Source organism: Heterodontus francisci, chromosome 3 (assembly GCF_036365525.1).
Source record: "Heterodontus francisci isolate sHetFra1 chromosome 3, sHetFra1.hap1, whole genome shotgun sequence".
In the NCBI taxonomy this organism is placed as follows: domain Eukaryota; kingdom Metazoa; phylum Chordata; class Chondrichthyes; order Heterodontiformes; family Heterodontidae; genus Heterodontus; species Heterodontus francisci.
This window is the reverse complement of record NC_090373.1, coordinates 128095608-128239786: the sequence shown is the minus strand read 5'-3', so window position 1 is coordinate 128239786 and position 144179 is coordinate 128095608. Positions and strand designations below refer to the sequence as shown.

General features: G+C 46.6%; 1 protein-coding gene across 1 annotated transcript; it reads left to right on the top strand.

Moving 5' to 3' along the window:
* Positions 1-22620: 22620 nt before the first annotated feature.
* faxcb (failed axon connections homolog, metaxin like GST domain containing b) lies at positions 22621-136516 on the top strand. Its single transcript, XM_068018703.1, has 6 exons — positions 22621-23061; positions 25773-25908; positions 83278-83474; positions 95050-95267; positions 121640-121756; positions 136022-136516. Exons 1-6 carry the CDS (start codon positions 22802-22804, stop codon positions 136318-136320), a joined length of 1227 nt encoding a protein of 408 aa, XP_067874804.1. The 5' UTR covers positions 22621-22801; the 3' UTR covers positions 136321-136516.
* Positions 136517-144179: the final 7663 nt, after the last annotated feature.

The following is a 144179-nucleotide window of genomic DNA, read 5'->3' as shown; positions in this document are numbered from 1 at the left end:
GGTTTTCATAGCTGGGCTGCACTTTCAGAGCCCTCAGCCACTGGTCAAAAGCCAGCTGCTCACTTCTCTCAAACTCCAAGTAAGTTTGATCAGCTTGTTTCTGGAGACTTTGGAACTTCTGGTGGTAGGCTTCTGGTACTCGCTCATATGCCCCAAGGATAGTATTTTTTGTCAGTTCATAATTTGATGAGCTCTCATCTGGCAACAGGGAATAAACCTCATGGGCTTTTCCCGTTAGCTTACTTTGCAGCAGAAGAGTCCAAATCTCATCCAGCCATTTTAACTGCTTTGCAAGTTTCTCAAAAGATACAAAAAATGCTTCCACGTCTCCCTCATTGAATTTTGGAATTAATTGGGAAAATTTAAAAAACTCAGCGCACAGCACCGAATTATTATTCTGCATATTGGCCATGCTTTCACTGGGGTTACTCTGTCGCCCCCTAGTTAACTCAAGCTGCCTCAGCTCTTTTTCCTCCTGTTCCTTGCGGAAATTTCTTTCTCTCTCTCACTTCTCTCTCTCTTTCCCTGTCTTCTAATTCAAGTTTCCTCTGTTCCAATTGTATCTTTACCAATATTACCGTGTCTGACTCGAATTCTGACCCTGCCTCTGATTCTTCAGATTCAAGGGAAAAATGGTTGGCCATTATTCTTAGGAGTTCAGACTTCCTGGCTTTGGCATGGAAAGTGATCCCACACTACTCAGTCATATTTCTCAACTCTTCCATAGAAAGTGCCTTTAACTTATCCCAAGTTACTTCATCCTGGTTTGGGTAGTTACTGGCTTCGGTCGTGGACATGTTAGTATTCTAGCACACACAACCACAATAAATCTGTCTTTTCCCTTTATGATTGGGTTCAATTTGATTTCCCACTTCCAATTTCACGTTTGTCTGTGGATCCCATCTGGACGTTAGCCCCCAAATTTCTGTTACAACCTGGTGAGGAAGGGTTTCAGTCTACCCTCTTGCCCCTTTCCTGGTTTGGCAGTAACAGGGTTCAACTTTTAAAACACAGTCACAGAGTCAGAGAGTCATAGAGTTGTACAGCATAGAAACAGGCCCTTCGGCCCACCGCGTCCATGCCGACCATAATGCCTGTCTATACTAATCCCACCTGCCTGCATTAATTCCATATCCCACTATGCCTTGCTCATTCAAGTACCTGTCCAGATGCCTCTTAAGTGTTGCTACTGTTCCTGCCTCCATCACCTCCTCAGGCAGCTCATTCCAGATACCCACTATTCTTTGTGTGAAAAATGTACCCCTTTGATCCCCTTTAAACCTCCTCCCTCTCAGCTTAAATCTATGCCCTCTAGTTTTAGTCACCCCTACCGTGGGAAACAGACTCTGGCTAGCTACCCTATCATAATTTTAATATACCTCTATCATGTCCCCTCTTAGCCCCCTTTGCTCCAGAGAAAACAGACCCAGCCTATCCATTGCAGCAGCTTTTTCGGGAACAGAGAGTGCGAGCGAGTGAGCAGCTGGGAAGGTCAGTTTAATGTAAACTTAATTTCTTTTTGTTTTCGGCGGAGACCAGGGGGCTGCTGGGTAAGTAAAACCCTATATATTTGGGCCGTTTCTGAACCCGAGACACTACACTTGTAGTGTTTCCCACCCGCCCTCCTCCTCTAACTAAAAAAAAAAGGACTCGGTGTGTGTAGATAAGGTAAGGCTTTTTCTATTTCTCTTTTTTTTTATCGTGTGATTGGTTAAAAACTTTTCCTTCCTTTTTCATTTAACTAAGTTTAAGCTTAAGATTAAAAATAGCAGGAGATCTCAGACCCGTGACATGCTCCTCTTGCTCAATGTGGGAGCTCAGGGACATGGCTGATGTCCCTGACTCCTTCATGTGCAGGAATTGTGTCCAGCTGCAGCTCTTGTTAGACCGCATGACGGCTCTGGAGCTGCGGATGGACTCACTTTGGAGCATCTGCGATGCTGAGGAGGTAGTGGATAGCACGTTTAGCGAATTGGTCACACCGCAGATTAGGATTGCTGAGGGAGAAAGGGAATGGGTGACCAAAAGGCAGAGAAAGAGCAGGAAGGCAGCTCAGGTGACCCCTGCAGTCATCTCCCTCCAAAACAGGTATACCGTTTTGGATACTGTTGAGGGAGATGGCTCACCAGGGGAAGGCAGCAGTAGCCAGGTTCATGGCACCGTGGCTGGCTCTGCTGTTCAGAAGGACGGGAAAAAGAGTGGAAGGGCTATAGTCATAGGGGATTCGATTGTAAGGGGAGTAGATAGGCGGTTCTGTGGTCGAAAACGAGACTCCCGAATGGTATGTTGCCTCCCAGGTGCACGGGTCAGGGATGTCTCAGATCGGCTGCAGAACATTCTGAAGGGGGAGGGTGAACAGCCAGTTGTCGTTGTGCACATAGGCACCAATGATATAGATAAAAAACGGGATGAGGTCCTACACGCAGAATTTAGGGAGTTAGGAGGCAAGTTAAAAAGTAGGACCTCAGAGGTAGTAATCTCAGGATTGCTACCAGTGCCACGTGATAGTCAGAGTAGAAATGAAAGAATAGTCAAGATGAATGCGTGGCTTGAGAGATGGCGCAGGAGGGAGGGGTTCAGATTTTTGGGACATTGGGACCGGTTCTGGGGGAGGTGGGACTATTACAAATTGGACGGTCTACACCTGGGCCGGACTGGAACCAATGTCCTTGGGGGTGCTTTTGCTAACGCTGTTGGGGAGGGTTTAATCTAATGTGGCAGGGGGATGGGAACCAAATGAGGTCAGTGGAGAGTAAGGATGTAGTAACTAAAGCCTGTAAGGAACTAGATAATGAAGTCAGCGTGACTAAGGGAAAGAGTAGGCTGGGAGCAGATGATGAAAGCAAAGGGACTGGTGGTCTGAGCTGTATTTGTTTTAATGCAAGAAGTGTAGTAGGTAAGGCAGATGAACTTAGGGCTTGGATTAGTACCTGGGAGTATAATGTTATTGCTATTACTGAGACTTGGTTAAGGGAAGGGCATGATTGGCAACTAAATATCCCAGGATATCGATGCTTCAGGCGGGATAGAGAGGGAGGTCAAAGGGGTGGAGGAGTTGCATTACTGGTCAAAGAGGATATCACAGCTGTGCTAAAGGAAGGCACTATAGAGGACTCGAGCTGTGAGGCAATATGGGCAGAACTCAGAAATAGGAAGGGTGCGGTAACAATGTTGGGGCTGTACTACAGGCCTCCCAACAGCGAGCGTGAGATAGAGGTACAAATATGTAAACAGATTATGGAAAGATGTAGGAGCAACAGGGTGGTGGTGATAGGAGATTTTAATTTTCCCAACATTGACTGGGATTCACTTAGTGTTAGAGGTCTAGATGGAGCAGAATTTGTAAGGAGCATCCAGGAGGGTTTTCTAGAGCAGTATGTAAATAGTCCAACTCGGGAAGGGGTCATACTGGACCTGGTGTTGGGGAATGAGCCGGGCCAGGTGGTTGACGTTTCAGTAGGGGACGACTTTGGGAATAGTGATCACAATTCCGTAAGTTTTAGAATACTCATGGACAAAGACGAGAGTGGTCCTAAAGGAAGAGTGCTAAAGTGGGGGAAGGCCAACTATACCAAAATTCGGCAGGAGCTGGGGAATGTAGATTGGGAGCAGCTGTTTGGAGGGAAATCCACATTTGATATGTGGGAGGCTTTTAAAGAGAGGTTGATTAGCGTGCAGGAGAGACATGTTCCTGTGAAAATGAGGGGTCGAAATGGCAAGATTATGGAACCATGGATGACAGGTGAAATTGTGAGACTAGCTAAGAGGAAAAAGGAAGCATACATAAGGTCTAGGCGGCTGAAGAAAGACGTAGCTTTGAAGAATATCGGGATTGTAGGCGCAATCTGAAACGAGGAATTAAGAGGGCTAAAAGGGGTCATGAAATATCTTTAGCAAACAGGGTTAAGGAAAATTCCAAAGCCTTTAATTCATATATAAGGAGCATGAGGGTAACTAGAGAAAGGATTGGCCCACTCAAGGACAAAGGAGGAATGTTTTGCGTGGAGTCAGAGAAAATGGGTGAGATTCTAAACGAGTACTTTGCATCGGTATTCACTGAGGAGAGGGACATGACGGATGTTGAGGTTAGGGACAGATGTTTGATTACTCTAGGTCAAGTCGGCATAAGGAGGGAGGAAGTGTTGGGTATTCTAAAAGGCATTAAGGTGGACAAGTCCCCAGGTCCGGATGTGATCTATCCCAGGTTACTGTGGGAAGCGAGAGAGGAAATAGCTGGGGCCTTAACAGATATCTTTGCAACATCCTTAAACACGGGTGAAGTCCCAGAGGACTGGAGAATTGCTAATGTTGTCCCCTTGTTTAAGAAGGGTAGCAGGGATAATCCAGGTAATTATAGAACGGTGAGCCTGACGTCAGTGGTAGGGAAGCTGCTGGAGAAATTACTGAGGGATAGGATCTATTCCCATTTGGAAGAAAATGGGCTTATCAGTGATAGGCAACATGGTTTTGTGCAGGGAAGGTCATATCTTACCAACTTAATAGAATTCTTTGAGGAAGTGACAAAATTGATTGATGAGGGAAGGGATGTAGATGTCATATACATGGACTTCAGTAAGGCGTTTGATAAGGTTCCCCATGTTAGGCTGATGGAGAAAGTGAAGTCGCATGGGGTCCAGGGTGTACTAGCTAGATGGATAAAGAACTGGCTGGGCAACAGGAGACAGAGAGTAGCAGTGGAAGGGCGTTTCTCAAAATGGAGACGTGTGACCAGTGGTGTTCCACAGGGATCCGTGCTGGGACCACTGTTGTTTGTGATATACATAAATGATTTGGAGGAAAGTATAGGTGGTCTGATTAGCAAGTTTGCAGACGACACTAAGATTGGTGGAGTAGCAGATAGTGAAGGGGACTGTCAGAGAATACAGCAGAATATAGATAGACTGGAGAGTTGGGCAGAGAAATGGCAGATGGAGTTCAATCAGGGCAAATGCAAGGTGATGCATTTTGGAAGATCCAATTCAAGAGTGAACTATAGTAAATGGAAAAGTCCTGGGGAAAATTGATGTGCAGAGAGATTTGGGTGTTCAGGTCCATTGTTCCCTGAAGGTGGCAACGCAGGTCAATAGAGTGGTCAAGAAGGCATACGGCATGCTTTCCTTCATCGGACGGGGTATTGAGTTCAAGAGTTGGCAGGTCATGTTACAGTTGTATAGGACTTTGGTTCGGCCACATTTGGAATACTGCGTGCAGTTCTGGTCGCCACATTACCAAAAGGATGTGGATGCTTTGGAGACGGTGCAGAGGAGGTTCACCAGGATGTTGCCTGGTATGGAGGGCACTAGCTATGAAGAGAGGTTGAGCAGATTAGGATTATTTTCATTCGAAAGACGGAGGTTGAGGGGGGACCTGATTGAGGTGTACAAAATCATGAGAGGTATAGACAGGGTGGATAGCAAGAAGCTTTTTCCCAGAGTGGGGGATTCAATTACAAGGGGGCACGAGTTCAAAGTGAAAGGGGAAAAGTTTAGGGGGATATGCGTGGAAAGTTCTTTACGCAGAGGGTGGTGGGTGCCTGGAACGCATTGCCAGTGGAGGTGGTAGACGCGGGCACGATAGCGTCTTTTAAGATGTATCTCGACAGATACATGAATGGGCAGGAAGTAAAGAGATACAGACTCTTAGAAAATAGGCGACAGGTTTAGATAGAGGATTTGGATCGGCGTAGGCTTGGAGGTCCGAAGGGCCTGTTCCTGTGCTGTAATTTTCTTTGTTCTTTGTTCAATCTCTCTTTATAACTCAAGCCCTCCAAACCAGGCAACATCCTTGTGAATCTTTTCTGCACCCTCTCCAGCTTAATCACATCTTTCCTGTAGTGCGGCGACCAGAACTGCACACAGTACTCCAAATGTGGCCTAGCCAACGTTATGTACAACTGTAACATGACGTCCCAACTCTTGTACTCAATGCCTCGGCCGTTGAAGGCAAGCATGCCGTATACCTTCTTCATCACCCTGTCTACCTGTGTTGCCACTTTCAGGGAACTATGTACTTGCGCCCCAAGGTCTCTCTGCTCAACAACACTCCCCAGGGCCCTGCCATTCACTGTATATGTCCTGCCCTGGTTAAACCTCCCAAAATACATCACTTCACACTTGCCTGCGTTAAATTCCATTTGCCAATCCCTTGCCCACTTTCCCAGTTTATCTATATCCTGTTGTAACCCTAGACAACCTTCTTCACTGTCCACTATATCACCAATTTTGGTGTCATCTGCAAACTTACTAATCATGCCCCCTACATTCACATCCAAGTCATTAATATATATGACAAACAACAGAGGGCCCAGCACCGATCCCTGCGGCACACCACTGGTCACCGGCCTCCAATCTGAAAAACAACCTTCCACTACCATCCTCTGCCTCCTATCACCAAGCCAATTTTGTATCCAATTTGCTAGCTCACCCTGGATCCCATGTGTTTGAACCTTCTGGGGCAGCCTCCCATGTGGGACCTTATCAAAGGCCTTGCTAAAGTCCATGTAGACAATGTCCATCGCCCTGCCCTCATCAATCCTCTTGGTCACCTCCTCGAAAAACTCAATCAAATTCGTGAGACATGATTTCCCACGCACAAAGCCATGCTGACTATCTCTAATCAGACCTTGCCTTTTCAAATGCATATATATTCTCTCTCATAGAATCCCTTCCAATAACCTTCCCACCACTGATGTAAGGCTCACTGGCCTGTAGTTCCCTGGCTTATCCCTGTTGCCCTTCTTAAATAAAGACACAACATTAGCTATCCTCCAGTCTTCCGTACCTCACCTGTGGCTAACGATGATACAAAAATCTCTGCCAGCCCCAGCAATCTCCTCCCTTGCTTCCCATAGCATCCTAGGATACACCTGGTCAGGCCCTGGGGATTTATCCATCTTAATGCACTTCAAAGCCTCCGACACCTCCTCCTTTGTAATGTTGATATGCTCCAGGATATCGCTGTTCCCTCCCTTGAACTCACTAGCTTCCATGACCTTCTCCACGGTAAATACAGATGAGAAGTATTCATTTAAGACCTCACCCATTTCCCGTGGCTCCACATATAGATTACCACACTGATCCTTAAGGGGACCTACTCTCTCCCTAGCTACCCTTTTACTCTTAAATATACTTATAGAATCTTTTAGGATTCTCCTTTATCTTATCTTCCAGGGAAATCTCATGGCCCCTTTTCGTCCTCCTAATTTACTTCTTAAGTGTACTCCTACATCCGTTATACTCCTCGAGGGACTTGCTTGATCCCAGCTGCCTATACCTGACATATACCTCCTTCTTTGTCCTGACCAGACCCTCAATATCCCTCTTCAACCAAGGTTCCCTAAACTTGCCAGCCTTGCCCTTCCATCTAACAGGAACATGCCGGCCCTGAACTTTTCCTATCTCACTTTTAAAAGCCTCCCACTTGCCAGACATCCCTTTACCTGTAAACAGCCTCTCCCATTCAACTTTTGAGAGTTCTTGTCTGATGCCATCGAAATTAACCTTCCCCCAATTTAGGACTTCAACTTGAGGACCAGTCCTATCCTTTTCCATAGCTATCTTGAAGCTAATAGAGTTATGGTCACTGGTCCCAAAGTGCTCCCCCACTGACACATCAACCACCTGCCCAGCCTCATTTCCTAAGAGGAGGTCGAGTGTAGCCCCTTCTCTAGTAGGGCCATCCCCACACTGCTTCAGAAAACTATCCTGGACACACTTAAATTCTTCCCCATCTGATCCCTTAGCACTAAGGCAGTCCCAGTCAATATTAGGGAAGTTAAAATCACCTACTATTACAACCTTATAATTCCTACACCTATCTGTGATTTCCCTACATATTTGCTCTTCCACTTCCCTCTGACTGTTGGGGGGCCTATAGTATAATCCAATCAAAGTGATCACCCCTTTCTTATTTCTAAGTTCTACCCATATAGCCTCGCTGGACATTCCCCCTGGGATATCCTCTCTACGTACTGCCGTGATGTCCTCCCTAATCAATAGTGCAACTCCCCCTCCTCTCTTACCTCCACCTCTGTCACGCAGGAAGCATCGGTACCCCGGAACATTGAGCTGCCAGTCCTGCCCATCCCTCAACCATGTTTCCGTAATAGCTAAAATATCACAATCCCATGTACTGATCCATGCTCTGAGTTCATCTGCCTGACCTGTAAGACTTCTTGCATTAAATTAAATGCAGTTTAGCCTACCAGACCTTCCACGCTCCCTGTCCTGCCCCTGCCCGGCCTGCCTACTGGACTTGCTTGCTTTAACCTGTACATTTGCCTCAACTATCTCATCGGAGAGACCACTACTTTGGGTTCCACCCCCCGTCAGACTAGTTGAAACCCTCCAGAGTAGTACTAGCAAACCTCCCCGCAAGGATATTGGTCCCCTTCCAGTGTTTTAGCTTCACCTCAGTGAGTCCTTATTCACTGCTCTCTAATTGTAATTGTAAATGAACCAATTGGACAGGCTTTCTTGGGTTTAAACAAGAAAGGTGTAAGTTTATGAACCTTATTGCTCTAACTCAGTTAAAATTACCAAAAATACCGGACGCAACCATGCTAGCATGCATATGAGATAAACACACACACACAAATAGATACAGAGGAGGAGAAAGAATGAAAGTGGAGTGTTTGGAATAGTAGATGAAATTCAAGTTTTGCTGTAAAGTCTTTGGTTGAAATTGCGGTCTTATAGTTCTCGCTGGGGCCCAATGAACACTTTCAAACTTGCTTCTCTGGTACCAAAAGGCTGAAGAGGTCCTCTATCTTGAGGCTTAAGTTGCTTCTGTGGGTCAAAGAACAAACAAAGAACAAAGAACAGTACAGCACAGGAACAGGCCATTCGGCCCTCCAAGCCTGTGCCGATCTTGATACCTGTCTAAACTAAAACCTTCTGCTTTTCCGGGGACCGTATTCCTCTATTCCCATCCTATTCATGTATTTGTCAAGATGCCTCTTAAACGTCGCTAGTTAATGGCTCTCAATGTCCTTTTATCATCACTATTGACCAAACCCATCTCGCTAATTGAATCAGGAGCACTCCCATTGTCTCTCTATGCAACTGTCTCTCAGAATGCAAATGTGCAGCCATGTTTTAGCTGTTCAGCTCTGTAGTTCATTTAAACAAGTTATGTTCAATGTCCAGTAAAAAGTTCAATTAGTGTTCCATATGATGAAATTAATATATTTCCATTTTGCAGGTGTGGTTTCACAAAAACACAAGAAATGGAGCAGAAGTAGACCATATGGCCCATCACAATATATATAAATGACTTACGACCAGGTGAGAAAAGTGTCTAGGGGTCTTTTATTAGCTTCACCTGGTCTTATTGTAACAGGATTTGATTTTTAAACACCCTGTGTTTTGAGCTCCCCCTTGGTGAATTCTTGTTCACCACTTTCCAATTATAAGGCAAAGAAATGAGTACACCAAGCTTTCTTAGGTTTAAAGCAGAAAAGTGAAATTTATTAAAACTTAAACTCTAATTCGGTTAATGCCTACGGAAATATAATACGCCCACACTAGCATGCATGCACGATACACATATGCAAATAGGGACAGAAAGAGCAGAAGAAAAATAGAGAGGTTTGAGGCAGTCTCTGAAGAGGGTTTCTTGTTACTGTTTCTGTATTTCCAGCTTGCCGTAGAGTCTTTGACTGTAGACAGCTCTTACTTTTCGTTGGGGCCCAGTATTCTTCTTAAACCTTGTTCATGTTGGAGACTTTTCTCTCTTTGAGTTTACATGTCTTCAATGGGTCTTCCATTCTGTGAGAAAGAGATGACAGTAGACAGGAGAGAGGTGTTCAGTCCAGGAGCAAACAGCTTTCTGAGTTCTTTCTCTCAGCAAGTTCAAATTCAAACAGTCAGTCATGTGACTAAACTGGCATCTGTGTTGGAAAAGGTCATTTGTTTCAACACTGTCAGCCAGCATGCAAATGTCTTTCCAGTCAGCGGCTTGGCAATTACTTGCAATAGGCCCTCTTTTCTTCTCAGCCACAATTTTAATTTTTAATGTTCATGTGGCGAAATACTGTGTGCCTCAGTCTTGGCAGGTGGGGGCCTGCATGACACCTCCACACCCAGGGGAATGAATGTGATTTGAAATAAAAGGCACATTTCATTTCAAGGTTTGAGAGAAATATAAGATACAGAAAGAAAAACCATGCATTTCTCTCATTCATTTTCATTCATTCACCAATCTTAAAGCTTATTAAAATGGTCATTTCTGGGTGCCAGTGCTGCTTTACTTTCTCCTTTTATTTCTCAGGAGAATTAGTAGTGGATGGGTCTATCCTGAACTCTCTGAGTCATGCAAAGACTTTTGACTTCCGGTGACTGTGGGGGAGGATTCTTTTTTAATCTCCCCTTTGTTCTCTGGGACACTCCTGCCTGTAGGTATTTGTGCAGACTTGGCTGCACTATCCTGTGGTACTTCAACTAGGTGGGCATCACCCTCACAGTTTCTGTACCCCCTAGAGGTCTCTCGTTGTCTCTGCAGATTCCTGTAAATGCTGTTAGCAACTCTGATGGGGTGCTTCTAGAGTCTGCATTTACGTAGGAGGATGTGCAGTCTAACTTTTCAAATTTTTTGGGGTTGGCTGACTGGACAGTAGGGGTTTTCATCTGGGACTCCTCCCGGACTTCTTTTAAACTGCCCTCTTGGTCACTTTTTTCCGTTCTGTTTCTAAACTTTTGCTAGCCTTGTGCCTGCCTCTCCCATTTTGTTCTCGGTCGGGGTCCCTTACAGTTCACCAGTCCTCTGCTAGAGTGTCCTCCTAACATTGGTGCAGGACCTAGGGATGCAGGGTGTAGGTTGGGTTTACCCTCAACCTGTTACATGTGGCAACTTCTGCAGTACTCCATCACATCTTTGTGGAGCTTTATCCAGTCAAACTGCTGTCTTATGCAGGCTTTGGTCTTTCATATACTGGCATGCACAGCCACTGTAGTCTCATGGGCCCTTCTTAATATTTCTCCCCAGCACCTCTGTGGCACCACTAACTGGTGAACTACTGTCCACTCCTTGCCCTCAGGTCTATGAGGAGAACTCCATTTCCTCATCAGTACCTCATTCTTTAAATAGTAGCAATCAGGGACTCCCTCTACTTTACTTTCAAATTGGGCAGCCTGTGCTAACTCTGGGTCAGCTCGCTGAGCCTCACCTAGGGAGAATCCATTTAATTCATCCGCTGGGTCTCCTAACTTTCCAAACAAAGTCTTGAGCAGGAAGACCTCATGGTCATTTGCCTGCAGTGCCAATACCGTCTCCTCTGGGGGAGCTTGCTTGATCATGGCTTGATCCACTACACATTCAGGGACACTGCACGGGACAGTCTCCTGCCACTGCCCTGTCTCTCTTACCTCCTGCGGTCTTTCTTTCACTCCTGGGGGGATGGGGGGGGGGGTGCTACCAGCTTCACCCCCACCAGATCATTACCTAGGAGCAGGTCAACCCCATCCACAGGCAAACTATGGACAATCCCTATGGCCACCGGTCCAGAAACTAGCTCGCACTCCTATCTCTCTCTCTCTTTCTCTGTCTTCTAATTCAAGTTTTCTTTGTTCCAGTTGTATTTTTGCTCATGGTACCCTGTCTGGGTCTGCTTATAACCCTGCTTCTGCTTCTTCAGATTCAAGGGAAAAATGGTTGGCCACTAGCCTTAGGAGTTCAGACTGCCTAGCCTTGCCATGTATAGTGATCTCACACTGCTCTGCCATGTTTCTCAACTCCTCCATAGACAGTCTTATCCTATGCTTATCCTAGGCATCAGGTGGCAGGACTGTATCTCCAACGCAGAAGTCCTTGAGGCAGCCAACATCCCCAGCATATACACCCTACTGAGCCAGCGGCGCTTGAGATGGCTTGGCCATGTGAGCTGCATGGAAGATGGTAGGATCCCCAAGGACACATTGTACAGTGAGCTCGTCACTGGTATCAGACCCATCGGCTGTCCATGTCTCCGCTTTAATGATGTCTGCAAACGCGACATGATGTCCTGTGACATTGACCACAAGTCGTGGGAGTCAGTTGCCAGTGATCGCCAGAGCTGGCGGACAGCCATAAAGGTGGGGCTAAAGAGTGGCGAGTCGAAGAGACTTAGCTGTTGGCAGGAAAAAAGACAGAAGCGCAAGGGATAACCTATCCCAAGTTACTTCACCCTGGCTTGCAGAGCTACTCGCTTCAGTTAGTATTCAATCACACAAGAAAACCTGTATTAATCTTGCTCTTTTTTGATTGGGAACAATTTGGCTTCCCCATTCCAATTTCTCTTGTTTATCTGTGGGTGAAATTCCGGACGCTAGCACCCAAATTTCTGTTATGACCGGGTGAGAAAGGTGTCTAGGGGTCTTTTACTGTCTTCACCTGGTCTTATTGTAGCAGGGTTTGATTTTTAAACACACTGTGTTTTGAGCTCCCCCTTTGGTGAATCCTTGTTCACCACTTTGCAATTCGAAGGCTAAGAAATGAGCACACCAGGTTTTCTTAGGTTTTGCCAGGTGGGGGACTGCATGACACTTTTTTTTTCGGTCAAGGGATGTGGACATCGCTGGCGAGGCCAGCATTTATTGCCCATCCCTAATTGCCCTTGAACTGAGTGGCCATTTCAGAGGGCATTTTTTAAGAGTCAACCACATTGCTGTGGATCTGGAGTCACATGTAGGCCAGACCAGGTAAGGACAGCAGATTTCCTTCCCGAAAGGACATTAGTGAACCAGATGGGTTTTTACAACAATTGACAATGGCTTCATAGTCACAGTAGACTATCTTTTTTTAATTCCAGATTTATTAACTGAATTCAAATTTCACCATCTGCCGTGGTGGGATTTGAACCCACGTCCCCAGAGAATTAGCCTGGGCCTCTGGGCTACCAGTCCAGTGACATTACCACTGCACCACCGCCTCCCATATTGGAATGCTGGGTAAAATTTCAAAATTTCCCAATGATACCAAATTTGAAGGAAGGCAAACAGTGAGGATGATACAAATCGACTGCAACAAGACATGGATAGGCTAGCAGAATGGGCAGAGAAGTGACAAATGGAATTTAATACAGATAAATGTGAGATGATGCATTTTGGCAGAACGGATCGGGAGAGACAATATAAACTTAGTGACACGGTTCTACAGAGTGCGCAGGGACAGAGGGACCCGAAGGTTCATGTGTATAGATCTTCGAATGTGGCAGGACATATTGAGACAGTGGTTAGCAAAGCATATGGGATCTTGGTCTTCATAAATAGAGTTATTGAGCACAAAAGCAGGGAAGTTATGCTGAACCTTTATAAAACCCTGGTTAGGCCACAACTACAGTATTGCATACAGTTTTGGTCACAACACTTTAGGAAGGATGTGAGGGTCCTTGAGATGGTGCAGAAGAGATTTACCAGAATAGTTCCAGGGTTAGGTTGTAGAAGCTGGGGTTGTTCTCCTTGGAGTAAAGGGAATTGAGGGGAGATTTGATAAAGGTGTACAAGATTATGACAGGTTTAGATAACATAGATGAGAAAAAGCTGTTCCCATTAGCTGCTGGTACATGGACTTGGGGATACAAATATAAGGTTTTGGGCCAGAGATGCAGGAGATGTGAGGAAGAACTGTTTTACGTAGTAAGTGGTAATGACCTGGAACTTGCTGCCTATGAGGGTAATGGAAATGGAGACGATCAATAATGTTAAAAGGAAACTGGATGAAGACTTGAAGGAAATAAACTTGCAGGGCTACAGGAATAGAATGGGGGAATAGGATTGATTGAATTTCTATACAGAGAGCCAGCATAGACTCAATGAGATGAATGGTCTCCTTCTGTGCCATAATGACTCAATGACTCTCTGACTCTAATGTACAGTTCTGTTTTTATTGCCTATTTTGCAATGGCTGACCAATCACATTTAAATGACCTAGCTGATAAGAGGCCAGCAATGCTTACACCACATTTTTTATTTAATGTCACAAGTATGTCGAGATGTAGGAACCTTAAATGGGGATGGTCAGTCACCTGGGATGGTGGCCTGCAATCTTAAAAATTCGGCACTAAGAGACCAGAGCCCCTGACTGACTACATGCAGACCCATAGCTACACTTCCTGATGCCATCATTGAAACCTGTTGTTTCACCATTTACTCATCACTCCATGCTTCTATCTCATCACCACCTCCTCCAATGAAGAAAAAAACCTGCATGGCACTGGATTTAAGTCGATGTGGTTTGCACAAAGCTTCTTACACTGTCATAGAGAGATACAGCACTGAAACAGGCCCTTCGGCCCACTAAGTCCATGCCGAGCTTCAACCACCTATTTATACTAATCCTACATTAATCCCATATTCCCTACCACATCCCCACCTTCCCTCAATTCTCCTACCACCTACCTACACTAGAGACAATTTACAATGGCTAATTTACCTATCAACCTGCAAGTCTTTGGCTGTGGGAGGAAACCGGAGCACCCGGCAAAAACCCACGCGGTCACAGAGAGAACTTGCAAACTCCGCACAGGCAGTACCCAGAACCAAACCAGGGTCGCTGGAGCTGTGAGGCTGCAGTACTAACCACTGCACCACTGTGCCACCCCACTCAGTTTAGGTCTAGCAGTAAGCCAAATCAATGAGATGGATAAACTTTGGAATGTGGTTCTTGAGCATCAATAAAGAATCACTGAGCATTGTTCACCTTACAGCACTGGACATTTTTGTAGCTTGAGCTTGTAGATTTTCCATACCCATTGCTTTAATTTAGAGGCCACTGTTCAGTATGGTGAGAATGTGTTTGGTTAGTGACCAGCTTTTTCCAAACATAACTGCTGTTGTCTCACCTCTGCCTATTAACCTTTCCAGAATTGGTGCTGGTATCAAGGCTACTATTGTCATAGCTCTTCATGCCCTGGAGATACACAAGATGACTGTTACCTAGATAACAATCAGGAAGGAGACCTTTTATAGGCTATTTAACTCACAATTATATGACAAAGACTGTTGAGGGGGCAATTATCAATGTAAAATATAAATGGCTCATCATTTAAAAAAATTGCAAGACTGTGGGGAGAGTGGGACTAAGAACAAAGATCAAAGAACAAAGAACAAAGAACAGTACACCTAGGCCCAACCATCTTCAGCTGCTTCATCAATGATCTTCCTTCTATCATAAGGTCAGAAGTGGGGATGTTCGCAGATGATTGCACAATGTTCAGCACCATTTGCGACTCCTCAAATACTGAAGCAGTCCGTGTAGAAATGCAGCAAGACCTGGACAATATCCAGGCTTGGGCTGATAAGTGGCAAGTAACATTTGCGACACACAAGTGCCAGGCAATGACCATCTCCAACAAGAGAGAATCTAACCATCTCCCCTTGACATTCAATGGCAATATCCATCGCTGAATCCCCCACTATCAACATCTTAGGGGCTACCATTGACCAGAAACTGAACTGGAGTAGCCATATAAATACCATGGCTACAAGAGTAGGTCAGAGGCTAGGAATCCTGCGGTGAGTAACTCACCTCCTGACTCCCCAAAGCCTGTCCACCATCTACAAGGCACAAGTCAGGAGTGTGATGGAATACTCTCCACTTGCCTGGATGGGTGCAGCTCCAACAACACTCAAGAAGATCGACACCATCCAGGACAAAGCAGCACGCTTGATTGGCACACCATCTACAAACATTCACTCCCTCCACCACCGACGCACAGTGGCAGCAGTGTGTACCATCTACAAGATGCACTGCAGCAACGCACCAAGGCTCCTTAGACAGCACCTTCCAAACCCGTGACCTCTACCACCTCGAAGGACAAGAGCAGCGGAAGCATGGGAACATTACCACCTGCAAGTTCCCGTCCAAGTCACACACCATTCTGACTTATCGTCATTCCTTCACTGTCGCTGGGTCAAAATCTTGAAACTCCCTTCCCAACAGCACTGTGGGAGTACCTAGCTCACATGGACTGCAGCGGTTCAAGAAGGCAGCTCACCACCACCTTCTCAAGGGCAATTAGGGATGGGCAATAAATGCTGGCATAGCCAGTGACGCCCACATCCCATGAATGAATAAAAAAAAGCACAGGAACAGGCCATTCGGCCCTCCAAGCCTGCGCTGATCATGATGCCTGTCTAAACTAAAACCTTCTCAACTTCCGGGGACCGTATTCCTCTATTCCCATCCTATTCATGTATTTGTCAAGATGCCTCTTAAACGTCGCTATTGTACCTGCTTCCACCACCTCCCCCAACAGCAAGTTCCAGGCACTCACCACCCTCTGTGTAAAGAACTTACCTCGCACAACCCCTCTAAACTTTGCCCCTCGCACCTTAAACCTATGTTCCCCAGTAACTGACTCTTCCACCCTGGGAAAAAGCTTCTGACTATCCACTCTGTCCATGCCACTCATAACTTTGTAAACCTCCATCATGTCGCCCCTCCACCTCTATTGTACCAGTGAAAACTATCCAAGTTTATCCAACCTCTCCTCATAGCTAATACCCTCCAGACCAGGCAACATCCTGGTAAACCTCTTCTGTACCCTCTCCAAAGCCTCCTTATCCTTCTGGTAGTGTGGCGACTAGAATTGCACGCAAAATTCCAAGTGTGGCCTAACTAAAGTTCTGTACAGCTGCAGCATGACTTGCCAATTTTTATACTCAATGCCCCGACCGATGAAGGCAAGCATGCCGTATACCTCCTTGAATACCTTATCCACGTGCGTTGCCACTTTCAGTGATCTGCGGACCTGTACGCCCAGATCTCTCTGCCTGTCAATACTCCTAAGGGTTCTGCCATTTACTGTATACTTCCCACCTGTGTTAGACCTTCCAAAATGCATTACCTCACATTTGTTCGGATTAAACTCCATCTGCCATTTCTCCGCCCAAGTCTCCAACCGATCTATATCCTGCTGTATCCTCTGACAATCCTCATCACTGTCCGCAACTCCACCAACCTTTGTGTCATCCGCAAACTTACTAATCAGACCAGCTACATTTTCCTCCAAATCATTTATATATACTACAAACAGCAAAGGTCCCAGCACTGATCCCTGCGGAACACCACTAGTCACAGCCCTCCATTCAGAAAAGCACCCTTCCACTGCTACCCTCTGTCTTCTATGACCGAGCCAGTTCTGTATCCATTTTGCCAGCTCACCTCTGATCCTGTGTGATGTCACCTTTTGTACCAGTCTGCCATGAGGGACCTTGTCAAAGGCTTTACTGAAGTCCATATAGACAACATCCACTGCCCTTCCTTCATCAATCATCTTCATCACTTTCTCAAAAAACGCGATCAAGTTAGTGAGACATGACCTCCCCTTCACAAAACCATGCTGCCTCTCGCTAATAAGTCCATTTGTTTTCAAATGGGAGTAAATCCTGTCCTCTCCAATAATTTCCCTACCACTGACGTAAGGCTCACCGGCCTGTAATTTCCTGGATTATCCTTGGATAATCTTTATTCTTAAACAAAGGGACAACACTGGCTATTCTCCAGTTCCCTGGGACCTCACCTGTAGCCAATGAGGATACAAAGATTTCTGTCAAGGCCCCAGCAATTTCTTGCCTCCCTCAGTATTCTGGGGTAGATCCCATCAGGCCCTGGGGACTTATCTACCCTAATGTTTTTCAAGATGCCCAACACCTCCTCCTTTTTGATATTGGCATGACCCAGACTATCTACACACACCCTTCCCTAGACTCATCATCCACCAAGTCCTTCTCTTTGGTGAATACTGATGCAAAGTACTCATTTAGTACCTCGCCCATATCCTCTGGCTCCACGCATAGATTCCCTCCTCGGTCCTTGAGTGGGCCAACCCTTTCCCTGGCTACCCTCTTGCTCTTAATATACGTATAAAAAGCCTTGGGATTCTCCTTAATCCTGTTTGCCAATGACATTTCATGACCTCTTTTAGCCCACCTGACTCCTTGCTTAAGTTCCTTCCTACTTTCTTTATATTACTCAAGGGCTTCGTCTGTTCCCAGCCTTCTAGCCCTTACGAATGCTTCCTTTTTCTTTTTGATTTGGCTCACAATATCCCTCGTTATCCAAAGTTCCCGAAACTTGCCAAACTTATCCTTCTTCCTCACAGGAACATGCTGGTCCTGGATTCTAATCAACTGACATTTGAAAGACTCCCACATGTCAGATGTTGATTTACCCTCAAACAGCCGCCCCCAATCTAAATTCTTCAATTCCTGCTGAATATTGTTATAATTAGCCTTCCCCCAATTTAGCACCTTCACCCGAGGACTACTCTTATCCTTATCCACAAGTACCTTAAAACTTACGGAATTATGGTCACTGTTCCCGAAATGCTCCCCTACTGAAACTTTGACCACCTGGCCCGGCTCATTCCCCAATACCAGGTCCAGTACGGCCCCTTCCCTAGTTGGACTATCTACATATTGTTTCAAGAAGCCCTTCTGGATGCTCCTTACAAATTCTGCCCCATCCAAGCCCCTAGCACTAAGTGAGTCCCAGTCAATATAGGGGAAGTTAAAATCACCCACCACTACAACCCTGTTGCCTTTACATCTTTCCAAAATCTGACTACATATCTGCTCCTCTATCTCCCGCTGGCTGTTGGGAGGCCTGTAGTAAACCCCCAACATCGTGACTGCACCCTTCCTATTCCTGAGCTCTACCCATATTGCCCCGCTGCACGACCCCTCCGAGGTGTCCTCCCGCAGTACAGCTGTGATATTCTCCTTAACCAGTAATGCAACTCCCCCACCCCTTTTACATCCCCGTCTATCCCGCCTGAAGCATCTAAATCCTGGAACGTTTAGCTGCCAATCCTGTCCTTCCCTCAACCAAGTCTCTGTAATAACAACAACATCATAGTTCCAAGTACTAATCCAAACTCTAAGTTCATCTGCCTTACCTGTTATACTTCTCACATTGAAACAAATGCACTTCAGACCACCAGTCCCGCTGTGCTCAGCAACATCTCCCTGCCTGCTCTTCCTCTCAGTCTTACTGGCCTTATTCACTAGATCCCCCTCAGTTATTTCACCTGCTGACCTACTGCTCTGGTTCCCACCCCTCTGCCACACTAGTTTAAACCCTCCTGAGTGATGCTAGCAAACCTCGCAGCCAGGATATTTGTGCCCCTCCAGTTTAGATGCAACCCGTCCTTCTTGTACAGGTCCCACTTGTCCCAGAAGAGATCCCAATGATCCAGATATCTGAAACCCTCCCTCCTACACCAGCTGTTTAGCCACGTGTTTGGCTGCACTATCTTCCCATTTCTAGCCTCACTGGCACATGACACAGGGAGTAATCCTGAGATTACAACCCTAGAGGTCCTGTCTTTTAACTTACTACCTAACTCCCTGAACTCCCTCTGCAGGACTTGGTCACTCTTCCTGCCTATGTCGTTAGTATCAATGTGTCCCACAACCTCTGGCTGTTCACCCTCCCCCTTCAGAATGCCCTCTGCCCGTTCAGAGACATCCTCGACCCTGGCACCAGGAAGGCAACATACCATCCTGGAGTCTCTTTCACATCCACAGAAGTGCCTATCTGTACCCCTGACTATAGAGTCCTCTATAACTATTGCTCTTCTGTGCTTTGTCCCTCCCTGCTGAACAACAGAGCCAGCCGTGGTGCCACTGCTCTGGCTGCTTCTTTTGTTTTCCCCTGATAGGCCATCCCCCCAACAGTATCCAAAACGGTATACTTGTTAGAGAGGCGGACAGCCACAGGGGATTCCTGCACTGACTGCCTGCCCCTTCTAGCGGTCACCCATCTATCTGCCTGCACCTTGGGTGTAACCACATCTCTAAAACTCCTGTCTACGATGCTTTCCGCCACCTGCAAGCTCCTAAGTGCATCCAATTGCTGCTCCAACTGATCCATGTGGTCTGTGAGGAGCTGCAACTGGGTACACTTCCTGCAGATGTAGTGGTCCGGAACACTGGAAGCGTCACGGACCTCCCACATCTCAAAGGTGAAGCACTTTACCCCTCTAACTGATATTTCTAGCACTAATTAATAAATTAATTTAAAATAAGTACTTATTAAATCCTTACTAAATTAAGTTACAATTAACTACATGGTCTCTAGCTCTAGATTTCTACTATAAATATTAAATGCTAAATACAGTAATCTCCTCCCTCCGGTTTAGTTACTCCTCTACTTATTAATTAATTAGTTAATTAGGGTAATTGGTAATTAGTTAATTGGATAGCTCCTTCAAAGAGCTGGCACAGGCACAATGGGCCGAATATTTGCCCACTCTGCTGTAAGATTCTCTGGTCATCTGAATCAGCATCAGACAATATACTTATGTGAAGTAACCATTGGCCCTGTCACCCCTCAACTGTAATTAATATTTGCATTATAAAAGCTGGCATACATATAGATAGTGAGAAACCTCTGATGCACAAATAAGCCATGTTTTGCCAGGGCTACTTGGCTCCGAACTGCAATTCAGCCTTAGTCCAAACATGGACAAAAGAGCTGACTTCCAGAAATGAGGTGGGAGTGACTGCCCTTGATATCAAGGCAGCATTTGACTGAGTGTGGCATCAGGGAACCTCAGTAACATTGAAGTCTTTGGGAATCAGGGGGAAAGCTTGCCACTGGTTGGAGTCATACTGAGCACAAAGGAAGATAGTTGTCGTTGTTGAAGGCCAATCATCTCAGGCCCAGGACATTGCTACAGGAGTTCCTCATAGCATTGTCCTAGGCTCAAGCATCTTCATAGAGTCATAGAATCATAAAGTTGTACTGCATAGAAACAGGCCCTTAGGCCCACCGCGTCCATGCAGACCATAATGCCTATCTATACATCCTTGTGAATCTTTTCTGCACCCTCTCCAGCTTAATCACATCTTTCCTGTAGTGCGGCGACCAGAACTGCACAAGGTACTCCAAATGCGGCCTAACCAACGTTATGTACAACTGTAACATGACATCCCAACTCTTGTACTCAAGGCCTCGGCCGATGAAGGCAAGCATGCCATATGCCTTCTTCACCACCCTGTCTATCTGTGTTGCCACTTTCAGGGAACTATGTACTTGCACCCCAAGGTCTCTCTGCTCAGCAACACTCCCCAGGGCCCTGCCATTCACTGTATATGTCCTGCCCTGGTTTAACTTCCCAAAATGCATCACTTCACACTTGTCTGTGTTAAATTCCATTTGTCACTCCCTTGCCCACTTTCCCAGTTTATCTATATCCTGTTGTAACCCTAGACAACCTTCTTCACTGTCCACTATATCACCAATTTTGGTGTCATCTGCAAATTGACTAATCATGCCCCCTACATTCACATCCAAGTCATTAATATATATGACAAACAACAGAGGGCCCAGCACCGATCCCTGCGGCACACCACTGGTCACCAGCCTCCAATCTGAAAAACAACCCTCCACTACCACCCTCTGCCTCCTATCACCAGCCAATTTTGTATCCAATTTGCTAGCTCACCCTGGATCCCATGTGTTTGAACCTTCTGGGCCAGCCTACCATGCGGGACCTTGTCAAAGGTTCAGTTGTCCTTCCCTCCATCATAAGGCCAGAAAAGGGGTTGCTACCTCATGATCGCACAGTGCTCAGTTCCATTCACAACTCCTCAGATACTGATGCAGTTTGTGACTGTATGCAGCGAGACCTGGACAACATTCAGGCTTGGGCTGATAAACGGTAAGTAACATTCATATCGCAGAAGTACCAGGCAATGACCATCTCCAACAAGAGAGAGTGTAACCACCTCCCATTGACATTCAACAACATTGCTGAATCCACCACCATCAACATCCTGGGGGTTACCATTTATCAGAAACTTAACTGGAAGAGCCACATAAATACTGTGGCTACAAGAGCAGGTCAGAGGCTGGGAATTCTACGGTGAGTAACCCACCTCTTGACTCCCTGTCCGCCATCTACAAGGCACAAGTCAGGAGTGTGATAGAATACTCTCCACTTGTCTGGATGAGTGTGACTTCCGCAACACTCAAGAAACTCGACATCATTCAGGTCAAAACAGCCCGCTTGATCGGCCACCTCGAATATTCACTCCCTTCACCACCGACGCACAGTGGCAGCAGGGTGTACCATCTACAAGATGCACTGCAGCAATTCAACAAATCTTCTTCAACATCACCTTCCAATCCTGCAACCTCTACTGCCTAGAACACAAAGGGCAGCAGATGCATGAGGACACCCTCCAACTTACACAGCAGCCTCACTTATAAATATATCGCTGCTCCTTCATTGTCACTGGGTCAAAATCCTGGAACTCGCTCCCTAATAGTACTGTAGGTGTACCTGCACCATATGGACTGCAGCGGTTCAAGAAGGCGGCTCACCACAATCTTCTCAAGGGTAATTCAAGATGGGCAATAAATGCTGGCTTAGCCAGCAATGCCCACATCCATGAAAGAATAAAGAACAGCTCATGTACTCAACATCAGGTAAAGATCTACAAACGACTGTAAATATGACATTCTGAAACTATTCTATTATAAATGAACGGGCTGCACTGTTGTGAGGATTGGAATTTTCAGGTTAATATATGATTTAGGTGCTAATGCAATTTATGTCTCTGGAGAATTAATAGGACATGCAATGACATCACTGAGTAGCTGGAAGAAGGGAAAAAAATACAGGAAGACAAAGACAGGCAGCAGGAGCAGTACCAAAATGCTGTGTGCTTTGCACAGATACATAAGCTGCGTTCATATGTTTGCTTCTTCTGCAACATATATCGGCATGACATCTTTACAATTCCCCGATCATCTGCAATAATTTCATAGTTAAACAGCGCAGTCACTCAGGGACGATCCAGCGGAATATCGAAGAATGTACTGGGGTGTTGGTTTTGCATCGTCCAGATCATGCGTGGTTGATCTGAGCAGGAATCAAAGCTTTTCCCTGGGACTGTGCGGTTCTGACGATCACTATTCCTTTTATGGATACATAATCACTTTTCCTTTGCAGGATTACTGTAACATCATGTCAGGGCTGGGAGCAGAGTCATGGTGGAAGAAAACGCTGTGTTTGACCGGGGGAGCCCTGCTGGCAGCTGCTGCATATCTTTTACATGAATTACTAGCGATCAGGTAACAGCTCACCCGTCCATTCTTTGGTACTTAAACCACAGGCTGGGCACAAGGGCAGCTAACTGGAATGGACAAGTGGTATTGCCCTAGAGTCAGGAGGCTGGGATCGTGCAGAACGAATTGCAAATCCTTCAAAATGAAAATAAATTGAAATGAAGAAAAAGAAAAACAACCATTGGAAACGTAAATTTTGTTAATTAAGGATGGTTTCACATTGAAACTAGGCCAGCTAGTGTCTGCTTATCATCGGTTGATATAAATCAGGTCAGGCACGGGCGCCGAGTTTTTATTAATGTAGGCATTCCTTAAATGCAAATATCAATGTTTTAATACGATTTAGTTTGCTCTGTAATCATTAATACAGACGCTTTAAAAATCCGTAATGGAAATTAAACATTTGCTAACATATTTCACTGCGTGTTAACAGACTCTCTTGATTTGATCTAGCTTTAAGTCTCTGGAACCGATTTACTTCATTAGCAGAATCAATCTTTTTCAAGATTTCATAACCGAATAATTTAACTACACGTAAAAGTCTAATGCGTGCACGTGTGTTGCTGTGTGTATAGATAATATATAAAACACATGTATACGCAGACTCAGTCATCTATTCTTGCGCCTAGTTTCTTTATAGGTCACAAGAATTAGTTAAATGTCAAATACATATCTCATAAACGCACAGCTTAACATAGTTTGCTGCGAGATGAAGGGTCGGTTCCTGTCTGATCCCTAACCTCCACAGAAGGAGCTGCCAGTGCTTTTACATGTGCCTGTGCATTGGGAGATTGGGTCTTTTTGTTACCAGAGACTCCATATACACACTATCGTCAAACCAACTGTAGACCTGTCATCACCAAGGGTAACCAGTCGGGGTTCTATACTACCTAAAAAAAGTGGCACAAGTATTTAACAAAACAATTGCCGTTACAAAAAAAGTTCTCATGCTTTTTCTTTCTTGATGTTCTGTTTTACTTTCCTAGTGCTGGAAGTAGAAAAATACATTTATAAACAGCCGTGAAAGTAATCTACACTTTTGGTGTCCCAAATTCAGTTTAAAAACATTTTTAAAAGTAAAAAAAAAGCAATTTTAATTGAAATCATTGGCAAACTATAAATAGAGTTTTCTCAAAAGCAAATTGAACAATGAAAGAAAGTCATTTGATTCAAGTCTTATGAATCATTATTGAGCTGTGGAGGTCAGATATTTTGAATAGACTGCTCTATAGCAATTACATAACTTCTATCAGGAAGCATATACATGTCATTTCATTCACATTACGCATGTTTCAAATTTGTTGAAGTAAAACCAACAATATTTAATCTTGCTAACATTTATGGTTTTAAAAGTAATTTTGCAAGACTGTTAAAATTAAAAATTGTAAACAAATGTATTTTGTATGGGAGCTGCATTGCTTGCTGTGTGGATAATAATTGATACTTTTATTGTCATCATTGTCAAAGAAAGAGCTCGCATTTATATAGCACCTTTCACAAGCTCAGGGTATCAAAAGCACTTCACAGCCAATGAAGTACTTTTTGAAGTGTAGTCACTGGTATAATGTCGGGAAGTACAAAGATAGAAAACAGTTGAACAATTCTAGGAGCAGTCATGCTGATGTGAATGGAATGGATGAGCATAACGGCAGAATTTAGCTTTCTACAAAACTTATATAAGGTAATATCAAAACACAGGAATATGTCCTGCAATTTTTGGCTGAGTTACTAAGACAATACCAAATTAGAAGCCCCTTTCCAAATTTCATACAGTTTACAAAGGAGATTGTTGTTCCTTAACATCAAATATCTGACAGAATATGGAACTCAGACATATCAGTCCAACACAATTAGAGCATTCCTCGTTTGCAAATATTTGCATAATCAAAGCTGATTTTTGTAATGAAATTGTTCAAATAATCTAAATGCTGATTAACATATAAATTCTAGATTTGCCATTCTTTAAACCTCTTTAATATTGGGTTGTTATAGTTGAGCCAGTTGGCTCTTCCAGAAAAAAATAAATTCTCCTTAACTGAGTTTTTTGAAAGATCTAAGGGCCTTCATTCAAACCTTTCAAGTACTTTCTGTGCCACAGGAAGCCAAGTCATGGAATAGAGCAAGTATGGTGGGTACAACAGTAGTACCTTCCATTCTAGCTTAGTTCAGGCCTCTGGACTACTAGTCCAGGATCTAACCACTGCATTAACGAATTGATGCAGAATTATTGCTCTCCACCCACCCTTTACCAGTGTGCATACGCAAATGACATAAGGTGTCAGGATGCCTGTGATTTATGCCCCCATTACTGTCAGTGTAGTGCCCAAGCAGATGAAAAAAAGTCTAACCTTCTTTGTCAGAAGCAGATTAGTCCGGTGGATGTGACCCATATAAAAAGTGTTTATTGCCTGGACAACTTCTGTTAATTTCTCACATTACCATTGCTTCCCACATTAATCTGGATTATTCTTCCTCTGCCTCTGCAAATAATGCTGCCAGCGCCCCTTCACTGCCCCACCATATGCGAGTGGTAGTGAGGAGATAGGGTTCAGTAGCCAAGCTGATCTCCAGGCCTTCTTCACCTCTGATCTTAGTTCTCCATTAAACAGAGGGCTGCCTTCATCAGACACTTTGATAATTAATAATTTATCAGTAGATGTATTGTAATGTTAACACCAGTGTTCTTTCGGAAAGTAACTTGTGTTTTTTTCTTTCAGAAAGGAGCAAAAACTTGATTCAAAGGATGCAATAATTCTGCATCAATTCTCACGACCTGAGTGTGAGGTACCTAGTCTGTCTCCTTTTTGCTTGAAGATGGAAACGTATCTTCGAATGGCAGACTTGCCATACCAGGTTGCTAAAATTTCTGCTACTGTATTATTACTGGTCACTATATGTATAATGTTGCCTGCTTGAGCTTTTCCAAACCAGCACAGTTAAAGACATTTCATGGCATATTTCAGGAGTTGATCTTTCTCTTGCTGGCCTCCTACACTATCTTAAGATAGTGGATGGAAGAGGCACCCGATGTCTATTTGAATTGTCAGTTTCAGTATTTCAAATGTAACCCTTGGACCTAAAATCCCAGAGCTACTTTTGTTGCCTAGCACCTGGCATTAGTCTGCTGTTGGCAGTTACAACTATAGCTTTTATATTAGCACAACATTTGGCCATGCAAAGTAGCAGCAGAAGTGAGAAATATTGGAGAAGAATTATTTTAAAAATTGCCATGTATTCTCGTACATTTAAAAACAAAGTCTTCATTTTGTAGTTGAATTTATTCTGCATTACATTTTAATTTAAAGGAGCGGAAGTTCCTAACTAAAGTAGTATGAATGCATAGATAGATGTTTACAATATCTAAATAATGCACACCAGCCAGTGGATGTGTACCAGGTATTTTGTGATTCATAGCTGAATGCCCCAGTTATACTGCACTACGTAGGACACCATTTTTAGGACCAGTGTGTCAAGGCAAATTTCTACACATTTATAGTTAAGTGGATGCGTAGAGCTCTACTTAAACATGGATCAAAATACCCTTCATTATCTGAAAAAAATAAGGCACCATATATATTTGTTACCTGCCCGAAAATGCCACCTTTGCAGCAGCCTCATAGAAACCAGCAATCTAGATATCCATCCCTCTTCAGTGGCGCTAATGACCTTTTCATTGAGAAAGTAAGGTGAAGGGCCAAGATCATGACACTGCCAAGGTTGAAAAGAGTGTAATAGAAGATTATGTAATTTAGGGAGTAGGTTTTAAAAACATGGAATGGAAAGGCAAGAAGATAAGGCATTCCATGTTTGTTGAGTCCTGCTGAAAGCCATAGCCATGCTTTTGTTACCCCAGACTCTATTTCTCCAGCACCCTCCTCATCGACCTCTAGAATTCCAACCTGTAAAAACTCCCAAGTTGCTCAAAGCACATGCTGCCCTAAACTCTGTCGCCCACTATTCCTGTCTTTCGAAACTCCATTGTCTAGCTGTACCTGAAATGCAAAGAATTCAAAATCTTAGTCCTTGATCACAAATCCCTTATGTTCTTGCCCCACCCTGGCTCTACAGAAGTGACCTATGTGAATCCCCTGCTCCATCACTGGTGGCGAAGCTTTCGGCTATCTCAGCTAGCTTGCTCTTGATGCCTCAAACCCCTCCTTAAATTCTGTCTTGCTATTTCTTTCCATCTTTTAAAAATCTCCTCAAAATCATTTTTTAGATTATGCTAATTCATTTCTTCTAACAGCTACTACTATTTTACATCTGTTTTCCCTTTATGAAGAGTCTAGGGATGTTTATTGCATTACAGATATTCTTTACATGCAATTTGTTATTTTCTCCCATCTCATTCAGTCCTTTCCAATGCTACCAACATACCCAAGGTTTCTGATGATGTGAGTTGGTGCTTGCCTCTCTCTCCTTGATAATATTCCTCATATTTGTTCAGCAACCCTTCTTCTTGGGCAAGTTGAAACTGAGAATTCATTATATGGGGTCTAGATGCTTCAATTCTTGCCCCAGGATGATCAGGATGGGATTTCTACCTGCCACCACGGCCCTATAACCTTGTTATATTTTCTTGAATCAGGCGTCATGATGCATACAGAGTGGCTTCACAGCTGGATTCCACCAGCAAACGGGAGCCTACTGCTGCAAAGGTGACAAATTCTGATGCTGCTGCAGCACTAGAGTAGTCAGGAGGCTTCTTCGAGGAGCAAAAGAGTCCCAAAGATCACAGCAAATTTTATACTTTAAGCCTTTGCCAAGATCAAGGCCTTCAACAGGTGAGACATTGGAGCACACTGGAGGGAGAGGAGATTACAATTAGGCCATCACACTTTATCCAGGGTCAAAATCCTGGAACTCCCTCCTTAAAAAATTGTAAGCTGCCAACATTAGTCCTAAAGGAGTAGGGGAAGGGAGATTAAACTCAGGCAGGGAGGTATTGGTTGACCTCGCTGCTTGATTTTCTAATCCAATTTAGAGCAGGATAACAGAGGAAAATTGATGCTACATGCTTTACCACTCTATGCCACAGTGTTTACAATGTTATCTGCGGTCGTAAATGGTTCCCTCTTCTCAGCGACTGACCTCTTCTTCCTCAAAACTGCCATCACCATGCTACCTTGCTAATAAAAGAAACATCCTCAACCTCCTGTCCTTGCAAACTACTGTACCACCTCCCTTGGTATTAGGGAGGCCTAACAACCTTGGCAATTTTAATGGCAGTCTCACATGGCAGATTGCTATTTCTTACATGAGGATTAGGTCTCTTGCTTGAATTCATTGTTCCCTCTACTCAGGTCTGGTTCTTTTCTCTAGGTGATGAATAGAGGAAAATGTAGCTAATAATTCTCCCCAGAGAATCTTATGTAGCTCCTGTTCGTTTCTGTTAAATAAATTTATCCTTGTTGCGGCCACGTGGTAAGACGTGTGGGTGGTTCCCACGGTTCACTTCCCAACTACCCGCAATTGTATTTTGTTTAAAATGATGAGTTCGGCCCTGAGTATTTTACTTGCCAAATAAACAGACAGTGGTGACAGGTTTTCTTGTAGGTTTAAAACAGAAGATTAACTATTTATTGAATAATATTCATTCCCGAAATGGTCACAACTGCACCTACACATGCATTCACTCTCTCTCACACACACGCACACACACGTGAATAGGTAGATACATAGAGAGAAAAGTGGTAAGTGGTTTGAAGTGAGTTAGGTGTTTGGGGTTCATGGTAAACCTGCTGAATCTTTGCAGAGGACAGTTTCTTTAAAAGTTGTAGGCCTAGGTGTTTGTAGATTTCTGGAGGTTAAGACTTCAGACTGGAGGTGGTCATCACTTCCAGTTCTCAGCTGTACCAGTCGAAGTATAGAATTCGCAGCAGGGCTCCTTCCTTGGTTTTTGCTGGGCTTCTTTTCATAGCTGTTGGCTGGACTACTTTTCTGTGATGTTCTTGTGATCACTCCCCTAAAGGCCGGCTTGGGTCTGCAAATGAAACCCGACCCGAGCCTGACAGAATCACATCTGACCTGAGCCCGACCTGGCCTGAGTCCTTTCATTTTCTCCCCACACCCAACCCGACCCGACCATCTGTTAACCTAGCTTCCGTTTTTCACTTTGTTGCTTATCTGCACAAGCTTAAAAAAACTGTAACTAAACAACCTTTCAAGTCCAAAAGTACATTGACATTGGAGCCACGTACCGGAGGTGGTGATAGAGTATGTCCGACCCAGCCTGACCCGACCCAAGCCCGAATGCCGGACCCGGAAGAGCGACCTGGCCCGACCCGAATTTGACACATCTGTTTATTTGGCAATTGTGATACCCAGTAGACAATTCACATGTCCCAATCCCTTTAGAGGTACAGAATGGTACAGACAGGGGTTTGTTAGCGAGATCTATCAGGTAATGGTTCTCCCAAACCCCATGGTCTTTAAATAGAAGTCCATGCTAGCTTCAGCTGACACAGCCACTGAACATTTGGAGCCAATAATGAGATGGTGGGTTTTGGTGCCTGTACTCTATATTTGGCTGGGAAGCCTGAGGTTTCTCAAGAGCCCAACATTTCCTACATGTGAAATTGTGACTTGCTATCATAATGGATACTGGGAACCTGCGTAGAAGCTGGTATAATGTTCATAAAGGCCCTGAGAAAAAGTTAAATGAGAGGGTCTCCTGATAGTGCAACCGGAGCTCCAAAGCAGTGCTCCAGCTGCATAATGTACATTTGGTATGGTCACTGAATAGGAGGCCCGAATAAATATATATAAAAACTTTCTGGGTGCTTGGTCATTCCCTATGCCCCGTCATGCTCATCCCTGTGCCAGCTTCACCTTGTGCTTCCCCAGGCCCCCCATTCCAGAAAGTGCTGCCAGCATTTGATAGACAGCAAACAAGCCTTGACTGGCTGCTGATGCTTGAAATGCCAGTGTGTCAGAAGTTACAAGCTTGAAGTGCCATAAAGTGATTTTACTGTGCTCACCTTGCATTTTGGGTTGAGCTCAGCTGTTTCTCACATGGGAATTTGGAAAACCTGAACAGCGCCGACCTCAACTCCAGTCCCAGCTGTGTTGTGTAGGGTCCACATTATTGGAACCATGGTGTTGAGAAGCCACTGACATTTTAAGAGTGCTTCCCAGTTCTCATTTGGCAGCCACATTATTCAGATGAGTTCAAAGTATTTTTGTAAAAGGTTTAGAGCTGCAATTCGAAAGAATAATAAGGATAGGTACAGTCATGGGGGCAGTGGGTGTGGGGGTTGCCGTCTTTGTACTTTTTCAGTATAAGAGAGCTTAAAGTTTCAAGTATTATCAGAATTCGCATTTTCGGGAGTAGAGGAACCAGTTCAAAGGTCATCAATTTTCAGAGAAACCCTTTAGACAAAGAGCTTGATACCAAATTTCAACATAAAGACAAATAACATTACAAACAAAAAAAGTAGCATTTCTCTTGAGATAAAATGTTTCAATTCTATCCACATTATAAACAAATCAGAATTACACGTTAATTCAAAATGCATAGGTGGATCCTGTATAATTAGTTTAGTAATCCAAGATGTGCAAAATATGGTAGAAAGCCAGCAGGAATTAGATTGTGCTTGAGTCTTTCAAACCGAGGTCAGTATATTAATTACTGATTGTTTTATGGTGTTCTTCTGTCTTATTCACTTTACGTTACTGGTGCAGAGCTTTGCCTGCCAGCAGGGCAATTTTGTTAAATTGGCCCTTTGATTTGGAGTACAGTGACAGCAATGCCAAGTGAAAGGAATTATATAGATAATCAGTCAGGGACAGCCCTGTTGTCAAGGTTACCCTTATGTACTGCACTATAATAACTAGATATGTGGAAAGGAAAAAGAAATACATTAGCAGCAGCTGATTGCTTGAAATGTTTTTTTCATCTGCTGCCTTGTAGAATCTGTTGCCATTGGAAAATACAGAAATTCCAGATTGTTTTGAGTTCAAGAACATTTCCTCATCCAACAACCTCTGCTTCTTTAGATGATCATCAAAGTAGTCCTTTGTTCCACTGAGATTTATTCTGTTATCTGCAGCATGAGGGATGAATGGTAAGGAGGTGGTGCTGTGTGATAAGACAGCATGTTGCTACAATGACTTGTTATACTGTAGAGTAGTAAGACGTGGGTTTGAACTTGGATCTCTTCACATATTGAGATGCTAATCTTGTCCGTACTGTTGATGCTGCTGCCTTTAGTAAAAGGGAAGCTCTTCTCCAGAAGGAGGGAGAGAAAACCAGAAGCTGGGCTGTTTTCCCGTGAGCCTATTGGTTCAACTGGGATTGGGAGAGGCCTGGCAGAAGGCATTGCCAATGAAGCTAAAAGGATTTCAGGGAAGGTTTGTGTTCCTTTATTAAATTCCTTCTGAATATATACTTCCCTCAGAGTCACTATCTCCATTCTCCAGGGTGCTAAGGTCTGTGCAAGTGGAGTGTTTGATGGAATATGCTTCTTTGGGCTAGGGTCCATGGTGACACTTGCTCAGATCCCTAATCATCTTGGGAAGAACCTATTTTTCACATACACTGAAACCCCACGAACAGCAAATTAAGGAGTTGACAGATAATCCCTGTTTGTTGGTGAGGATGAATGCTGGCTATGGCATGATGAGAAATTCCCACTCTTCAAGTAATGCCATGGGATCTTTTGTATCCACCTGATCAGGTCAGTTAAGTTGGAGAGCAATCATAACCATCCATTACTACAGTGTACTAAACATGTGTTGTATTTACAATGACCTCCCCTGCACGTTGTTTTATTGCACTTAAAACCTTAGCATGAATGCCCATGAGTCCAAAGGGTGGCCCCAGCTTCACTCACATCCTTGAATACATTCAGCCCACCTAATACCATCACACTTACCATGGCCTGCATCGTGATATTTGTGTATTCGTGCAAGTCATTATCAGAACATTCTCACTTATCTTACTCTTCTTGCTGGAGAAGACAGCAGTACAAGACCACAGACAGGAGGTTCAGACTTCAGACCACTAATGCTGCATGAAGATAAAGCCCTGAGAAATTCTGATGGAGGCCACAGAATATGTTAGACATGGGTAAGTAAAGAGGTCACTGCCAGCTCAGGGTTTATTATCAATCTCTGCTGCTTCCCTCCCATGCTGATGCCCTTCAATGTATTATTTCCTCTCTCTGTGAAATGAAAGACTTGCATTTACATAGCACCTTTCACAATCTCAAGATGCCTAAAGCACTTTACAGCCAAAGAAGTACTTTTGAAGTGTAGTTACTGTTGTAATGTAGGAAATGCGGCAGCCACTTTGCGCACAGCCAGTTCTTACAAGCAGCAATGAGATAATGACCAGATAATCTGGTTTTGATGTTGGTTGAGGGATAGACATTAAACAGAACCCCAAGGAGAACTCACCAGCTCTTCTTCAAATGGTGACATGGGACCTTTTTCATCCACCTGAGAGGGAAGATGGGGCATTTGAAAGGTGGCATTTCTGACAGTGCAGCACTCCCTCAGTGTTAGGTTTTGATAAACTGTAATATCTAATGAGTCAACGTCGACCCATATTGGTGGCAGCAGCTTTATTCAGCACAAGCAAGACTTGATACATTACAGTACCTGAGCTGTGCTTTACAAGGTATAATTGAGAGTTATGTTATCTCATTATCCCTTGCATATAAGTCACTGCATCAAGTGTCTGCATCCTCTGGCTCATCCTCTGAATCTCTCTCAAATTCTGTGAATTCTCTCTGAGGTCTTCTATACCTTCTGTCTATTTGGACCCCCTTTTGTGCCCCTTTCTATAAGGCAAAATCATTGAATTTTGCTAGACTAATTATTGGCTTATACCCATCATGTTATTGTCCAGTTAAAGAAATGCCATGCACACAATGTCCATTTTTGTTCAGGTTTTGATATCAGACCCCCTGACATCATTTATTTTGACTGTTGCGGCTGTTACTAGCTACAGCTGTGACAACACAGAGGGGCACATTTTAACACTGGAGATATATGGCATTCTTGATAGCTAATAGTCCCTGTGAAGCACTCGTTATCCCAGCCTTCAGCCAAGATACTGGTCCTCCATTTTTACAGCATTTCAATGAGGTTATGGCTCACCTTGCTCCCCAGCTAGCCCTGCTCTATCACATGTTCTTGTTAGTGGCTATTGTTCAACTTTTGTGAAACTACCCACAGCGGCTTGTGATCTTACTATGCTCGTTCTGTCCCTCTTTCACTCTCTCTCTCTGTGCGCCCCCCACCTCCAGTTTGCCTGTACTGTGTTCTGAAAGCCATTTAAAAAGACAAAAAGGTGGTGAAGTCACAAACAGTGCTATTAAATAAATTTAGCTGATGCATTAACATTGTAGCTTGTAGATATATTTTACAGCCAACCACAGCCTCAGGGGTTGTACATTAGCATTACAATGGAATATCTCCCATATTTTGTGCTTGAGTCTCTAGAATGGGACTTGGAACTTGGCTATAAACTGAGAGAGGGGAATATGCAGCAAGACCTGGGTGTTCTCGTATACCAGTCGCTGAAGGTAATTAGAATTAGAATTAGAATATTACAGCGCAGTACAGGCCCTTCGGCCTTCGATGTTGCGCCGATCATCTGACCTACACTATTCCATTTACATCCATATGTCTATCCAATGACCACTTAAATGCCCTTAAAGTTGGCGAGTCTACTACTGTTGCAGGCAGGGCGTTCCACGCCCCTACTACTCTCTGCGTAAAGAAACTACCTCTGACATCTGTCCTATATCTTTCACCCCTCAACTTAAAGCTATGTCCCCTCGTGTTTGCCATCCTCATCCGAGGAAAAAGACTCTCACTATCCACCCTATCTAACCCTCTGATTATCTTATATGTCTCTATTAAGTCACCTCTCCTCCTCCTTCTCTCTAACGAAAACAACCCCAAGTCCCTCAGCCTTTCCTCGTAAGACCTTCCTTCCATACCAGGCAACATCCTAGTAAATCTCCTCTGCACCCTTTCCAAAGCTTCCACATCCTTCCTATAATGCGGTGACCAGAACTGCACGCAATACTCCAGGTGCGGCCTCACCAGAGTTTTGTACAGCTGCATCATGACCCCGTGGCTCTGAAACTCGATCCCCCTACTAATAAAGGCTAACACACCATATGCCTTCTTAACAGCCCTATTAACCTGGGTAGCAACTTTCAGGGATTTATGTACCTGGATACCAAGATCTCTCTGCTCATCTACACTACCAAGAATCTTCCCATTAGCCCAGTACTCTGCATTCCTGTTACTCCTTCCAAAGTGAATCACCTCACACTTTTCCGCATTAAACTCCATTTGCCATCTCTCAGCCCAGCTCTGCAGCCTATCTATGTCCCTCTGTACCCTACAACACCCTTCGACACTATCCACAACTCCACCGACCTTCGTGTCATCCGCAAATTTACTAACCCACCCTTCTACACCCTCATCCAGGTCGTTTATAAAAATGACAAACAGCAGTGGCCCCAAAACAGAACCTTGCGGTACACCACTAGTAACTAAACTCCAGGATGAACATTTGCCATCAACCACCACCCTCTGTCTTCTTTCAGCTAGCCAATTTCTGATCCAAAGCTCTAAATCACCTTCAACCCCATACTTGCGTATTTTCTGCAATAGCCTACCGTGGGGAACCTTATCAAACGCCTTACTGAAATCCATATACACCACATCCACTGCTTTACCCTCATCCACCTGTTTGGTCACCTTCTCGAAAAACTCAATAAGGTTTGTGAGGCACGACCTACCTTTCACAAAACCGTGCTGACTATCGCAAATGAACTTGTTCTTTTCAAGATGATTATAAATCCTGTCTCTTATAACCTTTTCCAACATTTTACCCACAACCGAAGTAAGGCTCACAGGTCTATAATTACCAGGGCTGTCTCTACTCCCCTTCTTGAACAAGGGGACAACATTTGCTATCCTCCAGTCCTCCGGCACTACTCCTGTCGACAATGACGACTTAAAGATCAACAACAACGGCTCTGCAATCTCCTCCCTGGCTTCCCAGAGAATCCTAGGATAAATCCCATCTGGCCCAGGGGACTTATCTATTTTCACTCTTTCCAAAATTGCTAACACCTCCTCCTTGTGAATCTCAATCCCATCTAGCCTAGTAGTCTGTATCTCAGTAATCTCCTCGGCAACATTTTCTTTCTCTACTGTAAATACTGACGAAAAATATTCATTTAACGCTTCCCCTATCTCCTCTGATTCCGCACACAACTTCCCACTACTATCCTTGATTGGCCCTGTTCTAACTCTTATCATTCGTTTATTCCTGATATACCTATAGAAAGCCTTAGGGTTTTCTTTGATCCTATCCGCCAATGACTTCTCGTGTCCTCTCCTTGCTCTTCTTAGCCCTCCCTTTAGATCCTTCCTGGCTAGCTTGTAACTCTCAAGCGCCCTAACTGAGCCTTCACGTCTCATCCTAACATAAGCCGCCCTCTTCCTCTTGACAAGCGCTTCAACTTCTTGAGTAAACCACGGCTCCCTTGCTCGACAACTTCCTCCCTGCCTGACAGGTACATACTTATCAAGGACACGCATTAGCTGCTCCTTGAATAAGCTCCACATTTCGTTTGTGCCCATCCCCTGCAGTTTCCTTCCCCATCCTACACATCCTAAATCTTGCCTAATCGCGTCATAATTTCCTTTCCCCCAGCTATAATTCTTGCCCTGCGGTATATACCTGTCCCTGCCCATCGCTAAGGTAAACCTAACCGAATTGTGATCACTATCGCCAAAGTGCTCACCTACATCTAAATCGAACACCTGGCCGGGTTCATTACCCAGTACCAAATCCAATGTGGCATCGCCCCTGGTTGGCCTGTCCACATACTGTGTCAGAAAACCCTCCTGCACACACTGGACAAAAACAGACCCATCTAAAGTACTCGAACTATAGTATTTCCAGTCAATATTTGGAAAGTTAAAGTCCCCCATAACCACTACCCTGTTACTCTCGCTCCTGTCGAGAATCATCTTCGCTATCCTTTCCTCTACATCTCTGGAACTATTCGGAGGTCTATAGAAAACTCCCAACAGGGTGACCTCTCCTCTCCTGTTTCTAACCTCGGCCCATACTACCTCAGTAGACGAGTCCTCAAACGTCCTTTCTGCCGCTGTAATACTTTCCTTGATTAACAATGCCACACCCCCCCCTCTTTTACCCTCTTCTCTGTTCTTTCTGAAACATCTAAATCCCGGAACCTGCAACATCCATTCCTGCCCCTGCTCTACCCATGTCTCCGAAATGGCCACAACATCAGGATCCCAGGTACCAACCCATGCTGCAAGCTCACCCACCTTATTCCGGATGCTCCTGGCGTTGAAGTAGACACACTTTAAACCAAGTTCTTGCTTGCCAGTGCCCTCTTGCGTCCCTGTAACCTTATCCCCTACCTCACTACTCTCAACAACCTGTACACTGGCACTGCAATTTAGGTTCCCATTCCCCTGCTGATTTAGTTTAAACCCCCCCGAAGAGCACTAACAAATCTCCCCCCCAGGATATTGGTACCCCTCTGGTTCAGGTGAAGACCATCCTGTTTGTAGAGGTCCCACCTACCCCAGAAAGAGCCCCAATTATCCAGGAAACCAAAACCCTCCCTCCTACACCATCCCTGCAGCCACGTGTTCAACTCCTCTCTCTCCCTATTCCTCTCTTCGCTAGCACGTGGCACAGGCAACAACCCAGAGATAACAACTCTGGTTGTTCTCGCTCTAAGCTTCCACCCTAGCTCCCTGAATTTCTGCCTTAAATCCCCATCTCTCTTCCTACCTATGTCGTTTGTGCCTATGTGGACCACGACTTGGGGGTGCTCCCCCTCCCCCTTAAGGATCCCAAAAACACGATCGGAGACATCACGTACCCTGGCACCTGGGAGGCAACACACCAACCGTGAGTCTCTCTCGTTCCCACAGAACCTCCTATCTGTTCCCCTAACTATGGAGTCCCCAATGACTAATGCTCTGCTCCTCTTCCCTTTTCCCTTCTGAGCAACAGGGACAGACTCTGTGCCAGAGACCTGTACCCCATTGCTTACCCCTGGTAAGTCGTCCCCCCCAACAGTATCCAAAACGGTATACCTGTTGTTGAGGGAAACGGCCACAGGGGATCCCTGCACTGCCTGCTGGTTCCCTTTCCTTCCCCTGACGGTAACCCATCTACCTACTTCTTTTACCTGAGGTGTGACTGCCTCCCTATAACTCCTGTCAATAATCCCCTCCGCCTCCCGAATGATCCGAAGTTCATCCAGCTCCAGCTCCAGTTCCCTAACGCGGTCTGCGAGGAGCTGGAGTTGGGTGCACTTCCCGCAGATGCAGTCAGCAGGGACACTCTTGGCGACCCCTACCTCCCACATTCTGCAGGAGGAACATACAACTGCCTTTACCTCCATTCCCACTATTCTAGATTCCCAATAAATCTACTGAAAAACCAAACGAAAAAAAAAGTCAAAACTTGTTCGCTTAGCAATCCGACGGACTGAAGTTTTAAATAAAAAGCTTACCTTATCAACACCCTAGAGTCCTTTTTTTTTTGGTTAGAGGAGGAGGGTGGGTGGGAGACACTACACGTGTAGTGTCTCGGGTACTGCCACTGCCCAAATAAATAGTTTTCCCCTACCCAGCAGTCCCCGGTCCTCCGAAACAAAAAAGGGATTAACTTGTAACTTACTGAAATTGACCGCTCAGCTGAAAGTCCGCTCCGCACCCCGTTCTATCAAGGCTGCTCCTCGCAAAAGACAAAGATTTTAAAACTGCCCAAATAAATAGTTTTCCCCTACCCAGCAGTCCCCGGTCCTCCGAAACAAAAAAGGGATTAACTTGTAACTTACTGAAATTGACCGCTCAGCTGAAAGTCCGCTCCGCACCCCGTTCTATCAAGGCTGCTCCTCGCAAAAGACAAAGATTTTAAAACTGCCCAAATAAATAGTTTTCCCCTACCCAGCAGTCCCCGGTCCTCCGAAACAAAAAAGGGATTAACTTGTAACTTACTGAAATTGACCGCTCAGCTGAAAGTCCGCTCCGCACCCCGTTCTATCAAGGCTGCTCCTCGCAAAAGACAAAGATTTTAAAACTGCCCAAATAAATAAATAGTTTTCCCCTACCCAGCAGTCCCCGGTCCTCCGAAACAAAAAAGGGATTAACTTGTAACTTACTGAAATTGACCGCTCAGCTGAAAGTCCGCTCCGCACCCCGTTCTATCAAGGCTGCTCCTCGCAAAAAGCATGCAGGTGCAACAGACGGTAAAAAAGGCAAATAGTATGTTGGCCTTCATAGCGAGAGGATTCGAGTACAGAAGCAGGGATGTCTTGCTGCAATTATGCAGGGCCTTGGTGACGCCACACCTGGAATATTGTGTGCAGTTTTGGTCTCCTTATCTGAGGAAGGATGTTCTTGCTATAGAGGGAGCTCAGTGAAGGTTTACCAGACTGATTCGTGGGATGGCGGGACTGACATATGAGGAGAAATTGAGTCTGTTAGGATTATATTCACTGGAGTTCAGAAGAGTGAGGGGGGATCTCATAGAAACCAAAAAATTCTAACAGGACTTGACCGAGTAGATGCAGGAAGGATGTTCCCGATGGCGGGGGAGTCCAGAACCAGGGGTCATAGTCTAAGGATACAGGGTAAACCTTTCAGGACTGAGATGAGGAGAAATTACTTCACCCAGAGAGTGGTGAACCTGTGGAATTCGCTACCACAGAAAGCAGTTGAGGCCAAAACATTGAATGTTTTCAAAAAGGAGTTAGATATAGCTCTTGGGTCTAAAGGGATCAAAGGGTATGGGGCGAAAGCCAGAACAGGCTACTTAGTTGGATGATCAGCCATGATCGTAATAAATGGCGGAGCAGGCTTGAAGGGCCAAATGGCCTACTCCTGCTCCTATTTTCTATGTTTCAATGTTTCTATGAACCCACAACCTTCTAAGACAGAGGTGGAAGTACTAATGATGAGTCACCCCCCCCCCCCCCCCGCATTGTGTTGCATTATTTTGTAACCCACCTTCCTCTTCCCTTCTTTGAGCTGTGCTACAATAAAGCGTGACAGATTATGAGAGCACATATCAGCACTCACCATTACTCACTCTCTAAAACCCAAACATAAGCTTAGATATGTTCATGCCATGGGTTTTAGAGAATGAACTTGAGGGAAGTACTGAGTGAGACAAACACTTCAAATAAGCAGGAGTAGGTAATGATGGCACACGAAGAAGAGGAATGAGCTGTCCAGAGGTGGCTTGGCTGTTGAGCCTGGGAATCTGGACTTTGCGAGACCCTTTTAAAAAAAAAATGCTGCTTTCTGAACATCAACACTTGGGCAGGCATTTGAATCATTGCTAAAGAGTTCTGGGCTCCGCATCTCAGGAAGGGTAAACTGGCCTTGGAGGCGGTGCAGTGCAAATTCACCAGAATTATATTGGGCTAAAGGAGGTTGCATAGACTAGGCTTGTATTTGCTTGAGTATAGAAGATTAAGGGGTCATGCTAAGTACGGTGTTCAAGATGATTAAATCATTTGACAGGGCAGATAGAGATAAACTATTTCCTTTGGTGCTGGAGTCCAGAGCAAGGGGGCTTAACCTTAAAATTAGAGCTAGGCCTTTCAAGGCTGGTGTCAGGAAGCACTTCTTCACACAATGGGTAGTGGAAATCTGGAACTCTCCTGCAAAAAGCTGTTGAGGCTAGGCCATTGAAAAATGTAAAACTGACATGGATTTTTGTTAGGTAAGAGTACTAAGCGATGTAGAGCAAAAGTGGGTAAATGGAATTGAGGTGCAGATGAACCATGATCTTATAGCCTACATCTGTCCCTATGAGTCTACTACAGATGGCAGCCTGGTTGGAGGATTCTACCTGTTTGATGTGAAGATGGTTTTTCATCACTGCAGTCTACCATAGTGTGTGTGGCTCACCAGGGATATCTATTGAAGACTCCCATACCAGAGGCACTAAGAGCAGTCACTGCTCTGAGCATCACCTATCAATATTCAGAATGCTGCCGTCGAGGCCTACAAGTCCATAGTGGAATGACCTCTCTATTTCAGCTTCACCAGATCTGGAGATGAACTGGAGAGAACCATAAGATAGTCATACCTAGCACAAAGGAAGATGGTTGTGGTTGTTGGAGGCCAATCATCTCAGCTTCAGGACATCACTGCAGAAGTTTCTCAGGATAGCGTCCTAGGCCCAACCATCTTCACCTTCCCTCCATCATAAGGTCAGAAGTGGGAGTGTGTGCTGATGATTGCACAGCGTTCAGTACCATTCAAGATTGCTCAGATAATCAAGCAGTCCGTGCCTGCATGAAGCAAGACTTGGTCAACATTCAGGCTTGGGCTAATAAGTGGCAAGTAACATTCTCACCACACAAGTGCCAGGCAATGACGATCTCCAACAAGAGAGAATCTAACCATTTCTCCTTGGGTTCAATGACATTACCATTGCTGAATCCTCCACCATCAATATCCTGGGGGTTACCATTGACCAGAACTTACCCGGACCAGCCACATAAATACTATGACTACAAGAGCAATTCTGTGCTGAGTAACTCACCTCCTAACTCCCCAAAGCCTGTCTACCATCTACAAGGCACAAGTCAGGAGTGTGATGGAATACTCTCCACTTGCCTGGATGGGTGCAGCTCCAACAACTCTCAAGAAGCTTGACACCATCCAGGATCATGCAGCCCGCTTGATTGGTACCCCATCCACCACCTTCTACATTCACTTCCTCCATCACCAACGCACAGTGGCAGCAGTGTGTACCATCTACAAGATGCACTGCAGCAATTCATAAAGCCTCCTTCGACAGCACCTTCCAAACCCCTGATTTCTAACACCTAGAAGAAGGGCAGTAGATGTATGGGAACACCACCACCTGCAAGTTCCCCTCCAAGCCACACACCATCCTGACTTGGAATTATATTGCTGTTCTTTCACTGTTGCTGGGTCAAAAACTTGGAACTCCCTTCCTAACAGCACTGTTAGTGTACCTACACCATAGGGACACAGTGGTTCAGGAAAGTGGCTCACCACCACCTTCTCAAGGGCAATTAGCGATGGGCAACAAATGGTGGCCTGGCCAACGATGCTCACATGCCATGAAAGAATAAAAAAAAAATCACTGATCAGGTCCCTTATCACAGTGATTAATAACAATTCCCAGTAAGATGGGCATGGCTGGAATGAGCATGGCTGATGATGGTGCCAACACATCTAGACGCACTTTCCAATGGAACTGGTGCAACTCACAGCAGGTCTGTCATAGGACTCAACTGTAAAGAGGTGAGAGTCATCCCTATTCTGAAAGACTCATTTGTACACAGATGCGCCTGTCATTGAGCTAACAACTATCTGAAGCAAAAGCTAGGGTCAAGAGCACAAATGTGAAATACAGTCACTGAAGTGAGGCACGGTAGAAGCAAACATCAGGCAACATAATAAAAAAAAATGTATTTTCACTCAAACTGTATGTAGAGAATTATCTTGCAAAGGTTTGCGGAAATGTTTCAGCAGGCAGTAGGAATGGAAGATTTATGAATGACTAAATTTGAAAAATTAGGACATTGTAGGTGAAGGGATATTTGTGGAGTACAAGGGAAAAAAAAGGTTGTTAAGGCAATGGCCACGTTTTCAAGTTAAATGAAGGTGTTCTCTGTGTGAGCTTACCAAATGGCTCTCACAGTGTCATCAAGATTTGGCTCGACAACAAATTGTTCTTGCAGAGAACTGGCATGGGCTCAATGGGATGAATGGCCTTGCATTCTGTACCCATTCTCTGATTCTAACAACAACAACTTACATTTATATAGCGCCTTTAACTAGTAAAAGATCCCAAGGTGCTTTATAGAAGTGTTATCAGATGAAATTTTACACTGAGCCATATAAAGAGATATTAGAATAGGTGATCAAAAGCTTGGCCAAAGAGGACGGTCTTCAGGACTGTCTTAAAGGAGGAATGAGAGGCTTTTGGAGGGAATTCCAGAGTTAGGACCTCAGTAACTGAAGGCATGGCTGCCAGTGGTTGCGGGATGGAAATTGAGGATGCACAAGAAGCCAGAATTGGAGAACTGCAGAGATCTTGGAGGGTTGTAGGACTGAAAGAGGTTACAGAGATAGGGAGGCGCGAGGGAATAGAGGGATTTGAACACTAGGATGAACATTTTAAATTCAAGGCACAGGGGTGATGGGGTGAACGGAGCTTGGTGCGAGCTAGGATATTAGCAGTAGAGTTTTGGATGATATGACATTTATTGAGGGTGGAAGGTGGGTGATCAGCCAGGAGAGCATTTAAATAGTTGAGTCTGGAGGGAACAAGCGCATGAACATGGGTTTCAGCAGCAGAGACTCTGAGACAGTGGTGAAGACAGGCAATATTACAGAGGTGGAAGTAGGAGGTCCTGATGATGGAGGGGATTATGAGGTTGCAACCTTCCAGCGCAGGGTCCAATAGAATGCCGAGGTTGCAAACAGTCTGGTGCAACCTCAGACAGCGAGCGAAAAGGTGGGCTTGGAAGTTTATGGTGGGGACCAAAGATAATGACTTCAGTCTTCCCAATAGTTAATTGTGAAGGAAGTTTCTGCTTGTCCACCACTGAATGTTGAACAAGCAGCGTGGCAAATTAGAGACAGTAGAGAGGTTGAGGGAAGTGGTGATGAGGTAGAGCTGACTATCATTAGCATGCATGTGGAATCTGGCACTGTGTTTTCGGATGATGTTGCTCAGGGCCAGCATGCAGATTAGAATATGATATGTCCTTGGGCGACACTGGGGTAATGGTGCAGTAGCATGAAGAGAAGCTGTTGCTGGTGATTCTCCGGCTATGCCTTAATAGATAAGAATGGAACCGGGTTGGAGATGAGTTTGCAAGGTCAGTGGGGTCAAGAGTGGGATCATTGATGACAGGGTGATGAAGGCAGTTTTGAAAGGAAGGGAACAGTATCAGAGGAGAGGGAACCATTAATAATATCAGCTAACATGGGATGAGAATTTGGGTTGTCTGCAATTTAGCAGTGATAGGGTCAAGAGAGCAGGGAGTGGATCTCTTGGACCAAGTGAACTGTGAGAGGGCATGAGGAGAGACAGGAGAGAAACTAGAGAAAAGTGGGCGATGAGGGCTTATTCAAGGGGGACGCTTGGCTTGTTGGGCTAGGTGAAGAGAGGGAAACAGCAGAGGCAAATTAAATTGATGGTGTTAATCTTAGTGACCAAGAGGTCTCTGAGCTCCTCTCACTTGTTGGTTGAGGTGAGGGTGGAGGGTGCTAGGGAGAGAGGTTTTAGAAGGAAGTTGATAGTGAAGAAGTGGAGCCAGAGATTTGCATTTCAGGATGATCCCAGAGTAATGAGCAGTTTTGGCAGAGGAGAGCAGGACCCAATAGTGCTTTATGTGGTCCAGCCAGATCGGGCAATGAATGGCTAAACCGGGTTATCACCATAAATGTACAAGTCTGTGTCTCCAGGACTTAAAGCAGTAGAGATGGGGGCTGTACCATGGTGGGAGAGAGTACAACTTTTAGTGAGAACTAGGTGATCATAGGTGGAGGTGACGGTGTGATTGAGCAGGTCGGTAACTCTGGAAATATTGTGACAAATGGAGGGCCAAAGGCTAGACAGTTGGGAATTTGAAAGTGCTGTTGTAAGTGAATTGGAAGACAATTGTTTGAAGGAACAAACACAGAAGGAACTGGTGTTGGAAGGAGGAAGGGGTTGTGAGTGGACAGGGGTACAAGGAAGTGACCAGAGATGGTCTTATCTAAGATTGACGTGATGGGAGTAAAGTGGCTAGGTGAAATGGCATGGTCAAGGAAGAAGCTAAAGGAAGGCAGTGAACTCGGAGAAGAGAGAACCCGGGGCGGCACAGAGGTCTAGTGGTTTGCACTGCAGCCTGACAGCTCCAGCAACCTGGGTTCAGTTCTGGGTACTGCCTGCACAGAGTTTGCAAGTTCTCCTTGTGATTGTGTGGGTTTCTGCTGGGTGTTCTGGTTTCCTCCCACAGCCAAAGACTTGCAGGTTGATAGGTAAATTGGCCATTGTAAATTACCCCTAGTGTAGGTAGGTGGTAGGAGAATGGTGGGGATGTGGTCGGTAATATGAGGCTAATGTAGGATTAGTATAAATTGGGTTGTTGATCAGCACAGACTTGATGGGCCGAAGGGCCTGTTTCAATGCTGTATCTCTAAATAAAAATATAAAATAAATAAAAGAACAAAGTGAATTGAGATATGGGTTCAAAACATTGAGGATAAGAAGCCATGTAGTGCAGAGTCTGTGTGAGGAGGCTAGCAGTAAAGATACCTCAATGAAAAGCTTCTTGTGCTACTTTGGTGGCGATTAGAGAACATGGATTTTAAAGGACAGGTGAGGGAGGTGGAAGAAAGTGGGATGCTCAATGGAGAAGAAGGTGCTGGAGGAATGGAGAGACAAACCAAGACAGGATTTGATGATCAGGGCTCTAGTAGTTTGGGCAGGGCAGCTGGTAGAAGGTATAGCTAAGTGGGTAGCCATCAGGAAAGGGGAAGGCATCATCATCCATTTTTTGATTGGTTATGGACAGATTATGCTTGAAAAATAGTCACTACCAGTCAGGCAATCTAGGTTGCTGTAGATTTCCAACATTTCCTGTCATTATTTCAGTGCAGTCTTTTAAAAAAATATATTCAGTCCTGTCTAATTTTTAATAAAAAGGTAGGGGTTGAATTATTGGATTGGATTATTTTCTACTCACTAAGCAGTAAATGGTGGTGCTTTGAGCAGTCAGGATGCTTTTAACAACACATTTAATGAATACATTTGCAGATTTTAGATCTGCCCTACATTTGCAGCTTCCTCTGTCCCTGTATACTATTTCACACATCTATCTGTTTCACAATCAATAGCAAAGCTTTCAGATTTCTAAGATATACACTGGGACTCTTCCTCAAAGCTTTGGCTCTCTCTCTTTAGCTTCAAAAGCCTCACTCCTTTAATCATCTTCCCTAATTTGTCTATTACTTGGCATCTATTCCGCCTCTGTGAAGCACCTTGGGACATTAGCCGGGATGTTCTTCAGAGCTGCTCTTGCTCTGCTGCTGTAAATTAGTCAGAGGTTCCGCCAAAACCCATTTACAGACATAAATGGGGTTTCTGCTGCATTTCCGATGGAAGTTGTGAATTGGGAGCAGCTTGAGAAAATGCCTATGTTAAAGGTATTAGATAAATGCCATTGTTGCCACTGAACATTTTCTGGTAAGTTTCAAATGCAACACAAATAATTACTGTTCCTTAAATTAAACATAATTGTACACCAAATATTAGCATCCAAAATATGAAGCATTAAGGTGCCATTCCAAAGGAGTGCAGAGAGACCTGGGGGGTATAAGTGCACAAATTGCTGAAGGTGGCAGGGCAGGTTAAGAAAGTGGTTAAAAAGGTATACAGGATCCTGGGCTTTATAAATAGAGGCATAGAAAAAAGGAGGAGAAGGATAGATCCAATTTCCCCCAGCAGCGACTATACCTTTACTTGCACCCGCTGTGGGAGAATCTGCCGGTCACGGATAGGCCTGACTAGCCACCAGCGGGCCTGCAACCGATGAGTACAACCTTCCCAAAATCTTCGTCCGTGAAGAAGTGCCAAGAAGAGAGCACAAAAGCAAGGAAGTTATGATAAACCTTTATAATATAAACACATGTTCAGCCTCAACTGGAGTGTTGTGTCCAATTCTGGGCACTGTAGTTTAGGAAGGATGTGAAGGCTTTAGAGAGGGTGTGGAAAAGATTTGTGAGAATAGTTCAAGGGATGAGGTTTGCATGGTTAGATTGGAGAAGGTGGGGCTGCTCTTGAAGAAGATTGATAAGAGATTTGTTAGAGGTGTTCAAAATCATGAGGGTTGTGGACAGGGAAGAAGGAAAGAAAATGTTCTCATTGGCGGAAGGGTTGAGAAACAGAGAACACAGATTTAAGGTGATTGGCAAAAGAAAAAACAGCGACATGAGGAAAAACTTTATTATGCAGCAACTGACTATCCAACAGTCGCACCCGACGATCCAAACCCCCCACCCGACGATCCAAACGCCCCACCCGACTATCCAAACTCCCACCCGACTATCCAAACCCCCACCCGACTAACCAAAACCCCCACCCGACTATGCAAACCCCCCACCCGACTATCCAAACCCCCACCTGACTATCGAAACCCCCACACGACTATCCAAATCCCCACCCGACTATCCAAACCCCCCACCTGACTATCTAAACCCCCCACCCGACGATCCAAACCCCCCACCCGACTATCCAAATTCCCACCCGACTATCCAAACCCCCACCCGACTATCCAACCCCCACCCGACTATCCAAAACCCCCACCCGACTATGCAAACCCCCCACCCGACTATGCAAACCCCCCACCCGACTATCCAAACCCCCACCCGACTATCCAAATCCCCCACCCGACTATCCAAACCCCCACCCGACTATCCAAATCCCCCACCCGACTATCCAAATCCCCAGCTGACTATCCAAACCTCCACTCGACTATCCAAACCTCCACTCGACTATCCAAACCCCCACCCGACTATCCAAACCCCCACCCGACTATCCAAATCCCCCACCCGACTATCCAAACCCCCCACCCGACTATCCAAATCCCCCACCCGACTATCCAAACCCCCACCCGACTATCCAAATCTCCCACCCGACTATCCAAAACCCCCACCCGACTATCCAAATCCCCCACCCGACTATCCAAATCCCCAGCTGACTATCCAAACCCCCACCCGACTATCCAAATCCCCCACCCGACTATCCAAACCCCCCACCCGACTATCCAAATCCCCCACCCGACTATCCAAACCCCCACCCGACTATCCAAATCCCCCACCCGACTATCCAAACCCCCCACCCGACTATCCAAATCCCCCACCCGACAATCCAAATCCCCAGCTGACTATCCAAACCTCCACTCGACTATCCAAACCCCCACCCGACTATCCAAACCCCCACCCGACTATCCAAATCCCCCACCCGACTATCCAAACCCCCCACCCGACTATCCAAATCCCCCACCCGACTATCCAAACCCCCACCCGACTATCCAAATCCCCCACCCGACTATCCAAACCCCCCACCCGACTATCCAAAACCCCCACCCGACTATGCAAATCCCCAGCTGACTATCCAAACCTCCACCCGACTATCCAAACCCCCACCTGACTATCCAAATCCCCAGCTGACTATCCAAACCCCCCACCTGACTATCCAAACCCCCCACCTGACTATCCAAACCCCCCACCCGACTTTCCAAACCCCCACCCGACTATCCAAATCCCCAGCTGACTATCCAAACCCCCACCCGACTATCCAAATCCCCAGCTGACTATCCAAACCCCCACCCGACTATCCAAATCCCCACCCGACTATCCAAACCCCCACCCGACTATCCAAACCCCCCACCCGACTATCCAAATCCCCAGCTGACTATCCAAATCCCCAGCTGACTATCCAAACCTCCACTCGACTATCCAAACCCCCACCCGACTATCCAAACCCCCACTCGACTATCCAAACTCCCACCCGACTATCCAAACCCCCACCCGACTATCCAAACCCCCACCCGACTATCCAAATCCCCCACCCGACTATCCAAACCCCCCACCCGACTATCCAAACCCCCACCCGACTATCCAAATCCCCCACCCGACTATCCAAACTCCCCACCCGACTATCCAAAACCCCCACCCGACTATCCAAATCCCCAGCTGACTATCCAAACCTCCACCCGACTATCCAAACCCCCACCTGACTATCCAAATCCCCAGCTGACTATCCAAAACCCCCACCTGACTATCCAAACCCCCCACCCGACTATCCAAACCCCCACCCGACTATCCAAATCCCCAGCTGACTATCCAAACCCCCACCCGACTATCCAAATCCCCAGCTGACTATCCAAACCCCCACCCGACTATCCAAACCCCCACCCGACTATCCAAACCCCCCACCCGACTATCCAAATCCCCAGCTGACTATCCAAATCCCCAGTCGACTATCCAAACCTCCACTCGACTATCCAAACCCCCACTCGACTATCCAAACTCCCACCCGACTATCCAAACTCCCACCCGACTATCCAAACCCCCCACCCGACTATCCAAACCTCCCACCCGACTATCCAAACCCCCCACCCGACTATCCAAACCCTCACCCGATTATCCAAACCCCCACCCGACTATCCAAACCCCCACCCGACTATTCAAACCCTCACCCGACTATCCAAACCCCCAGCCGACTATCCAAACCCCCACCCGACTATCCAAACCCCCACTCGACTATCCAAACCCCCACCTGACTATCCAAACCCCCCACCTGACTATCCAAACCCCCACCCGACTATCCAAACCCCCACCTGACTATCCAAATCCCCAGCTGACTATCCAAAACCCCCACCTGACTATCCAAACCCCCCACCCGACTATCCAAACCCCCACCCGACTATCCAAATCCCCAGCTGACTATCCAAACCCCCACCCGACTATCCAAATCCCCAGCTGACTATCCAAACCCCCACCCGACTATCCAAACCCCCACCCGACTATCCAAACCCCCCACCCGACTATCCAAATCCCCAGCTGACTATCCAAACCTCCACTCGACTATCCAAACCCCCACTCGACTATCCAAACTCCCACCCGACTATCCAAACCCCCCACCCGACTATCCAAATCCCCAGCTGACTATCCAAATCCCCAGTCGACTATCCAAACCCCCCACCCGACTATCCAAATCCCCAGCTGACTATCCAAATCCCCAGTCGACTATCCAAACCCCCACTCGACTATCCAAACTCCCACCCGACTATCCAAACCCCCCACCCGACTATCCAAATCCCCAGCCGACTATCCAAACCTCCACTCGACTATCCAAACCCCCACCCGCCTATCCAAACCCCCCACCCGACTATCCAAATCCCCAGCTGACTATCCAAATCCCCAGTCGACTATCCAAACCTCCACTCGACTATCCAAACCCCCACTCGACTATCCAAACCCCCACCTGACTATCCAAACCCCCCACCTGACTATCCAAACCCCCACCCGACTATCCAAACCCCCACCTGACTATCCAAACCCCCACCCGACTATCCAAACCTCCACTCGACTATCCAAACCCCCACTCGACTATCCAAACCCCCACCTGACTATCCAAACCCCCCACCTGACTATCCAAACCCCCACCCGACTATCCAAACCCCCACGCGACTATCCAAACCCCCACCTGACTATCCAAACCCCCACCCGACTATCCAAACCCCCACTCGACTATCCAAACCCCCACCTGACTATCCAAACCCCCCACCTGACTATCCAAACCCACACCCGACTATCCAAACCCCCACGCGACTATCCAAACCCCCCACCCGACTATCCAAACCCTCACCCGACTATCCAAACCCCCCACCCGACTATCCAAACCCCCCACCCGACTATCCAAACCCCCCACCCGACTATCCAAACCCTCACCCGACTATCCAGACCCTCACCCGACTATCCAAACCCCCACCCGACTATCCAAACCCCCACTCGACTATCCAAACCCCCCACCCGACTATCCAAACACCCAGTCGACTATCCAAACCCTCACCCGATTATCCAAACCCCCACCCGACTATCCAAACCCCCACCCGACTATTCAAACCCCCACCCGACTATCCAAAACCCCACCCGACTATCCAAACCCCCCACCCGACTATCCAAACCCCCAGTCGACTATCCAAACCCCCATCCGACTATTCAAACCCCCCACCCGACTATCCAAACCCCCAGTCGACTATCCAAACCCCCATCCGACTATTCAAACCTCCCACCCGACTATCCAAACCCTCACCCGACTATCCAAACCTCCCACCCGACTATCCAAACCTCCACCCGACTATCCAAACCTCCACCCGACTATCCAAACCCTCACCCGACTATCCAAACCTCCCACCCGACTATCCAAACCCTCCACCCGACTATCCAAACCCTCACCCGACTATCCAAACCTCCCACCCGACTATCCAAACCCTCACCCGACTATCCAAACCTCCCACCCGACTATCCAAACCCCCTACCCGACTATCCAAACCTCCACCCGACTATCCAAACCTCCACCCGACTATCCAAACCCTCACCCGACTATCCAAACCTCCCACCCGACTATCCAAACCTCCCACCCGACTATCCAAACCCCCCACCCGACTATCCAAACCTCCCACCCGACTATCCAAACCCCCCACCCGACTATCCAAACCCGCAGCTGACTATCCAAACCCCCCACCCGACTATCCAAACCCCCACGCGACTATCCAAACCTCCACCCGACTATCCAAACCCTCACCCGACTATCCAAACCTCCCACCCGACTATCCAAACCCCCCACCCGACAATCCAAACCCCCCACCCGACTATCCAAACCTCCACCCGACTATCCAAACCCACACCCGACTATCCAAACCTCCCACCCGACTATCCAAACCCCCCACCCGACTATCCAAACCTCCCACCCGACTATCCAAACCCCCCACCCGACTATCCAAACCCCTCACCCGACTATTCAAACCCCCCATCCGACTATCCAAACCCCCCACCCGACTATCCAAACCCCCCACCCGACTATCCAAACCCTCACCCGATTATCCAAACCCCCACCCGACTATCCAAACCCCCACCCGACTATTCAAACCCTCACCCGACTATCCAAAGTCCCACCCGACTAATCAAACCCCCAGCCGACTATCCAAACCCCCCACCCGACTATCCAAACCCCCAGCCGACTATCCAAACCCCCCACCCGACTATCCAAACCCCCACCCGACTATCCAAACCCCCAGCCGACTATCCAAACTCCCACCCGACGAATCAAACCCCCAGCCGACTATCCAAACCCCCCACCCGACTATCCAAACCCCCACTCGACTATCCAAACCTCCCCACCCGACTATCCAAACCCCCCACCCGACTATCCAAACCCCCCACCCGACTATCCAAACCTCCCACCCGACTATCCAAACCCACACCCGACTATCCAAACCCCCACCCGACTATCCAAACCCCCCACCTGACTATCCAAACCCACACCCGACTATCCAAACCCCCACCCGACTATCCAAACCCCCCACCTGACTATCCAAACCCACACCCGACTATCCAAACCCCCACGCGACTATCCAAACCCCCACCCGACTATCCAAACCCCCCACCTGACTATCCAAACCCCCACGCGACTATCCAAACCCACACCCGACTATCCAAACCCCCACCCGACTATCCAAACCCCCCACCCGACTATCCAGACCCTCACCCGACTACCCAAACCCCCACTCGACTATCCAAACCCTCACCCGACTATCCAAACTCCCACCCGACTATCCAAACCCCCACCCGACTATCCAAACCCCCCACCCGACTATCCAGACCCTCACCCGACTATCCAAACTCCCACTCGACTATCCAAACCCCCCACCCGACTACCCAAACCCCCACTCGACTATCCAAACCTCCACCCGACTATCCAAACTCCCACCCGACCATCCAAACCCCCCACCTGACTATCCAAACCCCCCACCCGACTATCCAAACTCCCACCCGACCATCCAAACCCCCCACCCGACTATCCAAACCCCCACTCGACTATCCAAACCTCCACCCGACTATCCAAACCCCCACCCGACTATCCAAACCCCCACCCGACTATCCAAACCCCCACTCGACTATCCAGACCCTCACCCGACTATCCAAACCCCCAACCGACTATCCAAACCTCCACCCGACTATCCAAACTCCCACCCGACCATCCAAACCCCCCACCCGACTACCCAAACCCCCACTCGACTATCCAAACCCTCACCCGATTATCCAAACCCCCACCCGACTATCCAAACCCCCACCCGACTATCCAAACCCCCACCCGACTATCCAAAACCCCACCCGACTATCCAAACCCCCCACCCGACTAACCAAACCCCCCACCCGACTATTCAAACCCCCACCCGACTATCCAAAACCCCACCCGACTATCCAAACCCCACACCTGACTATCCAAACCCCCCACCCGACTATCCAAACCCCCACCCGACTATCCAAATCCCCAGCTGACTATCCAAACCCCCCACCCGACTATCCAAAACCCCACCCGACTATCCAAACCCCCAGCCGACTATCCAAACCCCCAACCCGACTATCCAAACCCCCACCCGACTATCCAAATCCCCAGCTGACTATCCAAACCCCCCACCCGACTATCCAAACCTCCACTCGACTATCCAAACCCCCCACCCGACCATCAAAACCCCCCACCCGACTATCCAAACCCCCCACCTGACTATCCAAACCCACACCCGACTATCCAAACCCCCACCCGACTATCCAAACCCCCCACCTGACCATCAGAACCCCCCACCTGACTATCCAAACCCACACCCGACTATCCAAACCCCCACCCGACCATCAAAACCCCCCACCCGACTATCCAAACACCCACGCGACTATCCAAACTCCCACCCGACTATCCAAACCACCCACCCGACTATCCAAACCCCCACGCGACTATCCAAACCCCCACCCGACTATCCAAACCCCCCACCTGACGATCCAAACCCTCACCCGACCAGTCAAACCCCCACCCGACTATCCAAACCCCCCACCCGACTATCCAAACCCTCACCCGACTATCCAAACCCGCAGCTGACTATCCAAACTCCCACCCGACGATCCAAACCCCCCACCCGACTATCCAAATGCCCACCCGACTATCCAAACTCCCACCCGACTATCCAAACCCCCCACCCGACTATCCAAACCCCCACCCGACTATTCAAACCCCCACACGACTATCCAAAACCCCACCCGACTATCCAAACCCCCAGCCGGCTATCCAAACCCCCCACCCGACTATCCAAACCCCCACCCGACTATCCAAACCCCCACCCGACTATCCAAACCCCCAGCCGACTATCCAAACCCCCAGCCGGCTATCCAAACCCCCCACCCGACTATCCAAACCCCCACCCGACTATCCAAACTCCCACCCGACTAATCAAACCCCCAGCCGACTATCCAAACCCCCCACCCGACGATCCAAACCCCCACCCGACTATCCAAACCCTCCCCCGACTATCCAAACCCCCACTCGACTATCCAAACCCCCCACCCGACTATCCAAGCCCCCACCCGACTATCCAAACCCCCACCCGACTATCCAAACCCCCACTCGACTATCCAAACCCCCCACCCGACTATCCAAACCCCCACCCGACTATCCAAACCCCCACCCGACTATCGAAACCCCCCACCCGACTATCCAAACCTCCACTCTATCCAAACCCCCCACCCGACCATCAAAACCCCCCACCCGACTATCCAAACCCCCCACCTGACTATCCAAACCCACACCCGACTATCCAAACCCCCACCCGACTATCCAAACCCCCCACCTGACCATCAAAACCCCCCACCTGACTATCCAAACCCACACCCGACTATCCAAACCCCCACCCGACCATCAAAACCCCCCACCCGACTATCCAAACACCCACGCGACTATCCAAACCCCCACCCGACTATCCAAACCCCCCACCCGACTATCCAAACACCCACGCGACTATCCAAACTCCCACCCGACTATCCAAACCACCCACCCGACTATCCAAACCCCCACGCGACTATCCAAACCCCCACCCGACTATCCAAACCCCCCACCTGACGATCCAAACCCTCACCCGACCAGTCAAACCCCCACCCGACTATCCAAACCCCCCACCCGACTATCCAAACCCTCACCCGACTATCCAAACCCGCAGCTGACTATCCAAACTCCCACCCGACGATCCAAACCCCCCACCCGACTATCCAAATGCCCACCCGACTATCCAAACTCCCACCCGACTATCCAAACCCCCCACCCGACTATCCAAACCCCCACCCGACTATCCAAACCCCCACCCGACTATTCAAACCCTCACCCGACTATCCAAAGTCCCACCCGACTAATCAAACCCCCAGCCGACTATCCAAACCCCCCACCCGACTATCCAAACCCCCAGCCGACTATCCAAACCCCCCACCCGACTATCCAAACCCCCACCCGACTATCCAAACCCCCAGCCGACTATCCAAACTCCCACCCGACGAATCAAACCCCCAGCCGACTATCCAAACCCCCCACCCGACTATCCAAACCCCCACTCGACTATCCAAACCTCCCCACCCGACTATCCAAACCCCCCACCCGACTATCCAAACCCCCCACCCGACTATCCAAACCTCCCACCCGACTATCCAAACCCACACCCGACTATCCAAACCCCCACCCGACTATCCAAACCCCCCACCTGACTATCCAAACCCACACCCGACTATCCAAACCCCCACCCGACTATCCAAACCCCCCACCTGACTATCCAAACCCACACCCGACTATCCAAACCCCCACGCGACTATCCAAACCCCCACCCGACTATCCAAACCCCCCACCTGACTATCCAAACCCCCACGCGACTATCCAAACCCACACCCGACTATCCAAACCCCCACCCGACTATCCAAACCCCCCACCCGACTATCCAGACCCTCACCCGACTACCCAAACCCCCACTCGACTATCCAAACCCTCACCCGACTATCCAAACTCCCACCCGACTATCCAAACCCCCACCCGACTATCCAAACCCCCCACCCGACTATCCAGACCCTCACCCGACTATCCAAACTCCCACTCGACTATCCAAACCCCCCACCCGACTACCCAAACCCCCACTCGACTATCCAAACCTCCACCCGACTATCCAAACTCCCACCCGACCATCCAAACCCCCCACCTGACTATCCAAACCCCCCACCCGACTATCCAAACTCCCACCCGACCATCCAAACCCCCCACCCGACTATCCAAACCCCCACTCGACTATCCAAACCTCCACCCGACTATCCAAACCCCCACCCGACTATCCAAACCCCCACCCGACTATCCAAACCCCCACTCGACTATCCAGACCCTCACCCGACTATCCAAACCCCCAACCGACTATCCAAACCTCCACCCGACTATCCAAACTCCCACCCGACCATCCAAACCCCCCACCCGACTACCCAAACCCCCACTCGACTATCCAAACCCTCACCCGATTATCCAAACCCCCACCCGACTATCCAAACCCCCACCCGACTATCCAAACCCCCACCCGACTATCCAAAACCCCACCCGACTATCCAAACCCCCCACCCGACTAACCAAACCCCCCACCCGACTATTCAAACCCCCACCCGACTATCCAAAACCCCACCCGACTATCCAAACCCCACACCTGACTATCCAAACCCCCCACCCGACTATCCAAACCCCCACCCGACTATCCAAATCCCCAGCTGACTATCCAAACCCCCCACCCGACTATCCAAAACCCCACCCGACTATCCAAACCCCCAGCCGACTATCCAAACCCCCCACCCGACTATCCAAACCCCCACCCGACTATCCAAATCCCCAGCTGACTATCCAAACCCCCCACCCGACTATCCAAACCTCCACTCGACTATCCAAACCCCCCACCCGACCATCAAAACCCCCCACCCGACTATCCAAACCCCCCACCTGACTATCCAAACCCACACCCGACTATCCAAACCCCCACCCGACTATCCAAACCCCCCAACTGACCATCAAAACCCCCCACCTGACTATCCAAACCCACACCCGACTATCCAAACCCCCACCCGACCATCAAAACCCCCCACCCGACTATCCAAACACCCACGCGACTATCCAAACTCCCACCCGACTATCCAAACCACCCACACGACTATCCAAACCCCCACGCGACTATCCAAACCCCCACCCGACTATCCAAACCCCCCACCTGACGATCCAAACCCTCACCCGACCAGTCAAACCCCCACCCGACTATCCAAACCCCCCACCCGACTATCCAAACCCTCACCCGACTATCCAAACCCGCAGCTGACTATCCAAACTCCCACCCGACGATCCAAACCCCCCACCCGACTATCCAAATGCCCACCCGACTATCCAAACTCCCACCCGACTATCCAAACCCCCCACCCGACTATCCAAACCCCCACCCGACTATTCAAACCCCCACACGACTATCCAAAACCCCACCCGACTATCCAAACCCCCAGCCGGCTATCCAAACCCCCCACCCGACTATCCAAACCCCCACCCGACTATCCAAACCCCCACCCGACTATCCAAACCCCCAGCCGACTATCCAAACCCCCAGCCGGCTATCCAAACCCCCCACCCGACTATCCAAACCCCCACCCGACTATCCAAACTCCCACCCGACTAATCAAACCCCCAGCCGACTATCCAAACCCCCCACCCGACGATCCAAACCCCCACCCGACTATCCAAACCCTCCCCCGACTATCCAAACCCCCACTCGACTATCCAAACCCCCCACCCGACTATCCAAGCCCCCACCCGACTATCCAAACCCCCACCCGACTATCCAAACCCCCACTCGACTATCCAAACCCCCCACCCGACTATCCAGACCCCCACCCGACTATCCAAACCCCCACCCGACTATCCAAACCCCCCACCCGACTATCCAAACCTCCACTCTATCCAAACCCCCCACCCGACCATCAAAACCCCCCACCCGACTATCCAAACCCCCCACCTGACTATCCAAACCCACACCCGACTATCCAAACCCCCACCCGACTATCCAAACCCCCCACCTGACCATCAAAACCCCCCACCTGACTATCCAAACCCACACCCGACTATCCAAACCCCCACCCGACCATCAAAACCCCCCACCCGACTATCCAAACACCCACGCGACTATCCAAACCCCCACCCGACTATCCAAACCCCCCACCCGACTATCCAAACACCCACGCGACTATCCAAACTCCCACCCGACTATCCAAACCACCCACCCGACTATCCAAACCCCCACGCGACTATCCAAACCCCCACCCGACTATCCAAACCCCCCACCTGACGATCCAAACCCTCACCCGACCAGTCAAACCCCCACCCGACTATCCAAACCCCCCACCCGACTATCCAAACCCTCACCCGACTATCCAAACCCGCAGCTGACTATCCAAACTCCCACCCGACGATCCAAACCCCCCACCCGACTATCCAAATGCCCACCCGACTATCCAAACTCCCACCCGACTATCCAAACCCCCCACCCGACTATCCAAATGCCCACCCGACTATCCAAACTCCCACCCGACTATCCAAACCCCCACCCGACTATTCAAACCCCCACACGACTATCCAAAACCCCACCCGACTATCCAAACCCCCAGCCGGCTATCCAAACCCCCCACCCGACTATCCAAACCCCCACCCGACTATCCAAACCCCCACCCGACTATCCAAACCCCCAGCCGACTATCCAAACCCCCAGCCGGCTATCCAAACCCCCCACCCGACTATCCAAACCCCCACCCGACTGTCCAAACTCCCACCCGACTAATCAAACCCCCAGCCGACTATCCAAACCCCCCACCCGACGATCCAAACCCCCACCCGACTATCCAAACCCTCCCCCGACTATCCAAACCCCCACTCGACTATCCAAACCCCCCACCCGACTATCCAAGCCCCCACCCGACTATCCAAACCCCCACCCGACTATCCAAACCCCCACTCGACTATCCAAACCCCCCACCCGACTATCCAAACCCCCACCCGACTATCCAAACCCCCACCCGACTATCCAAACCTCCCACCCGACTATCCAAACCCCCACTCGACTCTCCAAACCTCCCACCCAACGAACCAAACCCCCACCCGACTATCCAAAGCCCCCACCCGACTATCCAAACCTCCCACGCGACTATCCAAACCCCCACCCGACTATCCAAACCCACACCCGACTATCCAAACTCCCACCCGACCGTCCAAACCCCCCACCTGACTATCCAAACCCCCCACGCGACTATCCAAATTCCCACCCGACTATCCAAACCCTCACCCGACTATCCAAACCCCCACGCGACTATCCAAACCCCCACCCGACTATCCAAACTCCCACCCGACTATCCAAACCCCCACCCGACTATCCAAACCCCCACGCGACTATCCAAACCCCCACCCGTCTATCCAAACCCCCACCCGACTATCCAAACCCCCACGCGACTATCCAAAACCTCACCCGACTATCCAAACCCCCACCCGACTATCCAAACCCCCAACCGACTATCCAAACCCCCACTCGACTATCCAAACCCCCCACCCGACTATTCAAACCCCCACTCGACTATCCAAACCCTCACCCGATTATCCAAACCCCCACCCGACTATCCAAACCTCCCCACCCTACTAACCAAACCCCCACCCGACTATCCAAACACCATCCGACTATCCAAATCCTCACCCGACTATCCAAACCCCCCACCCGACTATCCAAACCCCCACTCGACTATCCAAACCCTCACCCGATTATCCAAACCCCCACCCGACTATCCAACCCTCCCCACCCTACTAACCAAACCCCCACCCGACTATCCAAACACCATCCGACTATCCAAATCCTCACCTGACTATCCAAACCCCCATCCGACTATCCAAACCTCCCCACCCAATGAACCAAACCCCCCACCCGACTATCCAAACCTCCCCACCCAACTAACCAGACCTCCACCCGACTATCCAAACCCTCACCCGACTATACAAACCCCCACCCAACTAACCAAACCCCCACTCGACTATACAAACACCCAGCCGACTATCCAAACCCCCACCCGACTATCCAAACCCTCACCCGACTATCCAAACCCCACTCGACTATCCAAACCCCCCACCCGACTATCCAAACCCCCACTCGACTATCCAAACCCTCACCCGACTATCCAAACTCCCACCCGACTATCCAAACCCCCCACCCGACTATCCAACCCCCACTCGACTATCCAAACCCCCCACCCGACTATCCAAACCCCCACTCGACTATCCAAACCCTCACCCGACTATCCAACCCCCACTCGACTATCCAAACCCCCACCCGACTATCCAAACCCCCACCCGACTATCCAAACCCCCACCCGACTATCCAAACCCCCACCCGACTATCCAAACCCTCACTCGACTATCCAAACCCCCACCCGACTATCCAAACCCTCACCCGACTATCCAACCCCCACTCGACTATCCAAACCCCCCACCCGACTATCCAAACCTCCCTACCCAACTAACCAAACCCCCACCCGACTATCCAAACACCACCCGACTATCCAAATCCTCACCCGACTATCCAAACCCCCATCCCGACTATCCAAACCCCCCACCCGACAATCCAAACCCCCACCCGACTATCCAAACCCCCACTCGACTATCCAAACCCCCCACCCGACAATCCAAACCCCCACCCAACTATCCAAACCCCCATCCGACTATCCAAACTCCACCCGACTATCCAAACCCCCACTCGACTATCCAAACCCCCCACCCGACAATCCAAACCCCCACCCGACTATCCAAACCCCCACCCGACTATCCAAACCCCCACTCGACTATCCAAACCCCCACCCGACTATCCAAACCCCCCACCCGACTATCCAAACCTCCCCACCCGACTATCCAAACCCTCACCCGTCTATCCAAACCTCCCCACCCGACTATCCAAACCCTCACCCGTCTATCCAAACCTCCCCACCCGACTATCCAAACCCTCACCCGACGATACAAACCCCCCACCCGACTATCCAAACCCTCACCCGACTATCCAAACCCCCACCCGACTATCCAAACCTCCCCACGCAACTAACCAAACCCTCACCCGACTATCCAAACACCACCCGACTATCCAAACCCCCACCCGACTTTCCAAACCCCCACCCGACTATCCAAGCCCCCACCCGACTTTCCAAACCCCCACCCGACTATCCAAGCCCCCACCCGACTTTCCAAACCCCCACCCGACTATACAAACCCCCACCCGACTATCCAAACCCCCACCCGACTTTCCAAACCCCCACCCGACTATCCAAACCCCCACCCGACTTTCCAAACCCCCACCCGACTATCCAAGCCCCCACCCAACTATCCAAGCCCCCATCCGACTATCCAAACCCCCACCCGACTTTCCAAACCCCCACCCGACTATCCAAGCCCCCACCCAACTATCCAAGCCCCCATCCGACTATCCAAACTCCACCCGACTATCCAAACCCTCACCCGACTATCCAAACCCCCACCCGACTATCCAAACCCCCACCCGACTATCCAAACCCTCACCCGACTATCCGAACCCTCACCCGACTTTCCAAACCCCCACCCGACTATCTAAACCCTCACCCGACTATCCAAAACCCCCACCTGACTCTCCAAACCCCCCACCCGACTGTCCAAACCCCCACTCGACTATCCAAACCCCCACCCGACTATCCAAACCCTCACCCGATTATCCAAAACCCCCACCTGACTCTCCAAACCCCCCACCCGACTGTCCAAACCCCCACTCGACTATCCAAACCCCCACCTGACTATCCAAACTCCCACCCGACTATCCAAACACCCCCACCCGACTGTCCAAACCCCCACTCGACTATCCAAACCCTCACCCGACGATCCAAACCCTCACCCGACTATCCAAACCCTCACCCGACTATCCAAACCCCCACTCGACTAAACAAACCCCCAGCCGACTATCCAAACCCCCCACCCGACTATCCAAACCCCCACCCGACTATCCAAACCCCCACTCGACTAAACAAACCCCCAGCCGACTATCCAAACCCCCCACCCGACTATCCAAACCCCCACCCGACTATCCAAACCCCCACCCGACTATCCAAACCCCACTCGACTATCCAAACCCCCACCCGACTATCCAAACTCCCACCCGACTATCCAAACCCCCACCCGACTATCCAAACCCTCACCCGACTATCCAAACCCCCACTCAACTATCCAAACCCCCGACCCGACTATCCAAACCCCCCACCCGACTATCCAAACCCTCACCCGACTATCCAAACCACCACTCAACTATCCAAACCCCCACCCGACTATGCAAACCCCCACCCGACTATCCAAACCCCCACTCAACTATCCAAACCCCCCACCCGACTATCCAAACCCTCACCCGACTATCCAAACCCTCACCCGACTATCCAAACCCCCACCCGACTTTCCAAACCCCCACCCGACTTTCCAAACCCCCACCCGACTATCTAAACCCTCACCCGACTATCCAAACCCCCACCCGACTATCCAAACCCTCACCCGACTATCCAAACCCTCACCCGACTATCCAAACCCCCACCCGACTATCCAAACCCTCACCCGACTATCCAAACCCTCACCCGACTATCCAAACCCTCACCCGACTATCCAAACCCCCACCCGACTATCCAAACCCCCACCCGACTATCCAAACCCTCACCCGACTATCCAAACCCCCACCCGACTATCCAAACCCTCACCCGACTTTCCAAACCCCCACCCGACTATCTAAACCCTCACCCGACAATCCAAACTCCACTCGACTATCCAAACCCTCACCCGATTATCCAAACCCTCACCCGACTATCCAAACCCTCACCCGACTATCCAAACCCTCACCCGACTATCCAAACCCCCACCCGACTATCCAAACCCCCACCCGACTATCCAAACCCTCACCCGACTATCCAAACCCCCACCCGACTATCCAAACCCTCACCCGACTTTCCAAACCCCCACCCGACTATCTAAACCCTCACCCGACAATCCAAACTCCACTCGACTATCCAAACCCTCACCCGATTATCCAAACCCCCCACCCGACTGTCCAAACCCCCACTCGACTATCCAAACCCCCACCTGACTATCCAAACTCCCACCCGACTATCCAAACACCCCCACCCGACTGTCCAAACCCCCACTCGACTATCCAAACCCTCACCCGACGATCCAAACCCTCACCCGACTATCCAAACCCCCACTCGACTAAACAAACCCCCAGCCGACTATCCAAACCCCCCACCCGACTATCCAAACCCCCACCCGACTATCCAAACCCCCCACCCGACTATCCAAACCCCCACCCGACTATCCAAACACCACCCGACTATCCAAACCCCACTCGACTATCCAAACCCCCCACCCGACTATCCAAACTCCCACCCGACTATCCAAACCCTCACCCGACTATCCAAACCCCCCACCCGACTATCCAAACCCCCACCCGACTATGCAAACCCCCACCCGACTATCCAAACCCCCCACTCGACTATCCAAACCCCCACCTGACTATCCAAACTCCCACCCGACTATCCAAACACCCCCACCCGACTGTCCAAACCCCCACTCGACTATCCAAACCCTCACCCGACGATCCAAACCCTCACCCGACTATCCAAACCCCCACTCGACTAAACAAACCCCCAGCCGACTATCCAAACCCCCCACCCGACTATCCAAACCCCCACCCGACTATCCAAACCCCCCACCCGACTATCCAAACCCCCACCCGACTATCCAAACACCACCCGACTATCCAAACCCCACTCGACTATCCAAACCCCCCACCCGACTATCCAAACTCCCACCCGACTATCCAAACCCTCACCCGACTATCCAAACCCCCCACCCGACTATCCAAACCCCCACCCGACTATGCAAACCCCCACCCGACTATCCAAACCCCCCACCCGACTATCCAAACTCCCACCCGACTATCCAAACCCTCACCCGACTATCCAAACCCCCCACCCGACTATCCAAACCCCCACTCGACTATCCAAACCCCCACCCGACTATCCAAACCCTCACCCGACGACACAAACCCCCCACCCGACTATCCAAACCCCCCACTCGACTATCCAAACCCCCACCCGACTACCCAAACCCTCACCCGACTATCCAAACCCCCACCCGACTATCCAAACCTCCCCACCCAACTAACCAAACCCCCACCCGACTATCCAAACCCCCACCCGACTATCCAAACCCCCACCCGACTATCCAAACCTCCCCACCCAACTAACCAAACCCCCACCCGACTATCCAAACACCACCCGACTATCCAAACCCTCACCCGACTATCCAAACCCTCACCCGACGATCCAATTCCTCACCCGACTATCCAAACGCTCACCCGACTATCCAAACCCCCACCCGACTATCCAAACCCTCACCCGACTATCCAAACCCCCCCACCCGACTATCCAAACCCCCCCACTTGACTATCCAAACCCCCCCACCTGACTATCCAAACCCCCACCCGACTATCCAAACCTCCCCACCCAACTAACCAAACCCCCACCCGACTATCCAAACCCTCACCCGACTATCCAAACCCCCCCACCTGACTATCCAAACCCCCACCCGACTATCCAAACCTCCCCACCCCGACTATCCATCTCCACCCGACTATCCAAACCCTCACCCGACTATCCAAACCCCCACCCGACTATCCAAACCCCCACCCGACTATCCATCTCCACCCGACTATCCAAACCCTCACCCGACTATCCAAACCCCCACCCCGACTATCCATCTCCACCCGACTATCCAAACCCTCACCCGACTTTCCAAACCCCCACCCAACTATCCAAACCCCCATCTGACTATCCAAACTCCATCCGACTATCCAAACCCTCACCCGACTATCCAAACCCCCACCCGACTTTCCAAACCCCCACCCGACTATACAAACCCCCACCCGACTATCCAAACCCCCACCCGACTTTCCAAACCCCCACCCGACTATCCAAACCCCCACCCGACTATCCAAACCCCCACCCGACTTTCCAAACCCCCACCCGACTTTCCAAACCCCCACCCGACTATCCAAACCCCCACCCGACTTTCCAAACCCCCACCCGACTATCCAAACCCCCACCCGACTATCCAAACCCCCACCCGACTTTCCAAACCCCCACCTGACTATCCAAACCCCCACCCGACTATCCAAACCCCCACCCGACTTTCCAAACCCCCACCCAACTATCCAAACCCCCATCTGACTATCCAAACTCCACCCGACTATCCAAACCCTCACCCGACTATCCAAACCCCCACCCGACTTTCCAAACCCCCACCCGACTATACAAACCCCCACCCGACTATCCAAACCCCCACCCGACTTTCCAGACCCTCACCCGACTATCCAAACCCTCACCCGACTATCCAAACCCCCACCCGACTTTCCAAACCCCCACCCGACTATCTAAACCCTCACCCGACTATCCAAACCCTCACCCGACTATCCAAACCCTCACCCGACTATCCAAACCCCCACCCGACAATCCAAACTCCACTCGACTATCCAAACCCTCACCTGACTTTCCAAACTCTCTCCTGACTATCCCAACTCCCACCCGACTATCCAAACCCCCACCCCACTATCCAAACCCTCACCCGACTATCCAAACCCCCACCCGACTTTCCAAACCCCCACCCGACTATCCAAACCCCCACCCCACTATCCAAACCTCCCCACCCGACAATCCAAACTCCACTCGACTATCCCAACACCCACCCGACTATCCAAACCCCCACCCGACTATCCAAACCCTCACCCGACTATCCAAACCCCCACCCGACTTTCCAAACCCCCACCCGACTATCCAAACCCTCACCCGACTTTCCAAACCCCCACCCGACTATCCAAACCCTCACCCGACTTTCCAAACCCCCACCCGACTATCCAAACCCTCACCCGACTATCCAAACCCCCACCCGACTTTCCAAACCCCCACCCGACTATCCAAACCCCCACCCCACTATCCAAACCTCCCCACCCGACAATCCAAACCCCCACCCGACTATCCAAACCCCCACCCGACTATCCAAACCCCCACTCGACTATCCAAACCCCCACCCGACTATCCAAACCCCCCACCCGACTATCCAAACCTCCCCACCCGACTATCCAAACCCTCACCCGTCTATCCAAACCTCCCCACCCGACTATCCAAACCCTCACCCGTCTATCCAAACCTCCCCACCCGACTATCCAAACCCTCACCCGACGATACAAACCCCCCACCCGACTATCCAAACCCTCACCCGACTATCCAAACCCCCACCCGACTATCCAAACCTCCCCACGCAACTAACCAAACCCTCACCCGACTATCCAAACACCACCCGACTATCCAAACCCCCACCCGACTTTCCAAACCCCCACCCGACTATCCAAGCCCCCACCCGACTTTCCAAACCCCCACCCGACTATCCAAGCCCCCACCCGACTTTCCAAACCCCCACCCGACTATACAAACCCCCACCCGACTATCCAAACCCCCACCCGACTTTCCAAACCCCCACCCGACTATCCAAACCCCCACCCGACTTTCCAAACCCCCACCCGACTATCCAAGCCCCCACCCAACTATCCAAGCCCCCATCCGACTATCCAAACCCCCACCCGACTTTCCAAACCCCCACCCGACTATCCAAGCCCCCACCCAACTATCCAAGCCCCCATCCGACTATCCAAACTCCACCCGACTATCCAAACCCTCACCCGACTATCCAAACCCCCACCCGACTATCCAAACCCCCACCCGACTATCCAAACCCTCACCCGACTATCCGAACCCTCACCCGACTTTCCAAACCCCCACCCGACTATCTAAACCCTCACCCGACTATCCAAAACCCCCACCTGACTCTCCAAACCCCCCACCCGACTGTCCAAACCCCCACTCGACTATCCAAACCCCCACCCGACTATCCAAACCCTCACCCGATTATCCAAAACCCCCACCTGACTCTCCAAACCCCCCACCCGACTGTCCAAACCCCCACTCGACTATCCAAACCCCCACCTGACTATCCAAACTCCCACCCGACTATCCAAACACCCCCACCCGACTGTCCAAACCCCCACTCGACTATCCAAACCCTCACCCGACGATCCAAACCCTCACCCGACTATCCAAACCCTCACCCGACTATCCAAACCCCCACTCGACTAAACAAACCCCCAGCCGACTATCCAAACCCCCCACCCGACTATCCAAACCCCCACCCGACTATCCAAACCCCCACTCGACTAAACAAACCCCCAGCCGACTATCCAAACCCCCCACCCGACTATCCAAACCCCCACCCGACTATCCAAACCCCCACCCGACTATCCAAACCCCACTCGACTATCCAAACCCCCACCCGACTATCCAAACTCCCACCCGACTATCCAAACCCCCACCCGACTATCCAAACCCTCACCCGACTATCCAAACCCCCACTCAACTATCCAAACCCCCGACCCGACTATCCAAACCCCCCACCCGACTATCCAAACCCTCACCCGACTATCCAAACCACCACTCAACTATCCAAACCCCCACCCGACTATGCAAACCCCCACCCGACTATCCAAACCCCCACTCAACTATCCAAACCCCCCACCCGACTATCCAAACCCTCACCCGACTATCCAAACCCTCACCCGACTATCCAAACCCCCACCCGACTTTCCAAACCCCCACCCGACTTTCCAAACCCCCACCCGACTATCTAAACCCTCACCCGACTATCCAAACCCCCACCCGACTATCCAAACCCTCACCCGACTATCCAAACCCTCACCCGACTATCCAAACCCCCACCCGACTATCCAAACCCTCACCCGACTATCCAAACCCTCACCCGACTATCCAAACCCTCACCCGACTATCCAAACCCCCACCCGACTATCCAAACCCCCACCCGACTATCCAAACCCTCACCCGACTATCCAAACCCCCACCCGACTATCCAAACCCTCACCCGACTTTCCAAACCCCCACCCGACTATCTAAACCCTCACCCGACAATCCAAACTCCACTCGACTATCCAAACCCTCACCCGATTATCCAAACCCTCACCCGACTATCCAAACCCTCACCCGACTATCCAAACCCTCACCCGACTATCCAAACCCCCACCCGACTATCCAAACCCCCACCCGACTATCCAAACCCTCACCCGACTATCCAAACCCCCACCCGACTATCCAAACCCTCACCCGACTTTCCAAACCCCCACCCGACTATCTAAACCCTCACCCGACAATCCAAACTCCACTCGACTATCCAAACCCTCACCCGATTATCCAAACCCCCCACCCGACTGTCCAAACCCCCACTCGACTATCCAAACCCCCACCTGACTATCCAAACTCCCACCCGACTATCCAAACACCCCCACCCGACTGTCCAAACCCCCACTCGACTATCCAAACCCTCACCCGACGATCCAAACCCTCACCCGACTATCCAAACCCCCACTCGACTAAACAAACCCCCAGCCGACTATCCAAACCCCCCACCCGACTATCCAAACCCCCACCCGACTATCCAAACCCCCCACCCGACTATCCAAACCCCCACCCGACTATCCAAACACCACCCGACTATCCAAACCCCACTCGACTATCCAAACCCCCCACCCGACTATCCAAACTCCCACCCGACTATCCAAACCCTCACCCGACTATCCAAACCCCCCACCCGACTATCCAAACCCCCACCCGACTATGCAAACCCCCACCCGACTATCCAAACCCCCCACTCGACTATCCAAACCCCCACCTGACTATCCAAACTCCCACCCGACTATCCAAACACCCCCACCCGACTGTCCAAACCCCCACTCGACTATCCAAACCCTCACCCGACGATCCAAACCCTCACCCGACTATCCAAACCCCCACTCGACTAAACAAACCCCCAGCCGACTATCCAAACCCCCCACCCGACTATCCAAACCCCCACCCGACTATCCAAACCCCCCACCCGACTATCCAAACCCCCACCCGACTATCCAAACACCACCCGACTATCCAAACCCCACTCGACTATCCAAACCCCCCACCCGACTATCCAAACTCCCACCCGACTATCCAAACCCTCACCCGACTATCCAAACCCCCCACCCGACTATCCAAACCCCCACCCGACTATGCAAACCCCCACCCGACTATCCAAACCCCCCACCCGACTATCCAAACTCCCACCCGACTATCCAAACCCTCACCCGACTATCCAAACCCCCCACCCGACTATCCAAACCCCCACTCGACTATCCAAACCCCCACCCGACTATCCAAACCCTCACCCGACGACACAAACCCCCCACCCGACTATCCAAACCCCCCACTCGACTATCCAAACCCCCACCCGACTACCCAAACCCTCACCCGACTATCCAAACCCCCACCCGACTATCCAAACCTCCCCACCCAACTAACCAAACCCCCACCCGACTATCCAAACCCCCACCCGACTATCCAAACCCCCACCCGACTATCCAAACCTCCCCACCCAACTAACCAAACCCCCACCCGACTATCCAAACACCACCCGACTATCCAAACCCTCACCCGACTATCCAAACCCTCACCCGACGATCCAATTCCTCACCCGACTATCCAAACGCTCACCCGACTATCCAAACCCCCACCCGACTATCCAAACCCTCACCCGACTATCCAAACCCCCCCACCCGACTATCCAAACCCCCCCACTTGACTATCCAAACCCCCCCACCTGACTATCCAAACCCCCACCCGACTATCCAAACCTCCCCACCCAACTAACCAAACCCCCACCCGACTATCCAAACCCTCACCCGACTATCCAAACCCCCCCACCTGACTATCCAAACCCCCACCCGACTATCCAAACCTCCCCACCCCGACTATCCATCTCCACCCGACTATCCAAACCCTCACCCGACTATCCAAACCCCCACCCGACTATCCAAACCCCCACCCGACTATCCATCTCCACCCGACTATCCAAACCCTCACCCGACTATCCAAACCCCCACCCCGACTATCCATCTCCACCCGACTATCCAAACCCTCACCCGACTTTCCAAACCCCCACCCAACTATCCAAACCCCCATCTGACTATCCAAACTCCATCCGACTATCCAAACCCTCACCCGACTATCCAAACCCCCACCCGACTTTCCAAACCCCCACCCGACTATACAAACCCCCACCCGACTATCCAAACCCCCACCCGACTTTCCAAACCCCCACCCGACTATCCAAACCCCCACCCGACTATCCAAACCCCCACCCGACTTTCCAAACCCCCACCCGACTTTCCAAACCCCCACCCGACTATCCAAACCCCCACCCGACTTTCCAAACCCCCACCCGACTATCCAAACCCCCACCCGACTATCCAAACCCCCACCCGACTTTCCAAACCCCCACCTGACTATCCAAACCCCCACCCGACTATCCAAACCCCCACCCGACTTTCCAAACCCCCACCCAACTATCCAAACCCCCATCTGACTATCCAAACTCCACCCGACTATCCAAACCCTCACCCGACTATCCAAACCCCCACCCGACTTTCCAAACCCCCACCCGACTATACAAACCCCCACCCGACTATCCAAACCCCCACCCGACTTTCCAGACCCTCACCCGACTATCCAAACCCTCACCCGACTATCCAAACCCCCACCCGACTTTCCAAACCCCCACCCGACTATCTAAACCCTCACCCGACTATCCAAACCCTCACCCGACTATCCAAACCCTCACCCGACTATCCAAACCCCCACCCGACAATCCAAACTCCACTCGACTATCCAAACCCTCACCTGACTTTCCAAACTCTCTCCTGACTATCCCAACTCCCACCCGACTATCCAAACCCCCACCCCACTATCCAAACCCTCACCCGACTATCCAAACCCCCACCCGACTTTCCAAACCCCCACCCGACTATCCAAACCCCCACCCCACTATCCAAACCTCCCCACCCGACAATCCAAACTCCACTCGACTATCCCAACACCCACCCGACTATCCAAACCCCCACCCGACTATCCAAACCCTCACCCGACTATCCAAACCCCCACCCGACTTTCCAAACCCCCACCCGACTATCCAAACCCTCACCCGACTATCCAAACCCTCACCCGACTATCCAAACCCCCACCCGACTTTCCAAACCCCCACCCGACTATCCAAACCCTCACCCGACTTTCCAAACCCCCACCCGACTATCCAAACCCTCACCCGACTTTCCAAACCCCCACCCGACTATCCAAACCCTCACCCGACTATCCAAACCCCCACCCGACTTTCCAAACCCCCACCCGACTATCCAAACCCCCACCCCACTATCCAAACCTCCCCACCCGACAATCCAAACTCCACTCGACTATCCCAACACCCACCCGACTATCCAAACCCCCACCCGACTATCCAAACCCTCACCCGACTATCCAAACCCCCACCCGACTTTCCAAACCCCCACCCGACTATCCAAACCCTCACCCGACTATCCAAACCCTCACCCGACTATCCAAACCCCCACCCGACTTTCCAAACCCCCACCCGACTATCCAAACCCTCACCCGACTTTCCAAACCCCCACCCGACTATCCAAACCCTCACCCGACTTTCCAAACTCTCTCCTGACTATCCAAACCCCCACCCGACAATCCAAATTCCACCCGACTATCCAAACCCCCACCTGACTATCCAAACCCCCCACCCGACTGTCCAAATCCCCACTCGACTATCCAAACCCCCACCAGACTATCCAAACTCCCACCCGACTATCCAAACCCTCTCCTGACTATCCAAACCCCCACCTGACTATCCAAACCCCCCCACCCGACAATCCAAACTTCACTCGACTATCCCAACCCCCACCTGACCAACCAAACCCCCACCCGACTATCTAAACCCCCATCCGACTATGCAAACTCCACCCGACTATCCAAACCCTCACCCGACTATCCAAACCCCCACCCGACTTTCCAAACCCCCACCTGACTATCCAAACCCCCACCCGACTATCCAAACCCCACCCGACTTTCCAAACCCCCACCCGACTTTCCAAACGCCCACCCAACTATCCAAACCCCCATCCGACTATCCAAACCCCCATCCGACTATCCAAACCCCCACCCGACTATCTAAACCCCCATCCGACTATCCAAACCCCCACCCGACTATCTAAACCCCCATCCGACTATCCAAACCCCCACCCGACTATCTAAACCCCCACCCGACTATCTAAACCCCCATCCGACTATCCAAACCCCCACCCGACTATCCAAACCCCCACCCGACTATCTAAACCCCCATCCGACTATCCAAACCCCCACCCGACTATCTAAACCCCCACCCGACTATCTAAACCCCCATCCGACTATCCAAACCCCCACCCGACTATCTAAACCCCCATCCGACTATCCAAACCCCCACCCGACTATCCAAACCCCCATCCGACTATCCAAACCCCCACCCGACTATCTAAACCCCCATCCGACTATCCAAACCCCCACCCGACTATCCAAACCCCCATCCAACTATCCAAACCCCCACCCGACTATCCAAACCCTCACACGACTATACAAACCCCCACCCGACTATCCAAACCCTCACCCGACTATCCAAACCCTCACACGACTATCCAAACCCCCACCCGACTATCCAAAACCCCACCGGACTATCCAAACCCCCACCCGACTATCCAAACCCCCACCGGACTATCCAAACCCTCACCCTACTATCCAAACCCCCACCCGACTATCCAAACCCCCACCCGACTATCCAAACCCTCACCCTACTATCCAAACCCCCACCCGACTATCCAAACCCCCACCCGACTATCCAAACCCCCACCCGACTTTCCAAACCCCCACCCGACTATCCAAACCCCCACCCGACTATCCAAATCCCCACCGGACTATCCATACCCCCACCCGACTATCCAAGCCCCCCAACCTGACTATCTCAGCCTATCCACCTGTCTATTCGGCTCCCCCCGACTATCCAGCACCCCTCCCGGCTCTTGTGCCAGCTCCCACCCTGCTATCGAGCCATTTGACCAACTCTCGAGCTCCCTCCCATCTCTTGAGCTCCCACCCAACTCTGGAGCCTCCTCAACTCTCAAACCCCCCTCCCATCTCTCGCGCTCCTTCCCAACTCTCGAGCCAGCCTCCCAACTCTCGAGCTCCCTCCCAACTCTCGAGCCCCCCTTCCAACTCTCGAGCTTCCTCCCAACTCTCGAGCTACTTCCCAACTCTTGAGCCCCCCTCCCAACTCTCGAGCCCCCCCTCCCAACTCTCGACCTCCCTCCCAACTCTTGAGCCCCCCTCCCAACTCTCGAGCCCCCCCTCCCAACTCTCGAGCTCCCTCCCAACTCTTGAGCCCCCCTCCCAACTCTCGAGCCCCCCCCCAACTCTCGAGCTCCCTCCCAACTCTCGAGCTCCCTCCCAATTCTCAATCCCACCTCCCATCTCTCGAGCTCCCCCCCAACTCTCGAGCTCCCTCCCAACTCTCGAGCTCCCTCCCAATTCTCGATCCCACCTCCCATCTCTCGAGCTCCCCCCCAACTCTCGAGCTCCCTCCCATCTCTCGAGCCTCCCTCCCAATTCACCTGCCTCCCTTCCAACTCTTGAGCCTCCCTTCCAACTCGAGCTCTCTCCCCAACTCTCCTGCCTCCCTTCCAACTCTCGAGCTCCCTCCCATCTCTCGAGCCTCCCTCCCAATTCACCTGCCTCCCTTCCAACTCTTGAGCCTCCCTTCCAACTCGAGCTCTCTCCCCAACTCTCCTGCCTCCCTTCCAACTCCCGAGCTCCCTCCCATCTCTTGAGCTCCCTCCAAACTCCTGAGCTCCTTCCCAACTCTCGAGCCTCCCACCCAACTGTCGAGCTCCTTCCCCAACTCTCGAGCTCTCTCCCCAACTCTTAAGCCTCCCTCCCATCTCTCGAGCTCTCTCCCAACTCTCGTGCCCTCCTCGCACCACTCATGCCTTCCTCCCAACTCTTGAGCTCCCTCCCAACTCTCGTGCCATCCTCACAACTCTTGAGCTCCCTCCCAACTCTCGAGCTCCCTCCCAACTCTCGATTCCCTGTCCCAACTCTTGAGCCTCCCTCCCAACCCTCGAGCCTCCCAATCTTCTCTGAAGTCAGCCATTCTTGCTATTTTCATTGTATTTTGAGTCGGGTTGCAACACAAACTGCTCTACAGTAAATTGCACAGTTTGCAAGGGCTCCATGCCAGGTTCAGAAAAATGTTGCAGTATTTTGTTTTGGGAATGACATTTAGATTTGCAGTTCCCAGCACCATGCCACCCACTTCTTGGTACTGTTCAAGTTAGCATAAATATACCATATGTGCTGTCTTTAAAATTATTCAGTGTTATTTTCCGAAGCTGCGGTGAAGCCCATTAAAATGCACTGAAGCACAAACTGTGAGCACTGCTGTAAATGACGACCATTATATCTAACAGTACAATCTAATTCACTGAACCATTTATACCAGAGATTCTCAAATTGTGATTCGCAGCCCCTTTGGGGTCCAGGGAGAAGGTTTCAAGAAGTCCACCAAAATCACTAGCAGCTGAGTAAGCACAAGTCCACAGAGCAGCTTCTTGGCCAGATGGGTTCTCTCTGCTGTTATCCAGGGATGCTACATGTCCAGTTCACGGTTTCCGAATTGGAGGACACAATGGGTATCCTGAGCCTGCGCGTTCTAGGTTGGGAAAATAGAGCACAGGACTTGATACATGGTTAAGAACACGAGTAACAGCAGCATTCGGAACAGATTTCCTTAACAATAAATGAAATGCAGGTATTGAAACCTGGTAGTGACCAAAGCAGAACCAAACCGGATGGTGTGGACTGCGAGAGGGATTGTAGTTACATCAGAAATCAGTTGCCTTTAGCATTATTTGCGGAGCGCCGTTCCTTTCCTTTGTGCATGTTTCTGCCTTGTGTGTATGCATATATCTCAGACCATCGTCCCCACTGCGCCCACACAAGTCAAGGAATCATGGCAGCACTAGGTAAAAAGCCAAGCAGAAATGATGAGCCAGTCTGACTGCTGGTAACCTCATTTGGACAATCAAATGAACAAGATGTCCAAGCCCGTGAAGGGATTTCAGCACTGATTGATTGATGGACTCATTTAGCATGTGTCGAATTGAATCAGCGGGGAGCAAGAATGAGGAAGAGATGAAACAGCAATAAAGAGCAGTAAGAGTAACATGAGGTAGCTGTTTACCCAAATAACACATTAAAAACAATGTCTACAAATGTTTCCTTCTCTCTTTTGCATGAATGAAAATAGTCTTTAGGACTATAAACTATTCAGTCCATAAGTCGTCTTAAACCTTCTCTCTCCTGTCTCTTCCGCCCTTACCTCCAGCAAAAAGTGCGAGGAGCTCATGGATTTCTTTGTCACTAAGATTGAGATCATCCATTCAGTTTCCTCTGCTGTTTCTCTCTCTTCCCGTAGCAGCTATAAAATGATTTATATGCCTCTTCCTTGGATCTAATTCTATCTCTAATTTCCCTTCTCAGCCATGGTTTGGCTACCTTTCCTGTTTTACTTTTGTGCCAGACAGGGATAAACAATTGTTTATCCATGCCCACTTTAAATGTTTGCCATTGCCTATCCACTGTCATCCCTTTAAGTAACATTTCCCAATCCGTCATAGCCAACTCGCGCCTTATATCTTCATAGTTTACTAAGATTCAGGACCCTAGTCTCAGAATCAACTAAGTCACTCTCCATCTTGATGAAGAATTCTATCATATTATGGTTGCTCATCCCCAAGGGGTCTCGCACCACTAGATTGTCAATTATTCCTCTCTCATCACACAATACCTAGCCTAGGATGGTCTGTTCTCTAGTTGGTTCCTCAACGTATTGGTCCAGAAAACCATCACGTATACACTCCAAGAATTCCTCCTCTACGGTATTGTGACTAATTTGATTTGTCCAATCTGTATGCAGATTAAAGTCACCCATAATTACAGATGTTCCTTTATCACATGCGTAAGGTGTGGGATTGTTGGTGAATGGGGAATTGGGGTTGTGTTTACTGGTAGTGCAATCGAATGAGATGTTCACAGACAACCCGGGCAAAAAGAGGGGGGCACCGAGAGGGAAAGAGCGGGGGACACAGAGAGCTAAGATGATATAGAGAGGTGCCTCTCTCTCTCTATCCCCCTCTCTCCCTCTGCCCCCCCTCTCTGTATCCCCTCCATCTCTCTCTCTCTGACAGTTGCAAAGTGTGGGAGCACTCAACCCAGCAGCTTTGTGGTTGGTCACTTTAAAAAAAAATTGCACTTAGTTTCACAGCTGACATGTGCTGACATCGGGACCAGCAGACAGATTCGGGGTTTTCTGGCAGCCTTTTAAATAAAAGTCAGAACCCGCCAGAAAACCCTGAATCTGTCTGAAGTTGGGAAACTGCTGTTCCTGATGTCAGCGCCTGTCAGCTGTGAAACTGAACGTGATTTCTTTGAAAAGCTGGTCTGAAAGAAGGCAATCGAAAATTTCTCATCTCTGAAATACATCCGTGGGCCTGATGGAAACCTTTGGTGGGCCAGATCCTGGCTCTGGACAACCCTGCTCTAGAGCCTTGGCCACCTCACCAGGAGAGGTGGGCGCTGCTGAGGTAGGTCTGAGAAATGGATGGTGCATCAAAATCGAGGTGCCACTGGAGAAGTAAATGTAATTTAAAATTCACGGGGGCCAAGCAGGCAGGCCATCGGAGGGGAGGGGAAACCTCTTTGTGGCAGTGTTTGGGCCTGTGGTGTAGCCTTTGCTGTCATTGGGCCCCTCTTTGGGGGACAGACCTTCCGGCTCCAATGGTCCCCCTAGCCTGCTGCAGGCAGGCCATCTGCATGGAGAGCTGGCGGCCTCCGCATGTGGCGGTGAGGTGGGGGGAACACTCCTCCATTGGCTAAATGCCGTCAAGCCCTTTAAATTGCCCAATCAGAGCCTTAATTAATTAAATTGACTGCCAGCTTCTGTGGTGCCGGCAGATGATCTGCATTCCTGTCCACTCCTGGGAAACTTCCCCAGTAGTGGGAATGCATTGGGAAACTGTCCCGATGCAGCTACCTGCTATTTTCCCGGCACCGTCCCTTGCCACTGACACCATGGGACCGGGAAAATTCTACCCATTGGTTTCATTATATGCAAGCTGCCCACGGGTTGTGCAGCAGAGTCATAAGCCATGTCATAAATGGATAATTCTTTTCTCCTAGTAGCCTCCGTTTGGTTTGTCCTGGTGGCTCAAATGCATAGCGAACATCTGCAGAATGAAGGCATCATGACCATTGCCAGGATACCAGCATTGACCTGCATGATTTGCTGAGTGTGGTCACTGGACTGGAATCCCTTTTGATTACTGTACATCTCAGAATTTACATGTGGTGCCAACAAAGTGATATGTTAATAGCATCCTGCAACACGGGGAAGCCTCCAATCCTCGCAAAGCCATGTACTCACTGTGCCTGCTGCTCTCTGGCGAGTATGTATTTGGCTCTCTTGGAATAGAGAGCCTCAGCGACCTCCCTTATGCAACAGTGGATGGCAGACTGGAAGATGTTGCACATATCTCCAGCCCCAGTCTAGAAGGAGCCCAACGCATAAAAGTTCATTGCCACTATCACCTTTACAGCTACTGACAATGTGGTCCTTGCCTTGCTCTGAAGTTGCAGTTGTGGCTGCAGCAGGAAGCAGATTTAATTAAGGGCATCCTTGACCTTGCTCGCGATGGTGGTCCCATGGGCCATCGATCTGGTCGGGGGGTAATGATTGCCGTTCCTCCGGCCTGGGTATTCTGCTGCGGGGAGGTAACTTCACCATCTCCGAAGTGAAGGAGGTGGTGGGCGGTCGCCTCCTCGTAGCAGACGTAATGTACAACAACGCTCTGCTCCGGTTGATCAACATGTACGCCCCGGTACAACGCAGCGAGCGGCTGACCGTCTTCCAGTAGCTCCCACTGCTGCTAGTGACGTCCAGGCCGGTCATTCTAGACGGTGACTTCAACTGCATCATCGATGTGGCTGGACGATCTGGCAGTGACGCCAGCAAACTGGACGCTACGTCTAGATTCCTAACAGAAACAGTTAAAGATGCCAAACTGCACGACGTCTTCAGCAAACCTGCAGACGGAGCGCAGCGCAGATACACATGGTCAAGATCGGACGGGTCTGCCCGTTCCAGGATTGACTTCCTGTTTGTGTCCCGTCCCGTCACGGTCGGATCCACCGACGTCAAGCCGGTGTTCTTCTCCGACCACTGCCTCTTACTGGCCAACTGTCACTTACAGGACGACCAGTGGGTTGGCAGAGGGGCGTGGAAGCTCAATGCTACACTGCTGACCCCAGAGAACGTTGAGGAACTCAAAAGGGATTACAAAGGTTGGAGGACCGTGAAACCCCTCTTTGAGTCTCCAGTTCACTGGTGGGAAGCGATTAAGGAGAACATCAAGAGGGCGAGAGAGAGACAGAGGGAAATGTTCCGACTCCAGAAAAGTATGCAAAATCTGCTCCGGTTGCAGTCAATGGGGGTCGAGGTCAAGGAGGACCTCCAAGATGAAGAGCCAGCAGGCCTCGCTCTTTGCCAAGGAGGCCTCCAAGATCATTTTCCGGTCCAGAGTCCGCTCCATCGAGCAGGATGAGACGTGCTCGCGTTACTTCTTCCAAAAGGTACAGAGAGAGAGCTCTGTTATCAGCAGCCTGAAGGAAGAAGATGGCTTGGTAACGTCTTCGCAGTCCGATATACTAAGGATCAGCAAATCCTTTTATGCTGGGCTGTATGACGCGAAGCCCACAGACAGCAGAGCCTCCCAGTCCTTCCTGTCATCAATCACAGAGGTCTTAGATGACAGCAGGAGGGAGAGACTGGACAAGCCGCTAACTCTGGACGAGCTGACTAAGGCCGTCGAGTCCTTCAAGACGAGTAAAACTCCCGGAAGTGACAGCTTACGGGTCGAGTTGTACTCGGCCCTGTGGGACTGGGTCGGCCCGGACCTGCTGGAAGTATACGAGAGTATGCTCCTGGCCGGCAGCATGTCAGAATCCATGAGGAAAGGCATCATCACCCTCATTTACAAGCAGAAGGGGGAGAGGGCAGAAATCAGAAATTGGCAACCCATCTCACTGCTTAATGTTGACTACAAGATTCTGTCCAAAGTCATAGCCAGTCGAGTCAAGTTTGCTCTGGAGTTGGTGATCCACCCCGATCAGACCTGTACTGTACCCGGCAGGAAGATCTCTGATATTCTTGTGCTACTCAGGAATACGATTGTCTCTGTACGGGACAGGAGGGTGGACACCTGCCTCATCAGCCTGGACCAGGAGAAGGCTTTTGACAGGATATCGCACACCTACATGATGGACGTGCTTTCCAAAATGGGGTTTGGGGAGGGAATCTGCAATTGGATCCAACTGCTCTACACAAACATCAGTAGCGCAGTCTCAATCAATGGGTGGAAATCGGAAAGTTTCCCGATCCAATCTGGAGTCAGACAGGGCTGTCCTCTCTCCCCTGTCATGTTTGTTTGCTGTATTGAACCCTTTGCTGAGTCTATTAGGAAGGATGTGAGCATAAGAGGGGTGACAATCCCAGGCAGCGGAGGCACTCAGGTTAAAACCTCCCTGTACATGGATGACGTCGCCGTCTTCTGCTCGGACTCGCTGTCTGTGCGCAGACTGATGAGCATCTGCGACCCGTTCGAACTGGCCTCGGGAGCCAAAGTTAACCACGGCAAGAGCGAGGCCATGTTCTTTGGGAACTGGGCTGACCGATCCTTTGTCCCCTTCACCGTCATGTCAGATTACCTGAAGGTGCTGGGGATATGGTTAGGAAGGGCCGGGGCATGCACCAAAACCTGGGAGGAGCAAGTAGCCAAGGTACAACAAAAGTTGAGCATGTGGGGGCAGCGATCTCTCTCCATTGTGGGTAAGAACCTGGTCATCAGGTGCGAGGCGCTCACGTTGTTGCTGTACGTGGCGCAGGTCTGGCCTATACCCCACTCCTGCGCTGTGTCGGTGACCCGAGCCATTTTCCGCTTCATCTGGGGATCTAATATGGACGGGGTCCGGAGGGACACGATGTTCAAATCTCTGGATAAGGGCGGGAAAAATGTACCCAATGTGGCCCTCATCCTGATGACCACTTTCGTGTGCGGCTGCATCAAGCTGTGTGTAGACCTCCAGTACGCAAACTCCAAGTGTCACTACATGCTGAGGTTCCATCTGTCCCTGGTGTTGCGAAGGATGGGCCTGGCCACATTGCCGCGGAACGCTCCATGCAGTTGGGCTGTGCCGTACCACCTATCCTTCGTGGAGCAGTTTCTGCGGGAAAACACCTTTGACCACCGGTCCATCAGGCAGTGGTCTGCACGGAATGTCCTCAAGGCCCTACAGGAAAAGGAAACGGTGGATCCTGTCGGATGGTTCCCCGAGCAGACCGTCAAAGTCATTTGGCAGAATGCCTCATCACCAGAACTTTCAAACAAGCACCAAGACGTAACTTGGCTGGTGGTGAGAAGGGCCCTCCCCGTCAGATCCTTCATGCACACCCGAAGTCTCACCCCCTCCGCACAATGCCCCCGTGGTGGCTGTGGTGGGGAAGAGACGGTTGCCCACCTCCTCCTGGAATGTGTCTTCGCAAAGCAGGTGTGGAAAGTGATGCAGTGGTTTTTGTCGAGGTTCATCCCAAGCAGCTCTGTCACACAGGAGTCTGTGCTCTACGGGCTGTTCACAGGGACGCACACCGAGACAAACATCAACTGCTGCTGGAGGACCATCAATTCAGTGAAAGACACCCTTTGGTCTGCCCGAAACTTGCTGGTCTTCCAGCGCAAAGAGTTGTCCACCACCGAATGTTGCAGGCTGGCACATTCCAAGGTCCAGGACTACGTGCTGAGGGACGCACTAAAGTTTGGGGCAGCCGCAGCAAAGGCTCAATGGGGAAAGACCACAGTGTAAGGTCCCCCCACCAAGCTGAACTGAGAGGCTGGATCCATGGGAAACTCCTCGAACTGTATCGGGAAAATTTTGTGTGCTGTAAATGTAAAAATGTATATGGCATGACAATGAAATGGAAGGGTTGTGAGGCAACTCATGATTGTATTGAAGGAAACTGATCTGCCTTGCAATGTTTGTATTTTTTGACTTGATGCTGTTTTAAACTGTTTGGGAATGTATTTTTTACAGATTTTTATGAATAAAGTATATTTTGGAAATAAAAAAAAAATCCTTAGTGAAATGCAGACATCTCACACACTGGGGGAGAATTTTGTTTGCTTAGTGCTGCTTTAAGCAGCACTGCACAGACTTACGTTGATTCCCCGGGACAGACTGCACCACTGGCTGCTACCTCCGTGGCCTGTGCAGATTTCCGCATTGATATCATTGAAGAAAACTGTGCAGGTAATGGCTGCAATGTTGCCTGCCTCCGAGGAACAGACTTAGTATGCATTGCGTCGCTTGAAATGGTACTGCGCTATCAAATTTTTCCTCCAATGTTCCTCACTGAGCTTCAGGTAGGGGAATTGCTCCCTGAACACCTTGGACAGATATGGCCTCCTGCTAAGAACCCTTCTCCCCTGCTCCTCCTCCCTTTTCCTGCAGTTTGACCTGCTGTGTGCTACCTCTGCTTATTTTCCCTGTCATCCTGTAGTCTAAGGGAAATGACTACTATGTGTGGGAGGAAATGGTTTCAGCAGAATCCCTGCAGTGAGGAGAAAGTCGTTCAGCATGTGCCACACCACTTCCTGTAGAACTTAGCAACTTTAAACAACTCTAGGAACCACCAAACACTTATACAATTGCAGCAACAGCCAGTAGAAATCAGTCAGCAACTAACCTGAAAGTAATTGATGATCCTTTTAAATAGCACTGGTGGTGGTGGCGGGGGGAACCTTCCTGCATGTTCAGCTGTGTGAGGTTAAGGGAGAGCATTAGCTGGAGCATTGAGCTCCAAAATGGCAATGCTGGCATCAATTAGCGTTACATGCTGATTGATGTCACGATCTGTCTACTCTGCATACTTCTGGCAGAGCTTCACTGTGTGCACATTAATGTCCTCACCAATATGGCGTTTGGTGTGACTCGCATCTGAAATATATGTGCATTCTGCAGTCGTCAGTTTGGACCTCTAAGACCACCCATGGCACCCAAAAATTGGGCGCTGTGCATCTGAATTTTGTGGCTTCAATTCTTTTAACACTCTCAATTCTGGGTCATTAAAAATTGAATAACAAAATTATAAGCATTAAGTAATAAATGGTATAAATTATTAACACTATTATTGGTGACAGCACATAATTGACAATTGGAATGAGCTAACTACAGCTGACCTGTAGACAGATCGGAGTGTGTTAGAAGTATGTTCAACCAAGTGTAGGTTTTTGTTTTAAGCAAGTGAAGGGGTGGGGTGGGTGGGGGGGTGGGTGGCGGGGTTTGGTGGGAAGAGAACAAAAGCAAAGGTGTGTGATAGGGCAGAGGGTAGGAGAGATTAAATAACAAAAGCTGTCCTGGGACAAAGGCAAAGAGTGTGCTAATGCTTGTGGTGAAAGACAAAGCATTAGTTCATAGAGAGTGTTAATGGCAGAATAATGAGCCTCTCTGCCCACATGAGAAAATAGGCATAAAAACAGAAAGTGCTGGAAATACTCAGCAGGTCAGGCAGCACCTGCTGAGACAGAAGCAGAGTTAATGTTTCAGGTCTGTGACCTTTCATCAGATACTCCCTGGACCACGCCTCCATCACCCCCGACACCTCGTCCCCTTCCCACGGCACCTTCCCATGCAATTACTTCATCTCTCCTCACCATCCAAGACACCAAACACTTCTTCCAGGTGAAGCAATGATTTACTTGTACTTCTTTCAATTTAGTACACTGTATTTGCTGCTACTATGCGGTTGCATCTACAATGGGGAGACCAAACGCAAATTGGGTGACCGCTTTGTAGAACACCTCCGCTCAGTTCAAAAGCATGACCCCAAGCTTCTGGTTTCTGGCCATTTTAACACACCCCCCTGCTTTCATGTCCACATATCTGTCCTTGGCCTGCTGCAGTGTTCCCATGAACATCAATGCAAGCTCGAGGAACAGCACCAGATCTTTCGATTGGGCTCTCTCCAGCTTTGTGGACTCAACATTGAGTTCAACAATTTCAGAGCATGACTGGCCCATTTCTTTACATTTTTCTATTATTTTATTTCATTTTTTAACCATGTGCTCATTATTCTGCTTTTAACACTCTCTCTGAACTAATGCTTTGCTTTTCACCACAAGCATTAACACACTCTTTGGCTTTGTCCCTTAACAGCTTTGTTATTTATTCTCTCCTGCCATCTCCCCTATCACACACCTTCTCTTTTGTTCTCTTCCCCACCAACTGCGCCACCCCCTCTTCATTTGCTTAAAACCTAATTCTTTTCTAACCTTTGCTAGTTCTGATGAAAGGTCACAGACCTGAAATGTTAACTTTGTTTCTCTCTCAACAGATGCTGCCAAACATGCTGAGCATTTCCAGCACTTTCTGTTTTTATTTCAGATTGCCAGCATCTGCTGTATTTTGCTTTTACATTAGAGAGAGAGGGAGACAGCACTGAAACAGGCCCTTCGGCCCACCGAGTCTGTGCTGACCAACAACCACCCGTTTATACAAATCCTACATTAACCCCATATTCCCTACCACATCCCCACCTTCCCTTAATTCTCCTACCACCTACCTACACTAGGGGCAATTTACCATGGTCAATTTACCTATCAACCTGCAAGTCTTTGGCTGTGGGAGGAAACCAGAGCACCCGGCAGAAACCCACACAGTCACAGGGAGAACTTGCAAATTCTGCACAGGCAGTACCCAGAATCGAACCCGGGTCTCTAGAGCTGTGAGGCTGCGGTGCGAACCACTGCACCACTCATTATTATGTAAGTTGTTGTTATTGGATGAATGTTTATGCTAATGAAGGTAAAGATATTGGTGCTGGAAAATATAAACATTTTGCACTTTTGCACCTTGTTTTAACATCAAGCATTCAAGATTTGGTACAGGATGTCAGGGTATAGGGTATTAATTTCCACATTCTTTCTGCTGACAAGAAACCTAACCCACCAGTTGTGCAAAATGGAAAATCAGCTACTTGGGTTCCAGACAATGAGCAAAGCTATCTGCTGCCAGTGCAATGTTAGACCATTATCCCTGTAGAGTAAACTTCTGCTCTTCCATATCCTGTGTAAATGTTTCCACTTCCCATGCCAGCCATTCTTGCTGCTGTCTCAGAATGCCAGTTTAGTATTGATTTTTCAAGCTATGCTATAGACTTATTAAAGCATATACAGACAATGGCCAACTCATTTCACTATTATATTTTGGGAAGTGTCTTTCCTCTTAACTAAAAAGACATTTGTCTGTAGCTATGTAAGTTATTCCTAAAATACTATTCTGGTTTTCTCTTAGAATTACTTTGACGGCAAACTCTCTCCTCAAGGAAAGATGCCATGGATTGAATATAATCATCAAAAAGTATCAGGCACAGAATTCATTATTGATTTTCTTCAAGATAAACTGGGCGTTAACCTAAACAAACACCTGGATTCCAGTGAAAGAGCTGTCTCAAGAGCCGTTACAAAAATGATGGAAGAACACTTCTATTGGTAAGTTGGTAAAAGCTCTTTGAACACAGAAGCAGACTTACTTTCTGGTATATTACAGGAACAAATTTATTTATATTTATATTATTTATAGACGTTATTAAACAAAATTAGAGCACATGGAATTGGGGGGAATATACCGGCATGGATTGAGGACTGGCTAACGGAGAGAAAACAGAGAGTAGGATTAACAGGTCATTTTCAGGTTGGCAGGCTGTGACTAGTGGGGTACCGGAGGTGATTGGGCAAAGATCTAGCACTTGGGATACAATGTGGAGAAATGTAAAGTTATCCACTTTGGTAGGAAAAACAGAAATACAGAATATTTCTTAAATGGTTAGAGGCTGGGAAGTGTTGGAAGGGAAGGGACTTGGGTGTCCTTGTTCATGAGTCACTGAAAGCTAGCATGCAGGAATGGCAAGCAATTAAGAAGGCAAATGGTATGTTGGCTTTTATTACAAAGGGATTTGAGTATTGGTGTCATGCAGGCCCCACCTGCCAAGAATGAGGCACATTAATTTTGCCACATGGACATTAAATTTCAAATTGTTGCTGGGAAGAGGAAAAAGCCTGTTACAAGGGGTTGCCAGGCCCCTGGCTGGAAAGACATTTTTGCATATTGACAGACAGTGTTTGTAGACAAAGGACCATTCCCTGACACACACAATACACAAAGCCAGAAGTGGTTATACCAGTCAGTCACGTGACTACCCTGTTGGCCAACTTGGGGAGTTTTAAATTGTAGAGACAATGTTTGAACTGGTAGAAAACTCTTTGCTCTGGGATTGAAAAGACCTCTCCTGGCTGCCTTGCCACAGCCTCTCCTGCCTGCTCCCATCTCTTTCTCACGGAACTCCAAAAACCAACTGAAGACACATGAACCCCAAGAGAGAAAAGTCTCCTACAGTGAACAAGGTTTAAGAAGAATACTGGGCTCCAACAAAAAGCAAATCCACCTACAAACAAGGATTCTACAGTGAGCTCGAAGACCCGTAACAAAAACTCTTCAGATATTGCCTCAAACCTTTCCACTTTATTTTTCTTCTGCTCTGTTCTGTCTCTGTTTGCATGTGCATATCACGTATGAATGCGAGCGTGGGGCGCAGCATGTATCCGTAGGCGTTAACCGAATTAGAGTTTTAAGTTTAAGTTTAATAACATTTCACCTTTCTTCTTTAAACTTAAGAAAGCCTGTTTGTGCTGGTTTCTTTGCCTTAAAATTGGAAAATGGTGAATAAGGATTCACCAAGGTGTGTTTAAAATTAAACCCTGTTACAGTAAGATCAGGTGAAGGTGAAAGGGAACCCTAGATTTCTTTCTCACCTGGTCGTAACAAGGAATAAAAATGTTTTGCTGCAATATAAAGAGCCTTGGTGAGGCCGCACCTGGAGTATTGTGTGCAGTTTTGGTCTGCTTCCTAAGGAAAGAAGTACTTGCCATAGAGGAAGTGCAACGGAGGTTCACCAAACTAATTCCTGGGAAGGAGAGATTGTCATAGAATCATAGAGAGCCATAGAACCGTACAGCATAGAAACAGGCCCTTCGGCCCACCGCGTCCATGCTGACCACAATGCCTGTCTATACTAATCCCACCTGCCTGCATTAATTCCATATCCCTCTATGCCTTGCTCATTCAAGTACCTGTCCAGATGCCTCTTAACTGTTGCTACCGTTCCTGCCTCCACCACCTCCTCAGGCAGCTCATTCCAGATACCCACTATTCTTTATGTGAAAAATTTATCCTTTTGATCCCCTTTAAACCTCCTCCCTCTCACCTTAAATCTATGCCTTCTAGTTTTAGTCATCCCTACCATGGGAAACAGACTCTGGCTATCTACCCTATCTATGCCTCTCATAATTTTATATACCTCTATCATGTCCCCTCTCAGCCTCCTTCGCTCCAGGGAAAACAGACCCAGCCTATCCGATCTCTCTTTATAACTCAAGCCCTCCAAACCAGGCAACATCCTTGTGAATCTTTTCTGCACCCTCTCTAGCTTAATCACATCTTTCCTGTAGTGCGGCGACCAGAACTGCACACAGTATTTCAAATGCGGCCTAACCAACATTATGTACAACTGTAACATGACGTCCCAACTCTTGTACTCAATGCCTCGGCCGAAGAAGGCAAGCATGCCATACGCCTTCTTCACCACCCTGTCTACCTGTGTTGCCACTTTCAGGGAACTATGTACTTGCACCCCAAGGTCTCTCTGCTCAACAACACTCCCCAGGGCCCTGCCATTCACTATATATGTCCTGCCCTGGTTTAACTTCCCAAAATTCATCACTTCGCACTTGTTTGCGTTAAATTCCATTTGCCAATCCCTTCCCCATTTTCCCAGTTGATCTATATCCTGTTGTAACCTTAGACAACCTTCTTCACTGTCCACTATACCACCAATTTTGTTGTCATCTGCAAACTTACTAGTCATGCCCCCTACATTCACATCCAAGTCATTAATATATATGGCAAACAAACAAATGAGGAAAGATTAAATAGACTGGGCCTTTATTCTCTGGAGTTTAGAAGAACGAGAGGTTATCTTATTCAAACATACAAAATGCTTACAGACTCAACAGGGTAGATTCAGGAAGGATGTTTTCCCTGGTTGGGGAGTCTATAACCAGGGGACACAGTCTCAGAATAAGGGGCAGGCCATTTAGGACTGAGATGAGGAGGAATTTCTTCACTCAGAGGGTGGTGAATCTTTGGAATTCTCTGCCCCAGGGGGCTGTGGAGGTTCAGTCATTGAGTATGTTCAAGATTGAGATTGATAGATTTCTACATATTAAAAACATCAAGGGTTACGGGGAAAGTGCAGGGAAATGGTGTTGAAGTAGATGATCAGCCATGATCGTATTGAATGGCGGAGCAGGCTCGAAGGGCTGAATGGCCTACTCCTACTTTTCGGGTTAGAAGAAGGTTTGTAGTGGAGTTTCCCAGGGGTCAGTGTTGGGACCCTTGCTTTTCCTGACATAAATTAATAACCTATAGCTTGGTGTACAGGGCACAATTTCAAAGTTTGCAAATGATACGAAACTTGGAAGCATTGCGAACTGTGAGGAGGATAGTGTAGAACTCCAAAAGGACATAGACAAGTTGGGGGAATGGGCAGACATATGGCAGATGAACTTCAATGCAGAGAAATGTGAAGTGATTCATTTTGGTAGGAAGAACATGGAGAGACAATATAAAATAAAGGTACAATTCTAAAGGGGGTGCAGGAGCAGAGGGACCTGGGTGTATATGTGCATAAATCATTGAAGGTGGAGGGACAAGTTGAGAGCGTGGTTAATAAAACGTACAGTATCCTGGGCTTTATTAATAGGGGCAGAGAATACGAGAGCAAGGAGGCTATGTTCAACTTGTATAAGACAATAGTTCGGTTTCAGCTGCAGTATTGCGTCCAGTTCTGGGCGCTGCACTTTAGGAAAGATGTTGGAGAGAGTATAGAAAAGATTCAGGAGAATGGTTCCAGGGATGAGGAACTTCAGTTATGGCGATAGATTGGAGAAGTTAGGACTGTTTTCCTTAGAGAAGAGAAGGCTGAGAGGTGATTTGATAGAGGTATTTAAAATCATGAGGGGTCCGGACAGAGTAGATAGAGAGAAACTGTTCCCACTCATGAAAGGATCGAGAACGAGAGGGCACAGATTTAAAGTATTTGGTAAGAGAAGCAAAAGTGTCATGAGGAAAAACCTATTCACGCAGCAAGTGATTAAGGTCTGGAATGCACTGCCTGAGAACATGGTGGAGGCAGGTTCAATTGAAGAATTAAAAAAGGAATTATACAATTATATGAAAAGGAAGAATGTGCAGGGTTATGGGGAGAAGGCGGGGGAATGGAACTGAGTGGATTGCTCTTTTGGAGAGCTGATGTGGACACAATGGGCTGAATGGTCGCCTTCTGCATTGCAACAATTCTGTGATTCTGCTCCTATTTCTTATGTTCTTATGTTCTTAAATGGAAAGATCAAATCAAAGTTAACTCCAGAGTGCTAGGGCAGTTTGGACCAGGAGAGGCTATTTCCTGATTTTGCACTATTGTCCCAACAGCGGTGCCATGTCAAATGATTATCCACATGATGTCTGACACATGATCCAGATTGTGTGCTCTTTGGCTGACTGAATTTGGTAGTTCAGGGCAACACTAAACCAACTCAATTTTAATTGGCGTGTAAAGTAGAAATGTTTCTGTTTCTTCAGAAAATTGTTAAGATTGCCTATAGTACAAATTCTGGAATTTTGTGGAAAACAGCCCTTGGATTGCTGTCTGCACTAATGCTGACCTTGCTGGGTTTGGCTAATTTTAAACATTTATTTGTGCTTCCTGTGCAGCTTGAACCTTGTGCAGGGAGTGTACTCAAAAGTTAACTGGTTGTATAGAGGGTAGAAAAAAGAAATTGAAATATGCTCAAAAATGCTTGCAGCATCTTAAGCCTTTGCAAAGGCTGTTTGAGAGAAGGAGGATAAGAACTGAATGGTGAAGGCAAAAGGAGAGCTAGAGCAATGTGGAGCCTGTGAAAATGCCCCCCTCTCCATTTAATGGATGGTGAAATGGACATTCTCTTACATGAGGTGGAGGTTTGGTGACCTAGTCTGCGGGGCAATGCAAGTAACCCTCTCCAGAGGACAGACGTGGACCATGCCTGCCTGGATGTGGCAGGCAAACTGAACACTGTATATCGTACCTGGGAACAGATATGGGTGAAGAGATCACACTTTAAAGACTCTTGTAAATTAAGATTAACTAACAATACCATGTAACGGGTAAAAGGCACATGCTAGAAAGTGTAGCCTATTAACATGTTCAATGTTTTTTACTCATTCATACCAAGCCTTCATACACTCTTACAACTCCATTATTGCATCTCAAGTACACTCATACCTCAGTAGGGCACAAAATCAAGATGCAATGTACAATTGATTGTGATACTCAAATCTTCCAAGGGCTTCAGGCTGGACTCAGGGAAGCCATCAGTGAACCCACCCTGCATTTTTTGAACTACAGCAATGTGGTGAAATTGGGCATGTGTGGTATGCCATTCAGTGGGAAAGGAGAGGAAAGCGCTGTCCATGCCAATCAATGTATCAGCCACCTCTTTGACCCATTCAATACCTAATATTGCATTGCTAGCAAGATATGAGCCATTGACACACAATTGAAGGAAGTGGTGAGTTTTCCCTATAACTCAAGTTTACTGTAGGCGACCTTGCTGTAGATGAAAAAGCTGTCTCTTGCTGAGCTACATCAAAGTGAACCATTGGAATATAGCTGTTCCAAGGTCTGTAGAATGGTCTGAAACCTGTTGATTTCCCTGGCATGCTTTTTAAAAAACCTTCTATCACCTCAGCAATGAAGTATCTGTAGGTGAGGTGCTTTAAAATAAGCTTACCTTAAGGTGTGCGACCAAATGGCTGTCAGTCTTCTTTAAATGATGGGATAAATTTTATGAATCCAAGCTGCTACTGAGGACCTGTCTCAAGCTATTACTCTTGGCTCCCAGAAGTGTGTTTGGACAGTGATCCACAGTTCAAAGTATCCAGCATCTAAATCCACGTCCTTTTCAGGATTTAGCTCTCAGCATCAATCGTATTGACTTTTCAAAAACTGGAGAGGTTCTTGATTAAGAGGGAGCATATATGTACTATAGGAAATTAAAGTGGTGTGTGGAATCCTCATTATGTACCTGAATGATGAACGAGTAAAAGGGCTAAATAACCTTTTATCATTCCTACTCTCTTTCTCAAAAAGTTCAGCTGCTTCAATCTGGCTTCCAAGTATCATGAATTTGGGTCAGTGCAGAACGAGCCAAATCAAAATATAGTTAATATGGGTCACTACTGGATGAACTGCACCAAAGCACCATGTATATGGGCCAATGCAGGATGAACTACATCAAAGCATAGTGAATCAGTGCAAAATAATTAAACTGAAGTTGTTTAACATGTTGCTCTGACTTAATTTTTAGAGCAGTCCTGATTTTCTTTCATTCTGAGCTTTTGTGTTTATCATGATGAAAAATAATTGCACCAGGAAATCAAACTCACACATTTTGCACACCATGGCAACAAAAACCTGGCAAAAGTGGGGTCCACTAGTTACTTAAAGTTCAATAGCCTTCTGATAACCTTTGGAAAAGGTCCCATTCTTTGTGAATTGTTCACTGGTCTCGACTTGACAGCTGTCACCTTTAGCAGCTTGTCAAGGATACAATTTCTGGAGCTTCCTTTTTTCAGTAGATTCTCCATGTGCATTGATGCTGGTATAGGTATCTGTTTACTAATCAACATGATCACAGGGACATAATGGAGGCAGTCCCACTACACCATTATTATAGCAGTGGAGTGGGAAGGAAAGTCACTACTGACTTCAACTTCTCTTTCTCTGTCCCCTTCAATGTTTGTGAGGGATCCTCTGCAATATCAGTATTAGCACTTCCATCTCCTTTCCCATTGAATACTAACTGTAGCAGGACACAGATGGCCAATTTTATGGCACAGCTGCATTTCCACTGGAACATGACTAAGCATACAAAATTGTTCAAGTGAGCTCTCCTCATCCTCTCACAAAATGACTTGATTTTCTCATTCTTTCTATTCACACCCCCACTACCCTGCGCCCCCACCCGTCCACCACCATATCTCAGTAGAATGTCTAAATGTCTTGCAAGTGTTCAACGTTTCCTCTGGCTGCAGCCAGGAACAGATCTGAGAATTGGCTACTACCCCCCAGCTCCAACCTGACATTGTTGACATTCCTGGGATGAAGCATTGCAGTGAGTGGGAATTTCTGATTTAGCAAAGATATTGCAAGAATTCCCACCGGGAACAGGGCTCCATCCCCTGGAGCAGCAGCAGCAGCAGCAGCATCACATCGAAGCAACAGTGAGATAGAGGGACAGAGTCTGGAGGAGGGCTACTTTTCCTCTGCAAATGTAAGCAAGTAGACATGCCTCCAATTAGTGGCTGTATGAAATGTGGGCAATTGACATGTATGTAACGATGTCCTCAGTTTTCTTTATTTAGAAGTCTTTAGTACTGAATCTCTTGAATCAAAAGTATCTGCACCCTTGATCTTTTAGTGATGGTGCTTGGGTTTGGGTACATGCATTATGCATATAATTTGGAAGGTAGGTTATCTATTACTTCCATATGCAAGTGAAGTAATCTCTTTAGCCTGTTTAGTTGAACCAATATGACAGGAGGCTTATTAACAAAACTTGGTACAATGGAGAATCTTACATTAAATTTTAACTTAGAAATTGCTCACTGATAGTAGATCTTTAGAGTTAACTTACTGACAATCTCTTTGTCAGCACATTATGGGTAGGGAGTAACTCCCTCCCTAACATCATTGTTGGTGTACCTACACCCCAAGGACTGCAGGGGTTCAAGAAGGCAGCTCACCACCACCTTCTCAAAGGCAATTAGGGATGGGCAATAAATGCTGGCCTAGCCAACGACACCCAAATCCCCCAAACAAATAAAAAATCTATTTGCTCCTGTATAAATTTGACTATGATTAATGGCTCTGTTATTAATGGCTCTGTGGACTGTTTGTATATATAGTCCTCTATGAGGCTCATGATTAGATAGGGAAACTGAAGACGTTACAAAGTACTGGAGCTGTTGCAAAGTTGTGGCTGAGGAGACTGATGCTAAACCACCAACCTGACTATAAAGCTGTGAAGTAGGCATTCGATAGGAAAATACCGAACGGTTGGAATAGGGTCATAGGCAAAATAAATATTTTCTGTTGACTCTGTGATTTTTGGAATAAATTTCCTCTGAACTGTTCCATTTTTATAAACAAAACTTTGGCTGATGTAATGGAAAAACAAAGTACCAGCATCAATGGCTTTACTACCATAATTTTGAATTTGCGGACAGATGAGTATATCACAACTTTCAGAGTGTAAAAATCAGGAGCATAAAACAATCCATTAGTTACTACACAAAATGTATGAGACAGTACAATTCAACCAGTTCTTATTTCAAAGTCTTTTGTGTTCCTTTTGGTTGTCATCTTCACCTTAAAATCAGTCAATCACTGACATTGAGTAGCACCATTAATGTCATCATTGACTGGAGCTTTATTGTTGCTTTTACATCACTGGTAGATTAAAATGACAAGGTTGACAATAGGTTGGCCAACAAAAGTGCAAAGTAGTCATTTTAAAATATGACACCATTCAACACTACTTGCTCACAGTCTGACAACATGAAACATTTTTAGAAACATAATTGACAGTTCAGGAAAATTACTTGGTTTTCCAACATAAATGCGCAAAATGTTAAAATTCTCAATTCTATTACCTGCTTTTAGGAACAAGTTAACGCTTACTGAATAAACCATGTTTATTACCCACTGTTCTTTTATTCTTTCCAGCCTGCTATTTTAATGTTATATGAATTTTAAAATTTCATCTGTAGTAATGACTTTGTTAAAATAGTGGATGGAGGAATTTTATATCAGTGTATTCACTTGAGTTTAGATGGTTGGGGGTGTTTTTTTTAGATTAGAGATACAGCACTGAAACAGGCCCTTCGGCCCACCGAGTCTGTGCCGAACATCAACCACCCATTTATACTAATCCTACACTTATCCCATATTCCTACCAAACATCCCCACCTGTCCCTATATTTCCCTACCACCTACCGATACTAGTGACAATTTATAATGGCCAATTTACCTATCAACCTGCAAGTCTTTTGGCTTGTGGGAGGAAACCGGAGCACCCGGAGAAAACCCACGCAGACACAGGGAGAACTTGCAAACTCCACACAGGCAGTACCCGGAATCGAACCCGGGTCCCTGGAGCTGTGAGGCTGCGGTGCTAACCACTGCGCCAATGATAATTATCAAATCTAATAATCAAGGCTCACTGGCTGAATGGCCTACTGTTCCTATGAATGTGTTAGCACATGGGATATCAATATCATAAGACATGGCTTAAATCCATATTTGCCTTGCCACAAGAATAGAGGAAAATCTTACCTGCTAGAGGAAGTCAGTGCTGAGGGGTAATGTCTCCAACTGTTTGCCATTTTAATGAAAGTGCAGGAAAAAAGTGTGGAATCTTTATCACCATATATCACCATTTTTCATGGTAAGTGCTATGTTATATCCTCCATGTTTTCAAATTAAACCCTTTGGTGACTATCAAAAAGTCAACTTTTAAAATCAAATAATTGTGAGAAAAACAACTGATAATCATGATAAGTAAGAATTACCACGAGTAATGGAGACAAACAATTTGACTTAAGACAAGAGATTTCTTGCAGGATTGGATTGATAAAAGTCAGTCAGAGGGCTGAAAATGGTTTAGCATAATTTTAATCTTGTCACTGTTGATATTAGTTGCAGCTCATGCATTTATTTTTCTATCACAGCTAGCAGCTTATTGGTCCATTTCAAAGCTCTATTAAAAGCAGGGTGCTGAGGTTGCCTAGAGACTGGAGACTGTCTCAGACAGCCTTAGCAGTTGGTTGCTAAATTTCACATCATCGTTGTTTCTTTTGTTTTTGTTTGATGCCAAGTTGGAGATGATATTAAAAGGGTTTCACTGAGTTAATATGTGGAGTTGGAGAGAGATCTTGTCATTTTACCATTTGAATTATACAAATATTTTATGGTTTTAGGCACCAGCTTTCCCATCAAAAACACTATATTGGGCTTAACCCCAGACATATGGTTGATATGCCAGTGCACAAACAGCTCATCTCCACTGTTGCATGGATTGTGCATTGTTATCATATTTGATGTAGGTTTTGACCTTGGCTGGCCTTCTATGCACTGAAGGCAGGAAGAATTTTCTTGGGAACTTTACTCACAATCTCAAAAATTTCCTCATAGTAAAATTTGAAATGACATAAACACTATCAAAATCCTGTTTGGGTTTCAAAATGAAAAGTTCCTTCTTTGAATGAAGGTGTACAAATCACACCAACTTTTGTTTTGGTAGTTTTTTCTGTATATATCTTTTAAAACTCTCCATCTATAATTTGGGGGAAGTTGCTTGATGAAACTGCTGATATGCAGACCATTCTACCCCTATTCATATTCCAGTCTTGCCAGCTTCCCACTCCCACTCCCTTCCCACTAGAAACATAGAAACATAGAAAATAAGAGCAGGAATAGGCCATTCGGCCCTTTGGGCCTGCTCCGCCATTCAAAAAAGATCATGGCTGATCGTCTAATTCAGTACCCTGTTACTGCTTTCTCCCCATATCCCTTGATTCCCTTTGGCATTAAGAAATATATCTATCTCCTTCTTGAATATATTTAATGACTTGGCCTCCACTGCCTTCTGCGGTAGAGAATTCCACAGGTTCACCACCCTCTGAGTGAAGAAATTTCTCCTCATCTCGGTTCTAAATGGCATACCCCGTATCCTGAGACTGTGACCCCTGGTTCTGGACTCCCCAGCCATCGGGAACATCCTCCCTGCATCGAGCCTGTCTAGTCCTGTTAGAATTTTATAGGTTTCTATGAGAATCCCTCTCATTCTTCTAAACTTTAGTGAATATAGGCCTAGTCGACCCAATTTCTCCTCATAGGTCAATCCTGCCATCTCAGGAATCAGCCTATAAATCTTCTTTGCACTCCCTCCATGGCAAGAACACCTTCCTCAGATAAGGAGACCAAAACTGCACACAATACTCCAGATGTGGTTTCACCAAGGCCCTGTATAACTGCAGTAAGACATCATTGCTCCTGTACTCAAATCCTTTTGCAATGAAGGCCAACATACCATTCGCCTTCCTAATTGCTTGCTGCACCTGAATGCTTGCTTTCAGTGACTGGTGTACAAAGACACCCAGGTCTCACTGTACCTCCCCCTTTCCCAATCTATCACCATTCAGATAATAATCTGCCTTTCTGTTTTTACACCAAAGTGGATAACCTCACATTTATCCACATTATCCTGTATCTGCATGCATTTGCCCACTCACCCAACTTGTCCAAATCACTTTGGAGACTCTTTGCATCCTCCTCACAGCTCACATTCCCCCCCAGCTTTGTGTCATTTGCAAATTTGGAAATGTTACATTTAGTTTCCTCACCGAAGTAATTAATATATATTGTGAATAGCTGGGGCCCAAGCACTGATCCCTGCGGTACCCCACTAGTCACTGCCTGCTACCCGGAAAAAGACCCGTTTATTCCTACTCTCTGTTTCCTGTCTGTCAACCAGTTCTCAATCCATGCCAGTATATTACACCCAATCCCATGTGCTTTAGTTTTACACACTAACCTCTTATGTGGGACCTTATCAAAAGCCTTCTGAAAATCCAAGTACACCACATCCACTGGTTCTCCCTTATCTATTCTACTAGTTACATCCTCAAAAAACTCCAGTAGATTTGTTAAGCATGGTTTCCCTTTCATAAAGCCATGCTGACTTTGTCCAATTCCGTTGTGGAATTAATATTACAGGTGAATGTGGAAGGGGAACAAGAGATGTACTAATCCTTGCTTCTGTGTATATATTGTTCGCATCCATGCATTAAAGTCAGGCCTAAAATGCTGTATGTGAATGCTACACTGTTGTTCTTTTAATATTACAGGGCCATAGTTTACTGTCAGTGGATCGATAACCTCCATGAGACCCGAAAAATACTGTCTGTCTCAGGCCCGTTCAGTGGTTTCCTGAAATGGATATTGTGCCATCTAACAAGAGGAATTGTTAAACGGGAAATGTATGGTCAAGGCATTGGCCGCTTCTCAAAGGAGGAAATATATACCTTAATGGAAAAGGATATGCGATCACTTTCAGTGATTTTGGGTGAGATGAAACCTTATTTTACTGTCATGTGCTATATATTTCACAGAAACAACCCTCACTTGAATGCAATCCTAACCTCCATTGTTTATAGCCTGCATTAAAATAAATAATCTTGCCCATTTCATATTCTCTCCCTCAATGTATGTTTTACATGAACCTTAATGATGGCTACTACAAAAGAAATTACATTATCTTGTCTCTGTCTTACGTTCCCGAGTAATCTCTTTGTGTGTTTCCTATTAGCCTGCTTCTATTTCTTGGTGCATTTCATCTCTGTTACCCTTTGTGTTCTTTCCTGATCTGCATCTTTAATCTCTGCCTTTTTTAGATTGTTAGGGCTGATTCTATGAACCTGGGTTTCCAGTGGGGAGCTGTGATCCTCTCTGGGAGCAATGTTGTATGGAATCATCTCTTATGTTCTTTAATTTATGTTCCATGATTTGTATTTATAATTCCTAGCAATCTGCAAACCAGCGCTCTGCATTTGTGTTCTTTTTGATTTGTGTCTGTCAACCCTCAACATATGCATATGTGTTCTCAAATAATCTGTGTTTGCAATCCCTCAACATCAGATCTGCATTCCATATTGATCTGTGATTGTGATCACTGGTGGTCTGTGCCTATGTTCCCTAGTATTAGGGGCTGGGGTTTGTGGTGGTGGGGGCCCGGAAAATACTTCCGGGAGAAGCCCGCCACGGGGTCCTCGACACCGGGAAGGCCCCGCCCCATTTTACCCGTGGCGGCGAGGCCTCGTGGCGGCCCTACCCCCGCCGCTCAGCGACGGAGCCTTAATTTAAATAGTCAAATAAATGTTAATTAATGAATAATCACTTACCACGTCCCGATGGTATTCCCACACAATATTGCGGTCGGATGCCGGGACTCCCGGACCTACGGATCTCCATTCGGAGAGCTGAGGCGTAACACTGGTGGGGAGGGTGGAGGAGTGAAGTTTCCGGGGTGGGGGGAACGGGGAAAACTGTTCCTATTGGTTGCGGGGATGGTGGGAAGGGGCTGAGGGTCAAAGTCTATGAAGTCCGGGGGGAAAGTTTGGGATTGCAAAAAATGTTTTTTTGGGGGCACGAGGGCAATTTACATATTCATTACTCATTGGGTAGGTAGGAGAGGGGATTCACAGTACAATTAAAAATTTAATTTTATTTTTTGGACAGTGGGACCTTTAAAAATTTTAATCTTACTGAAGGGCTTAAAGCCCTTTAAAAATGGCACCGGCGCCTGCGCGGTGGCACGCGGCCGCATTGCCAGGGACGAAGCGCCTGTCTCCTCTACGACATTGGGGGCTGTCATTCCGCCCCCTCATGTTAATGAGCCGCCACGTGAAATATCGCGGTGGCTCCACGGAGCACATTTCACATGTGCGCCGCATCGTTCTTGAAGCTTGCTGCCGAGCTTTAAAATTTCAGCCCCGTGTGCCTGTGATCTCTGAGAATCCGCAGGCATATTTATATTATAGTCTGGGTTACTCAAGAGTGACCTAAGTGCAGATACACCTATATTTTCACATACAAGTATCCCTGTAGCGGCTGCAGTGGAAACGCACTGGCTTGGATTTTGTGGTCAGCGGCAAACAAACAGTGCTAGCTTAAAAGCAAAATACTGCGGATGCTGGAAATCTGAAACAAAAACAAGAAATGCTGGATTCACTCAGAATCCAGCATTTCTTGTTTTTGAAACAGTGCTAGCTGTTCATTACACCAGTAATGGGGCAGCTGGGGGCTGTACTGTTGGGATGGTATGCACCTGAACCGTGCTGGGACTGGTGTTCTAGCGAGCCGCATAACTCGAGAAGTAGAGAGGGTTTTAAACTAAATAGTGGGGGCAAGGGATCAAATTTGGGAAGATGTGGTAAATCAAAGAGTAGAGACAAGGCAAGAGAGATAGATATTAATAGGGGAAAAGATAAACAGACTGTGACAGGAAGGGACAGTGAGTACAAATCTAAGAGTAAATCAGCAGACAAGGCTAGAGGTTACAAAAATAATATAAGGACAAAATTAAAGGCTGTATATCTGAATGCACATAGCATTTGAAACAAAACAGATGAACTGAAAGCGCAAATAGAAATAAATAAGTACAATTTGATAGCCATTTCAGAGACATGGGCTGCAGGATGATATAGATTAGACGTGAATATTGAAGGGTACATGACATTTAGGAAGGACAAGAAGCTAAGAAAAGGTGGAGGAGTGGCTTTGTTAATTAATGATGGTATTAGCACAAGGGATGACCTAAGTTCAGGAAACCAGGATGTAGAAGTGCTTTGGGTCAAGATGAGAAATGATAAAGGCAAGAAGTCACTTGTGGAAGTGGTGTACAGGCCTCCTAACAGTAACCACATGGTAGGACGGGGTATAAAGGAAGAAATAATGGGAGCTTGTCAGTAAGGTATTGCAATAATCATGGGGGATTTTAATCTACATATAGACTGGAAAAATCAGATGGGCACAAGTAGCCTAGATGAGCAGTTCATTGAATGTTTTCAGGATAGTTTCTTAGAACAGCATGTTCTGGAGCCAATCAGACAGCAGGCTGTACTAGATCTGGCATTGTGCAACGAGATAGGAATAATTCATGACGTCATAGTGAAGGTACCCCTAATTAGCAGAGATCATAATATTTTACATTCAGTTTGAGGGAGAGAAGAGTGGGTCTATTTTAAACTTAAATAAGGGCAATTATGAGGGCATGAAAGCAGAGCTAGCTAAAATGAACTGGCAAATCAGGTTAAGGAATAGGTCAATAGAGATGCAGTGGCAAATGTTTAAGGGGATATTTCAGAATACATAGAATAGATATCGTCCAACAAGAAAGAAAAATTCCAAGTGGAGGATCCACCATCTGTGGTTAACTAAAAAGGTTAAAGATAGTATTAAACTTAAAGAAAAAGCATAGAATTGCACAAAGATGGGTGGCAGGTCAAAACATTGGGCGGAATATAAAAAGCAGCAAAGAACGACTAAAAGGTTAATAAGGAGGGGAAAATTAGAGTACGAGAGAAAGCTGGCTAGAAATATAAAAACAGATAGTAAGAGCTTCAATAGATATTTAAAAAAGGGAAAGAGCTAACAAAGTGAGTGTTGGTCCTATAGAAGGTGAGTCTGGGGAATTATTAAGGGAAAATGAGATGGCAGATGAATTGAACAGGTATTTTGCATCGGTTTTCACCGTAGTGGATACAAGTAATATCCCAGAAATAGCTGTAAATCAGGAAATGGAAGGGAGGGAGGAACTCAAAATTACAATCATCAAGGAAGTAGTACTGAGCAAATTGTTGGACAAGCCCCCAGATCCTGATAGACTTCATCCTAGGGTCTTAAAAGAAGTGTCTAGTGAGATAGTTTATGCGTTGGTTTTAATTTTCCAAAATTCCCTAGATTGGGGAAGGTTCCATTAGATTGGAAAATAGCCAATGTAACTCCTTTATTCAAAAGGGGAGGGTGACAGAAAGCAGGAAACTACAGGCTAGTTAGCTTAACATCTGCCATAGGGAAAATGTGAGAAGCTATTATTAAAGACGTTACAGCAGGGCACTTAGAAAAATTCGAGGTAATCAGGCAGCGTCAACATGATTTTGTGAAAGGGAGATCATGTTTAACCAATTTATTGGAGTTCTTGGAAGAAGTACCATGTGCTGTGGATAAAGGGGAACGGATGGATGTACTGTACTTAGATTTCCAAAAAGCATTTGATAAGGTGCCACATCAAAGGTTATTGCAGAAAATAAAAGCTCATGGTGTAGGGGGTAACATTTTGGCATGGATAAAAGATTGGCTAGCTAACAGGAAACAGAGGGTAGGCATACATGGGTCATTTTCTGCTTGGCAAGATGTAACGAGTGGTGTGTCACAGGGATCAGCGCTGAGGTCTCAATTTTTTTACAATTTATATAAATGACTTGGATGAAGGGACTGAAGGTATGGTTGCTAAATTTGCTGATGAAACAAAGATATTTAGGAAAGTAAGTTGTGAAGAGGATGTAAGGAGGCTACAAAGGGATATAGATAGGTTAAGTGAGTGGGCAAAGATCTGGCAAATGGAGTATAATGTGGGAAAATGTGAAATTGTCCATTTTGGCAGGAAGAATAAAAAAGAAGCATATTTTCTAAATGGTGAGAGATTGCGTAGCTCTGAGATGCAGTGGGATCTGGGTGTCCTAGTGCATGAATCGCAAAAGGTTCATATGCAGGTACAGTAAGTAATTGGGAAAGCTAATAGAATGTTATCATTTGCAAGGGGAATTAAATATAAAAGTCAGGAGGTTATGCTTCAATTATACAGGGCATTGGTGAGACCACATCTGGAGTTCTTTGTACAGTATTGGTCTCCTTATTTAAGGAAGGATGTAAATGCATTGGAAGCAGTTCAGAGAAGGTTTACTCAACTAATACCTGGATTGGGCAGGTTGTCATAGAGTCATAGAGAGATACAGCACCAAAACAGGCCCTTCGGTCCACTGAGTCTGTGCCAACCATCAGCCACCCATTCATACTAATTCTACATTAATCCCATTTTTCCCCTCTCACATCCCCACCTTCCCTCAATTCTCCTACCACCTACCTAAACTATGGGCAATTTTTTTTTTAAATTGCCAGTTTACCTACCAACCTGCAAGTCTTTGACATGTGGGAGGAAACTGGAGCACCCAGAGGAAACCCACACGGTCATAGGGAGAACTTGCAAACTCTGCACAGGCAGTACTCAGAACCGGACCCAGGTCGCTGGAGCTGTGAGGCTTCCTGCTGGTATGTATCTGTTCCCATCTATATCCACGTTTCTTGCCGGTATATATCTCTTCCTAACTATTGCCCCTAGTATAGGTAGGTGGTAGGGAATATGGGATTACTGCAGGGTTAGTATAAATGGGTGGTTGTTGGTCAGCACAGACTCGGTGAACCAAAGGGCCTGTTTCAGTGCTGTATCTCTAAATAAAATTTTTTTTAAAAACTCTAATTCGGTTAACTCCTACGGATACACGTTGCGCCCCACGCTAGCATGCGTACGCAATACACACTTGCAAATAGAGACTGAGAAAAGCAGAAGATAAATAAAGTGGAAAGGTTTGAGGTAGTATCTGAAAAGTTGCTGTTACGTTTCTTTGAGCTCATTGTAGAGTCCTTGATTGTAGGTAGATCTTGCTTTTTGCTGGGGCCCAGTATTCTTCTTAAACCTTGTTCGCTGTTGGAGACTTTTCCCTCTTGAGGTTCATGTGTCTCAGTGGATTCAGAGGCTTGTGAGAAGGAGATGGGAGCAGACAGGAGAGAGATCTTCTCAGTCCAGGAGCAAACAGCTTTCTACCCAAAACTGTTTGTGCAAATTCAAAAAACTCAGGTTGCCCAGCAGGTTATTCATGTGACTAGCTGGTTTGACCATGTCCGTTTGTGTATTCGGCCATATTAGCAGTCAGCTGGAATGTGAGCTCCCCCATCTTCAATGTCTGGTGATCAAAAGTCCATTGTTGGTTGAATGTCAGGGAATGGCTGCTTTGTCCTTCCAAACACTGTCTGTTAATATGCAAATATCTTTTCCAGCCACTGCTGATCTGTTCAACAAATCCTCCCCTCACTCCAGTAACAGTTTAAAATCAATGTTCGTGACAAAATTAATGTGCCTCATTCTTGGCAGGTGTGGGCCTGGCATGACAGTATGTTCGTATATTACCTTTTCCAGGAAGCAGTCCTTACTTCCTTTCAGATGCTGGGTTTCCCAACGCCTGGGAAACGCAGCCAGCTAGAAATAAACTGTAAGATAGGTTAAATATGAGGCACACAGCCTTATTATAATATTTAAGTGGCCAACCTGCATCCTGGGAGTGGGTTAGTTTCCCGCCTCTCATCCCACTGGTTAAACTGGAAATGGGCAGGTTGGAGGTGAGTTGGAATGGGTTTTGAGTTTTATAAAATTTTTCACATATCATTTAACCTAAATCCACATATTTTTTGTGGTTACAATTACCCTCATGGAGTCTAAACCAGGAGGTGTAAATTAAAATATTTAATTCAATGTCTAATCATATACAAAAAGTGAAATAGAGGGAAAGAAATATAGGATTAAGCAAGAGAGATAGAAGAGACAGAAAGGAAAAGTGAACAAAATTTACATTAAAAAAAAATCTCCAACATTAATTAAAATTGAGAAATTAAATTCCACACGTAAAAGTTATTAATTTGTTTTATTCATTTAAGTTGTTAATTTTCAGTGCCAGAAAGGTTGTTTGTCAGTAATTAAGACTTAGCATCCCTTGAAAATTCACTTACACTTGAATGGATAAGTCCTAACTTTTCTGGCGTGTTTAGTGGGTATCATGAATCATAGAATAGCATGATAGCCTATTGCTATCTTTCTCACTGTTTACTACACTTCCAAGTTTCATGCCATCTGCAAATTTCAAAATTGCGCCTTGGATCCCAAAGTCTAAGTCATTAAAGTATTTCAAAAACAGCAGTCCTAGTACTGAACCTTGGAGAATGCCACTGTACACCTCCCTCCAGTCTGAAAATCAGCCAGTATCTAGTGGGTACGTACCACAAATTCACACCCTTCCATGTAAGCGCATGCTGAGTCTCTCGGTTAGATACTGTTACAGGGAAGGTCTAAAGGAGCAGGCCAACTCGGACAGCAACATCCTGATTTCTGCATTTAACTGCGCATATGCACACGGCAGAATATGCTGTCCAGTTTACGCCTTAATGGCGGTAAGCGCTGATAGCCTCACTGTTATTTCTACTGCAAAATCTGGGCCAATGAATCCATGACTTTGCCACCTTGGCCAAAGCCCATGTGCAAAGCTATGTTATTGTCTGTAATTTACAGGGATTCATGTCATGTCAACAAATCATACAAGTACTCAGTCTGCCACAGCACTTTCACTGGCCAGTGGTAGGAGTTCCAGCATCAATGGGAGTTAGGGCGATGCAGCAAAAACTGGGGGACATTGAAATTACAACACTTGTATACAAATTCTTAAGAGATTAATCTGAAATTCTGTTATAGTTTAGCAGTTTGTTAGCCATTTAAAATGAATAGGATAACTCCTCCATTAAATAACAGAGAGGAATTTCCACTGAATGTGGAATGCATTCATAAACTCAAAACAGAGCTTGGATCTATAATGGCAGTGAGCTTAGAACACATTTATTTTTGGTAATGTTGCTGGCTAACAAGGACTTGCTGACAAAGCCAACAGCATTAATGTAATACAAAAGTAGCTAGAGTGTATATCTCCTGATGGTCTCTACCTATTACTATCTACATCTGGGTTTCCTGGGAGCCCCTATCTGTTACAGAATCATAGAATAGTGCAGCACAAAAGCACGCCTTTCAGCCAATCAAGTCGGCACCAACTCTTTCTAAGAGCAATCCAAATAATCCCACTCCCTGACTCTTTTCTCATATCACTGCAATTTTGTTCTCCTTTAAGTATTTATCTAATTCCCTTTCTAAAGCTACTATTGAATCTGTTTCCACCAGCCTATCAGGCAGTGCAGTCCAAATCCTAACCACTTGTTATGTAAACTATTTCTTCCTCATGTCGCCTCTGGTTCTTTTGTCATTAACCTTACATCTGTCCCCTTTGGTTATTGACCCTTCAGCCATTGGAAACAGTTTTTCTTTATTTGCTTTATCTAAACCTTTCATGATTTTAAATACCTTTATCAAATCTCATCTTAGCCTTTTCTGCTCTAAAGAAACAGTCCCCGCTCCTATCTATATCTGTGTTTCCTGCTGGTATGTATCTCTCCCTATCTATATCCAGGTTTCCTACTGGTATGTATCTGTTCCCATCTATATCCACGTTTCTTGCCGGTATATATCTCTTCCTAACTATAGCCATGTTTCCTGCTGGTATGTATCTGCTCCTATCTATATCAGTGTTTCTTGCTAGTATGTATCTCTTTCCATCTGTATCTATGTTTCCTGCTGGTATGTATCTGATGCCATCTATATCCATGTTTCCTGTTGGTATGTATCTCTTGCTATCTGTACACTCTCTACACCCCCATCCCCCACCAGGACGGTCTGAGGGCTCTCCGCTTCTTCCTTGAGCAGAGGCCCAACCAGTCCCCATCCACTGCCACCCTCCTCTGCCTGGCTGAACTTGTTCTCACATTGAACAACTTCTCCTTCAACTCCACTCACTTTCTTCAAGTAAAAAGTGTTGCTATGGGTACCTGCATGGGCCCTAGTTATGCACCCTTCTCTCACCTTCACATGGTCTCTGGCCGACACTTCCCTTCCCTTCCTCGACTTCTCTGTCTCCATCTCTGGGGATAGGCTGTCTACTAATATTCATTATAAGCCCACTGACTCCCACAGCTACCTTGACTACACTTCTTCACACCCTGCCTCCTGTAAGGACTCCATTCCATTCTTCCAGTTTCTCCGTCTCTGACGCCTCTGCTCTAATGATGCTACCTTCCATGACAGCGCTTCTGATATGTCTTCCTTTCTCCTCAACCGAGGATTCCCCCCCCACTGTGGTTGACAGGGCCCTCAACTGTGTCCGGCCCATTTCCCGCACCTCTACCCTGACCCTTTCCCCTCTCTCCCAGAACCGCGACAGGGTTGTCCTCATTTTCCACCCCATCAGCCTCCATATCCAAAGAATCATCCTCTGCCATTTCCGCCACCTCCAGCGTGATGCCACTACCAAATGCATCTTCCCCTCCCTTCCCCTGTCAGCATTCTGAAGGGATCGTTCCCTCCGCGACACCCTGGTCCACTCCTCCATTACCCCCACCACCTCATCCCCTTCCCACGACACCTTCCCCTGCAATCGCAGGAGGTGTAATACCTGCCCATGTACCTCCTCTCTCCTCACTATCCCAGGTCCCAAACACTCCTTTCAGGTGAAGCAGCGATTTACTTGTACTTCTTTCAATGTAGTATACTGTATTTGCTGCTCACAATGTGGTCTCCTCTACATTAGGGACACCAAACGGAGACTGGGTGACCGCTTTGCGGAACACCTCCACTCAGTCCAAAAGCATAACCCCGAGCTTCCGGTTGCTTGCCATTTCAACACTCCCCCCTGCTCTCATGCTCACATCTCTGTCCTGGGATTGCTGCAGTGTCCCAGTGAACATCAACGCAAGCTCGAGGAACAGCATCTCATTTACCGATTAGGCACGCTACAGCCTGCCGGACTGAACATTGAATTCAATAATTTCACAGCATGACGGGCCCCCTATTTTACTTTTATTTTTAGTTATTTTTTCTTTTGTCTTTTACTTTTTGTGGTTATTTTATTTTTGTTTGTTCAGTTTATTTCCACTGTGCCTACCCACTGTTTTTTTTCATGTTTGTGCTTGTGGCTGTTCAATTTCAGTCCATTAACACCCTAACGGGTGTACCCTCTAGTTAGCAAGGCGTTTGATAAGGTTCCCCATGGTAGGCTCATTCAGAAAGTAAGGAGGCATGGGATACAGGGAAAGTTGGCTGGCTGGATACAGAATTCGCTGGCCCATAGAAGATGGTAGTAGATGGAAAGTATTCAGCCTGGAGCTCGGTGACCAGTGGTGTTCGCAGGGATCTGTTCAGGGACTTCTGCTCTTTGTGATTTTTATAAATGACTTGGATGAGGAAGTGGAAGGCTGGGTTAGTAAGTTTGCCGATGACACAAAGGTTGCTGGAGTTGTGGATAGTGTGGAGGGCTGTTGTAGGTTGCAACGGGACATTGACAGGATGCAGAGCTGGGCTGAGAAGTGGCAGATGGAGTTCAACCTGGAAAAGTGTGAAGTGTTTCATTTTGGAAGGTCGAATTTGAATGCAGAATACAGGCTTAAAGACAGGATTCTTGGCAGTGTGGAGTAACAGAGGGATCTTGGGGTCCACGTCCATAGATCCCTCAAAGTTGCCACCCAAGTTGATAGGGTTGTTAAGAAGGCGTATGGTGTGTTGGCTTTCATTAACAGGGGTATTAAGTTTAAGAGCCGCGAGGTTATGCTGCAGCTCTATAAAGCCCTGGTTAGACCACACTTGGAATATTGTGTTCAGTTCTGGTCGCCTCATTATAGGAAGGATGTGGAAGCTTTAGAGAGGGTGCAGAGGAGATTTACCAGGATGCTGCCTGGACTGGAGGGCATGTCTTATGAAGAAAGGTTGAGGGAGCTAGGGCTTTTCTCATTGGGGCGACGAAGGATGAGAGGTGACTTGATAGAGGTGTACAAGATGATGAGAGGCATAGATAGAGTGGATAGCCAGAGACTTTTTCCCAGGGCGGAAAGGGCTATCACCAGGGGGCATAATTTTAAGGTGATTGGAGGAAGGTTTCGGGGAGATGTCAGAGGTAGGTTCTTTACACAGAGAGTGGTGGGTGCATGGAATTCACTGCCAGCAGTGGTAATAGAAGCAGATACATTAGGGACATTTAAGTGACTCTTGGATAGGTACATGGATGATAGTAGAATGAAGAGTATGTAGGTAGTTTGATCTTAGAGTAGGTTAAAGGGTCGGCACAACATCGTGGGCCGAAGGGCCTGTACTGTGCTGTACTGTTCTATGTTCTATGTTCTATCTGTACTAATGCTTTGTCTTTCAGCACATCATTAACATATTGTTTGCCTTTGCTCCATGACCTTCTGGTCAGCTATTCTGTGACCTTGTCCTAGCAATACTTTCTCTTTTGTTATCTCTTGCCCCACCCCCACTTTACTTGCTTAAAATCTTTTACATTTCTTATAGTTGCCAGTTCTGAAGAAGGGTCACTGACCTGAAACGTTAACTCTGCCTCTCTCTCCACAGATGCTGCCAGACCAGCTGAGTTTTTCCAGCACTTTCTGTTTTTATTTCAGATTTCCAGCATCCGCAGTATTTTGCTTTTATCTTGCTATCTGTATCTGTGTTTCCTGCTGGTAGGTACCTCTTCCAATCTATAGCTGTGTTTCCTGCTGGCATGGATCTCTTCCTATTTATATCCGTGCTTCCTGCTGATATGTATCTGTTCCTATCTGTATCTGTGCTTCCTGCTGATATGTATCTGTTCCCATCTATACACGTTGTTACTACCAAGGTAGGAGTAAAGCACTGTTAATTCAGTCCCACTACTCCACAGGTCATAGCATATCAAATAAAGTTTCCCATCTACTGAAAAAGAGCCAAATTAAACACTTTATTTTCTCCCCAGAATAAAACAGACCAAACCAGGTTTCTTTAAACAAAAACAACATTAACTATTTATTAGAAAAGAAATAATAGGTATGAACTACTAATGAGATAAATCTATATATATTTGAAAACACCTTAATTCCTTAACTATCATGCACACACACATACATTTTAAAAAATGGTGAACCGGGGAAAACATTTTTGGGTTACAGCGGTTTTTAGGAATAAAAGGAATAATAAAAATGTTTAAGTTTATCACGTTCGGGTAGATGTTTTCAGTACGGCGAGGTGTCCCAGAGTTGAATAGTCAGACGCCACTCACAGTCTCTCCAGGCGAGTTGATGAACAGCCTTTGATGATTAGGCGTTCAGGGCAATTTAACTGCAGCAGGCATCACGTCGTTCTTCCATCAGGGGTGTAGCAACAGGTCTGCTTATGTCAGCAGCAGTCTAGCAGTAGAAGAATTCTTCAGATTTCAGGATTTGTTAGAACACAGGAGGCAACAGGAATCTGCCACCTTTCAAATGCAGGATTCCTTTTCAGGAGATGCAAGTCTCCTTTACAGAGAGAGGTAACACTTTTCTAGGTCTTCCTCTCTTGCTCCAGACAGGTCAAAGCAAAGATTTTAAATGCCTGCTCTTTGTCCAACTCACTGACTTTTAAAGGGTCCAAAGTGAAAAAACCTTTCTGAACATGGTCACATGTCCAGAGACAGTGGGCTGAATTTTACCGGCCCCTCGACGCGTGGGTTGTGGCGTGGGGGCCAGTAAAATTCTGTGGGGAGAGGCCCGCCTCGGCCGCAATGTTGAGAAGGGCCCGCCACATATTATCGGCGGCGGGGGGGCCTCAGTGCGGCCCCCCTGTTGCCTGGTGGCGGGCCCTTCATCTCCATATGTAAATTGACATTAAAGATATTCAAATTAACTTACCTGCCGTCCCACGCTGATTTTATGGCCTCCTTTCGGCCTTTGCACGCCTTTGGAACTCCACACGGAGTTATGAGGCAAGAACCTGGTGGGGAAGGGGCAGGAGGGGTGGAGGAGTGGGGAAAACAATTTTGATTGGATGTGGGGATGGTGGGAAGTGGTTGAAGGGCAAGAGATTGAAGGTTGTGGGGGGATGTTCGGGTATTTGAAAAATCAATTGTTGGTCATTTTGGGCAATGAAATGACTATTTGGGGTGGGGGGGCTTGCGGAAGGGCCTCCATTAATTAATTTTATATTTCATAAAAATCACTAATGATTTCCCTTTAAAAAATTAAAATTAATTGTAAAGGCTGAAAGTCCTTTAAAAATGGCACGGTGGCACTGGACGCCGTTGCTGGGGATACCCCCTCTATTTAAATGAGCCCCCGCGCAAAATAGCGGGCACGCCGCTGTCTTCAAAGGGCGCCGCCGTGGAGTGCGGTGCCCGAATAGAATTGAGGCCAGTGTCGTTTGTCATTCAAAAAATAACTGCTCTCAGGAAGGCTAAACCCCTGTAGTTTCCTTGAAATTGCCTGCTTTCCTGTCCTTGTACAAGTTCAATTTCCTTTCAAAGCACCCATAAAGTTCAACTTTTGTTATGAACTTTCTTTCAAAACATTGCAGACATTCCAACTATTTGCAGGTATCTTAAATGTCCATTGAACATCCTTTTTCAGTTTTTTAAAACACACAGAATTCTCAGTTATGAGTATAAAACAAACCTTTGTAACACTATGTTTCCTGCTGGAATGTATCTCTCTGTATCTATATCTGTGTTTCCTGCTGGAATGTATCTCTCCGTGTCTATAGCCGTGTTTCCTGCCAGTACATATCTCTTCCTATCTATATTCGTGTTTCCTGCTGGTATTTATCTGTTCCTATCTGTATCCATGTTTCCTGCTAGTATGTATCTCTCCGTGTCTATAGCCGTGTTTCCTGCCAGTACATATCTCTTCCTATCTATATCCATATTTCCTACTGGTATTTATCTGTTCCTATCTATATCTGTGCTTCCTGCTGGTATGTATCTATTCCTATCTGTATCTGTGCTTCCTTATGGTATGTAAGTGTTCCTATCTATATCCATCTTTCCTGCCGGTATGTATCTCTCTGCATCTATATCCGTGTTTCATGCCAGTATGCATCTGTTCCCATCTATATCCATCTTTCCTGCTGGTATTTATCTCTCTGCAACTATATCCGTGTTTCCTTCTGGTATGTATTTGTTCCCATCTATATCCATCTTTCCTGCCGGTATGTATCTCTCCGTATCTATATCCATGTTTCCTGCCAGTACGTATTTGTTCCCATCTATATCTGTGTTTCCTGCCAGTATGTACCTCTCTGTATCTATATCCATGTATTCTGCTGGTTTGTATCTCTGCCTATCTGTGTTTCCTGCCGGTATGTATCTGTTCCTATCTATATCTGTCTCATACAAACATCCGAGCAGACAACCAATAATGGGACCTTCTGGCCCATCCAGTCCCACACTATTGTGATACCTTGTGTATCTCCACCCCACCAAACCCTTGTGACATCTTGGACAAGGCGAAGAAACAGATTAACCCCCAGATTAATTTGGGGGTAAAAAATGAAGGAAATTCTTCCCTGACCCTTCTATATGATCAAAACTAGTCCGGGTGATCAATGTGGCCCTGAATTCCCTGAAGTATGTACCTTTTGTAAGAGGTGATGTTCTTCCCCTACTGGATCAGCTCTCACTTGAAGGAATTCTGCAAATCAGTGTCCACTGCATGACTCGGCAGCCTGATCCAGAGGTCCAGTTTTCTCCGGGGAAAAAAGCACTTCCTGACATCGAACCTAGATCTAGCCTCACACAACTTAAAATTGTGACTCCAGGTCATCAATAACCTATTTAATTGGAACAAACTGCCAGCTGGAGCACAATCATAATTTTATAAATCTCAGTCAGATCATCCCTAAGTCTTCTTCTTCTTCTTCTTCGGCCTCCTTGTCTCGGGAGACAATGGGTAAGCGCCTGGAGGTGGTCAGTGGTTTGTGGAGCAGCGCCTGGAGTGGCTATAAAGGCCAATACTAGAGTGACAGACTCTTCCACAGGTGCTGCAGAAAAAATTGGTTGTCGGGGCTGTTACACAGTTGGGTCTCCCCTTGCGCTTCTGTCTTTTTTCCTGCCAACTGCTAAGTCTCTTCGACTCTCCACACTTTAGCCCCGCCTTTATGGATGCCCGTCAGCTCTGACGATCGCTGGCAACTGACTCCCACGACTTGTGATCAATATTACAGGACTTCATGTCGCGTTTGCAGACGTCTTTAAAGCGGAGACATGGACGGCCGGTGGGTCTGATACCAGTGGCGAGCTCGCTGTACAATGTGTCCTTGGGGATCCTGCCATCTTCCATGCGGCTCACATGGCCAAGCCATCTCAAGCGCCGCTGACTCAGCAGTGTGTATAAGCTGGGGATGCTGACCGCCTCGAGGACCTCTGTGTTGGAGATGCGGTCCTGCCACCTGATGCCAAGGATTCTCCAGAGGCAGCGAAGATAGAATGAATTGAGACGTCGCTCTTGGCTGACATACATTGTCCAGGCCTCGCTGCCGCAGAGCAAGGTACTGAGGACACAGGCTTGATACACTCGGACTTTTGTGTTCCGTGTCAGTGCGCCATTTTCCCACACTCTCTTGGCCAGTCTGGACATAGCAGTGGAAGCCTTTCCCATGCACTTGTTGATTTCTGCATTGAGAGACAGATTACTGGTGATAGTTGAGCCTTGGTAGGTGAACTCTTGAACCACTTCCAGAGAGTGGTCGCCGATATTGATGGATGGAGCATTTCTGTCGTCCTGTCCCATGATGTTCGTTTTCTTGAGGCTGATGGTTAGGCCAAACTCGATGCAGGCAGCCGCAAACCTGTCGATGAGACTCTGCAGACACTCTTCAGTGTGAGATGCTAATGCAGCATCGTCAGCAAAGAGGAGTTCCCTGATGAGGACTTTCCGTACTTTGGTCTTCGCTCTAAGATGGGTAAGGTTGAACAATCTGCCCCCTGATCTTGTGTGGAGGAAAATTCCTTCTTCTGAAGACTTGAATGCGTGTGACAGCAGCAGGGAGAAGAAAATCCCAGTGTAGGTGTGAGAACACAGCCCTGTTTCACGCCATTCAGGATAGGAAAGGGGTCTGATGAGGCGCCGCTATTCTGATTTGTGTCTTTCATATTGTCATGGAATGAGGTGATGATACTTAGTAGCTTTGGTGGGCATCCGATCTTTTCTAGTAATCTGAAGAGACCACATCTGCTGACGAGGTCAAAGGCTTTGGTGAGATCAATGAAAGCAACGTAGAGGGGCATCTGTTGTTCGCGGCATTTCTCCTGTAGCTGACGAAGGGAGAACAGCATGTCAATGGTCGACCTCTCTGCTCGAAAGCCACACTGTGCCTCAGGGTAGACACGCTCGGCCAGCTTCTGGAGCCTGTTTAAAGCGACTCGAGTGAAGACTTTCCCCACTATGCTGAGCAGGGAGATTCCACGGTAGTTGTTGCAGTCACCGCGGTCACCTTTGTTTTTATAGAGGGTGATGATATTGGCATCGCGCATGTCCTGAGGTACTGCTCCCTCATCCCAGCACAGGCAAAGCAGTTCGTAGAGTGCTGAGAGTATAGCAGGCTTGGCATTCTTGATTATTTCAGGGGTAATGCCGTCCTTCCCAGGGGCTTTTCCGGGGCTTTAGGGTTCTCTAAAGTATAAATTCCCAACTCCTTTAGACTATCTTGATAATTAAAAAGCTTTATACTGGGAATTTGTCTCATGGCTCCCTCTGCATCGTTTCCAAAGACTCAATATCAGTCACCAGCTTGAATTGTATTCTGCTGCCAGGAGCGGTAGCGGGTGAAATAAATAAGTGGCGGCTCATTTAAATACACTGGGTGAGTCAGTCCCCAATCACGTGGCGGAGGCAACCTCAGCGACGCCGTGAACGGCATCAGCTGCCTCTGTGCAGGCGCCATTTTTAAAGAGCTGCCAGACCTGCCACAAAAAGTATAAAGTTGAACCCCGTAGCCCCCCCCACCCCATTACACCGCAAATAAATTCTCGCCCCATTTCCCCCCCAAAATACTTAAAAACTGCCGAGCTGACCTCTCTCCCCCACCCCGGCACCAAACTGCACAAAGTGCAGAGGTCACCCCTTCCCCCTTCCACACTAGAAATGCAGATTTGACCCCATCTCCGCCACCGCCCCCCCGCTCCACTGCACGAAGAATCCTAAGTACCCCACCTCGGTGGTGCCAGCTTTCCCTGAACAGGAAAGTGAAGGCAGGTGAGTACCACCTGTTTTTTTAGAATTAGAATTAGAACATTACAGCGCAGTACAGGCCCTTCGGCCCTCGATGTTGCGCCGACCTGTGAAACCATCTGACCTACACTATTCCATTTTCATCCACATGTCTATCCAATGACCACTTAAATGCCCTTAAAGTTGGCGAATCTACTACTGCTGCAGGCAGGGCATTCCACGCCCTTACTACTCTCTGAGTAAAGAAACTACCTCTCACATCTGTCCTATATCTATCACCCCTCAACTTGAAGCTATGTCCCCTCGTGTTTGCCATCACCATCCGAGGAAAAAGACGCTCACTATCCACCCTATCTAACCCTCTGATTATCTTATATGTCTCTATTAAGTCACCTCTCCTCCTCCTTCTCTCCAACGAAAACAACCTCAAGTCCCTCAGCCTTTCCACGTAAGACCTTCCCTCCATACCAGGCAACATCCTAGTAAATCTCCTCTGCACCCTTTCCATAGCTTCCACATCCTTCCTATAATGCGGTGACCAGAACTGCACGCAATACTCCAGGTGCGGTCTCACCAGAGTTTTGTACAGCTGCAGCATGACCTCGTGGCTCCGAAACTCGATCCCCCTACTAATAAAAGCTAACACACCATATGCCTTCTTAACAGCCCTATTAACCTGGGTAGCAACCTTCAGGGATTTATGCACCTGGACACCAAGATCTCTCTGTTCATCTACACTACCAAGAATCTTCCCATTAGCCCAGTACTCTGCATTCCTGTTACTCCTTCCAAAGTGAATCACCTCACACTTTTCCGCATTAAACTCCATTTGCCATCTCTCAGCCCAGCTCTGCAGCCTATCTATGTCTCTCTGTACCCTACAACATCCTTCGGCACTATCCACAACTCCACCGACCTTAGTGTCATCTGCAAATTTACTAACCCACCCTTCTACACCCTCTTCCAGTTCATTTATAAAAATGACAAACAGCAGTGGCCCCAAAACAGATCCTTGCGGTACACCACTAGTAACTAAACTCCAGGATGAACATTTGCCATCAACCACCACCCTCTGTCTTCTTTCAGCTAGCCAATTTCTGATCCAAAGCTCTAAATCACCTTCAACCCCATACTTCCGTATTTTCTGCAATAGCCTACCGTGGGGAACCTTATCAAACGCCTTACTGAAATCCATATACACCACATCCATTGCTTTACCCTTATCCACCTGTTTGGTCACCTTCTCGAAAAACTCAATAAGGTTTGTGAGGCACGACCTACCCGTCACAAAACCGTGCTGACTATCTCTAATGAACTTATTCTTTTCAAGATGATTATAAATCCTGTCTCTTATAACCTTTTCCAACATTTTACCCACAACCGAAGTAAGGCTCACAGGTCTATAATTACCAGGGCTGTCTCTACTCCCCTTCTTGAACAAGGGGACAACATTTGCTATCCTCCAGTCTTCCGGCACTATTCCTGTCGACAATGACGACATAAAGATCAAGGACAAAGGCTCTGCAATCTCCTCCCTAGCTTCCCAGAGAATCCTAGGATAAATCCCATCTGGCCCAGGGGACTTATTTATTTTCACACTTTCCAAAATTGATAACACTTCCTCCTTGTGAACCTCAATCCCATCTAGCCTAGTAGCCTGAATCTCAGTATTCTCAACAACATTTTCTTTCTCTACTGTAAATACTGACGCAAAATATTCATTTAACACTTCCCCTATCTCCTCTGATTCCACACACAACTTCCCACTACTATCCTTGATTGGCCCTAATCTAACTCTAGTCATTCTTTTATTCCTGATATACCTATAGAAAGCCTTAGGGTTTTCCCTGATCCTATCCACCAATGACTTCTCGTGTCCTCTCCTTGCTCTTCTTAGCTCTCCCTTTAGCTCCTTCCTGGCTAGCTTGTAGCTCTCAAGCGCCCTAACTGAGCCTTCACGTCTCATCCTAACATAAGCCTTCTTCTTCCTCTTGACAAGCTCTTCAACTTCTTTAGTAAACCACGGCTCCCTCGCTCGACAACTTCCTCCCTGCCTCACAGGGACATACTTATCAAGGACACACAGTAGCTGCTCCTTGAATAAGCTCCACATTTCGATTGTTCCCATCCCCTGCAGTTTCCTTCCCCATCCTACGCATCCTGAATCTTGCCTAATCGCATCATAATTTCCTTTCCCCCAGCTATAATTCTTGACCTGCGGTATATACCTGTCCCTGCCCATCGCTAAGGTAAACCTAACCGAATTGTGATCACTATCACCAAAGTGCTCACCTACATCTGAATCTAACACCTGGCCGGGTTCATTTCCCAGTACCAAATCCAATGTGGCATCGCCCCTGGTTGGCTTGTCTACATACTGTGTCAGAAAACCCTCCTGCACACACTGGACAAAAACTGACCCATCTAAAGTACTCGAACTATAGTATTTCCAGTCGATATTTGGAAAGTTAATGTCCCCCATAACAACTACCCTGTTACTCTCGCCCCTGTCGAGAATCATCTTCGCTATCCTTTCCTCTACATCTCTGGAACTATTCGGAGGTCTATAAAAGACTGCCAACAGGCAGTCCTCTCCTGTTTCTAACCTCGGCCCATACTACCTCAGTAGACGAGTCCTCAAACGTCCTTTCTGTCGCTGTAATACTCTCCTGGAAGATGGAAGATCCCGGGAAGCTGGTAAGATCGCGGTGAACGGTATTTAAATTGATTCATTACCTTTATTAAACATTTAAAGTTGGGTCCCATTGCTGAGCAGTGGTGGGGCCACCATGGAGCCTTGCCACCGCTGAGAAGATTGGGCCTGGCAATCACGGCTTCAGGCTCCTTTGGGGGACCGCTGCTGTTGCGATCTTCCGGCCCCCCCACCATGGACCCCAACATTGAGAGCTCAACAAAATTCAGCCCACCATGTGAGGAGACCCAAACTGGACACAGTATTCTAAGTGAGGCCTGAATAAGATCTTGTACAAGGACAAAATAGTATGGCTCGTCTTATACTCAGTTGTCTTTTGAATGTGCCCCAACACTCTATTTGCTCTAGCTTTTGCTTCACAGCATTGCTCATATACTTTCAGAGATCTATGCACTCGCGCACCCAGATCTCTCTTTATGCACCTTTAATGCTTTTCCCTGAAGCATGTATGAATGTTGAGCATTTGCCCTGCCCACATACATAAAAATGCACTTAACCAAAGTTAAAAATCATTTGCCCAGTCAAAAGCCCAATCTCTCAATACATTAAGATCCACTTGAAGCAGTTGAGTATCATTTACAGTCTGAACAGATGTTCACAACACCTACATACAATTCAAAAAAGAATTTACTATGATACAGAATCAATTTATTCCCTGAAAGGGCTAGAGTTCTACTTGCCAAAAAATACAGTCATGAACAACTGAACAGGTAAGAGAGAACAAAGGGTTACAAAGCAGATAGCAAGAGCTTCAAATAGGGAGTATGAAAAGAAACTTGCAAGGGATATCAAAATGAACACAAAAATAATTTACAGTTACATTAGGAAAAAGAGAGTAATCAGGAACAATGTCAGCCACTTGAAAACTGATAACGGTAATATTGTCAATGAAAATTTACAGTAGCGGAAGAGGTCAGCATGCTGGAAATCCCAAGGAGACTAATATTGAATCGGGGACAGGGACACCAAAATTAATGTCAGCAAAATAACAGTAATGATAAAATAATGGTACTAAAGAGTGACAAACCCCCCCAGGACCAGATGGTTTCCATCCCAGGATTTTAAAGGAAGTAGGTGAGAACATTGCAGCTGCCCTAACTATAACCTTCCAAAGTTCTTTTGAACCATTCCTTTAGATTGGAAAATTGCACATGTCACTCTGCTAATTAAGAAAGGTGAGAGAGGGAAGCCAGGAAATTATAGACCAGTTAGTCTAACGTCTGTTGTTGGGAAACTACTAGAGTCTATAATTAAGGATAGGTGACTGATACCTTGAAAATTTTCAGCTGATCAGAGAGAGCATGGATTTGTAAAGGGTAGGTCATGCCTGATGAACCTGATCGAATTTTTTGAAGAGGCAACAAAAGTAGTGAACAAGGGAATGTCTATGGTTGTAATTTATATGGACTTCCAGAAGACATTTGATAAAGTTCCACAAGAGATTATTCACTAAAGTTGAAGCTCATGGAATTGAAGGCAAAATATTGACCTGGTTAGGAAATTGGCTGAGCGGTACGTGACAGAGAATAGGGATAATGGGCAGGGACTCTAGTTGGCAGGATATGACCAGTGTGTCCACAAGGATCTGCCTTGGGGCTTCAATTATTCAGAATATTTATTAATGACTTAAATGATGGGATAGAAATCTACATATCCAAATTTGCTGATTAGACAAAGATTGCAAACAGCATAATAGACGGAAGCATAAAATTACAAAATGATATTGATAGATTAAGTGAATGGGTAAACTTTGGCAAATGGATTTCAATATAGGCAAATGTGAGGGTTATCCACTTTGGACCTAAAAAGGATAGAGCAGGATAGTTTCTAAATGGTGAAAAACTAGAAACAATGGAGGTGCAAGGAGATTTGGAGGTCCAGGTACGTAGATCATTAAAATGTCATGGACAGGTACAGAAAATAATCAAAAAAAGCAAATAGAATGCTGGCCTTTATATTTAGAAGACTAAAATATAAGTGGGGAGAAGTCATGCTTCAGCTATTCAACGCCCTGGTTAGACTACACCTGTGAGTAGACCTGGACACAACTTAGGAAGGATATATTGGCCTTGGAGGGAGTGCAGCGTACATTTACCAAAATGATACCTGGCCTCCAAGGGTTAAATTACGAGGCAAGATTACACAAACTAACGTTGTATTCCCTGGAATTTAGAAGGTTAAGGGGTGACTTGATCGAATTTTCAAGATATTAAGAGGAACAAATAGAGTAGATAGAGAGAAACTACTTGCGCTGGGTTTGGGAGCCTAGCACTAAGGGCATAGTCTAAAAATTAGAGCCAGACCTTTTGGGAGTTAAATTAGGAAACACTACTACAAAGGGTGGTAGAAGTTTGACATTCTCTTCCACAAATGGCAATTGATGCTAGTTCAATTCGTAATTTTAAATGAGACATTGATAGATTTTTGTTAACCAAAGGTATTAAGGAATATGGGGCAAAGGATTATGGAGTTAGGTCGCAGCTCGGCTATGATCTCATTGAACTGTGGAGCAGGCTCAAGGGGCTAAATAGCCTACTCCTACTTTGTTCCTATCTTCTTATGTTTCCCATCTCCCTGAGGGCCCTTGGGTGGATATCATCCAGTTCAGCTGCTCTATCAATTTTCAAATTCTTAATTCCATCTTAAATAATATATTCAGCTAATTTAATATTACTAGTTTTATTATTAATATCAGTCAATTCTAATAGTTGAGCATCATCTCCAAGAGAGAAGACTGATGCAAAATGCTTATTTAATATTTCCACCATACCCAGGGAGTCCTTTGTAACCTGTCCTTGAGCATCCTTCAATAGCCTGACTGTCTTTGATAGTTTTTCGACTTTTCACATAGTGAAAAATCATTTTGCATTACTTTCACAATTGTCTATGATCCTATTTTCTGTTAGCCTTTTAGCTGCTCTAATAGAAGCCTACATTTTCATTAATCATTCTTATCCCTTTTCTGGTATCCTTGCCTCTGTGGTAGTACTCTTGACTCTGATTTAGAAGGGTTCAAGTCCCACTTCAGAGACTTGAGGACGTAATCTAGGCTCACACTTCAGTGCAATGCAGTGGGAGTGTTACCCTGTCTGAGGTGCCATAGCTTGGATAGGATGTTAAACTGAGGGCCTGCCTGCCTTCTCAAGTGGACAGAAAAGATCCCATACCACTATTCTGAAGACGAGCAGGAAAGTTATTCCCAGTGTCCTGGTGAATATTTATTTTTCAACCAACATCAATGAAACAGATTATTTGGTCATATATTGCATTGCAGTATGTGGGACTAGGGGGTTGGTTAGCTCAGTTAGCTAGATGGCTAGCGTGAAATGCAGAAAAATGCCAACAGCGCAGGTTCAATCCTCATACCAGCTGTGGTAGTTCATGGAGGCGTGCCTCCTCACCTTGCCCCATGCTTGAGGAGTGGTGACCCTCAAGCTATACATTTCCAACTATCTCTCTCTAATGGGGAGAGATGCCTATAGCCCTTTGGGAATATGGCTAGAGCAAGTTTGTGGGACTGGCAACTGCATTTCCTACATTACAACAATGGAAACACTTCAAAAATAATTAAGCAGAATGCTGGAAATCTGAAATAAACACAGAAAATGCTAAAATACTCAGCAGGTCAGGCAGCACCTGTGGAGAGAGAAATGTTTCAGGCCAATGACATTAGAATGGTGGATACCTGATTAAACATGGGAAGGGAAATCGAAAGCAATGAAGGTGAACAAGGTAGAAGAGAGAACAGAAATCCCGTTGGAGAGAAGAAGAGAACTTCTTCAAGGTGGGCATTCCTGCAAGAGAAGTACCAGTGAATTAAACACTGATACAAAGGCAAAATACTGCAGATGCTGGAAATTTGAAATAAAAACAGAAAATGCTGGAAACACTCAGCAGGTCAGGTAGCAAAGTGGAGAGAGAAACAGAGTTATCCTTTCAGGTCAATGACCTTTCATCAGAGAATATTTCCTGCATTTTCTGTTTTTACTTCAAAAGTACTTCATCTACTAAGACTTTTGGATGCCTAAGGTCATGGAAAGTGCATATGAATGCAAGTTCTTTCTTTCTTTATTTCTTTCCTGATGGTCTCTATCTGTTCCTATCTATAGCTATGCTTGCATTTCCTAGCACCTTCCTTTATTTTTACTGATAGTCTGTGTCTGTTTTTTCCAATGGTGTGCTTCTAAATTCCCTAGTGTCTTGCATTTGTGTTTTGTGGATGGGATCATATTCAACTGTCTGAACTCCATAAATGAAGTTGAAACCTGAAAATGCGGGAATATTCATCCAAAGCTTTTTTATATATAGCAGCCACAGATTGTTTTCATCAAGTCATAGAAACAAAGGGAGGTTGTATCCTTTAGGGCCCAAGTTTTGGAAAAGTATTTGTGATGAGTTCATAACAGTTAAATTACGTGATTCAACCAAATTAAAGGATAATGTAAAAGTACCAGTCACAATAATGTTACAAAGAACAAAGAACAAAGAACAGTACAGCACAGGAACAGGCCATTCGGCCCTCCAAGCCTGCGCCTATCTTGATGCCTGCCTAAACTAAAACCTTCTGCACTTCCGGGGTCCGTATCCCTCTATTCCCATCCTATTCATGTATTTGTCAAGATGCCTCTTAAACGTCTCTACGGTACCTGCTTCCACCAACTCCCCCGGCAACAAGTTCCAGGCACTCACCACCCTCTGTGTAAAGAACTTGCCTCGCACATCCCCTCTAAACTTTACCCCTCTCACCTTAAACCTATGTCCCCTAGTAACTGACTCTTCCACCCTGGGAAAAAGCTTCTGACTTTCCACTCTGTCCATGTCGCTTATAACTTTGTAAACCTTTATCATGTCGCCCCTCCACCTCCGTCGTTCCAGTGAAAACAATCCGAGTTTATCCAACCTCTCCTCATAGCTAATGCCCTCTAGACCAGGCAACATCCTGGTAAACCTCTTTTGTACCCTCTCCAAAGCCTCCACGTCCTTCTGGTAGTGTGGCGACCAGAATTGCACACAATATTCTAAGTGTGGCCTAACTAAAGTTCTGTACAGCTGCAGCATGACTTGCCAATTTTTATACTCTATGCCCCGACTGATGAAGGCAAGCATGCCGTATGCCTTCGTGACTACCTTATCCACCTGCATTTCCACGTTCAGTGACCTGTGGACCTGTACGCCCAGATCTCTCTGCCTGTCAATACTCCTAAGGGTTCTGCCATTTACTGTATACTTCCCACCTGCATTAGACCTTCCAAAATGCATTACCTCACATTCGTCCGGATTAAACTCCATCTGCCATTTCTCCGCCCAAGTCTCCAACCGATCTATATCCTGCTGTATCCTCTGACAATCCTCATCACTGTTCGAAACTCCACCAACCTTTGTGTCGTCTGCAAACATACTAATCAGACCAGCTACATTTTCCTCCAAATCATTTATATATACTACAAGCAGCAAAGGTCCCAGCACTGATCCCTGCGGAACACCACTAGTCACATCCCTCCATTCAGAAAAGCATCCTTCCACTGCTATCCTCTGTCTTCTATGACCGAGCCAGTTCTGTATCCATCTTGCCAGCTCCCCTCTGATCCCATGTGACTTCACCTTTTGTACCAGTCTGCCATGAGGGACCTTGTCAAAGGCTTTACTGAAGTCCAGATAGACAACATCCACTGCCCTTCCTTCATCAATCATCTTCATCACTTCCTCAAAAAACTCAATCAAATTAGTGAGACACGACCTCCCCTTCACAAAACCATGCTGCCTCTTGCTAATAAGTCCATTTGTTTCCAAATGGGAGTAAATCCTGTCCCGAAGAATCCTCTCTAATAATTTCACTACCACTGACATAAGGCTCACCGGCCTATAATTTCCTGGATTATCCTTGCTACCCTTCTTAAACAAAGGAACAACATTGGCTATTCTCCAGTTCCCTGGGACCTCACCTGTAGCCAATGAGGATGCAAAGATTTCTGTCAAGGCCCCAGCAATTTCTTCCCTTGCCTCCCTCAGTATTCTGGGGTAGATCCCATCAGGCCCTGAGGACTTATCTACCTTAATGCTTTAAGACACCCAACACCTCCTCCTTTTTGATAATGAGATGACTGAGACAATCTACACTCCCTTCCCTAGGCTCATCATCCACCAAGTCCTTCTCCTTGGTGAATACTGATGCAAAGTACTTATTTAGTACCTCGCCCATTTCCTCTGGCTCCACACATAGATTCCCTTCTCTGTCCTTGAGTGGGCCAACCCTTTCCCTAGTTACCCTCTTGCTCTTTACATATCTATAAAAAGCCTTGGGATTTTCCTTAATCCTGTTTGCCAATGACTTCTCATAACCCCTTTTAGCCCTCCTGGCTTAAGTTCCTTCCTACTGTCTTTATATTCCTCAAGGGATTCGTCTGTTCCTAGCCTTCCAGCCCTTACGAATGCTTCCTTTTTCTTTTTGACCAGGCTCACAATATCCCGCGTTATCCAAGGTTCCCGAAACTTGCCAACTTTTAAACAACTTATTTCTGTTATACTTAATAATAACATGACATATTAACACCACTTGAGTAGTAGAATGTAATATAGCAGCATTACTGTCAATGCACCATGATATGCTAATATGACTGTGTAATATAATATAACAATATTACACTCTAATACTCGAGCACTACTGGGCATGTAATAGATTAGTACTACTTGGGCATTACTGCGTACCACATTACAATGCACTAGTGTTATACACTTGTTACAGAGTAATGTAGTCTAATATGTTAGCATTACAACACAACATGCTGATATTATCGGGCTGTGGAGTATTATATACTAATACTATTTTAACTTGGTAAGTTAAAGTACAGGTTATTCTATGAAGGTGTTTTATGTTAATGAAATGTGTGCATGGTATGTGTAGACTCTGATAAGGGTGAGGTAAATAGTTGACTGAGTAGTGATCAAATGTATGCTGTTTAGGTCTACTTTTTTCATAGAAATTCTAAAGCAACCTCCAGACATAGTATTGTTTTTGTTTGTGTTTTTGTATAAAAATGTAACCTTTGACAAAGATTGAAGGCAGGGAAAATTGAAGGAAAGGATACTGGAAAGAGAATCAGTCTGAGCTGCTTTTACACACTTTGCAATCCCTGGTTCAAGAGTGACGATGGTAAAGGGCTGTGAACAGGTCCCTTTCTGCCCTCCTAACAAGAGAGTCGTGCAAAGCATGGAGATTGGGGGGAGGGTAATGATCACAATGAGGAGACGATGGGAAAAACAAACAAATCTGAACTGATCTGGCCTGATGTTTGTAGGCGATAAGAAGTACATCATGGGCCCAAGACCTTCCACAGTGGATGCTGCTGTATTTGGGCAATTGGCTCAGGCAATGTGGACGCTGCCAGGAACCAGGCCGGAAAGACTGATCAGAGGTGAGATGTTATCAAGGTTATAAGAAAGATCCACAAAACTCAAGCTAATATTATTGCTTAGCAAGCAATTTTCCAGTTAGGTCACTAGCACACTATGCTGTATTTGATTATGGGAGTCTTTTGGTAGGATAGGAAAAATTGCTTTACTTATCAAGCTACATTTTGGATTTATAATTTTGATTCTGTTCCATTAAGCTGCTTTTTAATTAAATATATAGATTATGCTATCATATTGTTTAAAATATGTTGTATTTATTTCATTGTAGTAATATATACCAAACCCTTGCTTCCATTAGGGGAGGCGGTGGCGTACTGGTATTGTCACTGGAGTAAGGAACCCAGGTATTGCTCTGGGGACATGGGCTCGAATTTGAATTTCAATTAATAAATCTGAAATTTAAAGCTAGTCTAATGATGGCCATGAAACCATTGTCAATTGTTGTAAAAACCCATCTGGTTCACCCATCTGCTGTCCTTACCTGGTCTGGCCTACATGTGACTCCAGACCCACAGCAATGTGGTTGACTCTTACATGCCCTCTGAAATGGCCTAGCAAGCCACTCAGTTCAAGGGCAATAAATGCTGGCCTAGCCAGCGATGCCCACATCCCATGAATAAAAAAAAAATTATATTTCTGTGTCAGAACTGAAAGTTACCTCATTACACCCTTTTGTGAGTCATGCAGCTTGAAAACATTGAAACAATAGCAATCTTGTGACTGGATATCTGTGTTTTAACCCTGACTGTAGAAACCCTCTTGTTCCAATGTAATTATTGACATATGAGGCCATGACAATTAGGGCAGCAGTGCATCATGAGGCAAGCATGCATTCAGAGTTTGCACCACACCAGGGAGATTGCTTTATTATTTAGCTTCATGTCTGATCCAGAACTATTTCTGGCATGTTGATACTTTTATTTAGTTAGCGTAAACAATCAAGGCCCAAGTAAAGCATGAACTTAATCTATTTCCTGTTTTAAATTGCTCTTTATGTATGACATTGAAAGTTTAAAGCCTTCAAATTATCATTTATGCACATTAGGCACAGCTTGTTTAAGAAAATGCAATTGTGTAAGTTTTTAAATTCTTTAATGCAAATCATTCTGGTGCCATAAAGATGCATTTAAAGAGACAGAAAATACATGATAGGTCTCAGTGAGGAGAAGACAAAGCTTTAAAAAAATCACCATGAAGAGCAGAAATATGAATTGGGCCCTGTTGCACCCAAAATAATTGAGTTAATTTAAAACCTGCTCAGCAATGGAGTTAATTCAGAAAACTTGCTTTTGCATGGAAAACAGAGCTGTGATAATGACCTGCAGAAAATTTCAACAGAGGTTTTGTGGAATTATCGTAAAAAATCAAGGAAATTCCGGTGTAGCATAAATCACTTGCACCCGTAGTTCCTCAATCTTTTATGTCAAAAATCAGCATTTCCCTGTATTTCCGCCATTGTTTCAGCTTAAGTTGTCAGGAAATTCTGGGCCATTAATGTTTTAAAATGCAGCCTTTGGTATTCTGAAAAACAGTGACCTCCGGTGGTAATGCTAAGTCACATCTACCAGTATCTAATTCATGAAATTCTCAATGTGGTTGCAAGGTGGTGCTATGGGAAAAACATCTTTGCATTTGCTCCAGTGCTTCAAGGAACATTTGGAAATGTGTCTCCTCTTACAACTTGCCTGAAAGTGATGGAATTATATCTCTGTAAATAGTATATCACAAATAGTTAAAGTTAAGCCTGTTTAGAACAGAATGTAAAACAAAACAAATATATTAATAGCAACCACATTATAGCTAAGGTGCACAGATATATTTAATGTAATTTTTAAAGCACATGGTTAACATTATTTTGTGCATTTTTAAGGTGGTGCTTGAAACCCTGCAGCAAGATGCAGCCAGATAGACTCACATCGAAAGGATGTAATTGTGATTGAAGGAAATATGCAACTTGAGGATTTTTGTTCCCTTTTATTAATTTTACTGAACAAAGAGTAAAAGGAAAATACTTTAAAAAAAGGCGTTGTTATTTGTAACCCTTGTCTACTTGATATGATATTAGTATTGGTTAATTGGAGATTTTGGATAGTATAATAATTTATTAGGAATGGGCAATAAATGGTGGTGGTGCATAACTGCAGGCAGCATCAGCTAATCAGCAGGGACAGGCACAACTGGATGTCCTTATCCCCATGAAGGAGACAGTGGTCGCCATCATCAGAACAGCTTTGACTGAGCTGATGGCCAGTAGCAGGGCTGAAACCATCAAAGATGAGAGTATCCTCATACCTAATCCTTCTTCTCATATCCCACTTCCCCCTCATACTACAGTCTATTCTGATTGACAAGCTGCAAATGGTGTAAGCATGCACCTCTTGCTTTCCCTCCCTCCCTTCACCACAACCCAACCCTTCTGCCTTTCCCCTTTCAGATATGCAAGAACTGCAGCCTGTTCGGGCAGTGGTGGAAGAGCCAGAGGTGGAAGAGCAGGAAGACAGGGATGAAGAAAACACACCATCGCTTGAGCTCGCACTTGCAGCCATCAGCTCAGATACTGACACTGCACGTACATTAGAGAATAGCTTAGAGATGAGATCTGCATGTGGTGAGACACCGGGCACAAGTGGCCTGTAGCCAGGAAAGGGGGCAAGGTTAGCACAGGTGCCAGCTCATGGGAGAGCGAGGTCGCACACACGTTCTGCTGCAGAGGACTCAGTAGAGGACTTCGATGGAGTCACCAACAGAAAAAGTCTGATGGGTACGTACAATGAATGCTTGGTGCATTGGCTGGTCTGTCAGAAAGCCTTTGGTCACTTTCAAGGAACAGGCGGAATCCAGCACCAACGTGGCGCAGGGCTTTGCACAGAGCTTGAAGCCCATCCCTTCCAGCATGGAAGTGCTGGCCAATTCCATTAGCAAACTTGTGGACCCAACCATGTTGCGAGTGTAATGATTGATGTCTTGGCTTCCATTGCAGCTCAGGCAGAAAAGACTCAACATCTGGGTATTGGAGTAGAAGCTCAGACTAAAGTCATGTGAGCTCAGCTTCTGCCATGCAAAGTCAGGCTGCTTTTATGCAAGCTCAGCTTGCTGCCACAGAAGCTCAGACCGCTGCCCGTATAACTGTAAGTACCAGTATTCAAAGGGGCTTATAGGGTGTCACAGCAGTCCAGCAATCCTTCTTCCAACAATTTACTAACCTTGCTGGGATGCCACCTCAGGGAAGTGGCAATGGCTCTGTGGTGCACAATCCTGATATTTTCTCTCTGACTGACAGTATTTGCCCTTCCACCACTGCCAGTCCGCCAGTACCCTTGTTGTTGCCTGTCAGTCATCCAGCCCAGACTGAGATGGTGCAGTCCGAAACCAGGCCAGAGCTGCTCAACGTTGTCCTCCAAAACCATCTGCAAGTCAGCAACTTTCCGTCACCCATGCTGCAGCCACTGGGGTCGCACTGCACAGGACCACTAGGACAGGCAAAGGCACACAGAAGATAGGCACTAAAGGAATGCATAGGGTGATTAGTTGGAGTTTGTTTCCAATATGCCATGGTTTATAAATTTGGTTTGGAATGTTATTTTGTGGTGACTTTTATTGTTGCATTGTGGCCAAGAGGTCAATGTGATGGTCAGTGACAGAGAGAAGTTAAGGAGTCTGGGATTGTTGGTGAATGGGGAATTGGTGTTGTGATTACGGTTTCTGTAGTTGGATGAGTTGTTCATGACAGCCTGGCCAGAAAGGGTCTGTGTTGGTTGCCTCCTTCCTTCTTCCTCCACCTGCTCTTCCTCCTTCTCCTCCTCCTCAGCTAGTCAGCATATAGTTGGTTGCAAAGGCTGTACCTTCATGATGTCAAGATTGTGCAACATGCAGCAGAGCTCCACGAATCTTGACACGCACTCTGCCAAGTACTGCAGGGCTCCTCCAGAGTGGTCCAGGCAGTGGAAGTGTTGGTTCTGTACCTCAGTGGTCTGCTCTATCATTTTTTGTGTGGCAACATGGATTTCAGTATATGCATGCTGGTCACATGTGCATGGGTTGCGTGCCAGAGTCTTGAGCCATTCCGTCAATGGATAGTCCTTGTTACTCAGTAGTCACGTCCTGGTGCAGGGTGCCATTGACTGCAAGCACATTGCTTTGTAGGTGCTGCATGGTAACTCTGAGAAAAACTGCAACTGAAAGAGATTCTACTCCCTCAGTGACCAGCTGGTGTGCCACCATATGTTATGGTGGCTGTCATGCAGGCCCCCACCTGCCAAGAATGAGGCACATTAATTTTGCCACATGGACATTAAACTTCAAATTGTTGTTGGGAAGAACAGAGGGTCTATTACAAGGAATTGCCAGGCCCCTAGCCGGAAATACATTTTTTGCCTACTAGCAGACAGTGTTGGAACAAAGGAACCAGTCCCTGCTCCCGATGCACAAAACGGACGTGGTCAGATCAGTTTAGTCACATGATTAACTGGCTGTTGCAGAGTTTTGAACTGAGAGTTTAAATTGGAGAAAACAGTGTTTGAAGACAGGAAAGCTCCTGGCTCCTGGATTTAGAACATCTCTCTCCTGTCTGCTCTCATCTTGTTCTCACCAGCTTTGGAATCCATTGAAGACCCAAGAACCACCTACAAAAGAACTCTACAGTGAGCTTGAAGCACAGTAACAATAAACGCTTCAGATATTGCCTCAAACCTCTCCACCTTATTTTTCTGCTCTTTTCTGTCTCTATTTGCATTTGCATATTGCGTATGCAGGCTGTGGCTTTAACTGCAGTAAGAGTGAGACCCAGGAAGCTTACTATGGCCAGTGCTGGAAAAGCTAATATGATTCCTGAAGACTATCAGGGTTTTGTGTTTGAAGGGAGAGTAACCCCATACCCCTCGAGTGGGGCCAGCAAGCCCATGGTAATTCTCAGGGACACAGAAGCCACTAGATCCCTTTTACTGGGAAAAGGCCTGACTTTTCCTCCAGGGAATGCAGTGAACACCAAAATGGTGGTGATTGGTATTTGGTGGCAGTGCATGCCTGTACCTGTACACCGGGTACACCTGGAGTGCGACCTAGTTTTGGGACCGGTGACCATAGGGATTGTCCCTAGTTTGCCTGTGGAAGGGGTTGACTTGCTCCTAGGTAATGATCTGGTGGGGGTGAAGGTGGCAGCCCCCACAGTAGTGAAAGAAAGACTGCAGGAGGTCAGCAAGATAGGGCCGTGGCAGGAGACGGACCCCTGCAGTTTCCCTGAATGTGTAGTGCAACAGGCCATGATCAAACCAGCTCCCCCAGAGGAGACTGAATTGGCACTGCAGGCAAATGACCATGAGATTTGCCTGGTCGAGACTTTCTTTGGAAAGTTAGGAGACCCAGGGAATGAATTAAATAGATTTTCCCTAGCTGAGGCTCAGCGAGCCGACCCAGTATTGTGAGAGTTAGCACAGGCTGCCCAGTCTGAAAGTGAAGCAGAGGGAGTTCCTGATTGCTACTATTTAAAGAAAGAGGTACTGATGAGGAAATGGAGTTCTCCTGACAGACCTGAGAGCAAGGAGTGGACAGTAGTTCACCAGTTAGTGGTGCCGCAGAGGTACCAGAGAGAAATATTAATAAGGGCCCACAAGACTACAGTGACTGTACATGCCAGTATACGAAAGACAAAGCCCGTATAATACAGCAGTTTTGCTGGCCAAAACTCCACAGAAACAAGGTGGAGTCCTTCAGGAGTTACCCCATGTGCCAAGTTGAGGGGAAACCCCAACCTACATTGAAATCTGTACCCCTAAGTCCTGTATCGGTGTTAGGAGGACTCTCCAGCCAAGGGCTGGTGAACTGTAAGGGACCCCTGCCGAGAACAAAAGGGGACAGGCTGGCACACGGCTGTCAAAAGTTTAGAAAGAGAAGGGGAAAAAGTGACCAAGAGGGCAAGTTAAAGGATGTCCGGGAGGAATCTTCGATGAAAACCCCTACTGTCCAGTCAGCCAACTCCGAAAAATGTGAAATGTTAGACTCCACATCCTCCTATGTAAATGCAGACACTAGAATCTCCCCACCAGAGTTGCTAACAGCATTTACAGGAACCAGCAGAGACAAATAGAGACCTCTAGGGGGCAGAGAAACTATGAGGGTGATACCTCACCTAGTTGAAGTGCCACAGGAGCGTGCAGTCAAGTCTGCACAAATACCTACAGGCAGGGGTGTCCCAGAGAACAAAGGAGAGATTAACAAAGAATCCTCCCCACAGTTAGAGAAAAAGGGAACCACCCATCCCCTGAAGTCAAAAGCCTTTGCATGACTCAGCAAAGAACTGAAAGAGAGTTCAGGATAGGCCCGCCCATTACTAACTCTCCTGAAAAAAACAATTACCTCAGCAGGAACCAAGACCCTAGGCAGTTATGGCAATCGGCAAACTGAAGAAAAGCTTCCCCAAAGAACCACATATTTGCTGGGATGCCAGAAAGGGGAAATTAAAGCAGCACTAGCAGCCAGAAAAGACAATTTTAATAAGCTTTAGGATTCATGAGTGAATGGAAATGAATGAGAGAAATGCATGGTTTTCTGTATCTTACATCTGATATTTCTCTCAAACCTTTTAATGAAATGCGCCATTTTTTCAAATCGCATTTCACTCCCCTGGGTGTGGAGGTGTCATGCAGGCCCCCACCTGCCAAGAATGAGGCACATTAATTTTGCCACATGGACATTAAACTTCAAATTGTTGCTGGGAAGAAAAGAGGGCCTATGACAAGGAATTGCCAGGCTCCTAGCCGGAAGGACATTTTTTGCACACTAGCAGACAGTGTTGGAACAAAGGAACCAATACACAGAATGGATGTGGTCAGACCAGTTTAGTCACTTGACTAACTGGCTGTTGCAGAGTTTTGAACTGAGAGTTTAAATTGGAGAAACAGTGTGTTTGAAGACAGGAAAGCTTCTGGCTCCTGGATTTAGAACATCTCTCTCCTGTCTCCTCTCATCTCGTTCTCATGGATCCATTGAAGACACAGGAACCCCAAGGGAGAGAAAAGTCTCCTACAGTGAACAAGGTTTAAGAAGAATACTGGGCCCCAACGAAAAGCAAGAATTACCTACAAGCAAGAACTACCTACAAAAGGACTCGACAGTGAGCTCAAAGCACAGTAACAAGAAACTCTTCAGATATTGCCTCAAATCTCGCCACCTTTTTTTTCTTCTGCTCTTCTCCCTCTCTATTTGCATGTGCATATTCGTATGTATGCTAGCGTGGGGTGTGGCATGTATCTGGAGGCGTTAACAGAATTAGAGTTTAAGTTTAACTTTGAATAAATTTCACTTTTCTTCTTTAAAGCTAAGAAAGTCTGTTTGTGCTTATTTCTTTGCCTTATAATTGGACAGCGGTGAACTAGGATTCACCAAAAGGAAGCTCAAAACAAGGTGTATTTAAAATTAAATCCTGTTACAGTAAGACCAGGTGAAGGCTGAAGGGACTCCAGACACCTTTCTCACCTGGTCGTAACAGTGCCTCAAATGCAGATGCCACAGCAGACTGCCACAGAATGAAGGCATCATGACTGCTGCTTGGATACCAGGCATTGACCTGCATGATAGAATGCATATGATCACACACTAGCTGGACTTTGAGGGAATCAAATCACTTTCTGGTTCCAGGGATGAGAGATTTCAGTTACATGGATAGATTGGAGAAGCAGGATTCTGAAGGGGGAGGGGGAGCAGCCAGAAGTCGTGGTACACATCGGTACCAATGACATAGCGAGGAAAAGGGATGAGGACCTGAAAAGCGAATATAGGGAGTTAGGTTGGAAGCTAAAAGGCAGGACGAGCAGAGTAGAAATCTCAGGATTGATACCGGTGCCACGTGCTAGTGAGGCTAGAAACAGAGAGCGAGTGCAGCTGAACACGTGGCTACAGAGCTGGGGTAGGAGGGAGGGCTTCAGATATGTGGATCATTGGGATACCTTCTGGGGAAGGTGGGACCTGTACAAGAAGGACGGGTTGCATCTAAACTGGAGGGGCACCAATATCCTGGGCAGGAGGTTTGTGAGAGCTCTTCGGGAGGGTTTAAACTAGTTTGGCAGGGGGATGGGAACCAGAGCTACGGATCAGTGGATGGGGTCGCTGTTGAACAGGCAGATACAGAGTGCAGAGAGTCTGTGAGGAAGGTTAGACAGTTGACAGGGCAAAGTTGCAGCCAGTATGATGGGTTGAAGTGTGTCTATTTTAACGCAAGAAGTGTCAGGAATAAGGGTGATGAACTTAGAGCATGAATCAGTACTTGGAGCTACGATGTTGTGGCCATTACGGAGACTTGGATATCACAGGGGCAGGAATGGATGTTGTATGTTCTGGGGTTTAGATGTTTCAAAAGGAATAGGGAGGGAGGTAAAAGAGGTGGGGGAGTGGCATTGTTAATCAGGGATAGTATCACAGCTGCAGAAAGGGAGGTCGTCGAGGAGGGTTTGTCTACTGGGTCAGTATGGGTGGAAATCAGAAACAGGAAAGGAGCAGTCACTTTATTGGGAGTTTTCTATAGACCACCCAATAGCAACAGAGACACGGAGGAACAGATTGGGAGGCAGATTTTGGAAAGGTGCAGAAGTAACAGGGTTGTTGTCATGGGTAACTTCAACTTCCCTCATATTGATTGGAACCTCCTTAGTGCAAATAGTTTGGATGGAGCAGATTTTGTCAGGTGTGTCCAGGAAGGTTTCCTGACTCAATATGTAGATAGGCCGACTAGAGGTGAGGCTATGTTGGATTTGGTGCTTGGCAACGAACCAGGCCAGGTGGCAGATCTCTCGGTGGGAGAGCATTTCGGTGATAGTGATCACAACTCCCTGACCTTTACTATAGTCATGGAGAGGGACAGGAGCAGACGGGATGGGAAAATATTTAATTGGGGGAGGGGGAATTACAATGCTATTAGGCAGGAACTGGGGAGCTTAAATTGGGAACAAATGTTCTCAGGGAAATGCACGACAGAAATGTGGAGGTTGTTTAGGGAGCACTTGCTGCGACTGCTGGATAGGTTTGTCCCGATGAGGCAAGGAAGGGATGGTAGGGTGAAGGAACCTTGGATGACAAGAGATGTGGAACAGCTAGTCAAGAGGAAGAAGGAAGCTTACTTAAGGTTGAGGAAGCAAGGATCAGACAGGGCTCTAGAGGGTTACAAAGTAGCCAGGAAGGAACTGAAGAATGGACTTAGGAGAGCTAGAAGGGGACATGAAAAAGTCTTGGCGGGTAGGATTAAGGAAAATCCCAAGGCGTTCTACACTTATGTGAGGAACAAGAGGATGGCCAGAGTGAGGGTAGGGCCGATCAGGGATAGTGGAGGGAACTTGTGCCTGGAGTCGGAGGAGGTAGGGGAGGTCATTAATGAATACTTTGCTTCAGTATTCACTAGTGAGAGGGACCTGGTCGTTTGTGAGGACAGCGTGGAACAGGCTGATATGCTCGAACAGATTGATGTTAAGAAGGAGGATGTGCTGGAAATTTTGAATGACATGAGGATAGATAAGTCCCTGGGGCCAGACGGGATATACCCAAGGTTATTACAGGAAGCGAGGGAAGAGATTGCCGCGCCTTTGGCGATGATCTTTGCGTCTTCACTGTCCACTGGAGTAGTACCGGATGATTGGAGGGTGGCAAATGTTATTCCCTTGTTCAAGAAAGGGAATAGGGATAACCCTAGAAATTACAGACCAGTCAGTCTTACGTCGGTGGTGGGCAAATTATTGGAGAGGATTCTGAGAGACAGGATTTATGATTATTTGGAAAAGCATAGTTTGATTAGAGATAGTCAGCATGGCTTTGTGAGGGGCAGGTCATGCCTCACAAGCCTTATTGAATTCTTTGAGGATGTAACAAAACACATTGATGAAGGAAGAGAAGTGGATGTGGTGTATATGGATTTTAGCAAGGCGTTTGATAAGGTTCTCCATGGTAGGCTCATTCAGAAAGTAAGGAGGTATGGGATACAGGGAAATTTGGCTGTCTGGATACAGAATTGGCTGGCCCATAGAAGACAGAGGGTGGTAGTAGATGGAAAGTATTCAGCCTGGAGCTCGGTGACCAGTGGTGTACCGCAGGGATCTGTTCTGGGACCTCTGCTCTTTGTGATTTTTATAAATGACTTGGATGAGGAAGTGGAAGGCTGGGTTAGTACGTTTGCCGATGACACAAAGGTTGCTGGAGTTGTGGATAGTGTGGAGGGCTGTTGCAGGTTGCAACGGGACATTGACAGGATGCAGAGCTGGGCTGAGAAGTGACAGATGGAGTTCAACCTGCAAAAGTGTGAAGTGATTCATTTTGGAAGGTCGAATTTGAATGCAGAATACAGGCTTAAAGACAGGATTCTTGGCAGTGTGGAGGAACAGAGGGATCTTGGGGTCCACGTCCATAGATCTCTCAAAGTTGCCACCCAAGTTGATAGGGTTGTTAAGAAGGCGTATGGTGTGTTGGCTTTCATTAACAGGGCGATTGAGTTTAAGAGCCGCAAGGTTATGCTGCAGCTCTATAAAGCCCTGGTTAGACCACACTTGGAATATTGTGTTCAGTTCTGGTCGCCTCATTATAGGAAGGATGTGGAAGCTTTAGAGAGGGTGCAGAGGAGATTTACCAGGATGCTGCCTGGACTGGAGGGCATGTCTTATGAAGAAAGGTTGAGGGAGCTAGGGCTTTTCTCATTGGAGCGAAGAAGGATGAGAGGTGACTTGATAGAGGTGTACAAGATGATGAGAGGCATAGATAGAGTGGATAGCCAGAGACTTTTTCCTAGGGCAGAAAGGGCTATCACCAGGGGGCATAATTTTAAGGTGATTGGAGGAAGGTTTCGGGGAGATGTCAGAGGTAGGTTCTTTACACAGAGAGTGGTGGGTGCGTGGAATGCACTGCCAGCGGTGGTAGTAGAAGCAGATACATTAGGGACATTTAAGCGACTCTTGGATAGGTTCATGGATGATAGTAGAATGAAGGGTATGTAGGTAGTTTGATCTTAGAGTAGGTTAAAGGGTCGGCACAACATCGTGGGCTGAAGGGCCTGTACTGTGTTGTACTGTTCTATGTTCTATGTTCTAAGCTTGGGCTGTTCTCCATAGAAAAGAGAAGTTTGACAGGAGATTTGATAGAGGTGTTCAAAATCATGAGGGGTCTAGATAGAGCAGGTAGGGACAAAACTGTTCCCGTTGGCAGAAGGGTGAAGAACCAGAAGACAGTAATTCAAGGTGATTGGCAAAATAAGCAATGGCAACATGGGGAAAACCTTTTTTTAACACAGCAAGTGGTTAGGATCTGGAATGCACTGTGTGAGAGTGTAGTGGAGGCAGATTCAATCATGGCTTTCTAGAGGGAATTGGATAAGCACCCGAAGAGAAAAATATGCAGGGCTATGGGAAAAAGGAGGGGGAGTGGGACTAGCAGACTTGCTATTGCAGAGAACCAGCACAGACATAACATGCTGAATGGCCTCCTTCTGTGCTGTAACTGTTCTATGATTCTATGATTTGGACACTTACTGTGCACACACTATTGCCCTCACCAGGCACCTGTCCGGCAAGGCTAGCACCAGACCTGTGTGCACTGGGTGCCATTTTGGAGGCAAACAGCACTCGTGGCGGCAAAAAAAAGGGGGAGCTACGGAGCCAAATTCTGCGGCTATAGAATCTGACAATGCACAAAGAAGCCATTCGGCCCCTTGTGTCTCTGCCAGTCTTTCAAAGAGCAATTCAATTAGTCCCTCTACTCTGCTCTTTCCCCATAGCACTGCAAAGGTTTCCTATATCTCCAGTTCTTCAGGTGTCTGCTCTAACTGAAAGCTGGAAAATGGTGCTACTGTGCTGCATGCTGCACAATGTTGTAATTGATGAGGCATCCCTCTATAGTTGTAAAATGATCAGCAGATACCATTGCAAGAGGAGGCTGAGGAAGGGCAATATCTCTGGTCTGAAGAAGACAGACCGGTGGCAGCACGAGTAACTGTTTGATGGTTTCTTCTCCTTCACTGCACTGGGACATTTGTCTTATCTTGTTGCAATGATATCCTTTCTCTTTGCTTGCCCACTGCTGTTACCAAACATCCTACCAGAAACTCATTTTTTCAGTAAATAGAAGCACATGGTATTAAATGGATGGTGATAACTTGGGTGCATATTTGGCTAAGGGATTGGAGCAGAAAGTAATGGTGAATGGATATTTTTCTGATTGGATAGAAGTATGCAGTGGGTCTGTATTAGGACCATTACTTTTCTTGTTATATGTAAATGACGTGGTCCTGGCTATAGGGAGTACAATTTCAAAGTTTGCGGATCATACAAAACTTGGCAAAATGGTATATAGTAAGCAGGGTGGTAGTAGCCTTCAGTTGGGCATAGACAGACTAATGAAATAGGCGGAAACATGGCAGATTCAATTTATTATGGATAAGTATGAAGTAATACACTTTGGGAGAAACAATATGGACAGGCAGTATAATCTAAATGATACTATTTTGAATGGGTGGGGGATGGGGGTGCATTCACAAATCCTCAGAAGCAGAAGGGCAAGTTGAGAAGGCTGTCAAAATAACATATGGGGTACTTGGCTTTATAAATAGGGTAGAGAGACGTTTTACCAGGATAATATCAGGGATGAGTGACTTTTAGTCAGTTTAGAGAAGTTGGGGTTGTTTTCCTTAGATTAGAGAAGGTTAAGGAGAGATATAATAGAGGTATTCAAAATTAATAGCACCTGCCAGCATGATGGCATGCCTTCGTCTGGGGAAGGAGCCCTGAACTGTGAAACAGGTCAATGCTTAACGTAACCACCTGCTTTAATGTCACATCCAGCTTGTTGGGTGCTGCATTGCTTTATGACATCAGGTTTGCCTTTCCTGTCTATGTCTTGCCAATTCCTCTCCATACAGCCTTTGCAGAGGCTAGCAGGTATTTAGAAAGAAGGAAAGAGCTTCTGTTTATGTAGCGTCTTTCACAATCTCAGGATGCCCTAAATCATTTTACAGCCAATTAAGTACTTTTGAAGTGTAGTTATTGTTGTCGAAAATGTAGCAGTCAATTTGCACACAGCTAGATCCCACCAATGGCAATGAGACAAATGACCAGATAATCTGTTGTAGTGATGTTAGTTGAGGAATAAATATTGCCCAGGACACAAGGAGAAATCTTTGACTAGTGCCATGGGTCTTTTACCTGCAAAGGCAGACAGGGCCTCAGTTTAAATATCTCATTTGAAAGACGGTACCTCTAACAGTGCAGCACTCCCTCAGTGCTGAACTGAAATGCCAGCCTAGATTATGTGCTTAAGGAATAGACCCTGAACCCATCACCATCAAACTCAGAACTGAGAGTTCTATGAGAGAACCAAGGCTGGACATCTGAAATTATTATCATCCATTCCAAAGCTTGAAAGACTTTTTGCCCACCTGTATGACCACTTAAGTGACTGAATTTCTTTAGGGGCTGCTGGATCATGACAGATATCTCACCCACACATCAGTCACAGTGTATGGGCCTGTGCAAAGGGAGTGTGTTCAAATGATTTTAGATGAATTCACCTTGCAAACTCAAGAGAAGTCAGCTTCCTTGCTCATTGTGTACAGGATCCATTGAGATCTTGCTGGCATTCCTAAGGCACCACTTAATTGGCCCATGGTTTTCAAGAACTAAACATAAAGAGGGGTTAATTTTTAATCCTTTATAATGCATTGCAGCTCATTGTAAAACCTGCGCAGTTTTTATCCCATTGAAATCAATGCAAAACAGGTAAATCTACAACCAGCTCTGTCACAATTATTCCCAATATGTGGCAGATGAAATTTATTAAAAAGAATGGAGAAGACCTTACAAGGAAGCTGCCAGCTTTCAGATTCATGACACAAAATGATTGCTCATGTTTTTCGATTGATCAACAAATTCTGAAAACAAATGGGTAGATGTGATTTTTAGCATATATTAATCATCAGGAGTTTCTGACATCATGTGGGCTCAGACTTTGGGAATTTCTGGAAATAGTCATTATTTCTAAATCTGGTGAAACGCTTGGGACTGGCAGGATATTTGCTGTATACAAAAAAAAATATTGACTTGATCTATTTTGTGTGATAAAATTCAAATAAATTGTTTCATTCAAATATAACCATTGCTTTAGCCAAGTCAAAGGTTACTTATTGCCATACTTGGAAATCAAGTTATTCTAGAGAATCTAATGAAATTTTTTTGGGAGGTTGTTCTAATGACAGAATGCTCAGAGATGCTGCGTAATTGTGTGCACATCCTTCCTGGCATTTTTTTCAGATGAGCTGGTTAATCTTGCCATGTATTGTGAGAGGATTAAGAGGAGATTCTGGCCTGAATGGATTGAAGAGAGTGATGATGCTTCATATGATAATGAAGATAACTCCAGTGAAGACAGTTTGACTCCCACACCACTCCAAGACTTCAGCTTGTACTCTCGTACAGAAACCTTTGATGAAGAAGTAACTGAGAACAGCGTTTCCTATTCACAGACTCCGGACACGGATTACACCGGCCACTCACTCTTCGATTCGGATGTGGAAATGGAAGAGTACACAGATAATGAACAGGGCAAATGAAACACACTGAAGAAACTTTTAGGTTGAAGAACAATACATTATTGTATATTCTGCACCTTACACAGTAAACACATTTAGTCTGGTGATCACTAGGAGCCACTCAATACAGGTATTGTTATTTGGACCAATGTGATAATATTACCAGTTTCAATAACTGAAAAACTCATTTACACCAATAAAGTCTACTTCTATCAAATGTATGGTACTTAACTGAGGTATATGCTTAAGTAAAGCTAATAGAACAACACATCCAGTCATAATAGTCACTGTATAGTATGTAGCCTTGTGTGCCAAATGTCACAGCATCTGGTTTCAACATTGCAATTCTTTATAGCTATGCCGTAGGAACGTGCTACTCTCTTTTGTTAAGTTTAGACGATTCAAAAACAATATATATCAAAAAAGACTATGATATTTATGAAAATCAAGGTCTGCCATAGTATAAATAAGGCCTTCATTGCAAGACATTTGGATGACTATCATGTACTGTAACGCACAGAGATTTATGCTGTAAGTTAAAGGTGAACATAGATCATCGTATCACAGAACAGGCTATATAATTGCCAATTCAATGAGATAATTTTTTAAGTGTGCATGGAAAGAAGTGGTGTACTTAAATGAAATACACACTTATCCCTGGGTTCAATTATAAATTGATTGAATAGCATTATGTGGGACTTTTCTGGTATTTTGTAATTTAAACTGTGTTGCATTTATAGAATCTGTGTGAAGTGGACAGCAATTTCAACAATGTGCTCTGAAACATACAGTCTTAGCCTGTTTGGTCCTCCTTGTTATATATTATTTCTACAGTGCAGGACTTGGAAAGAGTTTGAACGTAAATATTCAAATACTTGGGACCAATTAATATATATTACTATAATACTAGCTCTGTTGTAAATGATGAGAAAATACACAAGCCAAATTGACCTGGGTGAAAGAAAAGAACTTACATTTATGCAGTGCCTTTCATGCCCTCAGGATGTCCCAAAACACTTTTTACAGCCAAAAAGTACTTTTGAAATGTAGTCACTGTTGTAATGTAGGCAAATGCAGCAGCCAATTAGAGGACAGCAAGGTCCCACAAACAGCAATGAGATAAATGACTGGATAATTTATTTTGAAATGATGTTTCTTGAAGGACAAATATTGGTCGAGGCACTGGGGGAATCTCCTCTGCTCTTCTTTGAATAGCGCCATGGAATCTTTAACATCCATCTGAGAGGGCAAGGAGGGCCTTGATTTAATGTCTCATTAGAAATACAAGCTGCCTTTCTACATGGACATAACATAGTTTTTCTAAACAGTTTTGAGTCCTAAAATGGGACAAAATGCATGTGATCTTATGGCACAACCTTTTAACTTAACCTGTAGAATTAGCCACAGAGGAGCTGTGACATGCTTGTGAATTTCATGATGGTACCACAAAGGCTTGGGAACAGACTATATACATACTCCCTTGGTTACAGACATTCCTCTGCTTCCACTAATATTGGTTACAGTAATTTTTAGGCTATTGTGTCTTGGTTCTGGAAAAGGGGAAAGAGAAAGAAGCATTTGTCTATTGTTTGAATCCACTCCTAATTTCTTGGGGTTTTCTTATTTACCTGTACCAGTAGCTCAAAAACAACAGTGTTGCCAATGGGACCAAGTATAATTGTTCAAATATGTATATTTCTCAAAAGTAAGGAGAGGCTTTTACAGCAATTTACTTCAAATAAATTTACATCTGAACATTGAAAAATGTAATAATACCCATAGCATCTGAATACCATTAAATTACATTAATGATTTAGATGTGAATATAGGAGGTATGATCAGTAAGTTCGCGAAAGACATGAAAATTGTTGGTGTTGTAAATAGTGAGGAGGAAAGCCTTAGAGTACAGAATGATACAGATGGGCTGGTAAGATGGGCGGAGCAGTGGCAAATGAAATTTAATCCTGAGAAGTGTGAGGTGATGCATTTTGGGATGACTAACAAGGCAAGGAAATATACAATGGATGGTAGGACCCCAGGAAGTACAGAAGGTCAGAGGGACCTTGGTGTACTTGTCCATAGATCACTGAAGGCAGCAGCACAGGTAGATAAGGTGGTTAGGAAGGCATATGGGATACTTGCCTTTATTAGCTGAGGCACAGAATATAAGAGCAGGGAGGTTATGATGGAGCTCTATAAAATGTTAGTTAGGCCACAGCTGGAGTACTGTGTACTGTTCTGGGCACCACACTATAGGAAGGATGTGATTGCACTGGAGAGGATGCAGAGGAGATTCACCAGGATGTTGCCTGGGCTGGAGCATTTCAGCTATGAAGAGAGACTGAAAAGGCTAAGGTTGTTTTCCTTAGAGCAGAGAAGGCTGCGGGGGGACATGACTGAGGTAAACAAAGTTATGAGGGGCATTGATAGATTAGATAGGAAGAAACTTTATCCCTTAGCGGAGGGGTCAATAACCAGGGGGCATAGATTTAAGGTAAGGGGCAGGAGGTTTAGAGGATATTTGAGGAAATTTTTTTTTCACCCAGAGGGTGGTTGGAATCTGGAACGCACGGCCTGAAGAGGTGGTAGAGGCAGGAACCATCACAACATTTATGAAGTATTTAGATGAGCACTTGAAATGCCATAGCATACAAGGCTACGGGCCAAGTGCTAGAAAATGGGATTAGAATAGGTAGGTGGTTGATGGCCGGCACAGACACGATGGGCCGAAGGGCCTGTTTCTGTGTTGTATGACTCAATGACTCTATGACCAGGTTTGATTAAAACGTTTGCCATGACATTTGCAGTACAATTCACATGCACCTTAGATTATTTGGCTAATTAAGCTTCATAAAATAGTGCTTGAGTCAACAATAGCCCAAACTTTGCTGTAGCAGGGCATCTAACGGCATCTGCCATTAGTTAAACTTTCCTTGCAGGTTTAAGTTTTTTAACTTTTTGTCTGCTAAGTTGCTGAAAGTGTGAGCTGATAACATCACAATGAGAGAAACCTGGCTTCTGGGACGTGAATGAACAGGGTAATCAACAATGTATCTCCTGAACCAATCAGGTTGAAGGATTGTGAAATTAACAGCAGAAGGTCTGAGAAGGAAGTGTAAGTTAAAGTAGGTGAATTCAATGTCAAATCATGTGAAAAAAGAGAAATGAAGAGAAGGCAAGAAGGATTGTATTGAGAGAGAGAGAAAGAAAAGACAAAGGAAAAGTAAAAACTTTAACATGATTAAAATCTTCAACGTTAATATCTGAAGGAATGAACTCCACCCTTGTAAAGGTTTATTTTCAATGCCAGAGATTGGCAGTCATTAATACTTATCACATTGTTAACAGACTTGAAATGACAACACTTAACTTTCTGTGGCGAGTTCAATTTTTATCTACTGCACAAGTACAGCAAATTCATGCCATTCAATGCATTTCAATAGTGAGGCAGACAGAGAGCTTTCAGAAAGCTAACGGTTTACATTCTGGACAGCAACTTTTGGATTTCCGAGTTTGGATGTTCATTTGCCCCTCACCTGAAGTTGCTGTACCATTTTCACATAAATAACAGCGACACCATTAGCCTCACCATTAATTTCACAGGAAAGTCTGGCCCAATGATAGGCTTTTACCCCATCTTGAAGTATAAGACCAATAGTGTCATCAGCACCATTAATTACCATTGATTTTTTTCATGCTTATCATTATCAATCTAGTGGTGTGATTGCTCGGTATACCCATCGGGAAATATTGATAATTATTTTTAAAACTTTTTTTCCACCAGGTATTTTTCTAGACAAGGTTTTTTTTCCTGTAAGATTTCACTTTTATTCATTTGTCACCTTAACCCTAAGCCTGCTTCACTGCCACCAATAAAGAGCTGCCATAAAGAGCTGTTAGGACTGGTAGTGCATTGCTGTCTCCTTTGATTTTCATTTCTCAGGCTTGGAAATACCACAGCCTCTTCCTAATTCCTTCATGATTGATGCAGCTCAGAATAAGATATCTTGAAGTTCAAACCCACATCTGCCGCTTTGTAGCATTGAACGTTAACATGCATATACTCAGCAGCACTGCATTGCCAATGAAAATTTACTTTTTGGTAGCCTGATGATGTGAGATAATTTTAAATATGCTCAGTTATTTGAATGTGGGGCCAATAATATGGTGGTTGGTGCTGGAAATGCAGCGAGACAATATGTGATCCAGATTACCAGGTACTCATGATTGGCTCTGCACCCATTTTGCACCTTGAGCTGACAACACAGGTACTTCAGTGTGCTTGGTTCATTAAATCCCCCAAAATGATTCAAATGAAGTGATGGTCCTATAATTCACTTAGAGTTCCTGAACAGCTCTCCAATCATTGAGCACCGATATAAAATGATGGGAGGTCCACTTCACTATGTTGGATCATTTTCTTAAAGAGAGTCTGTGTCACATTTCAGGTTTTAAAAAAATCTATTTTTACATAGAAAGAATTTGAAAATAACATTGAGATTTTTTAAACAAAGTGTTTTTTCACATTTAAAAAGTCACATAGAGGCTAAACAGTAAGCAATTAATTAGCTGGTCCAGGTCATTGAAGAACACTACACATGCATTGGGGTTAATTTTGACTTTGGATGATCAAGTAAAATGGGTGATATTGGATCAGCTGCCCATTAACTTGGGAGAAATGTATAACAGGCGGTTGATCTGGTATCACCCGTTTTACACAATTGCCCAAACACAAAATTACCCCAATTGTTTTTGGAAATTCTTTGATCCTGCTAGTCAGTGACAAGGGAGATAAAAAGAGACAGGGACACAAGCGGACAGGCTTTTAGAAACAAGAAGGCAGGCAGACTTTTAGACAGTGCTGCAAAAGTTTTGGACTGGCTCATTAAGTCACAAATGTTGGAGAAACTGTTAGAAGACAAGTAAGACAACCACTGATTTGGGGAGGCATGGCATGCTCTTTATTTTGTATCAATATCTTGTTACGACCAGGTGAGAAAGATGTCTAGGGGTCCCTGTCAGCCTTCACCTGGTCTTACCGTAACAGGGTTTAATTTTAAACACACTGTTTTTAGCTCCCCCTTGGTGAATCCTTGTTCACCACTTTCCAATTATAAGGCAAAGAAACCAGCACAAACAGGCTTTCTTAGGTTTAAAGAAGAAATGCTGAACTTTATTAAATTTAAACTCTAATTTGGTTAACACCTACGGATACATGACGTGCCCCATGCTAGCATGCATACGTGATACGTGATGCAAGTAGAGACAAAACAGCTGATGAAAAATAAAGTGGAGAAGTTTGAGGCAATATCTGAAGAGTTTTTGTTATGGTTCTTCGAGCTCATGGTAGAGTCCTTAATTGTAGGTAGATCTTGCTTTTCGTTGGGGCCCAGTATTATTCTTAAACATTGTTCGCTGTAGGAGACTTTTCTCTCTTGGGGTTCATGTGTCTTCAGTGGATTCAGAGGCTTGTGAGAAGGAGATGGGAGCAGGCAGACAGGAGAGGCTGTGGCGAGCCAGCCATAAGAGATCTTCTCAGTCCAGGAGCATTCTGCTTTTTGCCCAAACTGTTTGTACAAATTCAAAAAACACAGGTTGCCCAGCAGGTTAGTCATGTGACTAGCTGGTTTGACCATGTCCGTTTGTGTATTCGGCCATCTTAGTAGTCAACCAGGAATGCGAGCTCCCCCACCTTCAACGTCTGGTGATCAAAAGTCCATTGTGGGCTGAATGTGTCAGGGAATGGCTGCTTTGTCCTTCCAAACACTGTCTGTTAATATGCAAACGTCTTTCCAGCCACGGCTAATCTGTTTAACAAGTCCTTTCTTCACTCCAGGAACAGTTTAAAATCAATGTTCATGACAAAATTTATGAGTCTCATTCTTGGCAGGTGGGGGCCTAGTATGGCAATCTGAAACTAAGTTGTACCAATTGAATTAAGTGAATCTGGTCATAACTGCTGCTCTGTATGTCAGTCGCTGTGTAATAAAGCAGCTTAACAATTTGTATTAAGCCTTGCCTTATCAAGTATTTGTTTTACCAACCTTTGGAATGATAAAGTACAAGACATGAACAAGGGAAGACTACTTATACACTCCTGGCATACCATTGTATCAGCAGATATCGGTCTGTATGAGTCAACTTCCACAAAGTAAACTACTCGCCACCTGAATTCCAGCCTCCATAGTACCCATTTGACTTGGCTATATCATTCCATCTACTGGTTATGGAGGATGAAGAGGAGGATCAAAGGAGGTATATGTTTACATCTTAAGTACTTAAGATACAGCTGCTTTTACCTTGCCACCTGTGTATACATATCTAAACATTAAAAAAAATATATTTCTTCTTCCTTGTCTCTCTCTCCACTTCTATCCACCTTCCCATCCCAACCCCACTTTCTCTAGTTTCTGTTCTATCTCCCCTCATGCTCTTTCAGAGCTCATCTTGTCCAGGAGACCCAATTTCTGCTCCCTTGATTGTATTCCCACTGAATTGCTAAGCACACAACTACCTTTCCAGCTCCTATGTTGGCTGGTATTGTTAACATTTCCCTATCCTCTGGTACTGGGCCCCTTCCTTTCAAAACTGCCTTCATTACTTTCACTCTTCTGGAAAAAAAAACACTCAACCCCTCAGTTCTATAAAACTACTATCCATCTCCAACCTTTCCTTTCTCGTCCTTGCATGTATTGTCGCCTCCCAAATCTGTGCCCATCTTTCTTGCACCTCCATGTTTGAACTTCTCCAATCAGGTTTCTGTCCTTGCCACAGAACTGAAAGGGCTCTTACCAAAGTCACAAATGACATTCTATGTGACTGTGACCATGGAAAATTTTCCCTCCTCATCTTTTTCAACATGTCCGCAGCCTTTGACATGATTGATCACACCATCCTCCTCCATTAATTCTCCTATATCATCCAGTTAGGTAGGAGTGCCCTCATCTGGTTCTATTCTTATTTATCCAGCCATAGCTAGACAATCACCTGCAATGGATTCTCTTCCACATCCTGCACCATTTCTTCTACTTGATCTATCCTTGGCCCCCTCCTATTTCTCATCTATAAGCTATCCCTTGATGACATCATCTAAAAACAAAATGTCAGGTTCCACATGTACACTGACGACACCCAGCTGTACCCCACCATTGTCTTTGATCTGTTATGCTACTTGTTTGACCTCCAGTATTGGATGAGCAGAAATTTCCTTCAACTGAATATTGAGAAGGTCAAGGCCATTGCCTTAAGTCCTCACCACAAACTCTGTTCCCCACCCATCAATTCCATCCCTCTCCCTGGCCATTATTTAAAGACGAATGAGACTGTTTGCAACATTTTTGTCCTAGTTGACCCTGAGCTGTGCTTACAATTCCATATCCTCTCCATCACCAAGACAGACAGACTTCTTTCACCTCCGTAAGATCAACCCTTGGCTGAGCTCATCTGCTGATGAATCCCTCGTCCCTGCCTTTGTTACCTCTAGACTCAACTATCCCAAAGCTCCCTTGGTCAGCCTCCCACCTTGCAAGCTCTGTAAACCTGAGTTCATCCAAAACTCAGCTGCCCGTACCCTAATTCACACCAAGTCCTGATCGCCTATCACCCCTGTGCTCGCTGACCTACATCGGCTCCTGGTGCAGCAGCACCTTGATTTTAAACTTCTCATCCTTGTTTTCAAATCCCTCCATGGCCTTACCCCACCCTCCCTCTGTACTCTCCTTCAGCCCACAACTGCCTGAGATCCCTGTGTTTCACCAGTTCTGGTCTCTTGCGCATCCCCAATTTTCTGTCCACCATTGACAGCTGTGCCTTTAGCTGCCTAGGCCCTATGCTCTGGAATTGCCTCCCTAAATCTCTCTGCCTCTCTACCTTTCTCCTCC

What these genes read in the sequence shown, in the direction of transcription:
- faxcb (XM_068018703.1), top strand. Translation starts at nt 22,802, where the DNA reads ATGTACTGGGGTGTTGGTTTTGCATCGTCCAGATCATGCGTGGTTGAT. An exon ending in ATCACTTTCAGTGATTTTGG is followed by an intron (nt 95,268 to 121,639) that starts GTGAGATGAAAC and finishes TGATGTTTGTAG; the next exon opens with GCGATAAGAAGTACATCATG. An exon ending in GCCGGAAAGACTGATCAGAG is followed by an intron (nt 121,757 to 136,021) that starts GTGAGATGTTAT and finishes CATTTTTTTCAG; the next exon opens with ATGAGCTGGTTAATCTTGCC.